This window comes from Fringilla coelebs (assembly GCF_963513975.1).
Source record: "Fringilla coelebs genome assembly, chromosome: 2".
NCBI lineage: Eukaryota > Metazoa > Chordata > Aves > Passeriformes > Fringillidae > Fringilla > Fringilla coelebs.
This window is the reverse complement of record NC_140029.1, coordinates 8,844,060-8,987,437: the sequence shown is the minus strand read 5'-3', so window position 1 is coordinate 8,987,437 and position 143,378 is coordinate 8,844,060. Positions and strand designations below refer to the sequence as shown.

The following is a 143,378-nucleotide window of genomic DNA, read 5'->3' as shown; positions in this document are numbered from 1 at the left end:
TACTGCAGGGCCACACATCACTGAAATGAAAATAAAGATACTTTTTTTCCTATCTATTTACAATTGATTTCTTGGTTTTGCAGGCATTTGTGTGTCTTGTTAAGATTAACATTTTCCTTTACAACATTATAAGGGTTTCAATAATTCAATGAACATTTACACTTCAGCAGGGATATAGCTGCATCAATGATGTAGGAATAGGGTATGTGCTAGAAATCAATGTTTTACTTCCCAGTTCAGCATGTAGAGGAAAATGCATGGAATACAGTATATTTCTGTATATGGTTGCAGTAAGTCCTGATTTTTTGAAATAGGTTCCAGTTCAGCAAGATATGAAGAAATAGGATTGGTCCTCTTGGACCTGGTGAGCTGTTCATGTGCTCAAATTTGAAGATGTCCTTATTGACCTGATTTTAGTGCTGTCTGAGAGTAAGGCAGCTCACTTTGCTAGTCCTTTCATAAAAGCCACATTAATATCAGTTTTATGGTGTTGCTCAATGTACTGCCAGTGAAGTCACACGCATTCATAATACCAAAGCTGCACAGTTAAAGGTTTCAGGGTGAACAGTTTAACAATCCTGCTCCTCTTTTGATTCTCAGTGCTCTGATTAGAGCCAACGTGCATCTTGGTTATTGCTGACTCTTTTTGTACTCAGGAGTCTGAGCAGGATGCCAGGCAGCTGAATCCCCTTGACATTTTTATAACACATACATAGAGCTGCTGGCATAGTGTGTAAGCAAGAGGGTCCAACATTTCCAGGAGGGTAATTTCACTTCATTCTATTCCTCTGTGAACACATACAGCAAAGGATGACAGTCCCTGCTCTGTCTTGCACAAACTGCTCACACCATGAGCTGTTCTGGTGCTTTTTAGAAATACTGGGTGGACTTTACACATCTGAGCACTGGATTCCACTGTGTGGAATGGCTAACCCTTCTACACCCTCCTGCATGTGCAATACCCAGCCTGTGTGCTGGGAGCCAAAAACATCCCAGCAGGCAGATTTATGGAACATGTGTAAGCTGCCTGCACAGTGCTTGCAGGGCAGATCTGACACTTCCTAGAGGCATTGGATTGGTACCAAATAGACTTTCTGCCCCACAGACCCTGAAATGTGGTGCCCTGAAGGGTTTCTGTTATGCCTGTAGGGACTTTCACTGCTGTGACATACAGCAGAAAAGCAGTGCAAGGATTAAGCCACTTGGGCAGGTTAAGCACCCTGGGATTGCTGTGTGGTAGCTGTGGTAGTGTGCAAGAGAGCATTATGATGCCACCCAGACTCCTCATTAATTCATTACTTGAATTTAGTAGTGATGACTGCAAATGTGGTGAATAAGGAAAACAGCAATAATGTAGGGAGATTTTCTACAGGGGAAAACAGTTTATCAGCATTCAAAGGGCTTAAGCCAAATGCATAACAGGTAGCATAACTAATAGCTTACAGTGTTTTTCATTTTTCATTACATTTATTATGCTTTAATCAGTAGGAGTGCTGTTTTCATTGCTGAGTGTACTTGAGGGATAGGGTGTTGTTTCCTCTGTGTTTGTACAGAGATGCTCCTGCCTGGCTCCTCTAAGCCCAGACCTTCCACAAAAGTCCTGCTCTTCTGTTTGACCCAGAGAACAGCCCTGGGTCAGTTCAGGTCTATCAAGCCTTACCCACACCTGACTCATTCAATAATCCCCTGGTCCAATATCTCACCCCACACATCTGCATGGCTGATGTGTGCTCTGGCCCCTCTCCAGGACCCTGCACTGGTGGGAGCAGCCTAATCCATCTCCTGCTCAGAGGCACAAGGTGTGGACTGACCCACCCCTGTCCTGTTCCTCTTCCCTGCAGGGCTGGCTGTGTGCTCCTGCTTCTGCAGGCACACCCAGGCCTCACACACAGGCAGGCACTGAGGTTGTGCATTCCCAGGAGGGAATGTTCATGCTAACTCTGGTGCTCAAAGTCCAGGTGTAGATCCAAAGTTAGTGCTAAATCTGGCTCTGATCCCAGCTGAGGCCATGGGGACCACAGGGGCCCAGAGGTGCTTTAATGTCATTTTAGACAGCTGGGAGTCTTGGAGACATCTGCACAGATCCAGCAGATGGGACACAGGACCAATGGGGCACTGAGGGCAGAAACTGGTGGCCAGCAAGGACATCCTACAGCACCTCAGATGGTCCCAAATCCAGTGCTTAGGCAACCCCTCCCTCACTATATTCACGGCTGGTAGAGGATTACTCCTATTCTATGCCTAGGAAGAAAAGTACAGGATTGCTTTTTAGCAGTTCCCAGACTCTGTAAATACTTGTTCTGCAGCACATTAACAGCTGTGGGGGGATTCTTTGATTATCTGTGTGTGATCTTCCAAAAGTGAGCTAACATTAACTAGAGATTTAGTAGACAAAGAGAGGCAGAAATCTTCTTTATAATTTTCTCAAGGAGGAAGAACAGCATTTTTTCCTGTGTACTACAAGGGAGAGAGCACAGTAACCACAGCAGGTAAGAGGCCTGCAGAAAGAATTCACAAATGATTAGTGTAACTTAGGGAGGACTGAGTGGGGAGCCTGGACAACCAGGAGAGAACAAAGTAAAAATTCTCAAACATAATTAAATATTTTATTTGAGCCAGCTTACATCAGGAATGACACCACGTACAGCAAATTTACTCATTGTCTGGTAGCGGAAGCAGTCGCCTGTGAAATCCTGAACTGCTAAAAGGGAAATACAGGAATAACTAAATAGCAAGGAAGCACCAAGGCTTGGTTGCCTGAAGTCCTCTAGAACTCCTGAATTAATGTTTGCCTCTCAAAAGACAGGGCTGTAAGTAATCCATAATTACCTTGCTCCCTTTCAGATTTTGTGAGAGAAGGAACAAGAGCTGCACGAAGGTCTGAGCAATGCACTGAACTGATCATTCAGTCTGGGGAAAGATTTCATGGCTGAGCTGAGATATATTGAGCTTAGTTTTGTTTTCCAGAAATGTGTAATACTGGTGGAAAGTCTGAAAAACAGATTTCACAAAAAGGGAAAGGTTTCTTCTTTCTTCTGTGTCTCCCATTTCTTGGCTAATCACTTGGTTAATTGAGAAAATAAACTGTGCTTTTTTGATTATTTTGCCATGGCTATTTAGCCAGCTGCCTTTCAAATGCAGAGCCCAGAATTTTTGGGTCTTGCCCAAGGTTATGTGTACAGGGACACTTCATAAGCCACAATCAACATTTAATTCAGGCCAGCATTTGTTCTCGTGACTAATGGGATACAGCTATTTGCAAGGTTATTTCATTCTTACACAATCTTGTTACCAGCTTTTTGAAGAAATCCCAAACCTTTGTGGCCTCTGTAAAGGCTGATGATCTCTTCCATGTGTATGTGTGTAGAGGATTTTTCTCTAGGGGCAGGAAATCTGAGGTGCCTCCATTCAGACAACAGATCCTTCACAACCACAGTCAAAGCATTGCCTGCCCTTGCCAAATCCCTTGGAAAGTCCTTTGTGGTCTGCATTATATGCTAGAGGATTAATGAGTGCTGTTGCTCTTTAATGGGCCTATTTTCAGGGGATTGGCACTCATGCAAAGTAGGCTCCAGCACAAGCATAATATATCTAGAAAGAGGGACGAGCACCAAGATCCTCAATCTTTGCTGATCAAAGTTTACTGAGTTGAGCCAAAACTCAATTCCAACTGTAAGGAACAGCAAAGATAGCTGCAGAAGTGTACTGAAGAATTGGCAGGGCAAATGCAGGTCATGCTTAGAGATTTAAGTGCAAAATGATATTAATTGAAGGAAGAAAGATAAACTACCCACACAGGTTATAGAGTCATGGAGTCACAGAAGGGTTTGGGTTGGAAGGGACCTTAAAGATCCTCTTGTTCCAACCATCCTGCCTCAGGCAGGGACACCTTCCTCTAGGCCAGGCTGTTCATGGCCTGATCAACATGGCCTTGAACTCTCCCAGGGATGGGGCACCCACCAGCTCCCTGCACAACTTTTCCCATTGCCCTGTGAGACTTCACAGTTCCCTCTCCATCTCACAGTCAGCAACTTCAGCGCACCTGACGGACTTCTGTCTGTCCAGCAGCCTCCCCTGATAAGCCCACCCACCATCTTAGGTGAGGTGAATGTTCTCCCTGCTCCCACTCCTGGCCAGTTTGGACTCCTGGAGGAGGAGCACTCCATGGCTCCCTTGCTGCTCAGGGTGTGTGGGGTGTCCAAGGGTGTCCCAGCCCTGAGAGGTGGGAACCCCACCATGCTCCCAGGTTTGTCCCATGGCATCCACAGCCCCTCTGCAGCCCCCGTGTAGGATGCCTGTTTCACAAGGTAAAGACAAGACTCAGCACAGTAATGCCAACTCAGTGTAGGATGCCTGTTTCACAAGGTAAAGACAAGACTCAGCACAGTAATGCCAACTCAGTGGTGTTAAAACACCTGCTTTGGGAGTAAACAAACCAAACTCTGTCTGTGGCCTGAAATGGAGGCTGAGAAATGGAGGCTGACTTTCCCATCCTGTTCCCAGTTCTGTGCCCAGGTGAATTTGGCCTGGGTGTTGCTGTGCCAAAGGCTCGAGCTGGACACACTGCCAGCCCCTGCTGCCCGGGGGCTGTGCCACACACAGCGCTCGTGGCTGGTGTTCTTGTTTGGGGAGCAAAGAGAGAAAACCTTGAGCACCTGAAATAAGAAACACTGTAGTGCACACACAGAAAAAGTGTCCTGCTGAGTCCCAGAACAGGCAGCTGCATGGAATCCGTGGTTTAGGATAGAAATGAGGGTGTCAGAGCGGCCTCCTGACACGTCCCTGCAGGCAGGGCAGCCTGCTGTGCTCTCTGGCGGTGTGAGGATGGGAGCTGCACTGCTCTGGTTGCCTGGAGGCTCTCCTGCGTGTCTGGGCTGTGCTCTCCCCATGGAGGGGCTTCAGCCACAGCAGAGCCCCTGGGTTTTCTGCAGGGCACTGTCCCACCCATGGGTGATCACATCCTGAGCCTCCTGCCCTGCTGGGCTGCCCAGGAGCCCCTGCCCTGTGCCATGGGGCTGAACTGCCACCCCAGGGCAGCCTCAGTGGGGCAGGTTTGTCCCTGCAAACCCCAAGAATGGAGCCCCACAGGTGGTGCACTGCTCTGGTCCTGAGGCAGACTGAAATGTTTGGAATTGATATCACTGGAAATATATCTGCTTACTTTGGGAATTGAACTAATTGAAAAGAAATGTCTGCCAGCAGCACAGGATCCCTGCATGATCCACCAGCAGGCTTATGAGACCCAGTGCACAGCTCAGATTTCTGACTTCAGTCCCAGAGCAGTTTTGGGGGACTCCTGAGGACAGGCTGCTGGAGGGGCAGTGGCACAAGCACCTCTCCAGGGAATTTCCCTTGTGGCAGAGCAGCCCTGTGGGCTCCTCTGGGGCACTGCCCCTGTGACAGGACACAGCCACCTCTGAAGGGAGCAGAGGCAGGATGTCTAAAACACTTCAAACTCAGACTGACTTCAAGCAATAAAATGTCTTAATCCAAATCTAACAGTTACAGACACACCTCATGTGGTGATCTATGCATATGCCTTATAGGCATATAATCCTATAATGGAGAGCTATTGATAATATGGTCTACAGAGAAAGAAGAGAGAGCTTTCAGAACCCCCTGTCTTAATCCTCTGTGCTGTGACACAGCTGGGTCTTTCTTAAGTCCGTTTGTAACCCTGAATTTCCTGTGTTTTGTGTAATTTCAATGCCCCAGGTTTTTCTTTAAATTTCTCACACATTCTTGGGAGGAACTTTTGAAAGTGTAGCCAAATAACTTGATTTTGAGAAGCACTACGGAGGAGATAGGGGAAGATGTATATAATTTGTCTCCTACCAGCTTTATGAATGTCTCTCTCTCAGGAAAGGTAACAATTCCATCCAGAAATAATTCCATTAGACATGAAATACCAGAGCTGTGAATCGCTGGGCATTACAGAGCATCTTCCCAGCAGGAGGGAATCTGAAAACTGCACCAGAGAGAGAAGTTTAATTCTTATTGTAACACTAGGGAGGACAGTGCAATCAAAAACAGCTATAGGAAGTTGCAGTACAGCAGAACTATCTATTTTGCTAGTTGCCTTCCTGGGAAAAGGAAACCAGGGGATTATAGTTATTCTCCCAGCAATACTGTTGATTTGCTAAGGGTAGTAACTAGAATTCACAAGACTGCAATTAAGGACTCAGGAAAGCATGTTAAATAAATTCCTCTGAAAGCCAATTGTAGTGACTATGCACAACTTGCTTCTAGGTGTCCATACAGCAGGAATAACTGTATTTCCCAAGGAAAAGCCCTTCTGATGTTCTGAGAGGGCAGTATGTCCAACCTGTGTTAGAGGTTTCTAAAGGCAGGATGGATCCTGAATTGTGGGGGCAGTGAGTTACTGCCACTTGGAGGGGTTCAGCTCTGACTTTAGGAAAAAGTTCCTTGTTCCTGTCCCTGCAGCTTAACAGAACTCCAGTGTCATACTGTGGATGGCTATGGGAGCATCCTTCACACAGAGGTGGCCCTCTGGGATCATCACAATTAGGCAGGGCAGTTGTTTCACCTGTAACTTTTAGGGCTTGCCCATTCTGCCAAGGGACAAAGCTGTTTCCCAGGGCTCACTGCTGATGCTCAGAGCCACAGTGCATTTTCCCATTCTTCCCCATTGCTGAGGTGGACAGAAGAAGGATCACAAACATGTTTATTCTGAACACTGTATATTGCAAATAACAATAATCAGGGTCCTGCTGACTTGCAAGGTTAATTTATAGACATGGGACCTAACCTTTGGGAGAAATAAATTCACAGAAATTGCATGGACCTTAAGCACTCAGTAGCTCTGAAAGCAAGCTCATGCTGCCTGTCTCAAGATTACTGCTGCCTGTGAGAAACAGGTGTCAAAGGCTATTACACAAAAAATAAAGGAGGTCCTTGTAGGTTGTTAGCTAGGCAGCTAAAAAGGTAATCTGCAGAGTATTTGCCTTACATGGCTTAGCTGGATTAGCCTCTACATACTGAATGTCTGGACTGTCTCCAAAAGAGGTAGCCAGTGCCTTTCCTTGCAGCAGTCCTCTTTTTCAACTACTTATTGGAGAGCAGTTGCTCACAGATTGCCTGGTTGTCTGATAGCAGGATGAAGATGGAGAACTTGTATTACAGGGGCTGCTTGCAGAAACAAACACAGGACATGCTTAAGCAAATGCTTAAGCAGGAGAACACTCCTTGCAGCAAAACTTCTGCAAAAACTGGGGGCAGTTTTTCCAGCTGCAGTTGTGACAGTATCAAAACACTTTGCCATGCCAGCTTTCCACAGTAGAGCTCAGTTTTTTTCCAGGAAATTTTACTTGTCTTTGAGGTTTTTTTCAGCAGGCTACTGAAGAGAATGTGTGTCCTTTAACCCAGGTGTTTACCTGATGAGGTGACAGAGACCCAAGTGCCTATCAGCTTTGGGGACCCTCCCATCCCAAACCTCTGAGTCCATGGCTGCCTGAAAACCTGGGCTCATGGTCTGAACACCCTGGAGCCACCTCCAGTGTTTGCCACTGAGGTGCCTGGCAGGTGACTGTCCTGTAGCCAGGATCTTCATTCTGTTTGTCAGAGACTTTCAGCACAGACAGAATGATCCAATTCATCTGTCCATTCCCTTCTGGGAATGCCAGTCCTAGAACCCCCAATGCATCTCCCAGCTTACCAGGACCCAAGAACGTAAGACAGTGAGGAACAAAGGCCTGAAATGAGAATTTTTTTTACAAAAAAACACCCCCACTCTTAAATAATGAATGCAATGTGATGCTCCATTTATGTCATATATTGCATGTAACCACAAAAATGAGAGTAAAGCAATCCTACATTTGTCTGAGAGGAAAAATTCTGGAACAGGATGAGAGCTGCCAGAGATGTCTGGATTCATAGAGAAATGCCTGCACAGCAAAGGGGTAGATGTCCAGTGTGGCAGAAGACCTTGCTGAAATAATTTATGGTGTATTTCCTGCATCTGCCTAGAACTGTCAGGAGGCCTTCAATGTGTCCTTCATAATTTCCTATCCTTTTTCTTCTTAAACTTCAGTCTCTGCATCCCAGTTGGCAATGTGATCTCATGTGAAATACAAGGGTAATACCCTTCTGGACTCTGAATGCCATCTTGCATTAAACTGGGTGCTGGCCATCAGCAAGTGAGATGAGCCACTCCAAACATTGATTTAAACATTCCTGTGCACTAATCCACACCAAGTCATCAGCAGAGTGATTTATCATGTGTGTGCATAAGTGTAGGGAAAAAAAAAAAGGACAGTCTTGAAAACTGTGCTGAGGTGATCTACGTCCTAGCTAGAAATGTGTTAAGTTGGTAAAGGCTGGGCAAAAATATATAGGAGGGGGATGATTCACTGATTCTTACCTGCCTTCTACCAAATAAATCACAAAGGCTGGCTGTGCCTCCCTTGAGATTCTTATTTTTTCTGCTCTTTCCCCAGCCACAATGAAAGGGGCTTTTCTTCCGCTTGAACTGACCTTTGGCAAACATTTCCCTTCCAATTAATATCTGAAATGTCCTTGTGGACTGCTGCTTCTGGAGACAGCAGGGAGGTGGCTCTGAAGCCACTCACACAAGAGTCAGGGCAGAGAATAATTGCCTGAATTCATAAGGTTAATTCCAGTCTAGACGAAGGCAGAGAGAAGTTAACTAGAGGTCTCCTTTGGAGAACAATATGTTTGTTTTTCTGGACTCTGTGGTCTCCCTGTGCTGGCTGCTATCTATATACTGTGATTATTTCTCTTATGGACTGCTGAGCAATTACTGTGTCTGAGCACTGGGCTCGCTGTCCTCATGTCATTATCAATTTTATAGCCCAGTGGGAGCCTCCCAGGAATGAGGCTTTGACTGGGGCTTGACCTGGCTCACTGGACTAAATGGAAAGACAGCAGGCTGGGCGTAGGTGTTTGGCAGTGGGGAAGTTGCAGCCTGACTAAACCAAAGAAATTTTATTAAAAACATTCATCAAAATTTTGCTGCATGCAAATTTACAGGTAAAGCCTAGAATGACTTAATATACAGTCTCATTACAAAGGACCAGGATAACTAGAAGAGGTAAAAGAAAAACATCAGCTTAATGACTGCAGGAAATTCAAGGGTTGCACCAAACATTTTCTCATCCAGACCAAGTTTCAGGATTTTGCAAATTCTTGCTAAGGGGACAGTATTGCAGCAAATTACTGGCTAGAGACTGGCCATGTGATGTGCTGTGAAACACCTGGGTTTTCATGGTACAATTATCTGGGCTTCATGGCACTGCCATGTCAGTTCAGTGGCATTAACAATGGTGTCACTGTCAGGATGCATGAAGGACATGATGCAAAGTTGGTCAGTGAAAAGAGGTAAGATCCTTCAAGACAAAGTTTTTGCCACACAACTAAAGTTCTCTCGTGTGCTCTTGGGCAAGGGTAAGTGAAATGGGATGAACAGGGGTCCACTGCTTGTGCAGTTGTTGGTGGGGGGCACATACACCGTTGCTGATCCCTTCTTTCCCAGCTACTCCATATCTTTAGGTCATAAGCCTTCTTACTGGCTTTGGTGACATCAGTTTTATCCCCTTGCTGAAACCTTTTCTTTCTGTGGCTTTGGCAGTCCTGTGCCTCCCAAGACCTCTTTTTACTTCTCTGTTTATTCCTTTAATGCTTCTCATCAATGGCTTCCTCTGTTCTTCTCCTTGTTTCCTTTGAAACAAGAACCTCAGAGTACATTGCTCATCCTCTCTGCATTCCAGCCACATACTCTGATGAGCTTATAAGAGCCACTCATTAACGTGGAAGTAATCTTTCTGGGCTGAAACATCAACATCCTTTGCATCTTCCTTCCCTTCCCTTCGTCATCACCATTCTTCTTGACCTCAGAGGCCTCTCATTGACCATTCTCCCTGTCTTTCAGGTCTACTGTAAGATGAATTTCCACAGCCTGAGTTACTTGCTGTGCCCCACATGGTATTTGTAATAGTCCATTGTGAGGGGAATATATGAATCCTCCCACTCTTGGCTTTCCTAGTATGAAACCCATTAAATCTAATGCATGTGCATTGATAAAGCAATTTCCTTCCCTGCTCTATCCCTTTCTGCTTCTGTCTTCCTTATAAATATATCAAGCACAAACATTCTCTTTTCCCGTTCCAGACTTCTGTCCGTTTATTTACTTTGATGCCCTGTTGATTTCCACCCTCTGCAATGCCAGAAATCCCAGCCCCATTTGCCTGGATATCCAGTTTCCCACTGAGTGCACACATGCTTTCCTCCTCCTGGAAGGGGGCCCTTCTCATACAGGTCTTTAAAATCTGCATTTTGCAGGCGTTTTCATTGTGCTGCCTACACAGCAGTGCCAATTAAGCATGATGGTAGAGGCACCAAGGAGATGAAAAGCCTATTCTGTGTGGAGTTTTGCCCCCACATTTACATGTGTGTGGCTGAGCTATTCATAGGCATTACGTGATCTCTCTAAATGGGACCGGGTATGTGAGGGGGAGGCAGTGTGAAAGTGGAGGGCTGGCCTGTGACTGGGGTTCTGATGCCAGCTCTGTCACTGCTTTGGCATGCTCTGACAAGTCACCTGCTCATGCCTCTGTTTCCCCACCTTTGAAACAGGGATAATTTTGCTTACCCTGTTTTCCAAGTGCTTTGAGACCAAACGATAAAATATGCTCTGCAGTAACCATGCACTGTTGTTTTTCCTGTCTCATTCCTCCTCATTATGTGTCACTCCAAGTGGTTTCATTTGTGGCTAAATTAGCCCGTGGGCATCTGAAGGAACCCTACATTTTTCATTTTTCACAGCACGATGGCAGAGGCGTTGTAGTGCTCTCTAGCTTGCAGGTACTAATGCAGCACAAATAAAAATTATAATAAAAGCACCTCTCCTGGAGCTGTGGACAGTGCTACAAAAGGGAATGCTAAGTGTCTGCGCTCAGTAATGGGGATCTGAAGTGACTCCTTGTGACATTTTATAGTCGGACATTGCCTGACAAAGATCCCATCTGGGATGTAAATTGCATGTGTTGCTACCATATGCTTGGGGAAGCGAGATCTGTTTGTTCTGTTAGGAGAGAGGAGCCTGCTGAATTCAAACCAGAAGTCAGGTACACATCCTGTTCATCCCAGCTTGTGTTAGAGCTGTAGCAGCTTTTTATTCTTTTTCTTTTGAGTGCTGCACAGAGCTCAGTTTGGTGAGGCTGAGCTTCTGTCACAGGGAATTTGTTTATTATTTGTGAAGGGATGCATCACATCCTGGTTGTAAACTGTATTTTCACTCCTAGGGAAAAAAAAAAGCCTAATGAGCTCCCCCATTTAAAAGGAAGCCAAATTCAGGCAAAAGCCTGACTCCATTAATTTCCTGACTTCAAGAGTGTTCCAATCACTTAAACGAGGGCTGGATTTGGCCTGGGATGCACATTGGAACACTGGATTGCTATTTAAAAACGACTAAGTTTCTCCTTAATCTTTTCAAGATTCTCATATTCCAGGAAAGATAGGTAGAATGGGTAGGGAGTGTTGTCTGAATTTTCTCTACCCTTTATTTCTCTGTTCTGACACCTTATAATGTTTTAGGGATTCTTGTTTCTTATTTAAGACCTGTAACAGTTTTATGGCTATGCATGAATACATGAAACAATAACTTGGAAGACACAGAAACTGCCAGACTGAACACCTCCATTAGATGCTGATCTTACCTGTCTCTTGCTGTAACTCTAAAAACAAGGCAATTTTTGATTAAAGAATTCTGTTTTGAAAGGAACAGCCCAGTGGCTGAGGCCCTTAAAAGTATCTGTGATTTCCTAATAGCACATTTCTCACTTGCCTTTTTTTTTTTTCCTTAATTTGGCTCTGACATTCAAGAATCTTGAAGCAGCACAAAGTGGCATTCACATTCTCTGAAAAAATTCCCTTGCCCAGGATTTTTCTCCTGGGAAGCTGAGAAGCCTCAGAGAAAAGGAAAACAATTCTTATCTCATTTGCTTCTCCTGTGTAGTGCTCACATGTGGAATGTGTTTGGAGATTGTTTACCCATAGGTGAATGTTCCATTGGATTCTGCTGTGAGTTGTTTTCACTCTTTGGCCAATTGGGGCCAAGCTGTGTTGGGACTCTGGAAAGAGTCACGAGTTTTCATCATCTTGTTAGCATTCAGTAAGTATCCTGTCTGTATTCTTTAGTATGGTATAGTATTCTTTAATATAATATAGTATCCTAAAGTAATAAATTAGCCTTCTGAGAACGTGGACTCAGGTTCATCATTCCTGCCTTTGTCAGGACATTTCCCAGCAAATGCAATAGCAGAATCCTGAGAGGACATTTTCCCTTAGGAAAAAAAAAATTCAGGCTGTTATATTTAATTTTTTTTACAAGATCCATGTACAAGAGCACAAGAAAATGGTTTTGCTTCCAAAACACGTTGTACAGGTGTCACCTGAGGTTAGGGGGTTTGCAGCCACTCAGCAGCTGCATCAAACAAGATGCTGCAGGGCAGGTGCTGCAGCTTCTCACCTGACTCCAGACCCTGCACTGCTGATAGCTGGGCATGGGTGAGCCCTGTTGGCTCCCCGTGTAGGCTGGGGGAGAAACAGGCATTTCTGAGAGCTGCATTTTGTCCTGGTGTGAGCATCCAGAGCAGCCCAGGAGGTAAATATCTTAGGGCCAGCTACTGCTTTCTCCTGGCTGTAAATAGGGGGTTTGTGACCAGCCCACATATGGACACGTCCAGTGAGAGAAATTCCTCTCACACTGTTTCAATTTGGTCTCCTGAAGTTAAAGACTGCTTTGAAAAGGTGTAAATTGCTTTGCTTGGGTCACAAAGTAAAGGCTGCAGCACATCCCTCCGTGAGGCTTTGGAGGACTCATTCCTACACTGGTCACATCCCAGTCTCTGCCTCTCTCTGCCATGCTCCCATCTCTTTCTGATTGCTTTTTTTTTTTTCTTTTTGATAATGTGTCCAAATGAACTCTTTCACTGTGAATGTTTGAAAGAGACACTCACTGTCTCTCATTTACATGCTGATAAAAGTCATAAGCCATGAAATAGCTCAGTCATATATCATCCATGTTTCCACCTTCCTGCAGGGATTCAAGTAAGTCTCCCAGGGAGAAATTTTAGGCAGTTTAGCCACCCCTAGGCAAGGGCAAAGCATCTCTCCTCATTCTTTAACCCACATATGGACTGCCAACAGAGAGCATCACACTCACCAAACATTTAAGCTATGAAAAAAGTCCCTGGAAGAGAAAAAGAGGGGGAAATAAAAGGAAAAAAAGCCCCACCAATAGTAAATAAGAAAAGAAAAAGCAACTAAAATGAGTTAAAAAGAAGTTTTCTAGGATGCTGCTGAATGAAGCTTTTGTGGCACTTGGATGCTGTGGTACAGAGCAGAGAGCTCAGGCCATGTTGTGTGCTGCACCCCTTCAGTCCCATTTCTGTGCCATGATCAGCCCAGAACTAGGGGCAGTCAGAAACCAGAAATCCCATCCTCAGGAAAGCTGCAGGGTTTCAAAATTTGGTTTCATTCTGAATCATAAATAAAAGTGACTTGCACTGATTTTTTTTTTTTTTTTTCGTGGGGGCAAACATTCAAACACTAAAGTCAAATTGTTTCCTTTGGGCTCCTTAAATTAGACTTCAGTCTGCATTTATGTAAAATAACAGTGTAATATAAAAGCTGGAGCAAAAAGGTAAGAACGGAGTATTTCAACATATTTTGCAAATACTTTAATGAAAGCCATACATACCAGTAAAAAAATTCAGTTTTGTCAAACCAGCATTTCCCACCTGAAGAAAAAGAATCCCTCTAATATATCTCTGCCTTCTCTTTCCAGTGCATTCACCTATTGGTTAAAACTAAGTGTTAAACAATCAAAAACATGTATCTGTCACGCTCCTCTTTCGATTTCCTTCCTGGAAGGAAGAAGGCTGTCCAGTGATTTATGGAGACCTATGAACACCAGTAGAATTTTTTTCTGATGGAGACCAGCCTGAAGATTGCTCATCTCTGTGTCATACCAGGATTTAGGCTTCAGAGGCAAAACCAGAAAGTTGGTGGGAGAGGAAGAAGGGCAGGACCATAAAACAGCTGTGCTGCAGGGTTGCAGATGAGTAAAAGTTGGCTCCACTATTTAAAGCCAGGCCAAGATAAATGCCAGATATTTATAACATCATTGCTTGTCATCATTCTCTTATCAATATGTTCTGGGACATAGGGCCCAGGCATCCCTTGCATTCACACAGGAGAGAAGCAGCACCACAGGCAGTAAGCAAGTGAAGTACCAGATCATTCAGGAATGTAAATGTTTTTCTGTCCCTCTATGGGTCATTTACCTTCTCCTTGGTGGTCTCTTCAGGTCAGTAGAGTAGAATAATTCACATGACTGAGCCTTTATGAAACTCCAATAAATTGCTCAGGCCAGAAAATGAGGTTGTGCATTGTTTGATAATCCAGCACTTACTAAAGGTCCTGCTAGTTTCCTTTGGGAAGAAACAATGATTTCTGGAGAGTCACTGCATGAACAAAGCATTCAAAATGCATTCATGAAGGGGATAATATTTTATAAGTAGTTCTATAAAGATATCCCTGGGCAAGGAGATTCAAATCAAGACTTAAACTAGGGAACACCTCCTTTGATGAAAAAAATATGTTCCTGAGAACAGTTGGAGCCATTTGCTGAGATAAATCAGATGCTATACTCCACTTTTATGGGTTGCTAAACCCCAGAAATATATGGTATGTCTAGGATCTGTTGGCTGCATTCTTGTGCTATGAACACAGATACTGTAGTCCACTAACAAAGAAAAATGATGGACCCAGCAGGCAACTGCAAATATCTTCTTTTCTCATTCTTACTGATTAGAGCTGAGAGAAAACTGCTCTGGTGAAACCTCTGGAGATGTCTGAATTTTCCTGTATTAGACATGAGCTGAAAGCAGCCTGGGTCTCCTATTGCCACTTTTTCCTCTAGGAAGGGAAGTAAAGAAAATATCACAGACCTTTGTTTTAAGGTAGAGCATTTTTAAGGCTCACTAGCTGTTACAAATACCTAGAAAGAATAATGGATTGTTAGGAATGCTGTCTCAAGAGACAGTCTTAGAGACCACTAAGTCCCTCATGTCTCCAGCATCTCCAAGTTTATGATAAACACACCTTCTATTCTGGACACTGTCAACTTTATTAAAGGGAAACTAAATTACTTATATTACCAATGATCAATGGGTTGCAAAAGCAACAATAGAGAAAATAGATAACGTTGCTTTTCTTCCCTCCTCCCCTCCCATGCAGGGTGGGTTTTCTCCACAAAAGCATTTCTCACAAACAATTGCACCTGAAGACTTTGAGCCAGCCAAGCCAGGGAGCCATGGGGACACAACCTGATTGTGGATAGAAATGAACAAGCATGAGGATGATGTGAGCCACAGGTACAAACTAATGCAAACAGAAAGCAGATCTCAAAATACATGTCAGGCACTGCTAGTCTGTAATGAGGAGCCATCACAAAAGGGCAACAACAACACAATAACAACAGCTTTGCTGCTTTGCAACCTCAATTCAGGAGGCAGAGAAAGGTCCACTTCCAAGCCACCCCAGAAAAGATGGGATGTGAATGATCTGCCCAGTTCACATCTTCTCTCATTTTCCTGAAGCTTGTGTTTGTGTTTCTTGGCTGAGGTGGCTGCAAAGGTAAGGGACAGACAGACTGCTGCACTCCAGACACAACTGGCTGCCAGAGAGATGCACAGAGTTTTCTTATGGAGATGTTGTGTTTTCTCCTTCTATTGTTCTGCTTAGTCTGTGCTGCTATTTATGTTACAGTTGTTTTTCTGCTAATCAGTAAATGGCTTTGAAAATCTCCCAGTTGGATTATCAGCCAAAACTCAAAGTGTTGCTTTTGTTGGCAGTTAAGAGAGACATCACAACATCACATCACACAGAAGTGTTCAGCCTTCTATTCCCACTCCTTTTTTTTTCCCCTTCACTTTTCTTCTTGGATAGAAAGCAATGGTAAATATGTTATTAGCACTTATAGAACAATATTTCCATTGTGAAGTCTCCAGGACATATTCTATTCAATTTGTAATTTCAATTCTGAATTTTCAGACTAATTCTCTTGGCAATTCCTCTGACTCAGCCTCATAAGGAAGGGAATTTTTTTCCAAAGCCATTTTAGCCAGTTGAACTATACATATGTTCAAAAAGAAAGCTGTTTCTTCCTTCCCCTCCCATTCTGCTTCAGCACTGACACTGCTGTAGCCTTTTGCTGTGGAAATGTGCAGTTTCCTAGTGGGTGATGTAATGGAAGGTACCACAGTGAAGCTCCAACACACCTGCAGTGAGAAAATGCCTTCCTCCATTTTTGTGCCAAACACAGAAACATCACATTTTCAACTAATGACATTTTGGGGTGGCCTTGGGGTGTTTTTAAAAGTAGTGCCAATTAAGTTAGACAAAAATCCTGCAGTTATAGAACTCTGTTTGGCAGCTTGGGTTGAAGTCATTAGGGTAATTAAAGTTTTCAGAGAATATTCTAGTGTTAATGGCACCATGAAGGGTAAGTGGGGACCTGCCTGTTCCTGTGCAGGCCAAGAGACAGGGTGGAATGTGTACAACAAGCAGCATAAAGAAGATAAATTCACACCTGTCTATTCATATAATTTCTTTCCTCCACCCACCTGACCTCACTTTTGCAAGCCAGCAGATATGTATCTTCTTCCACCCCTTTTTAAATCTTGCACATTGAGTTGTGCTGATAGCTAAGAAAAGCATTTCTAAAGGTCACAGAAGTGGTGGGTTTTTTCCACCTACTGGAGCAAGGAAACTTAAAAAACACTATAGTGATCAATACTAACAACAGCAAACAGTAATAGGAACAAACTGCATGCTCCAAAGAAAGATCAGGGCAAGAGGTGTGCTTTGAAATGTGCACAAAGAGAAGAAAAAGAGCATCTTGTTGTGGTCATAACAGAAAAGATGTTTTTTCAAAAGTCTCAGAAAGCAGGAAAGGGAATATCTCCACACCCTTCCCACAGCTCCTCCTTCTAGACTGGAAAGAAAGCAGCATTTGACACAACTCTGAGTGTGAGCTGTGTGCAGTTGTTCTCACATGGGTACAGCCACACCACCAGAAAGCCTGAAGCAGATGGCAGGCACGTGGGTGGGGAGTGGATGGCAGAGTTTCCAGGAGTAACAAGGGAGAACATTGGTTATTAGAGCCAATGTTAGAACCAGGGACGTGGCTTCTTGGTGTTTACCCCCCTTTGCTGCACAAGCCTACGAGACACAAACACTCTGGAGGGGTGTCAGCCAGGGGGAGGAGTGTGGTGGGACAACAATGCTCTGAGATGATTAATAGCAGCATGGTGAGAGTTGCCATTTATATTTATTCTTCTCCTCAGTGTCATGAATCATCTGACACACCAGAAATCGGGAACAGACTGTGCAGAGTTTGAAGTGCTCATGCCAGGGTGCTACTCAGGTAGCACAGGCCATGCTGGCCCCGTGGTGAGCCCTGCAGGTCTGCTCTCTCTCCCCTTCTTTCAAAAAGAAGGACAGGGAAAGTGTGTCACTGCTCCTTCTCTGGACAGCTCATGCAGGCTTTTGGAATGTGGAGACGGGGCTGACAAATATCCAAGTCGTGATTCAGCCTCAGGAATGGAAGAGGGAAGAAGGCACAGACACAGATGTAGAAGCTGGGAAATACCCCTGGCTCCCACAGAAGAGGCATGAATCTGAATCTGAAATTAGCAGACAGATTGGTGAACCAGTATTCCAGACAGTTTTTGAAAAGCCAGTGTTCTTCAAGAGCCTTTTCCACAGTACCTTCATCAGAAACCTGCAGCACAGAGCAGCTTGGGTTGCTCTACAGAGCCTGCTGGAGAAAGATGCATTTGGGGCAAAAGAGTGGCCTGCATCAGTCTAGCAAAAGGGGCATGGAATAACATTACTGTCTCCTTCTACATTCACATTGTTGAGATATTTCAGCATGAGCATAAAAACAGAGGCATCGCACAGAGAGCAGGAGTTGTATCAGAGCTAATGATCTAGTGGAACAACTGGCAAGGAGATGAAGTTGAGGACCTTATTCCATTTTATCTCCTCATTTTTCTGTCCTGGACATCCAAAGTATCCCCTATGGGGACAGCAGGCAGTGTCAGTGCCATTCTCTGTCACCAGAGCCAGCAGGAGGTACTCAAAGAACCAAAGAATGGGATCACAGCTCTGCATACAACACTCAGTGCTGTTGCACACACCCATGCTCAGACACCCACCCCTGAAAATAACACTGAACATGAAGAGGAAGGTTAATCCAAGCATGTGCCAGCTCCCAGTGGTGTGAGGCCACTCAGGGCAGGATCTGCACTGCAAGGCTCTGCCTTTTCAGCACAGTGGGCTCACCCTTTTCCTGGAGCCCAGAGTCATGTTCTGTAACATGAAATATCCTTCTCTTTTTAACTTGCAGCATTTTTGCTAGATGAACTCCCACTTAGTACTGCAAATTCCTAACACTAGGAGTTTGTCTGTTAACAAGTATTGGAGAAAGGCATCTCTGAGCCCCCACAGGCACACTGCTTCTGATGATGCCATGTCAGAAGATCCAGGGATATGTGGAACATGCAGAACTTTATTCCAGGAATGTCAACAGCATCAGGGCCACGAGGTCTCTTGAAACCACTTAGAAGATAACAAAGGCAATCACTCATTTTCTCTCAGTGCTCATACCTAAGTTATATAACATGTCCTGGTCACTATTATTTTTGTCTTCCTTCCCATCCCCATGGCAGATGGTTCACCTTGTGTTAATTTGATTCATAAGATTTCTGGGCTAGAGAATGTATCTCGCTGTGCTTGCAGTGTGTACATCTGGCATTTCCTGGCTTTCAAGTGCTTGACTATGCAGCCTAAAAAAATACAATGTTTGTACAGAGATATTTGTAATACATTTGAATGGCTATATTTATATTAATAATGTATTGTTAAACATAGGAGGAAAGTAATTTGAATTGCAAAATGAAGAAAGAGGTGGATAGGAAAAAATTATAATGCTGTAAAATGTAGAAAATTGCAATATATTCACAAGGTAACTGAATTAGGTTTTGCAGAATGCCTTCTGCATACAGAACTTTTAATTTTCAAGTGTCTGACTTTGCAACTTGTTTCTTAGCATAAATTTTTTGCATGCTTCTGTTTTTAAATGTAATTCTCCATTTTTTCCCCTGGTGTGGCAAATGATGAAGAACAAATGATATGCAACTGTAGCAACCTGCTGTCCTTGTGAGAAGGACCTGAACTCCAGACACAGACACAGAGGATGGGACTTGCCTCCGGACCCTGACCCCAAAATTTGGGTGTTGCTGGAAAAGCTGCCTGTACATGAAACTCCTACCTGTCCTGCCACTGCAGTCATTGGGGTCTACAGGACTTCCCTAAAATGGGATGTCTGGTGAATTCACAGCTCTGCAGGTCCTACTAAATGGCTCTCCAGTGACAGCAACAGGAGCTGAGACACTCACTCCACCTGCAGGTACCTGTGGTGGGGATAGGTGTGAGTGTCTGAAAGAGGAGACAAAGAGGAGCACCTGAATCTGTTCCCTAATCATGGGCTTCTGCTGCTCTATTACACACTCTGGGCAACCTCATTTACTCTCCAGAAGATTGTGGGTCTCCTGCTTTTCCTTCAGCCCCAGAGAGACCTGCAGGAGAGAAGAGGGTGTGTGCAACAGCACAAGGTGTCTTGGGACAGCAGCAGAACTGAGTCCTGAGTGTCCCCTCCAGGCTGGGGAATGGATACACCCAGGACTCCTTGGTCACCTGGAGACAGGAGGGCCCTGCAGTGTGGGAAGGCAGGAGCTGGAGGGGAATTCTGCTGTTTCACATGGTGCCCCAGGAAAGAAAGCATTCTGCTGCTGCTGTGTACAGGGGCTGGCACTTGCATCTAATCAGGCTCCCTGTCATGGAGTGGCGAGATTAGTTGTAGCAGCTGTTGCAGGGTGTGGTTGATTGGCGAGTTTAGGGGTTTCTTTTGTGTCTTTGGTGCTGGTTTTGGTTTATTCAGGGGGAATGTTGCTGGTGTTTATTTATTTGGTGTGGTTGGCAGCGGATCCTCATCCTGAAGCTTGGGCTGATGGAGGGGTTGTTGGTTGCATGTGTGATTGTACAGGGAGAGGGAAGGCCCCTGGCCTCTCTTTTCTCATCACTGATTGCTTCAGCAGAGATACTGAGGCCTCCCAAGGGGAGTCAGATCAGTGGTTTTGCTACAGCCACAGCTTATCCTCAGAAAGCTGATGGCTGGCAAGGAAGCAAGTCTTTCCCAAAGACTAAAATTAAGGGTGATATTTTGGGGACAATACACTTTTCACACAAAAATCAAGCAAGAATTTCACTCTTTCAGCCAAAAGGCTTTGCTGCTGCTGAAAATCCAGCTCCCCTCACCCCACGGCAAAACATTGAATATATGAAAGTTTCTGGTAAAACATCATGATGGTCTTTTGTAATGGAAAGCATTAAGCAATGTAAAATGACAGGGCCTTTATCCACTCCTCCTGAATTAATCAGAAAGTGGTTTAAGCTTTTAAGAGAGGATAATGAGGAGAGAGTTGCTTATCACTGACACAATGCCATTTGCATGGGTGCCTGACAGGCAAATCATTTTGGAAGTGGTGAGTGTTGCTGTGCCAAGCCCCTGTGCTGGTTTGTGTGATGCTCCCCGAGCCTGGAATGCAAAATCAGCTGCTCTGATGGAAACCACAACTCTGTGAACTATTTCCAGAAGACACTAACAAGATTTTGCTTTGTGTTTATCAGTACAAAATGGAAAGCCCAAAGAAGATAGAAGGCACAATTGCTGTCTTGCAAAAATATAGCTACATCCACAGAAACCAGAAGTTTGGCTTTACCATGCACTAAAAAATTGGTTAAAAATTATTTTAAATGGGGCATCACATGATTTGATAGAAGTCTGGCCCTGTCCTGAATTAGAATGTGCCAGGTTTGTCTCTGGACATCCCTTCTTAGTCAAGCTCCAGGCATGTCTACAGCACCCCAGGCTGATGTTCTGCCACGGGTCCTCTCGGCTGACGAAGACCTGCTGCCACATTCCCAAAATGTGCACAGCTGACAGGTGGTCACTTCCATGGCTGTGCCCTCCAGGAACACATTCTGACACAGAGTCTGGCTTGTGTCCTGTCTGACTGCAGATGACACGCTCACCCAGTTATGTTCAGCCTGGAGATGAGACTCCAGTGAGGTGTCACACCCTCTCTATTAACGGCATCCTCAGCCACATGTCACCCCAGCAGCTGAAAGCCTGATTTGTTCTGAAAGGGGATATCAGAACACAGGCTCTGCTTTCTCCCAGGGTGCTAGGACTTTATCCCAGCTTCCTGCAATCAGAGGTTTTGTGTTTCCCTATGCTGCTTCCCAACTGCTGTGTTGAAGTGCTGCTAATGATAGCTTTTGGTACCCTTGTTGCTGGGCATTTGCATCAGCAGCTGTGCAGGAGCTGGAGCGGGCTCGTGGCTCTGCCATGGCAGTGGCAGAGCAGCCACAGTCCCAGGGCTTGTCTTCCAAGTTCCTCAGCATGCCAGCTATGAATGGCTTCCTTTTTCTTCATCTGCAGCCTCGACATGCTCAGGGCTAGAAGGCAGTTCAGAGGTGTCTGGGAACTGGGCTGGAGCGTGCTCCAGCTGGAGTGACCCATGAATTCATCACTGTGTGATGCTGAGCTCAGCTGGGCTGAGGCCAAGCAGTGACTGAGTCCACTCAGACACCAGCATGAAGCTGAAGCAATAACCACTGCACATTTCTGCCTGTGTTACAAATAATTCATATCTGACCCCTCAAAAAGTCTCTGGGAAAGTCCCTGCTGTTGTCCACCTTTCTACTTCTCAGCTGCCATATTTCAGGGTTTGGAGCCGTATTATAATGGACCAGCTTGTTATGCTGCCTATTAGCAAAAGGCCACTGTGACCTCTGCAGAAAACTATTGGAGTGCTATAAAAAATTCAATAAACTTAGCCATAAAATATGAATGGGTTAAAAATTCACAGTTCTTTGTTTAAATATTTTGTTTTCAGCAGAGCACAGAGCTGCCCACAGTGTGCTATTAAAATACAGTTAGGCAGAATATTATATACTGATGGAAAACCATAACAGCAATAGAAGAAGAGCTGTGGTATGGAACCAAATCAAACCATGTATTTTGTAACAGCTCAAATGCACCCTGACTCTAACTGATTACTACATTACTGCTGTAGCTGCTGCATGGACATGCTGGGAATGTATAAAGAGTCACTCTCACTGTTACCCAAACCCTTTTCTCTGTGGAATGACAATTTCCCATTTTTCAGTCTCCAGCACTCCTTCCTTTCTGTTCAGTTGTGCTGAATTATTCAGACCCATTTAACTATTTGTCCTACTGCAGTGTGATTCATACCTCAAGACTCAACACAGTAACTGTCATACCAAGAAAAAAAATACCATGCCATCCAAGACACCCTCTTGTCAACTGGTCATCCCTTCATTTTCTAGTGGAAAACCCTTCTGCTTGGTTTTATCTTACCAGCAAGACAGAATCTTTACTTCTGTTTCAAAGTATTGGTTTTGTTTTTTTTGTGTTTTTTTTCTGTAGCTACTGGGTACAGTATGCAGCTATTTTTGTCTCCTATTTTATTCTTGTCTTTTCCATGCATTTCTCCTAACAAGCTTGGAGCCATACAGGCTGCCATCAGTTGTCTTCATTTTTGCTCATATATAGTTGAAGGCTTTTCCTCTCCCCAGTCTTACCATTCTCAGCCTGCTCAGAACCACCCCTCTAGTGGAGAGAAGAAATCCCTGTCCAGGTAGTTTGGCTTTTCTGGAACAAAAAATATTGTCCAAATTTTTTTTTTTTTTTATCACAGAAAAATAACTGACTTTTGGCTCTGTGCATAAAGCCAAGACAAGGGTGGAGCAATGGTCATTGATCTGGGTCTGCCTCTCTGGCCTCTTCCTCAGGGACTGGGCCAGAGGAACTGGTTAATGTCTCTGTGTTGCTCCCTAACTTTCCACATTTATGTTTTCTTCCCACAGATCCTCTGGTAAGAGATTTTGCCTGAGGCCATGGCTTTTTAGCATCCTGAATTGTGCCTCCCCTGGGGCAAGGGGATCTCAGGGGCAACAGCTGGGTTAGGAGAGAATCTGAGGAGACTCCTGGTCCTCCCTGCACTCTGGTATAAACACACTGGCCTCCTCTTCCTCAGACTCATTGGCAGCAGCTGTGCTATTTGTCTGGCAGAGGGAGGTCACTGAGCCTTTCAGATATTACCCAGTGCTCCCTGAATAGAGTTAATGGCAGTGCACAGATTTGAGAATTTGAGAAAATATGGGCATTTCTTGAGTTAGCCTCTGTAGACTCACCAAAACTGTCTGTAGAAGAGAAATATCCTGTAGAGAAATTTATTGCAACCTTTTGCTGACTGAACATTGATCCTATCAGGTTTTAAAGACAAGCAGCTGAGCATGCAACTCTCATCCATTCCCCTAAATCCTCCCTATTACTTTTGGAGTATGAGGTTGTTTGGTTTTTTTTTTTATTTTAACTAGCTACAAATACTAGGACCCTGTTGTTCCTGTCTGCAGGAGACATGGGGAATGAGGCCCTTCTGAATTCTTCACAGATAAAATTCTGCTCTTCTCTAGACCATGGAAACAACCAGCACACGTGAGGCAGAGGATGTATGAGAATGACAATGGGGAATCCAGCAAATGCAGGTCCCCATGGTCCCTGCAGCACAAGCGCTGCTTTTTCTCCATGTTCCTGAGGGAGCAGGACAAAACTGGGAGAAGTGCAGCTCTCTGCCTCTTTCCATGAGCACACACACACAAAATCCCTGTCCTGGGTTGGTGAAGACAGACAGAGACCAAGCAACACCCATTGAGTGCAACCATGCTGACATATCTGACAATTTACAAACCCTCTTTTTGAGCCCTCCACACAAAGTTCAGCCAAATCCCCAAAGATTTTCAGTCATAAATCATTTAAAAACCAGAATTTGTTTTTCTTAGCTTGAAGAGAAATTAAGAAATTGTGTAGAGTTTAGAAGACAGGAATTGAATGAATTTTGAAGTTAAGATTGGGGTCAGGTTAAGACCAAGCTGTTTGCAGATAAACAGAACCTCCAGGTAGGTTTCATGCAGCAATGTGGGAAAACACCATTCAGTGCAAAGAAAGGGAGGAGACAGGAACAAAGAAGGTGCAGTAGTGGGTATAGAGGATGGAGCAAACATTACTCTGTTTTCTAGGCATCCAGAAAGTCTCATATTTCTGTAACATCCAGCTTCAAGTAATAGATACCGTTTGTCATTAACATAGACTTTTGCAGACAGAAATAAATAGCTATGTTTTCTATACAGACAAAGAAGCAAGAGTTTAAAATAGCCCATAAAGTCAAATAATTCTGAAATTCAATAATTAAATGACACTGAGTGCTTGCACCATACATTAATTTCAGAGCCTGAACAGTAATTATTAGCCATCACAACAGCTGAAAGACTGTATAAATATTATCCTTTTTTGATAAATTTGAGAAAAAGGGGAGGGACAAGAAGTGAAATGCCCAAGGTTACTGAGGATTTATAGGAGAAGCAAGATGAGAAAGTGGCTATCTTTGAACATCATCTCCACTGGTGGGCAAAATGGGCTGTGCTTCCTTCCACTGGAAGGTGAGCACAGACTACCACCAGTGGGAAATGGGGGAGTATTCCACTGCTGCTGGCTGCTTTAAACAGCTGCAGGAATGATGGGCAATGACACAGTGGATTTTTTGCCCCCCCAGTCCCAGGGTCAGATAATAACATTCCCATGCTTCCCCCCTCTGCAAAGGAAGCATGGTTCAGTTACCAGCAACTCAGGGCAGAGGCAGAATCAATTAGCTCTAGATTAAAAACTGATTTTTTAGAAAAAAATCTATGTTAAACATTAATGCTGGGAAGTAAGTTAACTATTACACAAGAGCAGAACATAGTACAAAAAGACTTTATACACACAGGCAAGTTTGTGAACATAAAGCAAAATCCAGGTCCCACTGAAGTCAGTAGGATCAAGATTTTATCAGCTTGGCTTTAATGAATTCAGTAATTTGTCCACAGATTCTTAGCCTGTAGAGGACCCCATATGGTTCACCAGTCTCGTTATTAAAGCACAGGGACAAGGAAAATGATGAAGGGTTTCCATTTCCTAGGATGGGTTAGTAATAATGCAATACTTCCATCACTCTGCAAGGAGGTGACATAAGTGCTTCACTAGCCATCCCTGCTAAACCATATATTTCTCCTTCAGCAGTGCTCTCAGAACTGTTATGGCAGTATTTATACTCAGCCAGAATCACTTCTCTGTGAGTAAAAAACGGTTATACAAGCAGACAGGAGCTACATGCAACTCTGTGCTCCTCTTCACGTGCACTCCCAATATTTCGTTTTCAAGGGCTGGCCATGGGGCATCTCTGGCAGCTTTCTGCCCTCACATGAACAGGCTGGTGGCCCCAGCCACCAAAGCAGAAGCTGTGCAGACAGAGCTTGGCTGTAATTGGGTTTTCTAATTTTAAAGCCACGCTACATTACCACTGGTCAAATTCCTCAGGGCGCTGAAATCGATCTCTGCAGTAAAGCTGCACCCACGGATGCTGCCCATGCGATCCTGTTTAAATTGGAGCACCGCAGAAAAGACAAACTATTGTGATCTCTTTTATTCTGCTCTCTACAACAGGTATTTTCCACCCTGCTGGGTTGATAGGAGAGAAAAGCAGAATAATCCCTGAGTGCCTTAACTGTGTCAGCAGAAGCCTCTGGTGCAGATCCAGCTACTGGTGAGAGTTCATGTTTTCTGGGATGGTTTGGCTTGCTCATAAAATAAAGCTTTGCTTTCTTTAGGAGCACAAAGAGCAGAAGTGGTGTACAGCTACACACCCAATGACAAACTGTTGCTCAAATCACTGTACCCTCACTACTGTGCAAGAAAAGTCCTTCCAGGGCCAGCATCAGCTTTGAGAAACTTGAGCAACTGCTTTAATGTGTGACCAGGTCCAGCTGTCACTCATTCACAGTAAGATTATTGCCCCCTTAGCAATGTGAGGTGAAGGAAATGTCACCTCTTCTTTGCTGGCTCCAAATTTTGATCCTCGGCCTTAGTTGAAGGCTTTTATGTGCAGGATTGGGAATGGGAGCAGATGGAGGTGAGTGCACATCTTCTGCTGGCTCTTAAAAGGTTGTGAGTTTGAACAGAGGGACAGAGCACACAGCTGGAGGCAATAACATCTTAAACTGCTACAGCAAGGGTTACCATCTGACAAACCCCTTTGTCATGAAATTGTATAGGTTGACTTGAGAAATACAGATGTTAACATCATCTGCTAAAGCACACAAAAAATAGGGAGAATATGTGGTAAATTTCCTCTGTGGGCCAGCATTGCCCCAGGACTTCTGTGGCTGAAACCAAGACTCAACCCTGGGGCTTTCTCTTTTGTGCTTTTCCTTTTCAGTCTCCAGCAAGGGACGGGTGATTTATTTTCAAGCTTTCCTGTGCTTGCTGTTAAGGACATCTGCAGACCTGGGGCTTTTCTGGTGCTCACCTGTGTGAGCAGGAACAGTACAACCCTGGGAGCTGTTCTGATAGACACCTGGACAGGAAAAGAATGTCTCTGATTACCCTGACCAGTCTCTGGTTGGAAGGTGAGAGCGATGGAGCCACAAGCAGAAGGGGCAAGAGCAAAATTGCTCCAGTTAAGGGCAGCCAGTGCCTTGTCCCAGAACACCCTGAGTCCTGCTCTGTGACTGCTTTTGCTATTACTGACATATTGCAGGGAGCAGAGGCTCCTGCTGCTTCCCAGATGAGACTCAGACTCCCTCTTGCTAACTGAGCCCTGTGAGCTTTGGGAGCTAGACCCCTTTAAGGATTGCAGAGATCCCCTGCCAACAGGAGGGACAGAGGATTCCTCTCATTCCCTCCCTGGCTCCCCTCCCTGCTGAGGTTGGCACGTTCTCATATCAGACAAAACCAGATCTCCTTGGGCTCAGGAAAGCACAGAGCCAAAGCTCTTTTCATTCAAGGCACATTTTCCACCCCCTAGTCTTATTATATGGTGAGATGGAAGATGAAGAAAAAGATGAGCTAATGCCACTGCCTTTTCTTTAAAAAGCTGCTGATCCTCCTCAGAAAAGCAGTACCTCTGGTGGAATGAGTCATCCAGCATTTCCTACTCATTTCTTAAATTTTCAATGGAGAGAAAGAGAGATGCTCAATCAAAGATGCTGAATTAATATCTAGAAACTTCTAGGGATGCCTTCTGCCCTCTCTAAAAGGCAGAGAGAATTTTCTTTAGGAAGGCTGGAATAAATGTTTCTACACCATGGGCTAGAGGCCCAAGAAGCGGGCTGGTGCTGACCTAAATTAGATCATAGAGTCATAGAATATTCTGAGTTGGAAGACACCCACAAGGATCATCAAAATCCAGCTCCTGGCCCCACACAGGACAGCTCCAAGAATCCCACCATGAGCCTGACAGTGCTGTCCAAACACTTCTTGAGCTCTGTCAGGCTTGGAGCTTTGACCACTACCCTTGGGAACCTGTGCCAGTGCCCAGCCATGCTGTGGATGAAGAACCTGATATCTGGGTGCTGATATCGGGGTGCTGATATCTGGGTGCTGATATCTGGGTGCTGATATCTGGTGCTGATATCTGGGTGCTGATATCTGGGTGCTGATATCTGGTGCTGATATCTGGGTGCTGATATCTGGGTGCTGATATCTGGGTGCTGGTTTGTGCTTGGACAATGCCCACTCTGGAAGTCCCAGTGTAGGAGCCCATCTGTGGTGCCCCAGCCACTGACAAGGTCCCAGCTCATGGGACCAGCCCAGGGCAGCCTCAATGTCCTGTAGTAAGGGTGAGGAGTTCTGGCTGCCAGAAGACCTCCCCTTTGTTTCCAGGTTCTGCCTCTGCTACTCCTCCTCACAGGCTGATGTGAACAAAGCCCAAAACTGCATTTATCAGGCAGCTGGCTGCCTTCCCTTGTGGTTCATTCTTCTTCTTTTCTCCCTTCTCTCTTACCACTGTTTTCCTTCTTGCTCTTCCTTCCACTCAGCAAGCTGCTTGCTTTCCAAGGATAGCTTTGCCCTGAAGGTCAGAGCTGCTGCTAGCAGCTGTTTTATTTCTTATTAGTGCTTGAGGAGTTCCCTCCCTGCCTCCCAGGTCTGCCTGCAATCCCTGCAATGCCATATTTATAAAATATCTGCACCTCCAGTCTAATGACACAAACTAGATTTCAAGGCTATTGAACTAGCAGGGTATCTTAGCAACAAATATTTATTTTAATAACAGTATTCCCAGCCATGTTAAACAAGCACCTACTTCAATAGTCAGAACACCCTAGAACATTTTATTTTGTGCCACAACCCACCTTCTGTTGGCTCATCTTCACTTTAAAGAGTTACTAAAGTCGATGCCATTGTCCCAGAGAGGTTGTCCTCAGTGGCTTCCCAACATTATAGAGCAGTACCCAAAAGAAGAAGGTCACTGCACTCCTGCTAACCACCCACACAGATTTGATGTGGGGACTTTCACTATCTGCTGGAAATTTCTTCTTGGTGGTGGTGCTGATCTGCTCAGAGGAGTTGTTGAACTGATTTCTTACATTGTTTATTTACTGTATATCTGAAGACTGCAACACTCCAGCTGCTCCCCCAGCCAGGACCAGCAGGCTGATCCCTGCTCTGGTCACAGTCGATCCTTGGCTCACATCCTCTCCTTGAAGCTGCCAGGAAGCAACAAGTGCCATCCCAGCAAACTCCCCTGCTGCTGCTCCTTCAGGCTGCTCACCCAGCTTGCCATGAGAGGCTTTACCATCCATTTCCTCTGGCCCTTATTAGGATTCCAGGAAGGATTTTTCTTTAAAAGAAATTTCCAATTTCCTCTCGAAAATTAGCTGTAGTGGAAACATTCACACATCAGAAATAATGGCTAACATAACCACCTAGCTTTACTGTTTTATTGTCATTGTACATTTTGCAATTACCTTTTCCTCTCCCCTGCTAGCTAAGCCAAGACTGACTGTGACATCAAACCATAATTTGTATGGTCATCGTTATAAATTTATGAAAGCAAGTAATAGTTTGTCTTATGGAATGAAATAACACAGCATGAAATTAGAGTAGCTTATCTTCATATTCCTTGGACAGCACATTGTTGTTCCCTGATGGGTTGAAAGCTCTTTTTTTTGATAAACTCACTAGTATCTGCCTTTGTACTCTCCTAGTGAGATATTATAGTGACAGAAACATCCAGAAACATTTTCTCAGCATTGCCCTATGGAGGATAAATCCAGCCCTTGTTCCCAGCACTCACTGGGGTTCAGTTTTGTTTCAGGAAGGGAATACTGTGGTCATCAGAAAAACACAGCCTCTCCTAGTGCACGTTTACCTGGGGATTGTTGAGCAATATGCTCTCCGGTTCTCTCTGTTTTTCTGTATTGCCTCCTGTTAATTTGTGTGTCAGCAGCAGGGAATCAAGTGGCATCTGAGCAGTTCTACTCCAGGGACTCAGCATGATCCAGCTTGGGCCAGTGGGCACTTTCCTGGCTGCTGGGGATGGTCCAGCACAGGCCAGAGTACACTTGCTCAGCTCCTAGACACAGCTGCAGGTTCCTCACTGAATTGCTCCACTTCAGGTTGACTTTAGCCATGTATTTTCTCTCTTCCACCTGCCACCTCCTCCCCCAGCTACAAATGAATGTTTGTGTACAGCTCAAGGAGAAACACCTTTCACAGCTTCATGAAAATAAATGATGTCAGCCTGACACTGAGTTAGTCAGAAGATCTGCTGAGGACAAAGCTGCTCTAAAGCTGCATCATGCAGCATTTAGCAATCCTACCTGTGCTAGAGGGTGGACCTACCATCCCACAAACTGTGTGCAAGGACAGGGGAACTGGTAATGACACCCATCTCCCTGAAACAGCCACAGGGCTTTAAAAAAATGTTATGGCAAGAATCACTGTTTACTCCTGGATAGCTGAGCACTTCTTGTGTTGAAAGAGGAATATTGTTCACCTCTTCCATTCTTGCTTGGTGAGGGTTGAAGGCCAGACCAAACAGGTGGTGTGACCTGTGCTGCTCCCCAGACAAGTGAAAGGAGTGTTCTGGGTTGGATGCCAGACACTTGTGGTCTGAAAACCACTCTTCTTCTGATTCTCTTAGCATAACTTCATTAGTGACAAGGACTGAGAGCGAAAGTGACAGCCTCATCATTTAATTTGATTGCTTATTGTGTTAATTTGGTATGGAAGCACTTTGAAGCTATTAATCTATTGATTCATTTTTACTTGAGAACATAATTTGATTACTTTATTTTTTGCTTTTCTATTAGCTTTGTAAATAAACCAAGTAGCATGCTTGCTTTCAATTTATGTTGGCTCTATTATTCAGTTTGATAAATTACATAAAAAAGGCCACTGAGCTGGTTAGGTTAGACCATTCCAAAGACAAGCCTGCCTAACATGGCAAAAGCAAGTCTGTCCATGTAGCTCTTCTTCCACATTATCCATATACAACATTTACAGCTTTACTCTGTCCAGCAGCACGACCCACTCCCCCATTCATAAAGCACAGCTGGCTCCTCCAAATGCATCACATTTCTATTTTCTGACGTGTGAGCCCTATTTTTTGCAGCTGCATTAACCAACCTTTGCCAGTGTCCCTCTAAGCCAGTAGCAGCCCACAAACACACTCCAGTTTTTCTGGGTGGAGTTCTCCCCCTGATCACCCACAGAAGCTGCTCATGATGCACATACAGCCTTATAAATTAGGGCAACCTGAATTCATAAAAGCAGGCAAGCTGTTGGTGTTTTGGGCTGTTTTTAGCACTGCTGCTCAGCTGAAGCAGGAAAAATGGATGCAGGCTAGGCATTTAACTTGCTGCTCTCCAAACACAAAGCACTTTTCACCACTGCCAAGGTGTTCACTTCCAATCTCGGATTCTAAGAGAATCTGACACCTGTTGTGAGGCAACACCTCGTGGAATTAATTTGCTTTTTAGGGGTCTCAAAAGAGGAGATGCCATGAAAGCTATGGTGTTGAGTGCTGCTTCATAAACTGGCCTAAATTTAGGTTTAGTTATTTACAGCTAGAGCAGCAATGCATTTCAAAGCACTGGTTGGATTGTAGCTAGGAAATTGATGAGAGATCTGACCTTTAAAAATGTGTCTTTTTTGTCTAATGAAAGACAGCCACCTATGCTTCCTCCCTCCTGTGAAGGCCAACCTTCACCCTCTGGGCAACATCATCACCCTCATCATCACCCCTGTGGCCTGGGAGAATGCAATAAACTTCCCTCTAGAGACTATCAGTGTTTCTTGATCATGGACACTGACAGTGAGTCATCAATCAGTTAAGTATAAAGCTGGAAATTAGCTGGAAAAAATGATGGAGAAAGATCCTCTCAAATATTTGTGCCTAAGCAGACAGAGATCCTGCTCAGCCAGGCTTAAATCCATTTGTGTTTAAGCAAACATTTGAGTGGCCTCTGTTTGTTCCCAGGGGAATGTGGAGAGGGGCTGTTCATCAGTGCTTGCACATGCACAAATCCACACTGCAGGAATTGGCACCAACGTGGTTTAACCCTCACTGTGTGGGCAGGGCTGTTTGGGAGGGTGTGAGGAAGCACAGAGAGACCAGGGAACAAAGCAGGCAACACTTTCAGTCCAGACCCACCTGATGGATGCCTGGCAGTGGTGAGGAAGAGGAGGAATTTTGAGAAGTGGTGAAGTCCTTGACCAGAATCAAGGTGAATCAAGGTGCTTGTGTTCCTGAGCAGGAGCACGGGATGAGATGCCTGAGCAGGAGCTGGGAGGGTGCAGCCAAGTAAAATTCTAATGTGCACTGCCCCACTCTAGCTTTGACCTTAAAGATCACTGAGATGGAGCTGTTAGGCTGGGAGAGGGAGGCACTGATAACTATTTAGTACATGGTTCAAAGCCTGACTCCTGTCTGGATGAAATGGACAGCTACCAGCCCTGCTGTCCAGAGATAAGTGTGGAAAGAGAATTGGGTATCTTGGCAAGATTTCTGCTGGAACTGAATTCAAACTGCAAAGTAATTCATCACTTGCAACTCTTCAATCCTTATTACCCTCTTTGCTATCTTGAATCAAAGTCCTCTGTCTTCTGGAGTTCAGTTCTTATTTTAACTGAGATATTTTTCCTGAAGAGCAACTCTCCAATTTAGGGGCAGGCAATAAATTAATAAAAAGATAGGAATAAATCATCACTTGTGACTTGGAATGGCTCTGCAATTATTCGGGTCTATAAGGCTTAGCTAATGTTTCTAATGTAATATTCTGCCATGAGATTTAATTTGCCTCATATGAGTCATTTAGTGACCTAAGCATAGATGTAGAACTGACAAATATCTAATAACCAGTATGTCCAGGTACAATGAGGTGGATTTGTCCATCACTAGGTATTATGGCAACACTGAGCAGATGATTTTGGACAGCTAGCCTCAGCTGTAAACTCTATTTAATTACAGGTTTGTTATTCTCTTATTGTTATCTGTCTTCCATTGAGCCAAGTGCATCAAGAGCTCTCTCACATGAGATTTCTGGGCACAAACAAGTAATTTACATTGAGTGGTTTTCTTAGTCATCTGCCTGTTATGTTCCCATCTGGATATAATTCCACACCATGGACTGGGCCTTTTTCTGTGGATTGGAAGTGGCTTGTTGTCACCCTGGGAGCTCATGACTGAGGTGTAAGATAGCACTGAGGCCACAAAAACCACAGAAGGTTATAGCAACCATTACCACACCTCCAGTTATTTTAATTGAATTGTCTGTGACATTCTCAACACACCTCCAAGTCCTGTTGTTTGAGTGTGCTAGAAATGATATTGCACTTTTCATAAGATAATAGCAATTAGCAGAACTGTGGTTGGTGGTTATTTTAGGCAGCATTGTCTCTGATGTTAGCCCTCAGTTTCCTTCTCAGCAGTTGTCATGGTGGACCTGAACATGATATTCTTTCTTGGTCACATGGTCCTTGGCTGTAAAAGTGGTTAAAACTGCCTTCAGTCCAAACTGATGTGTCATAAAAAAACTGCCTTCAGTCCAAAGTGATGTGTCATAAAAAAAGTTCTTTCAAGCAAAATCAGTGGGAAAGTCCCTACTGGTTAAAGAGAATAATGTAAACAGAATTGAAAAGCAAAAGCTAAGAGGTGAAGGTATTCAGTCAAGACCTGACATTCTCTGTGCCTGATCTGTGCTTTTCTTCACCACCTTTCTCTAGATAGGAAAAAGTGATGAGGCACTTCTTGCTGCACCTGCATGTTACCCAGGGAGATAAAATTCCTCAATAAAAAATGAAAAGCGAGGCTTTTCAGAGCTAAGCCTCATTTTTTAAATTCAAACTCCTCACATCTTCAGGCAAAATAGTATGCAGCATTTAATCTACAGACTTCTTATTCCCGTGTTTTGAATTAATATTAACCATGAACAATTCTTCTGGAAGAAAAGACTGAACAGCAGTGTTGCAGAATGCACTCCTGGATGTGTACAGGTTTCTGAAGAGACTATCAGCATTTCCTGTTCTTGTTTTACTGTGCCTAGCTAGAGGAAACTCCCAAAAAATCAGATAAGCCTGGAACCACAGAGCCTTAAAATTCCCTTGTAATCCACCTTCCAGACTTAATTTCTCTCTGCCCTCTTTCTACTGCACTTTGGAATAAAACAGAGCTTTAATAAGTGTTGATTACAAAATGCCCTGATCCCATCCTGCTTAGATTGCATGAATGGCCTATTGCTAGACTGTTCCCAACTTGACCCTCATTCTGCATCCAAATTCAATGATACAGCCATTCATCAGCTTGATTTTGGCAGTGTTATACATGCCCTCTGAAACATTATTTTTGGCAGGCTCTCAAAGCACGAGTGACTTCCAGCATACAAATCTCATTTGCTGCATCATCTCCTTCGTGATCCTTGATCAGCAGGAGCTCAGCACCTCGGCTGACTAGCACAGAGCCAAAAATAGTGTGGTTGTCAGTGCAGGTCTGAATAACCATGAATATGTAACCTCAGTGGCAGCAGTTGGGGTGTTCATCTGTGCTGCTGGTTGTTGGTGTGTGCTCTGGGGCTGCTTTTCTCCACCTGTGTCCATGTGAGCTGGTCAGCAGGAGGAAGGTGCCCTAAAAGCACTTGTATCTGGTTGGTCCCTAAATTAGGCAAATGTTGCAGTAAGTTGGTTTGACCCACCAAGGCCTGTCTGGAGATGGCAACTACAAAGAGCAGGCCCCTAAATCAGGGCCTTTTTTGTGGTTAGAAAAGCAGTAGTAATGAAATAATAAAAACTACTGTGTGTAGTTTTTAAGGTTTGGAAAAATTTAGAAGCATTTCTATTGTTTTTGATGGCCTGGAGTTCAACATTAGCTACCCCTGTGCTACCAAGGGGGAAATGGCAGCACAGAACAAGCCTGGGGCTCTCCCTGCCCCTCTGATTTCCTTCTTGGAGGAGCAGTTCTCAGGCTGTTTCTAAGATTGCTGGATCTCACCTCTTGAAGTCCTTAAAGGCTCCAGCAGAAAGCACAAGGTGCCCTGAGATCCCTGAGTGCAAGGTGTGAGTGTCCCTGCAGCAGCTCTTTGGGAAAGCACTAGGAAGTTCTGGATTGCTGCAGTGCCTCATATAACCCAGCAGGACCCACACCCCAATCCCCCTGGAACTGCAGAAATGCTGTGGGGCTCTGCTCAAGTCCACTAAGGCACAAGAGACACCACTGCACCCCAAACACCCCTTTCAGACACTCCTGCAGGGAAGAAGCTGGAGGAGGTGCCTGGACTCTGGCACTGTCCTTTTCTCCCTCAGAGGGAAACCTCAGGACAAGAAGTGATTCAGCAGAAGATGATGCAGTGCAGGAGTGATTTGCTTGGCAGAGACCCCACTGCAGGTCTAAAGCTGCTGCTCTACAGCACCTCTTTCACTGGAAATGAGTAAAACCAAAACCTTTGCCTCACACAGAAGGCAGATACTAAACATGAAGCCACCTTAGGTGATGTCCCAACCTAGCAAGTAAGAGTCAGCCTCCCTGGCTGTAGTTTTGGAATAAAACAGGGCTTTAATAAGTGTTGATTACAACATGCCCTGATCCCATCCTGCTAAGACTGCATGAACGGCCTATTGCTAGACTGTTCCCAGCTTGATCCTCATTCTGCATCCAAATTCAATGCCACAGCCATCCATCAGCTCGATTTTGGCAGTGCTTTACATGCCCTCTGCCACCTCAGGTGCTATCCCAGCCTAGCAAGCAGGAGTCAGCCTCCCTGGTTGTTCTTTCAGCCAGGCTGGCTGGAGTCCTTGTGCTCCTCAGTGCCCTGAGAGCTGAACCCAGCCCTTGCCAGAGCAGGTCTCTGTGCCCTTTTGATGACAGAAAAAACATGCAGACTGCAAGTGGGATCCTTCACTGAGTTGTGCATATTTCATGCCAGTAAATAACTGCAGTAAAATCTATGCTCTAAGCCAGTAAAATCTATTTTGTGATGATGAGGGATCAGGCTCAGTAAAACGTATCCAGAAATTAAACAAGTAAAACAGAGCAAACAGCTCTGTCCTATCAAGGTAATTTATATCCTGTTAACCACAAGGGGAAAAAAAACAACCCAACATGCACAAGAGACATCTGGAAATTAAAATTAACTAAAACCAGACTGATGACATAAACAAGAGAGAAATACAGCCTCCAGATCTGTGTAGCTGAGCCTGATGCATATCACAAACTAGATTGCTTGGGGTTTTTGCTTTTAAAAGAACACAACAAATCAGGGAGGAAGTTTTCCATTTAAAGCCATAACTTCTCAATTCAGACATTTGTGAGGGCATAAAAGACAGAAGCACGGAGGAAAAAAATCATCTGCTAAGAGTTCCACATGTATGTTGGTCCCAGAACTGATTGAATAACAATAGCCCTTATTTGAGAATCATTTGGGTTGCCAAAATTCACAAATAATATCATTTACAATCTGGTGTATGACCACCTTCAGATTTAACTGAATTTTAAAAACACGTATTAGCACATACACACAAAAATTTTGAAAAAATAGTTTTAATTTTCATTTTAAGCTGAGAAATGACTATTGAGGAAGCACATGGTTTCCCTGTTACAATATTGTCTTACACTAAGGGCATTTGCTCCTTGTTGTGAAAAAAATTCTGGATTTGGTGCATTTCCAGAATGAGGAGGATGTACATGCCACATAGCTGAAAAAAATCTGGGCACGGTTTTCACCTCATCACTGACCTTGACTATTCTCTTGAAGCTATGAAGTCTTCATCCAAACTGCAGTGGGATCTGCCATCTGTTTGATTCCCCTGCAGATCTGGGCAGAGCAGTTTTATGATCTGTTTCCATGTCTATAATAGAATTTTTATAAAGGTGGTAAATGCTACGACTTAAAACACTGGAGGGATGTTGGCTTATTTTTTATTTTCAGTATTGGAAAAAATATCATTATGGAGCTTTCATTTGCTCATATTACCCCCAAGACCCCACCAAAACAAACATTTGCTAAAATAATGGCAAGCTCAGCAAAGCAGAAAGGTTCAGGTTTTGAATTGTATACCATTAGATCTTAAACAGTACTGCCTGCCAAATCCAGAGTCCACATCATTTTCAAGCACAAGTAATTTTCAAATTTTCAAATACCAGGTTCGTTTTGCAATGCTGACAGACTAAAATGATCTCCTGCTTTACTTAGAAGTTGACCCAATTTGACAGAAAAATCTTTAGGAGAAAGCAAACGTAGAACTTTTTATTTTATTTGATACTACTTTACTGACTACAGCAAAGCTCTAAAGGTCAGCAATGTTATCCAGGCACTAAATACCAAATCCTGCATCAAAACACACCCCAGAAAGGTGTGCCTGGTTCTTTTATTCCTGCATGGGAATGGTGAAGTCTTTCCTCATGGCACCCCTTCCCCAGTGCACCCACCCTGTGTCTTTATTGTCCTGCTCCTGCACAGAAATGACACCATGTCAGTGCTTCATGAGGATCATAGAGACCCTTGAGAAGTCATCAGAACCCAGCAGAAGTCAGTTTATAATCTAGTTTGGTGTGGAAACCCAGAGCACTGGGAATATTTCTCTGTCTGCTCTGGGGTGCCCTGACCCCCAGGGGTGCACTGACTCTGACCCTCATCCATGGAGAAAGTTTCCTAAACTCCAGAATAGACTGGAATCCACAAAAGTGTGAAATAGATCACAGAGAGTAGTGTAGGTCTATCACTTGGTGAGAAATTTAGATTTTGGGATTCTTAGTGTGTTATGGATGGGAGCAAGATGGAGAGCACAGGGTGTCATCCTGGGTTTCTTCTTCATGCTTCTTCTTCCTTCTTCTCCATGTGTTTGGGTGGCATTTTGTAATTGGGCAGAAATTCTGCATTGCAGCTCTTTGGGATCAGTTATTGGGTTAAAAAGGGAAATAATCCAGGTGTCAGCTCTTCACTGGATAGTTTAGTCTTGAAAGATCTTGTACCAAGAGATTGTTGGCCATTCTTCTTTTCCATTGCGCTGAGCCTGGTGTGGACAATGTGCAAAACTAGATTAGATAACAATAAACAAGAACCTGAAGACCGAAAAAAATCCAGTGCATCTCTCTTTCCTGACACAAGACCACTCCAGGAGGGTCTCCCCCAACAGGGGAGCCCCTGGGAGGGCTCAGCCAAAGTCCCAGAAATCGGGGAATCAGCAACAGGTACCCGACAGTTTGGGTTTGTGTGACTGGGGCAGTCCCTGCATGTCCTTTATTTATGGACATCATGGAACTGCCACATGCCAACCTCCCAAAAGGGGGTCTGAGGGATTAAACATGCTGTGCAGCTCTGCAGGCTGGCCTGGGCTGGGAGAAGGCTGCAAAATGCAAGGTGGAAGGAAAACACTGAAATGGAAAAAGAGGAGAGTCAGAGAGACTTCATTTCCTAAAGCCTGCAGATTCTCAGGCACCAAAGTGGTGAGTAAGAGACTTGCTGAGCTCTTCTTCCCCACAGGGGACATTCCACACAAGTGTCACTGGGGCGTCTGCAGTGACCCCTGGGACTGGGGGCAGGCTTTGTGTCCCCATCCATGAGGCCAGCAAGGAGATATGGGAAGTTCTGGTACTGACCTGGAGTTCTTGGGTCAGAAGCTCCAGGGAGAGCTGGATAACGTAGGGGGCTCTTCAGAGATTGTTTCCACAGGGTGTGGTTGTGGTGAGGCCCCATTTTTATGTTTTCTTTTGCTATATGAAATTGAGTATTGAATACAAGGGACATCATTAAAAATATTTCAAATGAGTCACTAGACTATTGATCTCAGTTCCTAATACAGGTGTATTTCTGGGGGCTGTCCAGAAAAAGAAGAAATTTTAACAAATACATACAATTTAGGACAAACACGGACATCTCAGATTTCAAAGGCTATAAATCAATAAAAATTTTATCAGCCTCCACTATGCATCCTTCAAAAGGAAAGCCCTAGCTGATTCCCTGTTAGTTAAAAATCTGTGTATCTCCAGTCTGAGAGAGGAGAGGAGAGGAGAGGAGAGGAGAGGAGAGGAGAGGAGAGGAGAGGAGAGGAGAGGAGAGGAGAGGAGAGGAGAGGAGAGGAGAGGAGAGGAGAGGAGAGGAGAGGAGAGGAGAGGAGAGGAGAGGAGAGGAGAGGAGAGGAGAGGAGAGGAGAGGAGAGGAGAGGAGAGGAGAGGAGAGGAGAGGAGAGGAGAGGAGAGGAGAGGAGAGGAGAGGAGAGGAGAGGAGAGGAGAGGAGAGGAGAGGAGAGGAGAGGAGAGGAGAGGAGAGGAGAGGAGAGGAGAGGAGAGGAGAGGAGAGGAGAGGAGAGGAGAGGAGAGGAGAGGAGAGGAGAGGAGAGGAGAGGAGAGGAGAGGAGAGGAGAGGAGAGGAGAGGAGAGGAGAGGAGAGGAGAGGAGAGGAGAGGAGAGGAGAGGAGAGGAGAGGAGAGGAGAGGAGAGGAGAGGAGAGGAGAGGAGAGGAGAGGAGAGGAGAGGAGAGGAGAGGAGAGGAGAGGAGAGGAGAGGAGAGGAGAGGAGAGGAGAGGAGAGGAGAGGAGAGGAGAGGAGAGGAGAGGAGAGGAGAGGAGAGGAGAGGAGAGGAGAGGAGAGGAGAGGAGAGGAGAGGAGAGGAGAGGAGAGGAGAGGAGAGGAGGTACCTCTGAGTTATCCACCAGTGCCCACAAGGAGGATGGGGAGAGCATGAAGCAAGATGTCCTCGTGCTTTCCCTTTGCCCTGGGCTCCCCCTTTCCCTCCTGCTGCTCGAGCACACGGTGCTTTGCCCCCAGTGCCAGGAAGGCTTTGTGAGGCTTTGTGAACGAGCTGTGTGTGCTTCTTGCATTCCTTGACCTGAGTCCATCTCGGGTGGGTGGCCAGCTGCAGCACAGGCATGGCTGCAATGTGGCTGCAGCATCATGGGGAGAATGCCCAGCCTAAAAGCTCCTCCAGAGAGAAGGGCAGCCCTTCCATCTCCACCAAGGCTTCTCAAAGTGCTTTCCCAAGGGACACCTGCACCCCTCACCTAGGCTGGCCCCAAGCCCAAGCAGTCCAGAGCCCAGGAGGAGCAGGAGGGTGTGCTCAGGTCAGACAGGCTGAGCTTGGCAGACTGGCACAAACTGAGACACAACTGTGTCCGAGAGGAGCAGAGCTCTTCACCCAATGGCTTAGGGAATTGCTGGATGGCTGTGGAGGACATGAGGCTGCTCACAGAGGGAATCTGCCAGGGACAAGCAGTGGGTGTCTCCAGGGAACAGTTTGCTCCTCCAGAAGGAGGGGATGTGGGCACAAAGCAAGAAAATCCTGCAGAAGGGGAGCAGAGCTGCTCTCATCCACCTCCCAGCTCAGCCAAGAAACAAGCAGGGTGTGAGTGAGCAGCTCTGCTCCATTCCCCAGTATCACAGGGAAGGAATCTGCTCTACAATGAGTAGCTGGGCCTCTGAGCTGGAGCCAGAGCTTTTGTGTGCTCATGTAAGAGATACCTGTATGCTACATGCAACAGGCTGTCCTTGAAAAACAAGAACTTTGCCTGTACTGGCACTGACGTGGGCACAAGATGTGCTCTAAGAATCAGTCTTGTTTCTTTGGTTATTTTAAGATTTGTTGTCTTACACTTTACCTGTAATGAATTGTTTTTTAAATGTTATTGCTTGATACAGCATAATTCTATTTACTAAAACATGCTACAATTTTGTTGTCATTTTTTTTCTTTTCATCACTAGCAAATTATTGTTAGATACATGGCAGCTTTAAAAATCAATCATCTCATTTTTTGAAGATAAGAGGAGCCATTGTTTAGAGAAGGAGAAAGAAAACTTGACACCATACAGAGAGAAAACACATTGGATCAAAATCCATGCAGTGTACCTCAAATTCCTTTCATTATGTACATGATATGATTATGATCTGTACCTGGTATGATTATGTACTAATTGTACCTTGAGCATGGCTATTTACTAAAGAGCTCTTGGTGTTCCCACAGCCTCTGTGGTGCTTTTCACACTGTCCCTTGGACTATCACACTCCACACCCTGATCTCCCTCAGCAGCATCCGTGTTGCCCGTGCTCCATCAGCTGTCTGACACCTGAGCATTCCCCATCCCACTGTCCATAAGCTGAGGACATCCAGAATTCCCTTGCTGCTCAAACAGCTGCACAAGACTTAGGTCATGGTTTCCTTTCCTCTGGAACTTGACCTGAGATGCACACAAGGAAAAGCAAGCCTCAGGGAAGAATGAAGTTTTCTCAAACCTGTTTCCAAAGTGTAACTGGAGTGGTCTCTGCTGAAAGGACGTGAACACTCTTGCTCCTATGGTTGACACAAAAAATCCAGAGTCTGCAGCTGGGGCAACAAGGGTAGGAGCACCCCAGGCAGGATGTCATGGTCCTCCCCCATGTGCCACCTGAGGCTGCTGTCAGAGACAAGGTCCAGGTCCTGGCAGGTCCTTGCAGGTGCCAGGCTGACCAGTGTCTTACCCAGCAGCCAGGCATTCCCACGTCAGCCAGGAGCCTGTGTCTGTCCCGTTGGGGCATTGCTGCAGACCAGAAAAGCTGGGATTTGCTCTCCTGCTCCTGTTTCTTATGCAAACTCCCACAGAGCAGCAATGACAATGGGTAACTCCTGCCAGCCCTGGAGAAGAGGCCGAGTTCTGCCTGCTTTTGCTTCAGGGCAGACAAAAGAGAAATCTAGTGGAAACAAGTCATGGCACAGTCAAGAAAGGATAAGGAGGAAAATACAACCAGTACTGAATGCTTTGGTGTTCACAGTTTAACCCAGTGCAGCCCAACCACATTCCTTGACAGAAGCTAAATAACAGAAAACCATGGAGGGGGGTAACTTCACAAGTGTTTCTTGGCCCCTCACATTGATCCTTCCAGAAGAAAAAATTATCTAATTCCTCCCAAGATTATTGTAAATTATCTACTGACCTTAAGAAAATGTCCAGGTATTCCAGGGATACGCAAGAGAGAATCTGGTGTTGTTACTCATAACTACAAAGTAAAAAAAAACCAGAGAAAATACAGGGTGACAAACCAATTTGAGTGACTTGGCAAATGTGCAGGGTTAATTGTCACTTTATTGCTAAAGATGAAGATAATAAAATTGTATGGCTCCATTCTTCTTGCTGCGTGTCAAAACTCCCATCATTTGGAGATGTAATAATGCTTCTGAAATAACAGAGACCTGCTCTGTGTGTATTTATATGCCCTTTCTGTATTTTCTGCTCTCTGACCTCTTATCTTTTCCAAGTCCTCCACCCTCCCTCTGTAAATGCTGGTGATCCTAATTTATCCTGTTGTGGTAGTTATGCTTAGTCACAAATGTATTTCTGTTCCATTCCCTTCAAGGGGACACTTCACAAATCTTTGGAGTAATCAGAAAAGTCATCACAGGCCATCAGAAGTACCTGCCTACAAAACAGCTATAAACTTCCCTTTTCAATCAAGGCATTTTCTGAGAAATCTGAAGAGTTATGAAAAGCTCATTGGTATCAAAGTTACTGATAAAAGTCAGATATTACATGCCTGCTCTGAAGGGAGACAGGATAAAGGACTTCTCTTTTTGGCCTCACATTAGACCATAAACTGAGCATCATTCATAAAGCATGAGGTGTTTCCTACAAAGCACACTAAAGACCTTCTTAAAAGGTTTAAGAAAGTTTCCTAACATTGCTCCTTCCTCTGCAAACAGGTACTGCTGCCCATCAGGGTCAGCACCACAATCTCAATACTGCAGAGCCCTTTATGTTGCATCAGTGCTGAATATGAATTTCATCCTAACTCATGTGTGTTGCCAAACTCTGAAGCTGCTGTCTGTGTGTACTCCCTTATGCCTGTGCTGCAGGACAGCTTTTCTTTCCAAGTTGTGGTAAATGGAAATACCTTGGTTGACTTTGTCAACACTACATTCATCTCCTTACAGGCTCTTTACTGGCAAGTCATTCTCTGGCACTGGTTTTGAAACCCCACATTTCTTCCTTGGGGACCTATAAAGCCTGAGGCATCTTTAGAAAACAAACTTTGGGGCCTGGGCCTGGCAGCTTGGTCCCACTGCTGCATCTGCCAAAAGCATGCAGCCACCAGCCACGTGACAAATGTGCCACCAGCCATGTGACAAACTGGCTGCTGTGTGAGAGCTCTGCTTTTCCAGAGCTGAAGGATGCATGATGAAGAGGTGTCAGTGGGACCTGTGCAGAGTTGCCTGAACTGACCTGTGACCCATGAGTGCAGCAAAATCATCAGACACTTGTTTTTCCTCCTGCTTCCTGCATTTTGCCACAAAGTCTGTGGTTACTCTGCAACAGAGGGATGCAGGCTCTGCCAGCTGAGGACAGCCACTGGCAGGTCACATGGAAGGGAATGGCAAAAGGACAAAAAACCCCTCAAACCTCTGCTCTCCAGGGAGGATGAAGTGAGTGTGGATTATAAGCCTGAATGCCCAATAAAGGATAGCAGAGGCTGCTGCCTTTACATCCAACAGCACCAGAATGGGCTGAAGAGAACAAAGCACCACATTTCTCACCTGCTGTAATTGCAGAAGTGTGTGAGACCTTTACATTTTCCAACCACAACCCCCAGAAATTAGTTATTTACCATCAAATAGCCAAGATCAGCTTCAGGTGAGGATGGAAGTCCTCATTTTCACTTTCAATGCTCTGCCACAGGATGAAGGAGCTCCCAGACTGATGCTTTTGAGTTATTAAGACAGGATATTCCCTGTGCATGATGAAGAAATACAAGCTTACAGATTGTAGAAGAAACCCCTGCAAACTGCCTGAGCTTTAAAGAAATATTTTTCAAATTACACAGTTAGGCAAAAATGTCCTGTTTTGAATAACTACAAGAATGTTCTCTCTGCAGGGAGATGTGAAGAGCAATTATGTTCCCAACTTTGCAAACGTGGATTACAGAACTGAAAATGTATTTTTCTTTAGAAAGGCTTGCTTTGATTTTGTTCAAGTAATACTTGAGAATCTGCCCTCCCAAATCTGCAAAACTATGATAAAGATATTTTTAAAAGGTAGATGTGTTTCCAAGCCACACATAAAGGCTAGCAATTGTTCAGTAATTCCATTTAAGCCTGAAATGTTTGATGGCTCGGTGCTCTTGTCATATTTTAATGGTATTTGCTGTAATCAGGCAGATTTTTGTTCAGCTCTGTTCAGACATTCTCATTTTTAATCCAAAATTTGCATCTACATCCAATAAAGTATATCCTCCTTGACAGTATGCCAAAAAGCAACTCAGAGTTCCTCCAAATACAGACTGGGGAGAAGGCTGTAGGCTCAGGTGGGGACATCATGGAGCCTCTGTCTCTCAGTCCCCAGGACATCATCCCCTCCAGGCCTGACATCTGTGAAGAAAGGAGCTGTATTTCCTGATGTGGACTTTTCTTCTTGCACCTCTGTTTTCTCTCTGGTTCCCTGGTGCAAAATCCTATGAGTTTTAACAGCACTGTCAAGGGAGGCTTTGTAGGCACTCATTCAATTTAGATCCCCAACACATCCTTCTGAGAAGACTCAGGGGATGTATCCCAAATTAGGCACTACAGGACAGAGTGACCTAAAATCACACGCTATTGGCAGAAAATGTGAGTCTTTGTCAAAATCAGCATCTACCAAAATATCCATTCTGATTGATATTATAGTTTGTTTCATGCTTTCTTAAAAACACCTCAAGGGGAGGGGAAGTATAACCATAGCTACTGAAATAAATGGCTGCTGTCCCCTGGGCTGTGACAGCAGCATTTGTCTTTCTACAGCCCATGTGTGAGAGGAAGGAAGAGAATTCTCCAGCTTGGAGCTATTTTCTGTCAAAAATCTTAGTGTAATTTTTGTACAGTGAATATTTATAACTGTTGTTAGTGTCAATACAATTTTTTGCAGTTAGTGCACTTATTTACATTTTAATGGCCAAGCCAATAAAGATTTATGCACCTGTCATCTGAATTTTCCACAAAAGTGGTGATCGCTTTAAAAAACCCCTCTATCTCCTGCAGAATACTCCCTCTCCAAGAATCTTTTAGATGCCTTCATTGTTTTGGGAAACAGTAGGCTAACAGCTCTAAAAGTCATAAGTTAAACCCAGCAAAATCCTGCATCAGTCTTCATGGCAAAACTTCTGCATATTACAAAAGCACTTGCTCAGGAACCATTTTTTTCTCGCTCTGTTTTTCAAACACTGTCTCTTGAATGGCAAGGGCTGTTTCATCACTTTGAAATGTCTCAGCTGCACAAACTACATTACTTTTGTAGCTTGAGGAGATTCACTGTTTAGTGTTGACCTTGTTTTGATTTTAATGCAGTTAAAGGCACGGTTCAGATCCCTGCTTTGTGTGCAGCCACACCACTCAGGAGGGACACGCAGTGCTCCAGCATCCACTCCCCTGCACACAAAAACTCCTCCAAATTGTGGACTACAGAAAACACGCTGAAGGCATCCCCTCTGTGCCTGCCCACGGTCTTGGCACAGCAGCCTGGGCTGCCAGGGCACATGTGTGCCCTCATTCTGGCCATGCTTCTCCTGGAGGCAGCCAGCCCACAGGCCTTTTTAATTCCCACCCAGAGGAGGCTGGTGAGACCCACAGCACCGCTTTGCTGCCAGGGCTCTGCAGGATCAGCTCCTTTGCCGTGCCCGGACTAGCTCGGCTATTTCCCTGCTGTCCCCTTGCTGGATTCCCCAGCGGTGGCTGCGGTGACACGGAGGAGGAGCGGGCTCCCTCCGGAGCTGTGTGCCCTCTCCGGGTCGTGCTGTCGCTCTAACACTGAGCTGAGCCAGCTCTGTTCCAGCTGAAGCTGAGGCTCTCAAAGACACAGAAGGGTCAGGTTTCTGATCAGTTTAGCAGGGGCTCGATGTCCAGAGTAGTTTTGGCACAGAGTTCAGGTTCGAGGCTGACAAAAAGCCAAGGCCAGGGGCCAGGCTCTTGTAAGGCACCGTCCATAGGTCACAGCTCTTACATTCTCCACACAATCACCTGCACTAGAGCGGCAAAAGAGGCACGCCACAGGCGGAGAGCTGGAGGAGCCCCGGCCCCTCAAATGGCTTCGGTGCGGAGCTCTTGCTCTTAGGTACAGCTTTGCTCAGCCAGACTGCGTGGCTGTGACCAGAGCACCGTCAAACCTCTGCTACTTGCCCTTGCTGGGGTCCCCAGACCTTTGCAGCTTGCGCAGGAGCACACATTTTAATCGTGACACTGGAGGATGTTTTCTCCCGTACGGGCAATTCCCTCTGCAGCTCCGACAGCGCAGCGCCTCCATCCCCAAGCCCCTGAGCAGCCCAAGCAACGCCTCCGAGCATCTTCCCGAGAAAACGGGGCGCCCGAGGGGTGTCTTTCACCTCATCTTTCGAACCTCAACTCCCCCCCGCCCTCCCCGAGACCTTCCAGTAAATGTCACCCCTGCTGCCGCCCCCCGGCAGGCGATGTTCGAGCCCCTTGTGCGCTGCCCGGGGCGGGGGTCCCCGGGCGGCGGCGGCAGCAGGAGGCGCGGTGAGCCCGGCCGCGGCAGCCGGGCGCTGAGCTCACCTCCCTCCGCCCCCCCGCTCCCTTCTCCCTCCCCCTTCCCTCCCTCCTCCTCCGCCTCCTCCCGCGCCCAGCCTGCAGCCGGGATCTCAGTATTATGGCATCGAGGAGAATGGAGACCAAACCCGTGATAACGTGTCTGAAAACCCTCCTCATCATCTACTCCTTCGTGTTCTGGGTGAGTGCGGCTCGGCGCGGCGCGGGCACACGGGCACCGCAGGGCACGGCCCGGCACCCCCCGGCCCCCACCTGCCCGGGGCGGGGGGCACCGGGGGCTCCGCAGCGCGGGTGGCACCGCCGGGCGAGCGGGGACGGGGCACGTCCGCCGGATACAGCTCTGCACACACATATATATGAGCTTACACACATAAACACACATTTCCATGTATAAAAAATGATGGGTTTTGCCTCCTCACGCGGCGAGCACATCCCCCCGAGCCCCCGCGGGGGAAAGTTGCAGGGGTCTCCCTGAATGCCTGCATAGCTTGCCCCTTCCCCGCTGCCCCCCTGGCCGGCCGGACCGTATCCGCACGCCGGACCGTGTCCCCACGCCGGACCGTGTCCCCGCCGCATCCCCGTCCCTCCGCGGGCGCGGGGGATGCCGCCCCGAGCCCCCCGGTACCTGCGCGCAGCGGGGGCTGCCCTCGCCCCGGCCGCGGTACCCGCGTTTCGTAACCGGGCTCAGGCTCCCGCAAACCATTTTCCTGACCCAGATGCATTAATTGAGTTGCCGCGATTGCCTGACGGGCGGCCCGGCCGTGTTTTTCGGGCGACCCCGGGAGCTGGAGGTTTTCGCAGAGCCCCGGCCTGTTAGTCAGCACATCCCCGGCAGGAGCCGCGCATCGCGGCGGCGATCGGCAGGTTAAAGACCTTTTAATGGCACACGGTGACAACGCACGATAATGGCCCCGCTGCGTGCAGTTAGAGACCTGCTCCGCACATCATCGACACGGCGCGCTGAGGCGCATTTGTCACTTCCTAGCCGGGGGAGCCGGTTGTGCTCCCTCGGTTTGGTAGCTCTGCGCTGTGGAAAGTGTCTGTGGAACACACTGACTCGAATCTTCATCTTTCTGCTTAAAAAGGCATTCTAAACAAAGAATTGCTTATTCATGGCAATAACGTTTGACATCCTTACAGTGAACATAGGATTTCAGCTGTTTCAACTTTAACTTCATAGGTTTTCCTTTTTTTTTTTTCTTTTTTAAAGCATAACCGAAACACATTTTTGTTTATCTATACTTATGGCAGTACCTCGGTGTTATTGGTTCCCTCAAACCTCCCCCCCCCGCCCCGATATTTAACATATCCCCCCCCCCTTCTTTTTTAATAATCTTGGTGGCAGCAGAGGTGTCTGATGGCTGAAATGGATAGGAAGCCAGAATAATCTGCTGGGGTTTTTTGGCAAGTAGATTCTTCACATTAGTCTCAAGGAGGTAGGTGGCTAAGTTTATATACTTACCACAGTTCCAACATTCATCCTTTCCAGTCCTCAGTTCTCAGCAGATCTGTAAGAAACCCCTCTTCATTCTGTGATGAGTGAGCAACTGCAGGAGCTCAGGCGAATTCACGGCATCTTTTAAAATTGTGTCTTTCTTTTTTTAAAGTGATCGTTGTATCTGCTGCAGCACGAATAAACAGAGGGCTTAGATCAGCACGCCCGTTGAGCTAGCACATTTCACCAACGCTAATCTCATTTAAAAAGAGAGAATTGTACCCTGAGCCAAGCAGCTGGCTGGGGGCATTTGTGCTGCAGGCTGTCAGGATGCCAGGCCAGGTTGACAGCTGGGACCTCGTGGGGTAAATGGCACAGCTGAGCTCGGGCTGGGGCTCCAGCAGCGCTGCTGTGCTGCTGGGATGCTCTGCTGTGAATCCTCTTCCTCTGAACTGTGGGTCAGGCTCCTGTGTCTCCTGATCTCCTCCAAGGGCATGGCCCACTCTTCCAGTTACTGAACATTCGACGGCCGCCAGAGTCTCTGTCTGTCCTCTTCCTTGAACCTGCAAAAGGAGGAGGAAATCAATGGTTGGAGCAGAATCCTGCAGCCATGATCAAAGGAGGATGAAGACTCATGCTTGCTGTTGCATCTGGTTTCTCGAGGCACCAGCCAAGGGGCATAGGCAGGTCTCAGTGGGAGAAGACAGCAAAGGATTTGGTAAAGGCCCAGAGCATTTGACAGCAGATTCTAAGTCTTTATCAGTTCTTCTGTGCTAAAAGGAAGAACAAAAGCTAATTCATATTTTTGTCCTCTTTCTGGGCTCTGAATCCACTTAGAATAAATTGGAGCAGGATGCCATGAGGAGAGCAAAACCATGGTCTGCTCTGGCTGTATGCTCATTTTCTTTTTTCAGGCAAGTTTGAGAGCTGAGGGATGTATGGACTTCCCTCAACCCCCCCTCCATTTTTTTCCGGGGTGATTTTTGTACTCTTAGAATCTGCTGGCTCCAGAGTCAGTGTAACTCAACTTGAGTCCTTGTGAATTCTCAGAGCTGAAAACATGGGAAGGATTCTATTGGAGGAACTATTTTAATTTTTTTTTTCTTGGACTCAGCTAAATACCAGAGGGAAACCATGCCAGCACCACAAATGGCTGGTTTGTAAATTTTTATTCTGACGGCTTTCCCACATTTTTTGGAGGGGCTGTAAGCTGATTTCTGAAGGAGAAACCTCTGTGTTGCTTAGCTGCAGTTTGTAGGGGTTTTTTCCTAGCTGTGGGAATGGAGCTGTGATACAACACAGGCAGAAACTTATCCTGTGGCAGGGGGGTGTGTGGTGGCAGCCCTTTGCCTGCTGGGTCAGGTGGTTACAGATGTGAGGGAGTGGGGAGAAGATGCTTCTTTGCATCCTTTGAGCTGTTCTGAGCCATCATGAAGGACTCCTGTGTGTTTCACGTTGTTTATAAAATAAGAAAGTCTGTGTACGCAGCATGTTCCCCCAACAAGTGATTTTTTGTCAGGCTTAAACATGAATTGCATTTGTATTTGTGGGGCAGATGTGTATAGGTGAAGGCTTTTAGTATAAGCATTAAATGAAGCTGCACAGATTTCATGGGAGCTGTAGGACCGTAATGGGGAGAAACAGTTCATTCAAATTTCATACTGCATAGCTTGTTCCTTTCCAAATAGGTTTTGTATAATGTAACTTGTTATTTTGATAGCTTCTTCTCCTCCCCCTCACCATACTTCCCAACTTCTTTCTGTAAATGTATCAACATGGTAAAAAAATCCCATAAACAGAGATAACAAGCTTTTTGTGTGCTCATATGTATTGTTATTCATAGAACACATTAAATGCCTAAGGTTACCGCTTTTGGTCCTTAAAGGATGTAGTAATAAAAATTCAACAGCCATTTTTTTTTTCCTAATCAGAATTCTGTACCAAATGCATCTGGTTTGGAACTAGCAGATTAAAAAAAGGTGATAAAAGCTCTGCTTGGCTGGTAGCTATTTTTATTTTTTCCTTTTGGGTGTCATAAATTGCTTGCATAGAAATCCAAGTTAGAGCCTGTCTTGTTTTTAAGAGAAAATGAATTTTGGATTAGAATTCTAAGTGAATTTTTTATAGGAGAGAGAAACCTTGAAGGACCCCTCAGTACCTTGTATTTATCTAGTACTTAAGTAACCTTTGGTCTTGAAACATGTGTATAATTAATATTTCACTGTAGCCTTCTAAATATATTTTGTAACCAAATTAACTGCCTGCCTTAATGTGTTTTGGGAGGGAGCTTTAAGGGGCCATGCACTTGTCCTTAAAGTTATATGGCTGAGGAAAATGGGCTTTGTCTTCCATGCACAGCTGGCTGTTGCCCTAAATAGGCACTGTAGCAAAGGGATTGCTTTCTGATCCCAGGCCCTGTGAGACACTTGGCCCTCAAATGAGTGCTCTGTGTGTGCTGTCCTGCTGGAATGGGGTTCCCTTGCTGTCATTTAGTGTCACAAAAGCATGCAAGTAGAGTTTCCGTTTAGATAAGGTTCCAAGGTGGGTCACTGATCTGAAGAGCATCTTCCAAAGTCTTTGAACTACATTAGGTTCTTAGAACTTGGCATGTCTCTGGCTGTGTGACAAAATCAGAGCTGAGGCACCTACTCATAGTGGTAGTTTGGTTTTCTGAGTTTTTATTGCCTTGAAAACAGACCTGTGCATCCTGGTGTGACCCCTGGGAAGCTGGCAGGGGGCAGGAGAGAGGTGGGGCAGGTAAGTGTTGCTTGGCTGTGAGGCCACAGCAGGGCTGTGATTTTAGAAAAGGTGGAAATTGTGTGCTTTCATACGGATCCTCTTCTTTTAGCCAGGTCCTCTGGGAGTGTGGTGTCACTGGTGTGGAGGTCAGGGGGTCTGGAGATGGCCCCATGAAGGGGGATGGGCTCAGTGCCCCTCTGGCATGGGAGGTGTGGGAAGTGCTGGTGAGTGGTTTAAAGTTCCCTCCATTTTCATCTTCTCAGAATTCCCCCAGAAGGGGAGGGGGGTCACTTGTGGGTGCTGGGAGTGGCTCTGCTGTTGGGACAGACACCTCCCACTGGGGCAGGAGGGTGGAGGGGGCATTTCCCTGCCATTCCAGGGGCTCACAGAGCTGTTTTCCAGGAAATGACTGAGACAAAGAGTGAGTGTGGCAGCCTGCTTGGGAACACAGATTTATGGCTCAACTCCTGACCCATCCTCAAATGCAGCCGTCTGATCTCTGCATTACAATGTGGGATTAAATTTGTGTGTCCCTTTGAGTTACTAGTGGCATTATTCATCTCCCCTATATGTGCCCAGCTGGGCTGCTGAAATAACTGCTTTTCTCCCCACATCTTCTTTCCAGTGTTTCTGCATTGGGTCCTGCATGTTTCTGGTCTTTTTAATACCTCTTGCCATGCCTGTATTTCTTTTCTTTTAATTCTTTTAAAATATATGTTAGCAGATGGTTTAAGAGGAAATATTTTGGGAAATTTTTAGCTTTCCCATGTGGCTTAGATTGCTCAATCTCTTGGTGGTTCCATTTGATTGCAAAGTCAACATTGCTATACTTTTAGAAAGAAGTGTTATTACTCATATGTAGTTACCTGAAATCCCAAAAAAAAAAAAACAAGCTCTCAAAAATGCACAGTACCCTCCCATCATGACAGATTTGAAGTGTTCCTTTGCTCAGGCACAAGCCTCATGCAGTTGCCTCCTTAAGTCAGTTGTTCCCTGTTCTGTTCTCCTAATGATATACGTGAAAGATTAAAGATAATGGTGTTTTCTAGTAAGCACAGCCCAAGGTGAATTCTGATGGCTAAATAAATAACTGGATTTTTAAAAACAACAACAAAAAAGGCTAGATGGTGTTTGGAACCATAACTCCAGAGTCAGCTTTGTAAATTCCTTCCTGGGATGTGCACACAGCTTGGCTTAGTTTAGTGGGGTTTTGATTGGGATTTTTCACGTTCTGAAAATCGTGTGGTTTTGGTACAGATTAGCATTTTTCACCTCATTTAATGGAATAATTGACTTTGCTGTTGGCCAGGTGCTCCTTTTCTCTTTGTGGAGCTGTGCTTGCATCTCAGCAAGTGCAACCTTGGAGTTTGCATCAGGACAGTTCTGTAGTCTGAGGATGGTGACATTTTCACATTAAGGGGTCAGTTTGGACTGGTGAAGGGGGATAATGGGTGACCTGGAAGTTGTTTCAGTTCTGTTTGGGGAGGCACAGGATGCATTCATAACCAAGCAGTGGCAGGAGCCCTTGTTTTTCCCAGGGAAGGAAGGGCATGAGGCTGTGGGAGAGTGCCACTGTATGTGTAGTAAACATTTGGCTGTTTAGTGTTCCCCCCTGCTCTGAGCAACCTGTTGTGTGCTAAACAGAGTAAATTTAAATTCTAGGAAAAGGTGCTGGGGAGGCCTTGTTAGCACTTTTCCATGAAAACAGCAGTAGAGTCCTTGGATGCTGCTTCATTCCAGCCTTGCTTGTCAAGGAAACGGAGGCAATTACCGTAGGTAAACCAAGGGAATTTAAAATGGATCCAATAATCTGATTTTATCTCTGATTCTGTGACTATTTATCAATTCCCCGTGCTGTCAGGGAGGGAAATTAGGTTACCTGGTACTGTTAGTTGTCTCCATCTCTGGATTTTTATCATCATTTCTTCTGTTGTTGCAACTGTCCTACAAATTTACGTGCCAGTGAGTTAATAGATGAATATCTAGAAAGGCTCTTTGTGCATGTGAGCTTGCAGAAACATCTCCTTCAATCTTTCACATGCTGTTTAAACCCAGTGATGCTTGTTACAGAGATGCTGGCTTTGCTCTAGTGCTGAGTCCCTTCTGCAGCCACCAAATTTGCACTTTTCAGCCCTGTTGATCTCAGTGCCTTGCAAACCCCGGGACTGAATCTTTAGAATAAAATGCAGGACTCCAGAAGTGACTGTGGGGAGCAGATGACAGATATTGTACAGCCATTTTTATTTGCATGATGTTACTTCTTTAGGCTCATTTCTATTAATTAGCATTTAATCATCTCTCAGAGATGAGAGATGGGCAGAGCAGGCTTCTTTCCATCTTAGCTCTCTCTCATGGTGGTGGGCAGATGGTTGAAATCTTCTGTCTCTATCTCAGTTCTGGGTTAGCAGAGGGAAGCATTTGAATTTCCCTTGCACTAAAGGGACTCTGAAGCATGGCACACTTGTGTCTTACTGGATTATCATTACTTCATAGCTGAGCTGGTTTCTTGAGCTCTGGGAGGAGGACACAGGACTTTTAGGAGCTACTGTAATGAAAGAATGGAAGTTAATGTTGTTAATACTAATTTTGCTGTAATTTCCACATAGTGTTTTGCAAGATATTTTCCAGATGTGCTTTTTTCATCTCTGGGTTTCTGGAGACAATACTAAAATCTTTGCAAGAAGCAAGCAGCCCCCCCTTGCCTCTCTGTTTCTTGCTTTTCCCACCTCCCTGAATTGCTGGGCTGAGTTCAGCTGGTGGCTGGTCACTGTGTGATGCTGGCAGTGACCCTCTCCCAAAAGTCAGGCAGGATTCACCACATTCACCAGCAGCCTGGGCTGAGCAGAAGGTTGAAATTTTGCCATCATTAATTATTGGGAGATATTTGCTGAGAGCTTTGAGGAAAGGTTGGATTTGGTTCGGGCTGAATGTGGATTTGGATGGATCAAACTGAAATGTTATTTCTTTTTTGTTATTATATTCAAAAAGGATATTTTTTAAGAGTTTAATTGCTAGGAGAATGTGATGGGGTGAATAATGACGTGATGGACTTAATCTGCAGAAGCCTCTGGATCTTGGGAGCAGAGCTAAGAAAAAGGTTGGCATGCTTGTAAGGTTCTGCAGAGAAGTCAGAGAGGAGAAAAGAGAGTGGAACCCTGTAAATATCATAGGAAGAGGAGCACTTACAATTCCCTTAAACTGGGAAGAGAAGGAAGCCCCTGGTGTCTGACCCACATAACCACTCAGTGCCTTAATGCCTCTGAGCAGAAATGATCAGCTCAGACCTGCTGCTGCCACGGGATGGGAGCTGCCAGGGAAGCTGACAACTTCCTCAGGCTCTTGTTCCTGACTGGATTATGGGCACTGCTTCTGAGAATGCAGGAACAGGAACAGCAAATTGCACTGAATGCCACCAGCAAAGCACATCTGCAGCTCAGCACAGGAAACTCTGCCTGTAAGGACCTGAGTACATCTCCTGCAACTGAGGATTCAGCTAGGCCATGCTGATTTAGTCATTTGATAAGTTTTAAAAACATTTGTCGTTTGGATGGGGTTTCTCATGGGTTGGCCTCCATCTGGAATCAACTTTGAAGTGTTTGGAGAATTCCTTTTAGCATTTTTTTGGCAAAGGAATATGAAAAATTGCTCATTTTGTATGTTTCTGAAAGTAAATGGGAGCTATATCAAAACCTGGCATTTTTGATGGAGGTAGTCTTCTCGATGATATAAACTTAGTGATTTGGGAAATTCTAAAAAAAAAGGAATTTTTCAAATAAAAGAGAATTTCCTGAATATGCCAGGTAGCACTGAAATTCTTTTTAATTTTTTTGTGTCTGGACTTGAAACTGAGGCCAGTTTATGGCATCACAGGTTGTGTCATGGCATGTGTTGCATCAGTCCAGTTGAGCAGCACCAAGGCTTCAAAGCTGTGTCTGGGGCTTGGAGCCCAGCCAGGCAGAGATGGGGGCCTGGGGTCTGCAGACCCCTGTAGCCTGCAAGGATTTACACCTGGATATCCACCTGGACTGGGATGTTTGTCCATCTTGAAGATAATACAAAGGTGCATGGCAGTGTGCAGCTTGCTTGGACTGTTGAGGTACAGGTCCATGCTGTGACCTCAACCAAAGAAAAGATGGAGGACATTGTAAACAGATTATGGAAACACATCCAAGTCAATTCCAAAAGCTATTTGGGATGGAGGATTGCTGCAGATGATGAACCCATGACTTTTGTTGTCTTCCCTCATAGTCTCCTGGCCAATGCATTTTTATTTCAACTTGCTGTGGCCTCCCCTGCATTAAAAGACAGTCAACACACCAGAAGTGTGTCACACAAGTTGTGCTTTTCATTCTTGGGAGAATAGGTTAAGATAGAAGAGGAGGCACTTTCCAGGTATGCATTAACAGAACAGAAACTCAATCCTCCTGTTTCACTTCAATAGTACTTAACATCTAACTGGCTCTAATTAGGCTTGGAATGGGGAGATAATTAAGTGCATGTCTGTTTCCCTTCGAAAACAAAGAAAGGAAACAAATACAGATAGGTTACCCTCAGTGCCTTGATGCTCTCCCTGATGGCTGCATCTTATGGCTGGGTTCATTTTCACTGGTGCAGCTGCCCTGTGCTGGATGTAGCATTTATTGCTCTGTGGTGTGCACTGATTGCAGACAGAGCATGATTCAATTTACCTGCAAAATAATGTCTTAGAGGAAATCAGCAGCTAATATTATTGCATGGTTTTGAGAGATTTTTTTTTTTCGAATTTCCTCTGTTTTCAGGTCAGTGATGTTGTGCCAGAGCTCCTTTTTTTTTGTATAGCTGAATCTTTGAGTCAGATAAGGCTCATCCAGTGTGCAGTTTTTGTAAATGTTGAGGTCAGCTTGAGTTTTACCTGGAACTGAGTTCCTCTCTACAGTATACTTCAGGAAAACTGCTGAGTTAAATAGAGTGGGTTCAAATAATCTAGAGGCTTAAATTGATCTCTCTTGTCCCTGAATAACCTATAGGCCATCTGTGCATCACCTGCAGTCTTCAGAGTTTTGGTTTTTTTCTGTGCAAGTGTGATTTAAAACCTCCTGAAGAAAGAACCAGGACCTCAAGATGTTGGAGAGCTGACTTTACAGGAATGTTTCCCTGTTATTTCCTGGAACATACAAGCCAGCCCTTGGTATATTCCTCGTTTCCTGTTCTCACAGAACAGGAGCTGATGCAAAGGGATTGGATCAGGATTTTCCAACAGAAGGTCACACCATATAAAAGGAAAAAAAAAATGTAGAGCACAGAGACAACCTTAGAGGTTTATTTCTGTCATGGCAGGTAGGACTGGGGACACATAAGAGCCTTTCTAGGAGGCAGTGTGACCTTGCTGCAGTTACTGAATATGTGCAGGATGTCTGTGCAGCTTTCAGAGCACTCACTGGCAGGATGGGGTAACTGCTGGTTTTGCCCATGGCCTTGTAGATAAATAGTTCCTTATGGAAAAAAACCACTCCTTTCTAAACCTTCCCCTATTGGTCTCCAACTCCAAAGTGATGCTTTCACTGGGCATCCTCCCAGCATGGAAAGGGCAGCTCAGTGCCCTCTGTGCCTGCTCAGCACTGACTTCACCCCCCCTCAGCTGTGTTCACTGGCATTCTCAGCAGAGAGATGTGCAAGACAGGGCCACTGCTCCTTGTCCCATCCAAGGGGGTCTCTGCCACAGCCAGGGGACAGCCAGCAGCCTCCTGGCCAGCACATGAGCACTGTGTGGGCTGGGCTCTCCCTCTGTACTCACCAGTGAAGTTACAAACTGCAGGAGATGTGCTGGACCAGCCAGCGTGGTCATAAACAGTATTTCATCCAGCACTTGTGTAATTTTCAACAGAAACCAGCAACAAAAATAAAACCTCCCACTCTCAGGACTTTTGTGTTTTGTAAGCAACAGCAAGTTGCTTTGTGACAAGATGGTTGTACTCAAAATAGGTATGTCTGTGCTAGAGAGAATTTTCAGCTCATGGAATTATCGGAATGATATGGAAAAAATTGCCTGAATTTCTGTGAGCTGGCATGATATGCATGTAATACTCTTTAACACAAAACAAACTTGGTTCCTGTTGTACAGAAACCTGAGCATGCTGCACCATAGCTATTTTTTAACAGAAGTATCAGATTTAATGTGTTCCCTTCCCTCCTGCTCACTGACCTCATATTGCTGGCGGACCAGACAGGAATAATCCCTGTGCCATGAAGAATATCCAGTATTAAAGCAAGGAGCTTGGTTGTTTCTTAGAGCAAGCAATCCCCAAATGATAAAGAATATAAGTGAACCACAACCACTTAGTTGATTTCTTCCCTTAATTTAATTTCCAGTGTCATAACAGGTGTTAGACCAAAATGAATTCCTTTTTTTTTCCAGCACTATTGAATATGAAAAATATTTAAGATTGAAGACCTCTAAATCTGAGAGAAGAATTTCATGCTAAGCCTTAGCTCTTAGGCAATCAGCCAAGTTATTAATCATATAACAGTAAGAGCCACCTCACCAGTGAGGAGCAGGCAATTACCCAGTTTTTATTCTAGTACCATTAACCAGCTTATCAGTTGTTAACCAAGCCCAAGTCTGTGTGGCACTAAAATTTCTCTTTTGGAAACATATTTGCTCTACATCATATGTTAGTGCAATACTGGTTAGCAAAGGAATATGGAATAAAAATACATTTCAAGAAGAATTACATCAGCTCTGGTTGATGGGCACATGTGGGTGGACCCAGCTTGGTCCATATGAAAGGTGTAAAATGTCTTACAACATCATCTCATTCTGCTTAAATTCAAGCAGAGTGGGATGATGTTGGATGTTTGTGGGAAACAAACATGACCAAACTGTCTTATGCAGCCAGGTAATGGTTTTTGAAATTCACCTGTGCTTAATATTCATATTTAGTGAAACAGACAGTTACTCTGGCTTGGATTCCTCAGAATTCCCACAGACATGTGGTTGGGAGAGTTTATCATTCATTTGTGTGCTGGATATCTCAACAGGATAAACTTTCTTCCCCTTCCTCTGTCAAGTTAAATCCTGCCTGTGGTCTCTAAGCTTGTTTTGGTTACCCTGTGATTTTGCAGCACTGCATCATTTTACAAGAAGATATGTGACCCTCTGGTGTGGTGGTGCCACTGAAGTTTAGATGGACTCTAAAAGAGGTAAAATTGTGTTTAAAAATTCACAGTTTCTATGAAAACAAAGCCTAAACTAAAAGAATACAAGAGCAAAAAGACTTATCTGTGTTGATGAGATGGAGTAGTGTGTGACCACCTGAGTCAGCTGGTGGGTGAATAAATGCTGAGTATTGTGGCTGACATCAGAGGGCATGGCAAGAGTGCATGTTATTTGGATTACATTCAGAAAAAACTGGACCCTGGCTGTACCCTGTATGTTGATAAGGTGGGATTTTTTACAACATTGATAGCTGTATGTTACATTTTCTCTATTCTTAACATGCATTGTGTAATTACTTACAGTAAAACTAAACCTTTGGATTTATTTACCAGTGGTAATACTTCAAAAATAGTAGTTGGTATGTTCATTTGATAAGACAGAGCCACTGGTGCAAGTCTAGGATGTGGCACAGCTGTGAGTTAGTTATTTTAAGTCCCTGACTAGAATAATTATTATGTTGTAGCATTCACTTTGACATCTTACTTCAATTGCAGGAGTAGAAAGCTGAAATAATAATTAGGGTTACCTGATGTTGCTTGTAGAGAATGGGAATGCTTCTAAGAAGTCTAATGAATACTGCCTGTGAAGACAGATTATGATGGAGCAGCTGGCTGTATCTGAGCTATGAAATTCATACACCATGATGCTTCTTTATTCTGAAGCTGCATAGACAATGCTCTGAAAAAACCTTTCAGGCTGCCCAGCGTTTTGGGAGAGAGAGTGGAGCTGCTGCTGCATGAGAGCAAGCCCCAAGGTGAGCTGTGGGCTTCCACAGCTGGGAATGATCCACACAACTTGCCTGATTTCACAGATCAGGAAAGCCCTTTTGTGGGGGAAGAAAACATTCCTCTCATGCAGGGCATAGCTGGGGGGGGATAGCTTTTCTTCAGGGAAAGAGCTGCACATTTCTGTAGATGGATATCCACCTTCATTTTGGGAGATCATTCGACTGGGGCACGAGCATGTTGACACAGTTCCCCATGGAGAGGAGACTTGGTGTGCCTGCTTAAGAATGTCCTCCTCCTCTTTGTGCAGGGTGCCAGTGATCTGTTATCTGCATGGTGTGCTCCAAGTGTGGCAGGCAGGATCAGGTTTAAGGGGTCACCTCCAGAACAAGGTGGTTTGTTTGCTTTTACCCTGCTGTGGACACGAAGGCACAGAGGAAGATTTTGTTAATGTGGAGTTCTGGTTAAAGACCAGTATGCAGAATTTTGTCATTTGTGGATTCTGCCAGTAAGTGGGATTGTCAAGTGCTTCTAGGAGCTGGACTGACTTACTGGCTCAAAGAAGGGTTTCTCTCTACTTTACTCATGCAGTGGATATTATGACAGCTACAAAGAGTTATTAGCAGTTTTGTTTGATAAATGTAATCAGGCAGCTAAAAGAACATTCTGTGTGGGAATGCAGCTCTCAGGACTCTGCTTTAGCACAGGGAGAGAGCACTAGCACCTCCAAGGGCAGAGGCTGTGCTGGGAAGGACAGTGGGAGCTTCCCAAGCTGTCATTTAAGGCTAGAATATGTTATAAGGAAAAGGGTATCAGGTAACTTACAGCTTGGAGGAAACTTTTCATTTGGGGATTTCTTCAAGTAGCAGGGAGTTTGTTCATGCTGAGAGCCTATTGTGTAGCTTGTGCTTTCTCCCACACCCCAGTGAGACCTTTCTGGAAGAAATTAATGCTGGCTGCTCTTGGTTTTGTGTCAGAGTTAAATTAAGGCTTTTCACTAGCCTGGATTAAGGTGTATTTTGGTGTTTGGTGGGTGTAGGCGGTGACAGCTCATGGAAAGATGTGATCATTCATCCTAGTGTGCATCTTGAATCTGAGTGGGTGAATGACAGGCTGGTTTTCTTCTGATGGCCCTGTGCAGTTCTCTCTAAAATCCCTTGTAGTGCCCAGCTGGTCAGGCTGGGAGCAGAATGCCTTAAAGCAGTCACTGTTCTGTTCTTACCCTCTCCTATGGCTTGGTGAACAAGAGGGCAAAGGGCTCAGCAGGGACTCAGCAGAAGGTAATTAATTTCTCTGGCATTCCTGGACCATGCTGCTTTCAGGCAGAGAGAATTTTCAGGTTAGCCACAGCATGATTTCTGTTTCCCACTTCTCCTTCCCCCTGAGTGGGTATCATGTAGGGACAGAGATTGCTCTGTGGCTTAGTTCATGCTTTGTTTTCTTTTATCACCTTATGTGGTGCAGTTTAAATTACACTTTTCAAATGGTAAATTGCTTGGGAAAGACTTCTTAATGCCATTTCTCCTGGCAGTTTATTTCATACTTTTCATGCAAGTCATACCAATCAGTGTCTGGTGGGGCTGCCTGCTAAGCAGTAACAGATGGCCCGTGCTAGTGAGGACAGGAAGGATCACAGGGGTAGGAGCCAGTGTTATCTACATATGTGTTTTGGATTGCATCATGAATGATTCCCAGGAGGAAGCACAGCTGGCACTGGAGTTGCAGAGATCTGATTTTTGGTACTCTCTATTTGAAGTCTTGGCATATATGAAAATCAAGTTCATGTTGGGCTAGATCAATAATATTGAATTTCTTCTTGGATAAAATCACTTTGCTTGCTAGTTTTTTGGTTTGTTTTTTTTTTTTTTATTTTTGCTTATCCTGTAATCAAATGTACTATGTGAGAGAAAATACACAGAAGAGAGCAGCCAGGTCCGTGATGTAATCTTGCTTCCATGTGTGCTCTACCACAGGATGGCCTGAAAATGGAGTAACCAATACAAAACTGCAGGAAGAAAACCAGAATTAATCACAGATGGTTTGACCACTATTTCCCTCTCTAGCTTGCTCTGACACTAAAATACTTGAGTGCCATGCTAGGCAAAGGTCCAAAGAGGAGAGGGGGATGTGTCAGAAAGTGGCTGCCTTGCAGAGCTCAGTTTCTTCCTAATGCTGGGCTGGCAGCATCCCCTGTGCTTCAACCTGGTTTTCATCTGTAGCAGTGGGCACATCTCCAAGGGGGCAGGGAAAAAGCATGAATGAAGAAAGCTGTGATGTTAAACACAGTCTGTGGAGGCCAAACTTTGATTCTGCCAAGGCTTAGCCACAGCCACCTTTGCTTTGTGTACTCTATTATATTGGATGTTTGTCCAGGTGCCAGCAGGAAAAGGCCAAGAGATTCCAGACATGGCCACGTGATTGAGATTTGGCACACCAGGCCTTTCAGAGGGCTCTAAGAGTATGCATTGGTACCTGTCTTCTCTTCAACTGAGAGACAACATGAATAAAAATGTGAGAAATTTCTTACTGAAAAAAATCACTATCAGAAAGTCATGGGAAATTCATTACTTTGTGGTTTTTTGGGTTTTTTTTTGTTTTGGGGGGGGCGGTTGGGTTGTTTTTTTTTTTTTTTTTTTTTTTTTTTTTTTTTTTTGTTTTGTTTTTTTTTGTTGTTGTTGCTGTCCTATGAGCTTTCAGTTCAGAAGATAACATTTCATTTGGTTCTGACATTTAAATCCTTTCCCATCCCCTGCATGGACAGAGGCTGAGCAGTCCTTGCTTTGTGTAAGGCAACTAGAGCTGTGTCAGTCCTGGGATGGTGCAATCATAGAACCACTGAATGGTTTGGGTTGGAAGGAACCTGAAAAATCCTCTGCTTCCAATTCCCTGCCAAGGGCAGGGATGCCACCTGCTAGACCAGGTCGCTCAAAACTCCCCCCAGCCTGGCCTTGAACTCTTCCAGGACTGGGGCAGCCACAGTTTCTCTGGGCAAACTCTTCCAGTGCCTCCCCACCCTCTGCCTTCTATTCTCACCAGCAGAATAATAACCTGGAGTAGATAAAACACATTACAACTGCCCAGAGAATGATGTGGAAGATAACCTAGGGCTGTCCTGTCAGGATATGCCATTATCCTTGGGCTGCTGAACAAGGGGAAGACCCTTCTTGTCAGCCTGGTCTGGAAGGATTTGTCTCACAACTTGCTTTTTGAATTTTGCACTTTCCTGCTGTTACATCACTGGGTTGACTGTGGTTCCTGCTGCCTTGATGTGTGTCTTCTGAGCATAAGCAGAAAATGTTGGCAATGTGTCAGGGAAAAATCCATGAGGAATGCCTCTAAAACACCCTGGGAGGGAGGAGGAAACCAAGTAAGGTGGTGACAATTCCTCCTCTCCCCCTGGCCCGTGTACACAAACTTGCTTGGGTTTAGGGTAAGGCCAGATTCTGCATTCACTTAAAAGGTTTTTTACCAACAACCTTGTGTGTGGAGACAGGACTAGAAACACATTGCTGGTCACTCAAGGGAAGGAAAGATAAGTTTATCCCCACTTTCTCCAGGAGACATGGAATATATGGCTGTGCAGAACAGCCAAATGCATTTACCCTTGCTGGAGGTGGCAGCTGGGTATTCCCTGGTTCCCCTGTGCCCTGTCAGCTCTGGAGTGGAGTCCCATGGCATCATTCCTTCTGGAGAACAGCAAAGGAGGGAGCACCTGCTTTTGGAGACAAGCTGCTGAAGGGGTCAAAGTATTTAATGATAACTCTCCCTTGCACTTCCCTCCCTTAAGCTCTGCTCTTGAGAAATAGCTCATTAATTTGTTAGTGGCTTGATGAGAAAGGAGGGGGTGGAAAGCCACTAAGAAGTGGCTTTGGTCCAGGTCAGGTCTCTCTGTAGCCAGAGGAACCTGCTCTTTCCCCCCTTGTTCCAGTGGGGAGATCAGGAGCTGGATGGTGAGGAAGTTGCTTCCCCTGTTATTCCATGGATTGGTTTGGCTGCTGCTCATACACAGGCTGCTATATATAACATTTCTTCTTGATGGACATGACAAGTTACCAAAGAAATGATGTAAGGGCTGTAGGACTTACACATATTCCAAAGTTAACTGCCACATCCCTCCCAAAACTTCACACCAGAGTTTCAATGTGGAACCCTTCTCTCCTTTTCAGCCATCTGTGTGTATATCACAAGTAACAGGCAAAAAGATCTTTATCGTAATACTCTGACCTGATAAATCAGTCTTGCAGACTGATAGAAATTGGCAGGTTCCTTTTGTATGGGTTTGGCAGGCACTGCTAGAGGAAAAGGCAGTTCATCACTTCCTTAGGAAGGAGAATATCCTTGTCATAACACTCTCCACTGCTGGCCTTGTCTCTGACTCACTGTAACAATGAAACATCAGTTTTTTACCTGACTTTGAAACTGGCAAGAAAACCACAGGAGGGCTGTAAAATGTAAGTGTTTGTACTTGGTTCCTGTTGTAGGAAGATGTGGATTTTCACATTACATATTTCAAATTGGTCAGAGGAGGTGAGGAGGCCTGTAGAGACAGGAGATTTTATTTTACTTTTTGTTACATCAAACAGTATGTGAAAGATGATTCATACAGAAAAGTTGGAAGAATTTAGGTAACTTAATCTGATGATGTAGGTATTTGAACAAAGAAAAACTCTAGCATTGTTAGTTTTGAAACTCTCCTTATGAAGGGACATAGTTGCTCACAAATATCCCAGTACTGAAGTTTTATATCTTTGCTCCTGACATAGCTGCCAGTGTTCCTACAGCACACCTGGGTTGCACTTTTGAGGCTCCCAGCTTTAGGAGTAGAAGACAAATGGTGAACAGTTTGTCTTGAAACACTTGATGATAAAATGTTATTTGTGTATCTGCCTAGCCTGAATACTAACATCAGGAATAATGCTGAACATCCTGGATATAATCCTACAGTTCAGAGCTCACTCTGCTTCTGATGCTTCCAGCAGAAGCAGTGATCCCATTTTCAATACTTCTCTCTGGCTAACCAGCAGGTTCCCTCTGATTTTATGACCTGCTCCACAGGGAATGCCTCATCCTAAACACTGTGTGCTCTTGCACTTCCCCTTTTCCTTTTTTAAAAAAACTGATGAAATCATCTCTCTCTCTTTTTGTTATTCCCTCCCTCCTCCCCCCAGTTTAAAAGTTTGGTTTTGGGTTGGTTCAGAAAAACTTGCCTCCCCCTTTGAGGGCTCCCTCTCTTTGAAGCTCTTCCCAGCTTGTCAGAAATCCCAATGCTGGCCCTTTCAGGCTGTAGTTCAGTCTGGGCATCCAAGCCCTCACTTGCAGGCTGTTTTCCCTGTGCTTTTGTCCTTGTTCAGTGATTTGGGAGGATTTGCCTCTCGGGAACTGCTAAAAGAAGGGAGGGGGCAGCTGCACTGCAGTGGCAGGGGATCCAGCTGCGGGGCATCCAGGGTTTGCACCAGTGCTGAGTAGCACAACCACAATAAATCGTTTGATTTTTTCCTACATTCAGCAGTGTGCAGGGAAAAAAAGGGGGGGGGGGGGGGAAGGGGGTAAAGGCTGCATTGCATTTTAAAAAAGGAGGGGAAGGAGTGAAGAGAGGTGAAAAAATAGAAAATAGAAGCGTGCAGAGGCACACGCTTTTAAAATAGAAACTAAAAGGGAGGTGCAGAAGCATACACCTTGGTGCACTGTGTGCTGACACAGGGGGGAATGGCATCAGCTGAGGCACCAGCACACCCAGAGATGTCAGCCCAGTTTGCACTCCTGACATGTCTGTGCATGCTGGTGCCTCTCCTGTCCATCCTTCACAGCTAACCCCCCTGGACAGCACAGTCTCCTGTGCAGAGATGAGCTCTCTCTCTGTGGGATTGTTGGCAGCAGCACCCAGGAATTCCCCAGGGGTGCTGCTGTGGGCAGGCTGCCTGTGGTGTGGCTCACACTGTGCTTTAGTGGTGCCCAAGGGCCTCCCCCTGTGCCCAGGCAAGGCAAAGCTCATTTTGAAAACAAGTGGAGCCCAGGGCTGCCTCGTGTGCTCCTGTGTCAGGGATCCCTGCCCCTCAACCCCAAGCCATTGTCAGCTGTTATGGTTTCTCTAAAGCCATAACAGCCTGGAATGCCTTTGGGGTAGGAATTCCTCCTGTCTTGCCTTTGGGCTTTTCTTTCTTCAGGCAGCTTCACCTGCCAGGAGTGAATGAGGGCGGGTGCTGCTGCTGGTGGCTGCCTGTTTCCAGCTGTGTGAAAGGTGGTTGTGCAAAGATGCCAAAGCAGAAAGGGTGGGCTAACAGAGAGAGAAGGAGTGTGGAGAAGCATGGAGAAGGAAGGCAGAAGTTAATGGAGAAGGGCAAAGGGAAACAGGTAATTGAGGCAACCAACCAGTCAATTGTTGGCCAGTACAAAAAGTGGCTAGGCAGAATAAATCAGGGAGGGGAAAGAGGAGAGGCTGGCAGGGCATTCTGTTTTGTGGCCCTGTTCTGGGACATTTCACTCCTGTATCACTGGGTTTGGTGCTTCACTGTGGGCCCTGTTCATGCCCCTCTCTGCTCCCTGTGCCTCAGGGTGAGGAGCTGCTGCCCCACTGACCGCCCTCTTTGGTAAGAAATGGTGTGGGAGCAGGATGGTTTGTGAGATCTGTGCATCTCAGGGGTTGTGCTGGGATAGAAGGACCCTCGGAAATGGGTAGGGAAACACATCTCTGTGCTTCTTTTCCACTTGCCATCATGGCATAAAACCCCTTTATCTGCAGGTTAGTCTCTGCAGCAGAGCCAGAGGGGCTGGTGGGAGGGGACACAGTGTGGCACTGAGGGCAGGGAGGGAAATGTCCAGTCGTGTGCATGCAAAACTCCCTTTCCCAAACAGCTTTGTCATGTTGTCCCTCTTGGTGGCATCAAGATTCACAGAGTTTTCACCAACCAATCAACAATGCCAATGGCATTGGCCATGAACATTGCCACTACAAAGACACCTGTGCCTTGAATCCAGCCCCACACCTTTGGATATGCCTGTGAGACTGTGTTTTAAAGCTTTTTGTGCAGGAAAAAGGAGTGCATATCAAGGGTACTTAGGGAACATCTCTGGCTGGAAGAACTTCTGTCACCTTCTTGGGGACAAAGCCAGGTACAGCAGCATCTTTGACGTTAGTCACACTGCTGTTAATGAGTGTGAGCACTGAACCCCCAACGAGCCAAGCACTTCACTGACTGCACCCCATGTGTCTGTTCCATGTGCTGGAGGTGTTTGTGCAGTGGGGCTGGGGCCTTCAGTGCCCTCCTAAAGCCAAGGGGTTCCACATCCCAGTCAGCTGTGCAGGACAGCAAGCTTCAAGGGTCTCACTTTCCATTCCTATCAAAATTCCATTTTCTCCCACTTCATTTTCTTCTGCTGAATGAAAAAGCCAGTATCACTAATGATCCTATTTTTAAATGTAAGTTTCAGAAATTCATGAGCTGCCTGGGTGGGACAGAGCATCTCTTTTGTTTACAAGTGCAAATCATTAGATCTTTGCCTGACCATGCATGTTATGGAGTAGCTTAAAGAGAATTTTCTGGTGACGTTAAGGGACAGAATATGTTGAGACACCCAACAACGGTGAAGTTGAGCTTATGGTGGGCAAGTCTGTTCTGAGAAAAGAGGACTGCTTCAGAGCATTTGTACTAATGAACTTTGTGCTCTGCTTGTTTGTCTCCTTTGTTCTCTTAAACGATGGTGCATTTCTGGATAATTTCCTCTGCTGGTGAGCTACCCCCATCAAGTTGAAAGTTGTCTATTTTTAAAATGCCAGCTGCCTCTAGGATAAAAAAAAAGCCAGTGCTGATGTACCGTTGCTTGCAATGCATTATTCAAAGTCCTTTTTAGACTCTCTCAAATAAAGAGCTTCATTAATATTTCAGCGGTCGCTGTGATTCTCTCCAAGGGGGCTCCATTCCTTTTTCTCACTTGACACCCCTGTCTTTCTCTGTGTGGTGAAGATGATTGGATTTCCAGTTACCTTTGGTAGAGTGAACTCATCCTTTCTACAGGGAGTGGATCTTAAAAGAAAATCTGACCTTGAGATTGGGGCTAAGCAGATACCTGGCACGCCCAGGATCTTATCACAGCCCTGAGCAATGGGAGAGGTTTGGGAGAGGAGGGGCTGTTTTGTGCACCAAGCACCAGCTGTTGTGCACCACCATTCTGATCATTCTAGCTGGCTTTGCTAGCTTAGATGGGAGGTAGGGAGGGGGATTGGAAAAGGAAAATGACAACAGGTTGGATTTCTAGACATAAAGATTTGCTTAATGAGGTTTTCTTATGTAAATATTAACTGCATTTGCACTGATTTCAAAACCACACTAAGGGTTACTTTATTTTTTTCTTGCTGTCAGGTACAGAACCTGTGATAAAGCTGGGGTTTTGAGAAAGAACAGAGTGATTTCCTCACTTGAGGTACTGGTGGAAAATCAGTAGCAGGCAGGTCTGGAAAAAGCGGGTTTAGTTCTAAAGAAGAAAGGCTGAGACAGAAAGTATCAGCCATTCTGAACTCACTGCAATATGAGCAGTTTTCCTAATTTAAAGGGTTCTTACTTCTTTCCTTGTGATGCCACAAATAAAGATTCCCTTGGCTTAATTGTGCATGACAGGTTTTGGTGCTGGGAGATGGAGATCTAGTGATACAGAGCTGTATGATAATTTTCAGAGGTAGTTTCTCAGTATATCAAGCAATTAAGTGTCTGAAGGGAAGACAAGCATTCAGAGCTGCTGCTCAGCCATGAAACTAGAACAGGAGAGAAAGAATGGTTGCTAAAAATCATTGCTACATCCCCTGAATGCACAAGAGCTGCAGGCTGGGCTCTCCCCTGTGAGTGGAGGAAGGGATGACGAAGAGGTAGATGTAAGTAGGGTGGGGACCATCAGTCATCAGAGAAATAAAACAACCACAAGCATGGAGGGGATTCACACTGTGGATACCTGGACACTGTGTTGGCTGCCTACAGCATGCCTGGTTTGCATGTCAGGCAGCTCTTGCACTGTCAGAGCTCCTGCACTGTCAGGCCTCTTGTCAGGACGCTGTGCAAGGGGAATCCTGTGGCCTTGCTTGCAAAATACTAAAAATGCTGTGAGCTGCAGTTGCTGAGCATCCAGAAACTGAAATTCTGCTTTGCTGTTGAAGAAAACAACTAAGACCAGGCTGGTTAAGAATAGCTTGATGTTTCTGCCCTGAGTCAGCAGTAAAGTGATATTCTGGACAAGAAATAAGTCTTCAGTTTGGGGGGTTTTCTGTTTGTGTTTTTTTTCCTGTGGGTGCTGCTGTGCTTTAAAATATGGTCTGTGTTTAGCTACCTTATTCAGTATGAAATTAAATTTTGTTTAGTTTCTTGAGGTGAATGTTAGTATCTAAAAGCTGCGATTCTGCTTTCCCAAAATGTGCAGAAGTGTAGCTTGTTCCTTTAGGACCCAAATAAAAGCTGCTGCTCTCAGAAAATAGAGATTCTCCCTCCTCCCCGACACACTTCACTGGAATCATTCATGACTTTTCCAGTGTAATTTCTTTAACATTTTTAAAAGGATCTTGGCTCACAGGCTGTTCAGAAGGTTCAGGAGAGCCCATTGCAGGGTGCAGGGGGGACAGAGGGGATGCCAAAGCGATGCTGGAATATTTTGACCGAAATGTTGTGTCTTGCTGGGAAAAGGCTGAGGATGGGGCGTGTTGGCAGCGATTCACCATCGGTGTGTGGTTCATGGTTACTTGCCCCGCTTTGCTTCTACATCTGAAATGATTTAAAATTGCCACAGATGGACCTTCTGGGCAGAATGATCCAGATCAGGGCAGCACAAAGAATACCTCCTTGTTCTTGTGCCCATTAGTCTGATGGGAGTGAGGAGCGAAACTCTTTGCCAGGTTTTGCAAACGTACCTCTGTGCCTATTTATTTTGTGTCCTGTGGAGTCTTTACCTTCCACAGGTGTCTTCTGCTAATGCAGGGACAGCTCTCTGGCATGGATGGGGCTGTTGGGGTCTGCCCCAGCAACAGCCCTGGGGGCGGCTGGGGCGAGCAGAGCCGCTGTGCTGCGGGGCCAGGCGGAGTTTGTGTCCTGTCCCTGTGTCCCCTGTGTGTTGTGTCCCTGTGTGTGTGCAGTGTCCCTGTTTCCTGGTTCAGGACAAATTTTGGAGAGAACCCCCAAAGGGGCTCCTCTAGGAAAACAGATTCAATTGGCCTCTCCCTCCAGCCGGTCCAGGGGAAAATACCTCCTTGGAGAAAAGTGGAAAAAACCCTGTTTATTAAGCAATAAAGCCAAAACAACATTAAACAATAAAACCCCTTGCTGCTCCAAAAGAGATGACAAACTCAGAAAAGTCCCCTCCCCGGGTTGCAGCTGAGCTCATTCAGTCTCTTAGCCTCTCTTATCAGTCCCTCCGGTGCTGGAAATGCCACGGCCCAGGCCTGGCCCGGTGGGGCACAGGTGTGAGCTGCCGGTGCGCCTCTGGTGTTCAGTCTAGAGCAGGTTTAAACAGGTCCAAAGAAAAGGGGAAAATAACCACAGTCCAGGGAACTTCTTCTTTGCCTCAGCTAGCTCAAACTAACCAAAACAAAGGAGAGCTCTGTCCCGCGGTCCGTCCATCCGCAGACAGCACAGTCCAGGAGTAGGAATGTGGAGGAGTGAGCGCAGTGTCTGAAAACAAACTGCGCGCTTCTCTCGCTCCTTCACTCTCTGGAACAAGTCTTAGAGGTGCAAAACTTTCTATTCAGCAAAAACAGAAGAAGATGATTTGGGATAAAAGCATCATCTAGTCAACCTAGGGCACCCTGTCACCCCGCCCGCAGCGGATCATCCCATCACGCGCTCCCGGGCTGACCTTAATCCTCCTAATACGGGATCGCCCTCCCCGAGAGGGACAATAGCAACCCCGGTGTCCCTGTTGGTGGTAATGCAGTAAGAGAGGGACAATAACAGCCCCGGTGTCACCGCCAGTGGTAACACGGTAAGAGAGGGACAATAACAGCCCCGGTGTCCCTGTTGGTGATAACGCGGTAAGAGAGGGACAATAACAGTCCCGGTGTCACCGCCAGTGGTAACGCAGTAAGAGAGGGACAATAACAGCCCGGTGTCACCGCCGGTGGTAACGCGGTAAGAGAGGGACAATAACAGCCCCGGTGTCCCTGTCTGTCGGTGGTAACGCGGTAAGAGAGGGACAATAACAGCCCCGGTGTCCCTGTTGGTGATAACGCGGTAAGAGAGGGACAATAACAGCCCCGGTGTCACCACCGGTGGTAACGCAGTAAGAGAGGGCCAATAACAGCCCCGGTGTCCCTGCCGGTGGTAACGCGGTAAGAGAGGGACAATAACAGCCCCGGTGTCCCTGTTGGTGATAACGCGGTAAGAGAGGGACAATAACAGCCCGGTGTCACCGCCAGTGGTAATGCGGTAAGAGAGGGACAATAACAGCCCCGGTGTCACCGCCGGTGGTAACGCGGTAAGAGAGGGACAATAACAGCCCGGTGTCACCGCCGGTGGTAACGCGGTAAGAGAGGGACAATAACAGCCCCGGTGTCCCTGTTGGTGATAACGCGGTAAGAGAGGGACAATAACAGCCCGGTGTCACCGCCAGTGGTAATGCGGTAAGAGAGGGACAATAACAGCCCCGGTGTCACCGCCGGTGGTAACGCGGTAAGAGAGGGACAATAACAGCCCCGGTGTCACCGCCGGTGGTAACGCGGTAAGAGAAGGACAATAACAGCCCCGGTGTCACCGCCGGTGGTAACGCGGTAAGAGAGGGACAATGACAGCCCGGTGTCACCGCCGGTGGTAACGCGGTGAGCAAGCCCGCAGCTCCGGGCAGGAAGCGTTCGCAGGGCACCGAGATGTGGAGGATGGAAAGAGTGCCCTGGGGAAAACCAGGAGAGACGGGATTGCTTCCTCTGTTCCCTGTTGCTGTGTTGTAATGTGGCAGCGCTTAATGCGTGAGAAAAAGATGCTTAAGCAAGTAGTAAACAATATTATATTCTACTGAACTATACAACTACTAAATATTCTACTAAAACTATATTCTACTAAAAGTATAAAGTAGGAAAGTAGGTAATAAACGACACGGTTACAAAGGTTTCTTTTTAGTAGAACTGAGAGGGGGAATTGTGGGAATCCTTAAAATCAGAGGGTTTTGGGAGAGGTGCAAAAAAGCAAGCCTCAGAGACAGCAGAACCACGATTGGAGCTAAGCAGGAGCCATAAGATTTGTCAACAGAAAAGTTATAAAAGAAGTAGAAAGTGAGGAGAAATAGAACAATAATCTGTGTATTAACACTTAGATAGAATAACTCCCTAAGCTAAAGAAAAATATATCTAGCACAATATTATGAAGTTCTACACTTAATAAGAGAGCTCTGTGCGTTGTATCTTAAGGCTAACAAGCAGGTATAGTATTCAAAATGAGCAAACATTGTTTTAACCAAAGGTACATGTGCTTACAGTGGTTGAATAGAGCTACTGTTGATATGCTTTTACTTTGTGTGATTGGTCAAAAGACTTTTAAAGTAAGTTGTAACATTAAGTTCTTTGTCTGCTGCCAGGGATGTGAGCTGCTGGAATCTTCCCATTGTCATAACCATGTAATGAGACTGATGCTGGAAAATAAAACAGCTTGAGACACATTCCCAGCAGTCCTGTCCTGTTTGTGATTTGTACATGGACCCCCAGCCAGCACTACCTGCTGTGTGTCCATCAGGGCTTCTGGAATTAGCACTGCCTGCTGGGAAGTTCCTCCTTCTAAAGTTGCTTTTCCTGGCTGAGACACCTTTTCCCCATTCCAACAGGGCTCCCTGAGGTACCTGGACTGGCTGCTGTTTGCTCTTTTAAATCTCTGGAGATCTCTGCTTCTTGTTCCCTGTCCCAGGAAGGAGGGAAAGCATCTATTTCTTTTGTGTCCTGGCTCTGCTACTGCTGCCTTTCCTTCAGCAAACTGTAAATTACAATTAAATGCCTGTTACAGTCCCTGTGTAAGTGATAGGTGACTTGCTTCTGCGAGGGCTGCAGAAGGGTCCCAGCCCAGGGGACCTGTCTGAATGGTGTCTGGAGCTGATGCTCCCATCTGGTTGTTAAACACTGACACTCATTATTTTACCCAAATGGTGGCTGCTGGAGAAATTTGGGCCATTGTGTTTGAGGACTGACTGATGTGAGAGCAGATGCTCAAAGAGAAAAATGGGTGCTTGGGCCTGCCTGACCTTGCAAATGGCTTATCTTGGGAGACAGGAGCCAAATCTCTTCCAAAAGCCCTTTACATTTGCTAATGGTAAATCTCTTTTCCAGCATGGGAAGCAAGAGCTGTGTGCAGCAGTGGGGAGAAGAGAGGGACCAAAAAGAACAGGAGTCCAAATTGTCTGGGCAGATTTTTAATCCAGTGTCCTAGGGGATCAGGTTAGCACATAAAAATGCCTTTTTGTAGCTTCAGCCACTTCTTTTGGTTGTGTGTTTTCTGGACATGTGCTACAACAATCAGTATCAGCTCTGGTTAGCTCCACACACCACCCAAATTTGAAAGGTTGAGATTTTCACAGAGGGACAAAGGTTTTAAGAATCTTATGGTGACATACATGGTTCTATCTTTTCCCTCTCCATTTTCCTCTTCTTCTTCCAAGTCAGTTCAGAAAAAGGTCTCCAGGAATTCTTTTGCTGAGTCCCCCTCCCAATAAGAAGAAGACTTTCTGCAAGCCTCCTGACTCCTATTTGCTCAGAGAGAGACCAGGGGATTTAGTCAGAAAAGCTGGTGTGGTTGGAGGGCAGCCAAGCAAACAGACACTCACACAATCAGTGCTGCTGATAGAGTGAGACTCTGCTAGAAGTGACTCAGAGGAATTGGCTAATATGTCCTGCAGCTACAAAGAAGTGCTCAGAGCAGAATGTTGTTGTCAGCAGAACGTCTGGTGGTGCAGTAGGTAAACTTGTTTTTAATGGAAACTGGGAAGTAAGGCTTGGAAAAATGTCAGGGGCGGCCTTGTAGGTAGAAATTGAATGCTGTATTCTTGGATGTTTGCAGGACTGTAATGATTCTTTAAGAGAGTAGAAAGTTAATTTATTAATTAAACGTTCTGTCATCTTTCTCCTCGGTGCCAGCTTCTCTGAGTCACCACTTACCAGTCCAGCTTGCCTTCCTACAAGTGTCACAAGCTTCAATTTTTACCACAGCTTGATCTGCATGTACTGAAAACTTCACTCTGTTCGTTTAAATCTGTGCAAATATAAATGTTGCCTGTAGTGTACCCCGTGTGGTTAAAATTACCTCTTTTGTGGGAGACGTGTCAAAATTGGCTTGGATTTTCTTCTGGGAACAGCTGCTGATGGCACTGCAGAGACACTGTTGGGTTGTACCAATGGACAAGCAGAAAAGGAGAGTGTTGGCAGGGTTTGGTGGGTCTTTGGGAGCACCAGAGAGCCCAACTGCTGCAGTGTGAAGCAGAGAAATGGCACATCACAAGTGCCTGTGGTGCGGTGTCTGCATTTCCTTCTGGTTTTTGCATCCTTGCCCTGGAGTTGGGGGTTTTGCCAGGCGTCAGTGCAGTCCCACGCAGCTGCAGCCTCTTCACAGCCAAGTTTTCAGTGGAGATCCCAGCAGGGAAAGCTTATGTGAGGCTCAAAAATGTAACTCAGAGCAATGAGAAAATCCATGGAGCATCTGTCATGCTGCCTCTTGCCTGGACACACGTCTGGTTTTAAATCTCTTTGGGAGGATGTCTGTTTGGAGCTGAGCTCTCCCAGCTCTGGGGTGCTTTGGGGAGGGATCTCTGGCTCAGAGTTGCTCCTTGCTGGTGCTTTTTGCTTTTTGCTTCTGAAACTGCACGAGCCAAGAGGATTTTGCAGAAGGATGCTGAGCAGAGCCTCTCCTTCCACTGGCCAGTGGAAGCTGGGCACCTCGCTGCCCTCCAAAGATGCCATCACCACTGCCAGAATGCTCCTGCTCTGCTGCTCTCAGCAGCTCATGGCCTCTTGCAAAAGCAAAATCCTGCTTGTTTGCCTCTCTGGCATTAGGTGAGGAGTTGGTTGAGTGTGTGCTCTGCTGATTTACAGCCCCTGCAAGAGCACCAGCAAAAGAGGGTGCATCATTTTGCTCTGTTTGTGCATAGCTACCTCACTTAAAGGCTCACAGGCTGAAAGTTTCTTCCAGACAGGAAAGGGAGCCTCCTGTCCTGCAGGCTTTTCAGTAATGCCTCAAGGGCACATTTCACTGGGACAAAATAGCTCTTTGTGATAAGTACAGTGACAGCACTATTACCACACAGTAAATTAGGTCTTGGGTCTGAAATGAAGCTATTTGGACTTTTAAACATTATTAATAGGAGAGCTTCAAAGGATCTTTCCCTCTTTTCTTTTTCTGCTATTTTCCCCCTTACTTTCCCATCTTTGCTTCTACATCTGAAATGATTTTAAATTGCCACAGATGGATCTTCTGGGCAGAATTATCCAGATCAGGGCAGCACAAAGAATACCTCCTTGTTCTTGTGCCCATTAGTCTGATGGGAGTGAGGAGCGAAACTCTTTGCCAGGCTGTGCAAACGTACCTCTGTGCCTATTTATTTTGTGTCCTGTGGAGTCTTTACCTTCCTTCCAGGGGTGTCTTCTGCTAATGCAGGGACAGCTCTCTGGCCACCTGAGGTCACAGGTGTTCACACCTGCACTGGGGAAGCCGGTCTGATTTGCAGAGTCACCAAACCAAGTGTGCAGCAAAGACCTCCTGAAGGAGCTGTGTTGCAGTTTCTTCTCTGCCCACGATTCTTCTCTGCCAGCTGGGATGCTGTGCAGGGGAAGGCTGATTTTCTGTGGATGAATCATGGGTTTTATGGTCATTTCTTTGCTCCCACCTTTCTCTGGAAGCGTGACTGCTGCTGATTCCCAGTGTGCCCAGGCCATTCTCTAGAGCTTTATTGCCTTCAGTTTATGGAAATGCTTCCTGAAATGTGGATCTTGACGAGATTTGCTTAAGTACTAGTACCCAAAGCACTAAAATATTCTTAAAATTATTAAAATATTCTTAAAATTATTCTTAAAATAATGGTTGAATCATTTAAATAAAAGCAGAAAATAACTTCTCTAGAAGTCCTATAGGTTAAACAGATGAGAAATCCAAAACTACAGCTAAGGAGAAGGAAAAAATTAGTTGTTCTGGTTTTCCTTCTTTTGCAAGAAATTGTTTCCTTTTGCAAAAGGTGAATTGCTTACTAGCAATAGTGAAATAGTGACCTAGACAGCCTCAGACAGTGCCTGTGCAACTGCTGCTGTCTCTGTGTTTTGCTGGTTTTCAGGAGAACCCCTGAATGCATCAGGTGATTGTCTCAAGGCGTTGAGCTCCTCTGTGGGGAGGGCACAGCAGTGCCCCTGCACGGGCTCTTGCCCCCAGCATTCAGTGTTTTTTGGAAAATGTGTCTCCTTGGCTGTGGTGAGAGGAGGGCTGACTGCCTTAGGAAGCTGCACAAGTGTCTAGCTGGAAAGTACAATTTAGTGCCAGCGCACTACTCTGCAAAACCATAGTCCCTGGCATAATTTGTCCTTAAATGACTAGTGCCATTAACTTTAATGGCTTGCATAATCAAGCTCTCACATTATCCTACCCCACACTGTATTTTAGTTTGCTTCTCATCCTCCTGCAAGCTTGTGAAGAGAAGTGTGTGCTGGATGACACAGATACAAGTGCACAGGCTCCAAGCCTCTTGGCCCTTTGGACACCTAAGGCTTATTAATGTACCCTAGACAATCTCTGGAAGCGTGTTTGACACTAGAAGTAATGTCAGGCTTCATACTTCTGTTCTCAGGCACTGTCAGCATCAGTAAGAAACAAGGGTTGGGACCAGTAGTGGATTTGTGCAATGGGAGCATTGGCCTTGGTCCAGGAGAAATGTGACCCAGTAAACTCTTTAAAAGACAGTTCAATCACCCTCTTTATTATGCTGGGGCACACAGGCTGTGCACAGGATGAATGGCATTTTCATAACTGCTGCCAAAGGAAACATTTTCTGTGCTGTGTAAAGTAATTTTCTCCACTTTGGAGTCTGGGCTGGCAGCAGAAGAGGGCTGCTCCTCACCTCCTCACAGGGGTGGGTGGCAGTGGTGCACCTTGAGCTGAACCCTTCACCAGGGATTTAATTCCACCAAGCCTAAGCACAGCTTCCATTGCTCCGTACCTCTGCAGAGGAATCCACTCTCTTTCTGTAGTCATAGAGATCAGGAACGAAATAATAGAGGAAAAAAAGTTCTATTTGAAGAAAAACAGCACAGACCATGGATATCTGGATGGGAGCAGCAGTGTGATTGCTTGGCTGGAGGTGCAGTGAGATGCCCAGGCACCTGAGAGCTGTGGGCTGCTCTTGTAAGGAGGCTGGAGCATAGAGCTCCTGCAGGCTCTTTCCCAAAAAAATCCTCAATAACATCAGAAATAGCATAGTGTCTCCAGGTGGGTTTTTTATGCCTCTAGCCTTTTCTCTAGCCTTTGCCCTTCCCTGTGGTTTATGGCTTTCCCAAAATAGGTTTCCTGGGAAAAAAATTTTCCACTAGACTCACTCTGAAGTCAGAGTGACAAGCTGTTTATTTATTTAATTGGTTTTATGTTCCAACCAATAAATTAATCTTCTCTGTGTTTGATTTTTGAGCAAGCAAAGCTAAAAGAAGGGGCACTGCATACCAGAGATGTGAGGTCCTCTATTTCATGTTTTATCAGCTCTTTCTTTAAATAAAAAAACTTAATTAAGCCTGCATTTCTCACTACAGTCTGTGTAAATGTAGCACCTACAGAACGTGAGCTGGGCTTGAGAACAGTTTGCTGTTCCTGTGCAGCTCATCATTTTCTCTATAAGAACAATTCCTGCCTATAATAATTTTGTTACCCCAGTGTATTTACCTTTTGCACCTTCATTCATGGTTCTTGGAGGTTTTCCTGGTGTTCTGACAGCCTGAGCTTCCCCAGGACTCAGACTTTTTATTTCTCACAAGCTTCTGAAACTGCATTAGATTTTTTTTCTTACTTTTTGAATCTACATTTGGGGTTTTTTATGCATCATAAGCCACAGTGCTCACGGTTGTGTGTACAACCCATCTGCACAAAAAACAAGAATGAAATATGCAGGGTTCATTAGTCAGATGTGGTGAATGGCTTGAAATGTTTAATTAAAGAAAAAACACAAAAGGCCCAGTGAATCAGATGCTCACAGAGTAACAGAGGTGGGGGAAAACACTTTGTGAATTATCTGCTATTTAAATGTAGGCTCCCTCATTTGCCCACAGTTGGTTCCCACCCATGTGTTTTTGCAGGGATGATCAGTCAGTAAAATATATGACATCCTCAACTTTTTATTTCTTATGGAAATTCTTCTATGCTAATTATTTTGCTTTGATGTTAGGTCTTTTGTCCTAAATCCATTTTAAAGCTGAGCATTGCTGGATTCTATGATATACCTTTGTTTAAGAATGTATTCCCCATATATTTCCTAGCAATGCCACGGTCGTTTTGTCTTAGAACTGAAGCTTTGGAAAAGTCTCTTCCCACTTAGGATGAGTTTATTCCCACTTAATTCTTGTGAACAAGCTTGCAAAACCAAACTGGCGACATCCTTGCTAATCAGCCCTTGCAAGATTAAAAAAACCAACCAAACAAAAACCAAACCAAACAAACAAACAAAAACAAAACAAACAAGATAGACACAAAGAAAAAGCAAGTGCTTTGTGTCTCTTGTCATTGCTGTTAAATTTGCTTGTATTTTTAAACCTCTCCTGACGATTCATGCTTCTTGTGAGCCTCTCATCAGTGGTGGAGCTGAGCAGAATAGAGGTTATTTCAGCTAATTACAGGGTGACGTTATAGCTTGAAATGGAGGAGAGGAGTGAACAAGCACTTTGAGTGCTCTGCCCCTGTTCTGTTCTGTGCAGGCATGCTAATGGCTGGATCTGTTAGTATATTTTTAAGGCTGTGTTCAGTCTCAATAGGGTGATGTTTGTCTGTGGGCCTGGCTCTCAGTCTGTTGGTGCCCAGTGTATTTGTGACAATGCCTGCACTGTGTCTGTGCCCTGAGCAGAATGGGTGGCTGCTGAGGGCGACTGAGATGTTAGACTGGGCTGTCAGAGATGCTCTTCATTTGTATTCTGCTCAGGGGGCCAAGCCACCGAGGAGGAGACGTGCCAGAGTGCTTTCCTTACGAGAGCCCCTGCCCTCTTTAATTTTCCTTTGCACTTCTTTACCCCAGTGAACCTTTCTCTTTCGAGGTGCAACTGTTCCTGCAGCAGGGAGCTTGGCTTTAGATGATGAAACAGATAGGATGTGCAGTACCTACAAACCAGTGAGCTGTTTGGGGCTGGTTTATTTTTGGCTGTGAAATGTTGAGTTAGGAAACAGAGAGCTGCATTGAGAGCATCTGGTGCCTGCCCTCTTCCAGGCTGAGAGGGGGGTTTCGTGTGGACAGAGAAATGAGAAGTACATTGTGGGAGTATGGCCTGTGCAGAGCTGCCTCTGAAGCAATAGCTCAGCTTTTAAGGGAATGGCACATGCTCTTGGAAACCCATGAATGAGAAGCTCCCAAAGTGGAATTGTTTTAAACCAACAATGCTGGCTTTGCCCTAAATCTAAAAGGCTGCTCGTTTGAGACCTGGCATGCTAATGCTTTGTGTTTCTCCTAAAATGGTGCAGTGATGCATCCTCAGTGCTGAGGGGATGTGCAGATGAGTGCAGTGTCCTTGTCTGCTCTGCTGCTGAGACAGTGGCAGTCTTTGGGGAGAAGGAAGGATGTTTAAACAATATGAAGTAATTTTGTTACTGAATTCATGAGTACCTTCCTGTTCAAGATCTTCTGAGTTTGCCCCGTGGTTTTCTGGGAAGAGGAGGGTGTTGGTTTTACATCCTGTCGTTTTGCATCCTTCCTTGCTTTAACTGCAGCAGTTTCCAAGTCTCTTGGTCCTGTTTTTGGGGCTGATGATGCAGCACATCCCCATGGCAGGAGGAACCAGCACCCCTGAGTGATTCCTTGTGCTCCACACTGACAGAGCCAGGCTACTCCAGCTCCTCTCCTGGCAGACAGTGATTAATGTAAAGTTCAACAGCACCAACTTTCATCTTCTGCCACGTGAGTTGTCCCCACCAGCGAGAGAAAGGTCTGACTGTTCTGCTGTGGGCTGCAGTCTGTGTTGCTGTCCACATGCTGGTGTGACTTTTCTCTCCTCCATCCTTCCTGCAGCTCCCTTTTGCCCTCTGACCTTGGAGACTTCTGTGTAAAGGTGAGATCAAACAGTCAGCCTGAAAGGAAAACACAGAACAGAGAAAATGCAGTTTTGGTGAGGATTGCAGGTCATGTGTCAGGTCGAATCAGTCCCTGATGGAGACAGCAAAGAAAATGTAACATTGCAAGAGCAAATGTGGTTTTGCTGAGGAAAGGTTTGAGGCTGGTTTTCATTGCTTCAGGGTCATCTGCATGGCTGCCTAGAAACCCCTGCACTTAAACTCATGTGGTGCCAAACTCTTTCAAGTGAGGAAAATGAAGATCAGGAGGAAGTTGCTGGACACTGGCCAGGGTGAGTGCCTGACCATTTGTGTGAGCCAAGCCAGGAACAGGACAAAGCAGCTCCTACCCTGGTGTCCCATGACAGGAATGAAGATGCCCATCTCTTGTGCTGTACTATTATTTTCCTCTGAGCCTCCCATTGTCTGTTCACTTGTCCTGGAAAACAGAGGACAAATCTGATTCTAGATTTAGACAGTCACAGGTGGAATCACAGTCAGTTGCAAACCAGGGGTATATTCCTAAAGAAAACTGTTTTCTCTGTCCTACTTCCTTAGGTTTTGGGGTTTTTTGGGGTTTTTTTTTTTGTTTTTTTGTATGTGCTGGAAGCAAAATCTTGGATTCATCTAGAGTTTCACCAGTTTTTTGGTTTGGTGGGCACTGCAGGAGGCTGGCTATGATGCTGCCAGTATTAGGAAAAGAGGAAATTCTTCTACTTGAAGAACATTTTGGATGAAGGCCTGGTAACCAAAAGAAAGTTCAAACAAACTCAGCAAGCACTGTATCCTGAAGCCATGCTAAACCAACTCATGTGATGGCAGAGCAAGCCCTTATCTTCTTGGCCTATGAATGAATAAAAGTGACTCCTAATTTCACAACAAAGAGAAAAGTAACAGAAAGCCAATTATTTATTGGATTTTAGTGGGAATGTGGATCCTGTACACAGAGCTAGAACAAGCTTGCAGTAAATCCTGTTACCTCTTTTCCTTCATTGATGGATGCAGGGAAGCAAACTGAAAGGAAGCTTCACAGCAAGTGAAGCAAGGCAGAAATAGCAGCTGGGCCTGTTTGGTGCCTGATGTGTTTGGAACTGAGCATCAGAAAGAGAGGTCCCAGCATCCTCTGAAGAGAGTGGGGTGATCTGCTGAGGTCCCAAAGCCCTGTTGTTCCCATACATTACACACTTGTTCCTGTTGCAGAGATCACTGTGACAGTGGAATTTCCATGTGTAATTAGAAGGAATGTGATCACCTTCAACCCTGGGAGCAAATGAGCTTCTGCAGCAGCAGCAGCTCCCATTCATGTGTGCACTGCATACCAAGGGGGAGAGGAATACAATGGATTTTATGTGTCTGAGCAGAACACAGTCTGCAGCTGGAAATGCCACTTCTTGAGAAGCAATTTTATGTGCTGGTGACTGGACATTTTTCATTTGAAATTAAATTCCTCTTGGCCCTGCTGCATATTGGGGTTTGAATTGATGAGTAATTTCTCACAAATCTGTGCATCATCTCTGCTTTGCATCTTCCCTTTCTGCTGCTCCCAACACTGCAAATTGATGGCAAGAAGAGAGCATGACTCAAATTGTTGCTTGTTAAGCCTTCTGGTGTTATCTCATATAGGAGTTTTGCTATTTGAAAGTAAATCTTTCAACCATAACTAGACCTGTGCAAAATTGATAAACAGGTGAAGGAATCACCCTGTCCCAGCACCAGGCCAACAAATACAGTCTGTGGTACTGCCTGAGCAAAGGCAGTGATTTAGCTACATTTTAATCAAGTGAAGCGGGTAGCTTGGGTTTGCTGAGACAAGTGTTTGAGTGAAGGATCAGCTTTCTGTTTCCCAGTATTTTCAGCAAGCTTAGGAAGACATTCTGGAGTTAAACAGGCAACCTTCCCCAAAATGCTGTCCTGACTGCAAGCTTTCCAGGTCCTTAAGCGTGATCTCACTGCCTCTTTCTCATACTTCAGCTCCTGACTAGACTGAGCCTCAGATGCAGATGTCAGCATGTTCCCAATTATTATGGCAATGTCCTTGAGTGGAGCCATCTCCAGTCAGAAAAATCTGTAGAGTTGAATATAGCAAAGTGCTATTTCAACTCAAGTTTGGCTTTCTTCCAGCTGACATAGCATTTGTTCCCAAAGTCAATTCCAGGACAATTTTTTTTTTTTTTTTTAGTTCTCTCTTTTTTCTCCTTTATCTGTTCCTTCCCCCCAAAGCCATTTCAGGGAAGAGAAGTCACACAAGTTGTATTGGCATCTGAAAGATGCAGCTGAATATGAATTCATAGTTATTTTTCAGTTGATGTTCTGTGCCATTTTTATCAGAAATGTTTTTCACAGGTTCATCTATGAGAGGAGGGGGGATATCTGAATGCAATTCATTTGGAATTTTCATATTTAGAAGTTTGCCCTTCTTCCCCCTTAGAGATAGCTGAGTTGTCTGACTGGCTGTAATGTATCTTTTGGCATTACTGCACTGAAAAACAGAAAAATGTCTCTGTTCTTGCCTGATAATGCTCTTTTGCTACGAAGAATTTTTGCCAGAATCAACCCATCTTTTATTGCCGTGTGAAGTTTCCAGAATAATAATGGATGCTGACTTCCAAATATTTAGAGTTCTCTAATTAGAAGAAATTATCTCTGTGCTCCACAGTAGGGGAATTGTGTATGCCTCCCTTGCCCTCCCAGCCCCAAGGGGGCTGGAATGAATGCTGGGGTGTAAGAAAGCAAGCCCTGCGCCCTGCAAAAGGCCCATGAGCTGTGGGACAGCCCTGCCCTGGCTTTGTAATGTTTTCCAGAGAGGCCATGCCCCACCAGGAGAGAGCCCAGTGCAAATGGGCAGATCCCAGGCCTGAAATGTAATCTGAAGGGTTCTGCTTTTCTTACTTGCAAGAAGCTAAGCCTGATGTTCCAGTGAGGATACTACATGAGCTGTTCCTGTCTGGAAGTTTCCCAGGTTGTGTCTTGAAAAAAAATAAAAAGGCTCTGGATCCAGAGCTAATGGCACATCTTTCAAAGAAGTGTTTCTCTAAAAATATACTGACATCCCATATGAAATAACATCAGTGAGAACCCTGAAGCATGTTGGGATGCTCTGCTCCCTTGTGTAGTAAAGGTTACAGCCAAAATCTTTTTAGAAGAGAAATGTAAAATCTGTCTGAGACATGCCAGTGCTGTGCAGCATCTTCTCTGGCTGCACTGATCAGGAAGTTCCTGGAAGTGTCAGCATGGGTTTCAGGAAGTTTCTGGAAGTGTCAGCATGGGTTTCAGGAAGTTTCTGGAAGTGTCAGCATGGGTTTCAGGAAGTTCCTGGAAGTGTCAGCATGGGTTTCTGGCTGAGGGGCTGGGTACACAGGTGACTGTTTCAGTGCACACAGACAAATTGATTGTATTGATTACCTGTACAAGAAATCTCACAATTGCAGCCAAGCCCTGAGCCAGCCCTGGGGGTGCCTGCCCAGCCAGCACAGAGCACAGCCCTTATCCCAAAGCAGGTGTTGACCATGGGCAGTTGTCTCTGTTGACTCTGCTGGGGGCTGAGAGTGGCTGAAATCTCTCTTCTTCTGCTAATCCTATGCCAGCAGTAAAAGGCACTTCCCTGCCTTTACAATGGCCAGACAGCACAAATCATTTGTGATTTAATGGTTGGCATTAATGCATGTAAACTTCACTGAGGTTTGTGGTAGCTCTTATGGTTGTAATATTATGGTAGCTCTTAGTGCTTACGGTTGTACAGCTTGAGATACATGGAAAACTGGGAAAAAATGGGATGGGGGGAGAATGCCACAAGATTGTTAAGGTCCTCTTCCTGCTCCTGGGTATGAGCAGCCGTGCTTCAGTGATGCACCACTGCTGTTAATTTACCCTCTGTTTGGAGAACTCTGAGCAAAATCTATTCCTGTGCTTTATTATCATTATATGTAGTTTTCATAATGTTTGATCTGAGCCGTTTTTGCTCCGATTTCAGCCCATTACTCCTTATCTGCTCTGGTTATGGAGAACAGATCGTTCTATTGACTTTTGTAGCACGTTTCTATGTACACAGCAGTCCATTATCACCCTGCTCACAGCATTCTCCTCACTAGATAAAAACAGTGCCATTTGCTGTAACGCCTCCTGACAAGTCCTATCTTCTAGATGTTTTTCCTGGGTTTTGTATTCTCTTCCTTTGGTCCCCTTTTATTTACTTATTCAGTGTGGGAGATAATTCTTCATCCAAGGGCTCAGAAAGCTGAGCAGAGCTGAAGAATGACTTATATTGTAGGTGATGTGGGCTCCTGTATTTAGTAATCCCAGTTTGTTCAGCTTTCATAACAGTATGACTTCACCCAGGCATGCTCCCCTTACAGCCTGCTACACTCCAAATCTTCCTCTGAAGAGCTGTTGTCTGAACAGTCAGAACAGTTTTCCCCAACCTCTCTTTGTTGGTTGCTCCTGAGTGCCTGTAGTAACTATACTTCTGGCCGTGTTGAATTTCAAAGCATGTCTTCAAATGATGAAATAATCTCATTTAATCTTGTCCTCTGGTGTAATTGCGTTCCCTCCAGACTTGTGTGCTGCAAATTTTAATAAGCATGTCCTCTACTTCCTCCTCTCCTTCACTGATGTTAGTGGGGAATAGAACCAAGAGCAAGAAACCAAAAAAAGAAGGAAACCTACTGGACATTTCTTTTTGCTTTTACAGTGTCCCTTTAATGACACCCATGTGGGTCCTCCATTTGCTGCTGGCTTCACCAAGGCTGTGCTTCCTTGGTTGCTTATTGGAACATCTGTGAATGCAGCATCCAAGGAAATGTGGCTGTACATGAAGTAAAAACTATACAAATATTTTTGTACAGAGGTATCTGGAGCCTTCCTGCAGAAGTGAAAATTCATGGGCTACTAATACACTCTCTTCCTCTTCAGTTTGGTTATAGTCAAGTTGGAGCAGCGAGTGATTGTCCAAAACAGTGGTGGTGTAAGTGCAGGTTCCTCACATGAAAATCTTCATATGAGACAAAAATCATGCAGACTAGTGTAAATCAGTCATAAAAATAAGGATTTTGGAGGCTGGGAAGACATTGGAATGGCTTTATGTTCAAAATGTTCAAAAGCAGGTAACTAGGTGCTGGCATTCAGGAAGATTGGCACTGAAAGCTCCCATGTTAAAAGGCCTCATAGACTTGAAAGCTAAATTATTTCACAGACTGAAGGCAAATGTAGGTTCAAGTGCTATGTAGGTCCCCAAATCCCTTGCCAGTGTGTGGGTTTTGCAGTGGGTTCTTTTCATAGTGCTTTTGCACCTCTCCATGTGTGACAGCTGGGGAGATTGGAGACGGGGTGTGTGGCACAGACAAGTGCTCAAACCGAAATAATCCTGAGAGGAGTCTTCGTGCCACTTTCTCTTTGGGTTTCTGATGAGCACAGCAGATGTCTGCAGGGATGGGAGATGCAGGCTCCTGCTGTGAAAGCCTGTAATAATGAGAAGCATTTGATGAGCTGTGTTTCATTCTTTCTGATGAGTTGATGCTTTAAGTATACAAATTATTACAGCAACTTTGATCAGATTGAGTTTAGGTGCAACTAGAATTGATTCCAAGAGAGGCAGCTTGCGTGGATAGAAAAGTAACTAAGATGTGCTATCTTGTAGGATTTATTTTTCATTCCTTCCTCATCCCTGTTTCCCCATCTACTTAGCACTGATTTGATGTTAAGTATCTCCTTAGAATTGTCTTGTTCTGCAGTCTTTAATGTTTAAGGTTGTGTGGCATCATTTTGGTTGCCTGGTTATCAGGAGTATAGGGAAAACAGTCTTCTTGTTAAATATGAGTCCTACAGAGATACTCTGGCAGAGTCAAATTGAAAATCCGTGTGTGCCTTGCTGCCTGGAAAGGCTCTGGCTACGGAGAGGAACCTGGGAGAGAAGTGCAGAGGCTGGGGCTAATGCTGCCCTTCAGAGCAGTCATTGGGGCTGAGGGAACTGGAACACTTCCAGGAAAAGGGTACTGATACCAAAGTATCTTCACACATCGCTGCTAATACTGGGAAGGAAAGTGCCTGAGGGAAGGGCAAACCTCTGTAAACAACTCTGAGATGGAAATACGTGCGGCAGCCCTTTGGGTTGCTTTGACCGAGGGCAGGCCAGCAGGAAGTCTGTAGCAAGCTGTTGCTTTCTCCAGGTCAAGGAAAACATTTGAGGAATAACCTCCCCATTTTATTTTGCTTTTCATTCTCGGGACACAGCGGGGGTTGGAGAATAAACGTGCAGCAGTTATGGTTTTGTGGCCTGTGCCCAGGGCAGGGGGGGCAGCCTGGTAGCTGTGCTGCTCTCCGGTCACCTGCCTTCCTGTGGAACTGCAGGTGCCCTGCCAGCTCCAACAGCTCTGGCTCCCTTTCCTCCAAAAGATTCCCCGGATCTGGAGTGGCTTGGAATATATTTCCCTTTCTCCATGCCACACCTTGCCCTGAGCTCTCTTACATCGAGAAGGGCCAGGTGCTCCCTGTCACCACGCGGGGCTGGAGGAGCTGCCGAGAGCCACTGTGGTACCCACCTGCCCTCTGAACAGAGAGGAGCTGTGAGAGAAGGGAATGATCAAAACAATCCTCATCTCATTCGCTACCCCGAGTGTTTGCACGTGTAGAATGTGTTAAAAAAGTTGTTTACCTGAAAGAATTCAGTAATTAGATTCTAGTAGAAATTGTTTGTGTTAATTAACCTCTCAGCTCCAGGCTGTGTGGACTGTTGGGCTGGAGACAGTCACGAGTTAGTTAGTGATAGTTCTTGTTACTGTAATATTTGTTGCAGTGTGATTTCCTGGTTTACCCCAGGACCCCGGGTTTCTCCCCTGAAGATTCCCTCCCAGGTGTGTCAGTCACCCCTCCTTCCCCACCCTGACCCCTGCCGAGCACTGTCAACCCTGGAATTAGGGTGATTGGCAGATTCAAAGGATGCCCTCTTCCCCTGGGGGGCACTGGGCCATCCAGGTGTCCTTTGTCCCTTGAGACCTCCTCTCATGTACGTGGTTGGTGGCTCCCTGCCCCTTCCCTCTGCCTCTCCCCCGGGTGAAAGGGGGAGCAACCACGAGCTCCAGGAGTTCTCTTGGAGCAGTTGTTGGATTCAGAGGCCTGTGGGACAGAATAAAAGCTCTGGATTAAAACCCTTCATCAGAACCGACTCCTTCCCTTCACCATCACCTTTAAAGCTTCTCTGGCAGAGGGAAACCTGAGGAGCAGACCCTGTACGAGAGGAAGCTCCATCCCACCACCCCCAGAGCCCCAGCCTGGACTTGTCTCCACATGCACACAGCCAGCCAAAAGTGTCTCTGGGGTGAAACACCACACCTCCAGCTAGCCCAAAGTGTCTCTCGGGTGAAACACCACACATCCAGCCAGCCCAAAGTGTCTCTGGGGTGAAACAACACCACACACCCATGGCCAAAAGTGTCTCTGGGGTGAAACACCACACCTCCAGCCAGCCCAAAGTGTCTCTGGGGTGAAACAACACCGCAGCTGCCGCAATTTGGTTCAGCCGCAGGGGCCAGACAAGCCAAGGCACGTCCCATCCACAGTATTGGTAATGCCAATAATATTCTCTAATAAAGTATAAGATAGTGTAATAAAGTAATTCTGATTTCATGGAGTTCTGTGCATCATTCTTCCCGCCCGTGGGGCATCCCAGCACCCACAGACCACCCCCCCAGGGCTGGCGGCGGCTCCCCGTGCGGCAGTGAGGTGGAGGGGGCAGGGGCAGGTCCTTTTTGGAGAGCTGCTGGTGAATGTGTCAGGAGCTGCTGCCTTCACCCGGCCCCAGCAGGCTGTCCCGAGCCCCGTGCTATAATTAGCTGGTGGCAATCAGCGCCGCTTGCGCTGCCACAGGGGCTCAGCCCGAACGCGCGGAGCCGCGGCGCTCCTGCTGTAAGGCTCGTGTTTGCCAGAGCCTGCTGACTGCTCAGCCTGGATCTCAGACTGAGCTGGGGCTTTGTTTTTGTAATTCGGGAGCGGATGGGTCTTTGCTTTCCCCTAAGTCAATTCTAGGAGATGTGCTGAAGCGTTAATAGGCCTGACAGATATTTCTGTGCAGCCCCTTGAATTTACAGGAAGCTTTCATCAATTAAAAGACCTTGCTGATTGGAATATGTGCAGATCCATTTGTAGAACAGCCTCAGTATATTCCTTTAACCATGTCCTTACCGTGTTATCTCACTCTGCTTGAATCACTTGGGAATATACAGGAACCCTTATGGGGTTTGAAGTTCTGTTTTCTGAAGGCATTTCCTTATCTTGGAAGATCCTGGGTCTTTTTTAGCTAAGATTGCTCTCAGTCCTGATAGATTGGCAAAATTATGTACCCCCCTGACCTTCTGACTTGCATAATCTACCTGAGAAGGAGGATGGAGAAGAGACTGTGACAGTGCACACCACTAAATGTTTCTGTGGGAGCCAAAGCTAGGAAAGGAGGATACCACATTCTGTTCACTCTATTTTTATTTACAACGTGATAAGGCAGGACATCAAGATTTGTACTGGCTTTTAATAGATTTTGGGAGTGCAGTTAACTTAAATTGTTCTCAGTTAAGGTGCCTGCCTGCTCTGGCACACTATCCATTTCCATTATTTTGTTCTGTGGTGGTAGGAAATGTGCTTCCCCCCTCTGAAAACGATCTCTGTACCTGAGGTTTGGGTTTTTTTGGTGGTATGTCAACATACAGCATAAGCACTTCTCAGGCAGTTTTTAAGAGCTTGACTGTGGGAAGGGAGAATGAGGTCTCACATCCTGGTGAGCGGGGTAGGACCCAGAAGTCTGCATTACGTCAGAATGAGCAAGACTGATTTTGACCTGATTCTATCAAACTCAAGTGCTGGCAGGAGGAGCTGGAAACATGAACTCCTTTTGGTGCCTGCAGTTGCAGGGTACGATCAGCCTGCCCTGGCTGTTCAGTTCCCTCTCTGGCTAGAGAGCTGGACAAACAGTGTCTGGAAATAAACTGGGTATTTCCAGTATATTGTTTGAAATAACAAACTTGTGGCTTCTTTTTTACAAGTGGGTTTTTTCCTCAGTCTATCAAATAAGTTCAAGTTTGCTTATTGAAGGATTTGGGGTGTGCACTGACAACCCTCTTTTGCAGCTGTGATCAGCCCTTGGAGCACAGCTTTCCAGGCTTCACCTTTAATTCCAGTTTCTGGTTTGCATGGAGCCTCCTCTAATGCCTTCATGCAGCCTCCTGCTCTCCTAGGCAAGGATAAAGCCATTTCTGTGAAAAGCCCACAGCAAACTCAGCAGGTCTGTGCCTGGATCTCTGTGGTCAGGCTCTGAACCAGTAATCTCTCCTGTGGTAGCTGATGTGCATTTGGAGGAGTGAAAGGACATCATAAGGCTTTCAGATGACTGTGCAGTCTTACCTTTCCAAGTCAAGAGTTTTTCTCTTCAAATCCATACATATGTTAGAATCCTGGGCACCTTGTTTGTATCCACCCTTTCCCCTTTGTCTGCCCCCCTTCATGAGTTACTCACTGATTTATAAATAAGTAAGGATGCAAGTACATTTTGGGAGGTTTTTCATGTGTTGTTTATAGAATAAATTTGTTTGGTACAAAAGATAGCTCTAAAAAGCATTTGGCATCAGATAACAAGACTGCAATCCTGAGGACCTGCTTCACACCCAAGCTGCCATAACCTGAAGGAATTTTTAGGAGGCAGCACTGCTTGCAGTGTGTGATACTAGAAGTGTCTGCTGCCTGACGTACTGTGGAACTGCTGCACAGCCTCCGTGGCCGCAGTTATAGCAGGCAACAGCCAGATCCACCACAGCAAGCAGAGCTGCTCTTCAGTGTCCTGGGATTTCCTCAGTGTTCTGGCTGAACAGAAGGATGGGGACATCTCCTCACTGAGACATTTGGAACTGGAGCCCTCTGAAGCAGTTTTTGTGTGTCATGTGCTGTGTGTGCCGAGTGTTTTATGCCGAGGCTGGCACAAACCGATTTGTTGCTCTGTTTACCTTGTACTCCCTCCTGCTCTGTGTTCCAGAGAGGAAGGGAAAGCATTGGGCCTGCTGCTCTCATCACCTGGGAGAGGGATTATGAGGGGAAGCAGAGCATCCACTGGAGCTGGAGCTGCTGCCCATATATCTGCTGCTCACATAAGCGATAATCTCCAGCGTTCAGCGCGAAGCATCCGGAACAAAGTGCTGCCCACGCCGCTCCCCTGCTGACATCCATCCTTCCACTTCCCATCTGCTCCCGGCTTTCCAGGGCATCCGCTGTGTTCCCAGCTGCTGGTCCTCTTCACAGACCACCCAGCCCCTGGGACAAGCTTCCTGAGGAGCTGCCCACTAATCCAAGCCCTGAGGGCTGGCAGATTACCCTTTCAAAACACAGTTCCTCAGATTTTTTGTGCTTGGATGTTGATCTGTATGTATAATCATTGAATGCAATGTATAAAATCATACGTGCAGAGCTCCTACAAAAAAGAATTAATTTGCCCTATGCTATTGGCCACTTTACCAGGCTTCCCTCTCTTCACCTGATGGCTTTCAGCCCTGATTCAGCCTTGAGTGTCTTTAAGCCTTAGAGGTGTTTTTCAGTCACTCAATCTGCCATAGAAATGTTTTTCTCCTCTGGACCTCCAAGTTTCTGTGCCTGAAGGGAGTCAAATATGTAATTTAAACATCCATAGCTTTGAGCATGTTTTTGGCCTGCTCCTCAACAAGATGTGCTCTGCAAGAGAAGTGGGAATTTTCCCCTTCCCACTTCCATCTTACTTTGTAGCACTTCCATCTTACTTTGGAGAGGACCCAAGATACCCATTTTTAAAATTCTTACTCTCATTACAGGAAAGTGTAAGCGTTCTACATCATGTAACAGACTTCAGCATGCTCCAAGCCTTGTATCCATCATATTGAAGGGATACAGAAAACTAGCTGTGGTAGGATTTGAAAAGCATTTCTGGAAAGGTGACATATGGATGATACAGGGTAGCTCTTTTTTAACATTTCTATCTCACCATCCGAGCCCAATTGTGGCTTCGCCACCTGTGAACAATCCACAGTTTCAATCTCCTGCTGCAGTCACCTTGTATGCCCTTCCTCCCCATCACATATTCCAATTCCTGCTCTCAGACTCTGCTACAGAGTGACTTGAAGGGACTCTTCAGTTCTGGCAGGAACAGTGTGGCTGCTATAGCATCTCTAATGCATCCTTCTGCATTTTATTCGTCACTGAAACAGGATTTGGAGAGGGTGGGGATTCTGAATAAAATGTGTAACATTTTGCTGCCAACAGCATGATAATTAAAGGAGAAGATAGCAGTACATGTAAAAATATTGTTACATGTGCACAAAGCAGGGCTGATCTTAGTGTTGGAAGCTGGGTATTTCTGAGCCGTGTGCCTTTAAGACCTACATAATGCTGTTACATTACCTTAGGGTTTTTCTTTTGAATTTCCAGCTTCAGAAAACCAAGCTTGATTTTCCTTTTTTCCTTCCATCCCCCGATGATGCTTTCAAAACCTGGGGCTGTTTATTTGAAAGAAGACTCCCTCTCTGTAAGATATTACGGTGTGATAAGACGCTTTGCAGTAAATAGGGGTAGGATCATGTGGACATCCCTGTCAGAGCTGCCATGGCCGGGTGACTGTCACCTCCCCTTCGCAACGCCAGCTCCGTGATTTAGGGCAGCACAACTCATTTTTCTCTATTGCTCCCTGACATCTCGTGGCAGCATCAGGTAATGCAGTTAATTGCTTAAAATTTTTCCAAGAGAGCAGCTCTGACGTGAGATTTTGAATCTTCAGTAGCTTTGCTGGAAAAGAAACTAACTTAGCTGTTGCTATTGTGTTTTGGAACGATTTCCCCCCCCCCCCGGGGAAGAACACTTCTCTAAGGAAGGATTTTGAAGAGGCCAGAACTTCCAATAAATTGTGGATAGATAGATAGATAGATAGGTAGATAGATAGATAGATAGATAGATAGATAGATAGATAGATAGATAGATAGATAGATATAGATAGATAGACAGACAGATAGATAGATGTATATGTCTGTATATATATATACATATGTGTGTGTGTGTGTATATATATATATATAAAAAGCTTGCACTAGCATAGTGCATTCTGTTTTAAAATGTGAAATTTTACTGAGAGCTTCTTTGATGCTTGGAGAGGAAGAGGCTGATGATAGCAAATGCTGCAGAAGAGCTGAACGCCGTTGGCTGGCTCTTTGATATTTTCTTGCTCTAGCACTTAATTCCCCAAAAGAGTTAGAGTTTTGCTGCTTAGCTTTGAGAAAATGGCCAAGTCTGGGAACAAAATTATGCTGCATTCTGAGCTAGAGAGAAACCTACTTTTGCTAGAAATGACTGAGTATTTTCTATTTCTTTAATTTCCTCCCTTTCTTAAGTGCTGAGTAAGGACAAAAATGAGGATAAAACAAGCAGAATGGGCAGTAAATAATGCACATGTTTGTGTGGCAGGTGCAGCTAAACTTTAGAGTAAACTCAGTGAGCCTTCTGGGTCCCCTCCAAGTCAGACTATTCTGTCATTTCAATATATGAGCTCACTGCAATTCCAGCTCAGGGGCCTGGGGCTTGTGTGTGGCTAAGAACGTGTCAGTGAACCTCCCCCTGGTGCTCAAGTTCTGTGTCACTTAGAAATAACAAGGTTTCCCTGTGAAGACCAGGAATGGATGGATAAAGCATTGCTAATAGCAAGGGTGGCTTGCTCTCTAATGGTTTGTTTTCTGTTCACAAGTTCCCCTTGTAATACCTGTTATTGCCTCCTCTCTGGGTAGGAGCAGTGAGACCTTGGTGGGAATGTGAACTGAGAGTGATTAATTTTGTGTGGCACACTTCAGATTGGACTCCTGTTCCAATTTTAGGTAGAGTGCCTGAAAAATCCATCTTTCTTTTCCTCTCCAATTTCCAGTCCCAAGGTAAGAAACCAGCCACAGCCTCTTACCTGTGCAGTGAGTAGTGCTGTATTCCAGAATGGGCTTTGCCAGCATCTCTCCTGGTTTTGCACTCTGTGCCTTCTTGGATGTTCTTTCATGTGGATGGGATTATCAGCAGCTTGTCCCACCAGTTTAATGAGGTAACAGCTGCATGTGTCTTATTTTTATTCTCTTCCTTGTTTTTGGGGCTTTATTCTTTGCTTTGTTCCAAAGCCCCTCCATTCTGGATTTTGCCTGAGAGGTTTCCCACCTTTACCACTCGGGCAGAGTTGCCATTTGTTTATCTCCATCCCTCCATGGGTAGATGGCCACACATCCCAGCTTCCAGTGCTTGAAGGGAGGGCAGAGCAGGAGCAGCAGCTGCTGCCTGCCCCCAAGGAAAACCTGAGGCAAATGCCAAGGTTTATGTCCATTGGCACTGCAGGGCTGAATTCTGCACAGGAGAGACTTCAGAAAACACTGGTGTTGTTCAGCATGTGGCACAGTTCTGTGGCAGCCTGAATTTCACCAGAGACCCAGCGTGTGTCCATATCCCACCAGCCTTCCCATGTCACAGAGGGTGTTTTGGAGACAGCAGAAATGCTCCAGCACAGCAGGAGATACGGTGCCCTGAGCCAAGCATCTTATCTTGAAGGGCAGCCCTTGGAGGGCTCTGGCTGATGGAGCCAGGCTGTGACCAAAAGGAGTGAGGGCTCCAGAGAAAGGTGTCAGGGCAAAAAAAGAGAGCAACATGAGGATACCTTGAGCTTATTATCCCCATCCTTTGCTTTGTAAAGTTTTAACAGAAATCATGCCATAGGAAGGTGCCCAAATTAGTGTTTCCTTTCTCCTTTGTCCTGTCATTGGTTAGACCATGAGTTTAGTCCATTACTTTGGAATTATTTTCCACAAGGACTTTGGTGATAATACCAGAATCTTGTTCTAGCTAGACTGTTGGAGCCATTTCATCCTTGGTCATGGTGTCAGTGTGCCATCCCATGCAGAAGACAAACCCCCTAAAAATGAAAACCTGCACTTTACAGGGATGTTCATAGTCTGGATCGTACCCAAATCCATTATAGCTTATCTGGTAAAATATTTACCATAGGTGTTTTCCCACTGGGAATGACAGCTGGACTTGACTGGATGTTTAAATGCTCAGATGTTTTGAATGAGGAATCCAGGGGAGGCTCTTGGTTGGTGGCAGAGGCAGCATTAAGGGACAATATCAGCCTGTGAACTGCCACAGCATCTCCCAGGCAATAAAACTGCGCTCTGCAATCTTTTGTGTTGAAGATGGCTGGATCTTAACCTACACAGGCAATAGTTTCCTGCTCACCAGAGAATGAGTGATCACATGAAAGTCTGCTCAATCCTTTTGTGGGGAAGGAGAGAGTGCAAAGATCCTGGGTTTGCAGTGAACCCAGGGGGACTCTACCTCCTGCCTTGGAGAATGGTGTCTCCTTCTTATCAACTGCTCTCCTCTCTGTGGCAAAGAGTAGTTTGTCCTCTCCTTCCTGACAGCTGGCTTTTGTGTGAAAGTGAAATAAACTCCTTGTGCTGAAGGTTTCATGCAGGGCAGTGGCTCCAAACCCTGCAGTGCAGCCCACGCCTCAGCAGAGGGGCTGTTTCATGGCACTTCAGCATTGTGTAGCACCCCTGGGGTGGTTACACCAGGCACTTCTGCACAAAAGTACTAATTTTGTGTGTTTTAGCTGCATTTGCTGCAATTTAGCAATTGGTTCCAAGCAGCAGCAGGACAGCTCTGTGCTTGCTGTCACACAGGAGGAAGGGCTTAGGAGCCAGTAGCTCAGCTTGGTTGTGAAAACATCCCAGCACTGCCTTTCAGCATCACTGTGGGGTAAACAGGCTCAGGACCTTGCCACCAGGGAGCCAGGAGGGGTTTGCTGCTCCTTCAGCACATTTATTCCTCTGCATTGGAATAAATGATTTTGATTTAAAACCTTCATTTAGCATTTGAGAGAGAGATTTTTTTTTTTTCCCTGTCTGGTTATAATTGTTAAAGTAGGTCAAGGTTGAGATCCAGATCAGTGTAAATCACTTCCCTTTAAAGGCAAATGTTTTGCTTTGTGGCCCAAGGGACTGAAATCAAGTCTGACAAGGTGCACAGACCTGCATTTTATTCCTGGTTTTTCCATGCTGCCTCTGTCATTTTTTTCTCCATCTGGAGAGCAGTGCTTACCTTGCTCTGCTGTGGTGGGGATTAATTAATCCCTCTATTTGCACAGGGCTGTGAACATGCCCAAATGAAGCACTGTTACTGTAATTGCCTCGTGGCTCTGTGCAGCCTCCTGTGACAGCTGAGGCTGGGCAGGAATGGGTGGGCACAGAGAGGCCCCTGGGCCACCCCAGGTGCTGATTTCTGAGCTCTGCCTGCCACCTCCCAGCCAGCCCAGATGGAGGGGACACCAGGTGTGACAGACCTCTAGGCTGGGCAGAGGTTTGTGCAGATTCCTGAGCTGTTTCCTGTGCCCTGTGGCTGGACCAGCTGGCAAGGAGTCTTCAGCAAGACTGGCTTGCAGGTTACAGGTTGCTGTGCACTGTCTGCTAGGAATTTGGACATAAATTTAAGAGCCATGTGTCTGTCTTAAGTTATCTGTTGGTGTTTGGAATCCATGAGGGGATTTGAGCTCTGCTTAGAAGATGTCAAACCACCACAGGATGACAGCGTAAGCATCATGTGCAAGAGTCTAAGGGTGAAATGGTCACTTAGCCGTCCTAAATGTACATTATCAATTCTATGTGTAATCTACCTGGCAGTTAAGGCCATAAACCAGATTGCTGTTTTGAGAGGGGCACAGGCTTTGTGTATTTTTTTGGCAGAGGGCTCTTTGATACACTTGTGATCTCACCTCCTAGAATTTTCATTGTTTTACTGGTTCACAGTGAACCAGAGGCAGGTTAAAGGTGTAACAAGGATATTACCCAGTTGTAGTTACAGCAGCAAGCATTTGCATACCAGAGATTGATTTTTTCCTAGCATCTCCTTCTACAAAAGAGATGCACTAACAAAGCATGTATGGGCTGTAAAAGAACAATAGGAACATTGTAGCTCTTTCTGCTGTGTCATTTCCTTCCATCTTTTCATTTGCTGTATTACTCCATCACTCTTCCTTTTTTTTTTTTTTTTTCCTCTGTCTTGTCATTCCGTATTTGCTTTGCTCCTTGCTGGCAGAGTTATTTCGAGTGGAAGTGGATGGTTCACATCACATGGTGATGCTCATGCAGTGGTGCCAGCCTGGCTGTTTGAGAGCTGCAGAAAATGCAGTCCACAACAAGGGATGGGAACCCAGAATTTACTTTGCTGTCATCATGACAGTGGATCCTTTGCCGCTGATGGATTCAGGACACTTGGGAGGAAACAGAATAAAAGAAAACACAGAGGGAAAGGAAAACTCCAGAAAAACATTTGAGTTACTAATTATATGCTTGGAAACAAATTTGGGATGACAATGGACAGGGCTGTGGTGACCTTGCTGGAGCAGTGGTGTGGGCTTTTCCTTGCAAGGAGGAGGAGGAGTATGGAAAAGACACTTTTCTTAAGGATGCTTTTCTTTCAGAAAGAGATGCTGCATAGGTGTAGCTTACAGAAAATTCAGTTCAGGCACGAAAGAGGAGCTTGTGGAGGAAGTTTGAATTACTCCACTCCACTGAAGAAGAAAAACAACTTGATCATAGCTACAAAAATCCATACAGCAAAACCACAGTGTCACTATGTTTCTGTGACAAAATGCAAACCCCATTCTGGCCATGAACATGCTTACTGCATTGTCTGAAAAGATGCATTTTGATCCACTAACAACTGGATCTCACCCACCTTTATTTTGCCAAGTTATGCTGCATTACTCATTCCTGCTAACTGAAGTTTTGGTGGCCATGGGAGCTGTGGTGTGAGACCTGATATTTGCTGGGAAATGAGAGCTTGGAGCTGACAGACTCAGCCCATGCCCCCCTTTGGAGTGATACCAGTGTGTTGTGAGGTATGGATTGCTGTCATTTCCATCTTTCTTCACATGCTTTGCCACAGTTTAAAGGACTTAATGATGGTATTTGATATAAAGCAGCACCTGTAAGAGGGATAATTGATTATCAGCACAGATGGACAGATGGTTGTCCATGTATGTGTCACTGCAACATGTGTACTGACCTGCCTTCTTCATTTAAAGCCCTCTAAAGTTCCCTCTGCTTTCTTCCTGCCATGGACTACACTCCACAGAATAACCCAAAACCTTCTGGAGGGCACTCTCTTGGTCATCAGTTTCCTCTTGGCCATCCTTGGAGCTGCTTGGTACCTTCTTGCCAGCATCCCTCATGCTGGCTGCTGTGATGTGAGCTCCTCCTCCAAAAAAAAAAACCAAACCAAAAAACAAGCTAACCCACTTGCCTTGGGTAATGTTCATTCTACTAATGCACATTGCTACGATAAGAGGAATGACTGTCACTTGAGATAGCTGGAAAAGGAAATGAGGAATTTATTCAGCAGAGTGCAAATTGTATTGCTTTCTCTTCCAGGGAGCCAGCAGGTACCAGTGGTTGGTGTGAGGTGGAGGATTGCTTGGTATTGGGTCTGTGACTGTGATCCTCACCGTGCCCATGCTGTGCCTTCCTCATCCATTGCTTGCTTCTGTCTCCTTCTTTCCCCAAAAAGTAGAAGGATACAGGCTGTTGTCTTTTATTCCCTGGCTGATGGAAGAACAGCCTTTACACTTCTCTTCCCATGCATTGGGTCCTTGCTGTTAAAACCTCATGGGAGGGCCTTCCTGCTGCCTTCCTGCTCAGCCCAGCGGGGCACCAGGGCTCCTTTCCATCCTCCCTGCCTGGGCTGGCAATCATGTCCTCACACACCAGACCTTGTGCTCTGGCTGGTGGGAGGCTGAGCCTGCATTTGTGTTCTGCCACCTCCATCTGGAGAAAACCAGTATTTCTGTGCAGCTGGGGTCCCTGGAGTGGGGAGGCAAAGTTTGCACCTTGGCTTTCAGCAGAAATGCTCAGGCACTCCCACACAGCTTTGGCTGCTGGCTCAGTTCTCACTCTCCTGGGTTGGGTTGGTTTGGATTGGTTTGGTTTGGTTTGGTTTGGTTTGGTTTGGTTTGGATTGGTTTGGTTTGGTTTGGTTTGGATTGGTTTGGTTTGGTTTGGTTTGGTTTGGTTTGGTTTGGTTTGGTTTGGTTTGGTTTGGTTTGGTTTGGTTTGGTTTGGTTGGTTTGGTTTGGATGGGAGGGAGGGAGGGAGGGAGGAGGCTGGATGGGGTGATCCCTCTGGCCCCATCCTTTGGCTTTACTCTTCCACAGGATGCTTTTCCTTGGCTTTCTCAGCCCCACCTGCCCGTGCAGCCGGGCTGTGGGAGCTGTCCCTGGTTGTTCTGGCCCTCACCTGGATCTCATCTCTCGGCTGCCCTGGGCAGCTCTGGGCTGTGAAATGGGAAACACCCTCTTGTTTTTCAGACTGAGGTTCAGAACCAAGACAGGACCTTAAGCCTTGAATATACTGAAGTGGGGTTTTGTAGGAGAAAGCCATTATTGCTAAGCACGCCAGGTTTATTTGTGAGTTTGTATGGGGGTGAAGGGAGTGGCTTCATGTTTAGTTTTGATCAAAATATTTTTAGAAGCAGGTCAATTACACACAGCATTCCTCAGCTTTCATTTCCCTGTCAGTCAATAGATATGTTGCATTTTTGTTGTCTTTCACCTCTAAATTGAAATAAAGGAAATAAATTTTATTAGAGTATCTCTATCACTACCTCTTAAATGCTTAAATTTGGTTCAGAACCGAGTATTAATAATTGCATTGTATTCATTTATTTTTAACTTGACTCTAAGCCTGAAAGCAACCAAGCAGAAAAAGTGTTTAATAACCAACAAACTTAGAGGAGCAGAACACATAGCCCAGTGCTGTTAACATCCTTCAGCAAAAAAAGATTAAGTACTGCTGTCGTCATTTAAGCTTTGGGGGGTGGGAGGGAGCGAGAGGAGGGAAGAGAGGAGATGTCTGATCCACTTAATGCAAAGTATAAATTGATGTCATTTTAATTTTCTTCTTATAAGATTTACCACTTTACATGTAAATACCAGGCAGCACTGTGGCTATGCTGGATTTCTGATTCATATGGAGAACGTGTTCATCTGCTGGAACTTAACTGATCACACTGAGTTAAGGGGAGGATAATAAAAAGCTATGGAGTGAATAATGGAAGGATTTAAAAATGAGGCATGGGGGGCAGAAGATAGGATACAGAGTAATTTTGGAGGTAAAACTACAGTTGAGATTAACAATAGATTTCTGGACATCTGTCTGATCTAAAGTCTGTCTGATGATTGTCTTGTAATTGTTAAACCTGCTGCCTTTATGTGTGGGATTAGGCCTCTTTAAATATGCATGCAAAAGGCAGAATGGTTATTGATTCTGTGCAGCATAATTTGTGTGGATCTTAGTTTGGAGTCAAATGGAGTTTATTTCTACTTTAGTTCACACATACTCGGATCTTGTTTTGCTTTTTTCTCAAATGCAATGTCAAAACGAGCATCTGGGAGAAGCTTAGTGATAGGGAAAGAGTTTAAAATAAAAGTTACCATTTTTAGAGGGATTGATTTATAAAGAAAAAATGAGCATTTTTTAGTTACTAAAAGTGTATCTTCTGAACAATTGTATTAAATTTAGCATCTAAGAATCCTGCATCTGTATTTAATCCCTTTCACTGCCACAGATCTTTAATTAAAGACTCTTCTATCTTTATGCCAATTAGTTTGAGATCCTAACCTTTGTGCTTAACAGAAATGGTTGCAGGAGCTCTGTTGACATCCTCAGTGCTGTTTGTAAAGAAAGAAAACTCCAGGAAAAACCCATCGATATCAGCCCCCATGGAAACACCCGAGCATTTCATTAGCAGCTGTAAGCTGGAGCAACAATGAGCTGGAGGGAAGGCTTTATTAGGCCAGAGGTGGTAAATGGAAAATTGGCAGCAGAAAATCAAAGTTTGATCATGAACAGCCCCTCACAACTGCAAACGGCATCTTATTGTTCGTGGGTTTGCATTTCCACCGTGCCCTGATCACAACGGTGTCAGGCCACGTAACAAATAAATAACCCAACCTTCTCCAGCAGGAAAAAACAAAATGATGGCTCAGAGCCAGCAAAAGCTGCTCTGCAGCCATCTGCTCAGCATCAGCCCAGCACCAGCCTGCCCGCTGTGAGCAGGGAGTACAGATCATTCCCCAGGGCCTGATGGTCAAAATGTCACTGATTTTATGTTCTTTGCCGAGGATATTTAATGTGATATTAAATTCCTTACAGCAACCATCTCCACTGGTGTTTTAGTTACATGTCTATGTTAGGAATCCGCTGTAAAAATGTTGTGTCTATATTAACAGGCTGAGGGCAGGGAGAATACTTTGACTTGCTGTTCTAAGATGGTTTAAATGGAAAAAATGAACACAATTCAAGGGATGTAAGAGAGGGGACAGATTGATGCTGGCATGAGAGTGGTCAGAAAAGGTGATGTTCATGTAGAGTCATATTTCCATTTAGGTACCTAAAAGTGCTGATAGGTCCTGAAGTTTTCAGATGGTCAGGCTGCTGGACCTCTGTGCAGTGAAAGACAGCTTTTGGAAATTGGGTGCCTGTTTTCCACTACATTTTCTCTTCTGAGTATCTTGGTGCCTTTGAAATGTTCCTATTTACATGTTAGGCTTTGTACATCTCTGCAATCTGGTTTAAGTAGGTATGGAAGCTGCAGCCTCTGTATTTTATCCTGTGCCCTGTGATGCCCATTCCTGGGTGCAGTCTTCATGCTTTAGCAGTGTTAACAACCAAGGTCAACACTGGGTTTTTGGACAAGAGATGGAAGAAGGAAATAGAGGACATGGGAGCTCCCAACTCTGATTAAGGGTTTAGTTACCTAAAATCTGTAGTCTACAAAGTGTTTTCATGGAGGGAGAATCCTAAGCCATTCTTTCAGTTCTTCTGTCAGTTCAGGCAATATTTTGTGGGTATGGGTGCTCTTTGTCCTTGGGGGAGCAAAACGCTCTTAGGTGTTAAAACAGTAAAAGTGACACCTGAGAACTCTGTTCAAGTCAAACTGGGTGGATGAAGAGATTTAGAGAGATGGGGATTGAAAGTGTAGCAAAAATTGTCAAGTGTAGCAGGAATTGTCAAGTTGGAACATAAAAGCTGTTAATGAGATCTACCCTTTTTCTTTTCTTTCCAGCCAGCTCTAATTTAAACTGGCTGTGGAACCAATTTTACTCGTGATCCACAGAGTCACGTAGGCCATGTGTGCTTGCAGAAAGAAAAGAGCTGAGAGCATGACTGAAAACTGCCAGTAAAGCTGCCCTTGCACTGTCGTGAGCATCACTGGTGCTGCTGCTGAGGGAACCCCTGAGCAGCCCAGAAAACTCAGGTTTCTGAGCAGCCACGGTGCCTTCCACACTCAGGGTGTAATAATCTGAGCGTGGACAGCTCAAATCATCCTCTGCTCCACAGGAGGTTTCATCAGGGCTCTGTTCTCTAGTACCCATGTTTCCATGTGCTGGAAGTACACCGTTTGCACAAGCATTTTTCATGCCTGCTTTGCCCTGGTAGCTAATATTCACCTTTTAAGCAGCTGGGACAGCCCTTTCATCTGGAATTCCCGAGCTCTGGGACCAGGCTATGCCAGAGGTCTGTATGTACATGCTCAGGACATCACACAGTTACTCAAGTTCCCTCTGTTTTGGTGTGAAATGCCTCCATTTCCTCCAGGGTCCTCTGTGTGCCAGTGCTGGCCATTTTCATCCTCAATAAACTTTCCTTAGGATGCCCCTCATTTTTTGTGACACTCGTAAAAGCAAGTCAGCTCCAATGCTTGCAGGATTTCTCTAATAACTCCTGCTGGCACAGGTGATTGCAGCTTCCCCTGTGTTGGCAGCTCCTTTGTCATCAGGCTGTTTCAGTACAGCTTTTTTGTGTTTTCCACGTGGTGCTCTGTCAGCAGGTTTCCTGCAGGGAGCTCAGATGGTTCCTGTGGTATTTCTGTTGTATAAAAAGTGAGTCAGCTTTTCAGAAAGGGTTATTTGGGTTAATTTGCAATAACCAAGCTTCAGTGAGCCTTGCTTTCTTCATGGCTTTATCCCACTTCCTGCTTTCCTCTGTGCCTTCATTTAACAAAGCAAGTAAGACAAACTAGAAAAAAAATATTTTTAAGTTATTTTTTTTTCTGTGGTCAAAGTAGAACATCTGTTTAAACTAATAAAACTTTGGGGGTTTGCTTCATTTAGCTGCAGTAATGCAGGCAGTGCAGCTGAAGAAGTGCACTGATCATCTGGATATGAAAGTTAATGCTAGTTTTGCATATTTAAAGGAATATTTTCATAATGTTGTTGCATTTTGATGGGACATTGAGAATTTAAGAAATAACAGTGAAGATAGTATTTGACTGATGGCTTGCTTCCAGGTGCCACCCATTCCAAGAAGTGGGGGCAATGGCTCATACCCAGTGCTATGACCACGCCTGATGGTAGATGGTGCATGAATAATATTTTATTTTCAATAGGTGGGCCCTAGTTTCCATTTATATTGACACTTACCAGCTTGTACAATGAAAACTATATCTACATTTACTTAACTTTTTTCCTAATATTTCTAATATTTTTTTTTACTTTCTTCTTGTATTTGCATTCCTAAACAGTGCAGTTGCTGTAATGATGCATCAGGGGTGTATTTACTTGTGCTGACATTAAAATATCCATTTGAATGAGAAAATATTTTCCTCAACAGAAGTGTAAATGTGTTTTAGAAGCCCTTACATTTCTGTACTGATCAGCAAATTTGACTAAAGTAAGTTCAGCTTACTTTGTCATGTTGGCATAAAGCATTTGGCTCTGTTTGAGCAATTCCATTGGGGAAGAGGGCAAAGTACATAGAAAGAACATTTTTTCATTACAGTTTAAGCATTGCTTTGCTTTGAGGCATCTCCTGGGGTGCACTTACCTAAGCTTTGTTTTGTAAGGCAGCTTGATCTCACAGCGGCATCATTTATCCCATGTGGGTTATTCCTGGGATGTGTTCCCATCTGGACACCCCTTTATGCCTGAGCATCCAGCCATAGCTTTTTGCCTCTATGAATAGCACACATCTAAACCTTTAAGTCAGGGTTGCTCTGCTGACCAAAGTGTTCAGCCCCACTCCCTGAGCCAGAGGCACCATCCAGACCTCCCAGTCATCCCTCTCCTGTCTCTGGCAGCACCACACTGCTCCTGGAAGAGATGCACCAAGTCCCTTTTCTGTGTCTGGGATACATGGATATGTTTGGTTGGATGTTTCTCCTGTAATTTCTCTAGAAAGACACAAAGTGGGAACCTGGAAGATGGATAGTAAGAACTTGGTGGCCTGAGAGACAAAGGTTTTTGCCTGATCTCTTGAAATGGTGCAATGGTAGAAGAGGTTGGTTCCAAGCCATTTGCATTTTGGAAAGAACTTTGTAAGTCAGATTGTTTGCCTTTCCTGCTGTGTTACAGAGTGGTACTTTTTCTTTAATTGACAAGGCATTCATCTGGTGTTTCATTCATGGTGTTTGGGTGACTTACAGGTCAGTGAGCTTCAGCCCTGCTGGGCTTAATTCACAGTGTATCTGGAATATCTTTTGAAAATAAGCCCCTACTGGCACAAATAGAAGAAGATTAATTGTTGTTAATTTTAGATATTCACGTTTCTTGATGTGGCATGTTTTGGGATGCTTTCTACTGATCTTGATTCTGGGTTTCTACAGCTGCAGTGCAGCAAAATGCACTGCAAAATGCATCAAGACTTTGCAGTGTAGAAACTTGCAACTGAAGTACCAAGTTGAGTGTAAGTGAAGTGGAAATGGAAATGCCCATTTGGGAAACTGCCATAAGAAGCAGCAGGATAAGGGTTAAAGGAGCAGCAGGTTTTGCTATAGAGGATCCCTCGTGCGAAGTTCAATCAAGGAACCAAACAGCAAGAAAATAAAGAATGATATTAGACTCTCTCAGAGAAGTTCCTGTTACTTGTTAGGTTCTGTCTTCTCCAGACATTGATTTTGGAGCATTCCCTGTCAGTAGCACTTAGATGGGAATAGCATATTTTGGTTTTGGAGAAGCAGAACTTGCTGGGACTGTTTGGCAGGGCTGTCACAGCTGGAAGCAGCTCCCTGTGAATCCTTGGAAAATGTCGATTCCCAAGCTTTCACCTCCACAACATTCAGGCAGGAGAGCTGCCCAACAGCCTGGCATGCTTGGAAACCATAGGGTCCCCCTTTTAATATAATCCCTATCAAAATGCAGGTCTTTATAATTCTGTATGTTAATTAAATAGGCAGCTGTGGTCATTTTGCATGTGCCTGGAGTTTGGAAGAGAACACTTCTGTGTGTTAACGCTGTGCTTGGCAACACGAGGTGGAAAAGGTGTGTCTGCTCTTTTCCCACACTGTTTGGTGCCAAGGTATTTAATTTTTTCTGTAATTATTGTTGTTATACACAGATGAGTGTTGCAGTTTGATTTTTGTTTCCTTCCTTGCTGGTCCTGCTGCTCTGTCATTGCTCCCAGGCTCTGACATGCTGGGCTGTGAGAAGCCAGTTTGGTGAACCGCCGTGGTGCTGGTGTGTCAGCCTGGATGAGCAGTGTGCATCAGCTACAGCCAGCTAGGATGGCAAATTTGGGAGCCTCATCCCTGCCTGGAGCCACTCACAGTCCAGCCCTAGTGACAGCTGCTGGCAGGGTGTAGTAGGAGCTGGTGAAGTAAAAGAGGAAAGCTTGGTGGAGTAATCAGCTAGGAATTTTTATGGCTCGTGCTCAGCCTTTTAAAGTTTTCTATTTTCTGTTGTTAGTAGGTGGTTCCCCAAATTGGAACCTATAAGGAGCATAGATGAGGCTTGAATAAGATCAACTGGCAACAGTGCAAACATGAATTTTACGACAACCAGTCAAATGAAATAAAACAGAATGATGTGTATAATGACGGTAACATTAGCTTGCCTTACTGCTCATATGAATGCTGGTAAGATAAATATTGAATATCTGTAAATAAACTAGCATTAGACCAGCGTGAAATCCCCCTCCAAACTGTAATTCTTCTTGAGAAAGATGCAGTGGTTTTCTTTAATCTTTTCAACAGGGGCTCTGCAGTGAATCATTTCCTTTAATTGCTGTTCTGAAACACATAACAGGTTTTTTAATGCCTACTTTTTATATTTGTCTTTTTTCTTTCCGTTAATTGCAGTACTTCCATTCAAGCTTGAAAATGAAATTGCTTCCTCAACATATATCTCCTCTGCTTTATGTAAAGGCAGGGGGGTTTATTAGCCCAATTTCCAGGGAAGATGGAAGTGCACTAACGCCGAGCACGCAGACAGGCTTTAGTCAGCTGTTGTATCACAGGCACTTTCAAGGAAACTCAGAAGACTTGGCAGGCAGAACAAACCTCAGCTCCTTCTCTCACTCTGTGGAATTTATCTCGTGCCTGGGGGACTGAAGAGCAGCACCAAAATCCAGTGGGACGGCTGCACGCCTCTGCCTCTCCAGTGCCTGCTCCAAGAGGCTCAGCAAGGGTTTGCAATTGCACTCTGGAACTGTGTGCACCAGAGCCAAGCATCAGATAAAGTCCTTCCCTTCCCTTCCTTTAAACAACCCACTTGCTTAATTTATTTGCGTTGATTGCAGATTTGGTTAGCAAGTATGTTAACTGAATATCAAAACCTGATTACAGCTGATGAGATGAACTGGAATAAAGAAGCCTGGAAGTATTTAAAAATTAATCATCTTTCATAGCAATAAGATATGCAAAATCCCATGCAGTTTGGTCCATCTGTCATTTAGGACATCATTGCAGCTCTTTCAGGAGAAGAAAACTTGAAGGATTAAGCAGCAAGTGACCCTCAAGTACTAGATGTAGAAATCTAAAGAGTTTGATTTAAAACCCATGAGTAATCCATCCCTTCTGCAAATCTTACACTGCATCTCAAACAGCAGGAGCATCCCTGCTCAGTTTTGGGGTATTTTGGTGGTTTTGCCAAGGGACATTTGAGAGGCCAGGTGGAGGCTGATGGCAGGGATGAGGGGTCTGCAGATGGAAGCAGCATCCTTTGCCTCCCAGGGCTCTTCTGAAGGGGCCTGGCAGCCACAAATGGCACAGACATTTCAGACATTTGTCCCTGTGCTCCCACGGGAGCTGTGGCAAAGCTTCAGGGTGGGGTGAGGAATCCTGCACGATGGCATCCCACAGCTGCTGGACCCATGCCAGAGAATGATTCCAGGTAGTGGGAGCCCTGTGGTTAAAAGGCTTTCCTGGAGGCATCACTGTGCTGGGGGGGAAGAGAGTTGCAGCTTACTTTTGTCTTTGCTATTGTAATTATCTGGTATTTTTTACTGGTTTTGCTGTTGTGGTGGTGGCTTTTGGGGTTTTGTTGTTGTCCTTTTTGTTGCTCAGGTTCTTTTGTGTTGCTTTGGTTTGATTTGATTTTTTGGCTTAGTTTGCTTTTGCTTGGGTTTTTTGTTTGTTTTGGGTTTTTTTCTTGCAGTGTTGTTTTGGTTTTCTTACTAATCAAACATCTGGGTTGAAATTTTTTGCCTCTCCTCTGGCTCATATTTTTTGGTTTTGTTTCAGCGGGAATTTAGCAGTTTGAGTGCAGGCTACATAGAAAATTTCTTTTCCCATGCAAGCACATAAAGTCATACACGCTCAAAGGGGTCAGTATTTGAATTAGGCAGCTCTGACATGTAGCAAAACCCAACTAATGTATGAGGAATACGCCTTCATTTTCAGACACATACTCAAGTGAATCCCCACAGACAGGAACTCCAGTGTCTCAATCATTTAAGCACCAGTATATGTGTGTGTATAGGAATATAAAACACAACTCAGTTGTTTCTTTTCATTTCATCCAGAGAGTTTTGGTGAGTGGTTACAGGTCCTAAGCTATTTTGAAATCACCACGGTGTGAAATTTTGATTCTGCAACGGTGTTGGGATTTGGGGCAGATATTTCCTTCCTCTCTCTAAAAAAGCATTGAAGTATTAAAAGGAGCTTCTGGCTTTGGCTTTGGCTCCTGAAGCAGGAGCAGCACATGAAAACCAGACCTGCACACAGATTAACAACAGAGCAGTGTGAAAACTGTCGTGTAGATGCAGACCAGAGTGCTGGACCTTAGCTGGGCAAAACTGGGTTGTTTTAGAGTAGAACAAACCTTACTGCTGCCATTTTTAGCTTTGTTTAGTTTCCTTTTTCACTTCCTTGACTGTGTTGCTACTTGTGTTTGGGAGGACAGGCAGTAGCTGAGGTGTGGGTGAGAGCATATGCTGATGGTTATGGAGAACATGGTTGGTTTTGAAGGACTGACCTGGGTATGCTGAACTGAGAACATTTTATTTCCCATGTGGGGATCCATCCTGTGTGCACTGCCTCCAAAAGCAGACCTCCAGAAAACACTGGAGTATGGTGCTTGAAGAACACGAGAGGAAAACATGGCTCATGTGAAAGGAGAAAGGGAAACAACCAGAGGTCTTAATGATGGAATAAATGTGTCCTTTCTGGGAAAAAAAAATATATAACAGCCCCTCAGTGGGAATAGCAGTCCTCAGCTCATTCTGAGTATGATTAGGGGAATGTAAATAACCAGTGATTTTCCATAAAATGGGATCAGGACATGAGGGGCTTGGTTGCAATAATAAAATCCTTTTTCAACTTTAAACAAAACCTTATCATTACATGTGCCCTCAAGCTGATTTTTGGATGGACTGAACTGAAATTAATGCTGCAGCTGACGACCTTCTTGCCAGGAGCAGCCTGGCTCTGCAGGGATGGAGGCTGAGACCCTGCTGTCCCCCCTTCCTCTTCACAGCTCCAGCCTTTTGGGCACTCAGGGGGAGCCCCCAGCTCTCCACTGGGGCAGCCCCCATCCCCTGGTGAAGGGATGAAAGCTGACACCCTTCGCAGGCTCTGGCTGTGTTTTTTGCTGTGCTCCCTCCTTCCCTCTCCCAGAGGAGAGGCTGCTCCCACCCTCACCACCCTGATTTTCACCCTCCAGGAGTTCATGGCCAGTGTGGGCTCACTGTGCTCCCAGCTGGGCTGTCCTGGGGCTGAACCAGCTCCCTCTGTCCTTGGAGTGGGATCCCCCCACTGCAGGGGTATATCCCCTCCTCATCCCCACACGTCTCAGCTCCTGCTCAAGGGACTCTCCAGCACCTCCTCATCCCTCACTCCTGCCATGGACCGGCTGCAGCATCACCTCAGCTTCCTGAAACAGCCTCCTCTGGGAATTCCTCACTTTTGGAAATGCACCACTGCCTTGGGTGTGCTGTGTGTGTGTGCCATGGGTTGTTCCTCATCAGCACCACGGTCAGCTGGCATTCAGAAATCCTTTTCCTCCACCATTATTTGCAAATTCAGGGACTTGAAACTGCTGGAATTGGTCCCAGCACCATGACCTTGCATTTGTTACTACTGAATTTATCATCCCACACCTCAGTGCCACTTTCTGCTTTTTTGAAGGTTATTAGGACTGTAGTGGCTTGAATAAAAAATGGTTCTGAAAGAGTTTCACACCACTGCTGTTGTGTGCAGTGACTAATGAGCTTGTACATCTCTTTTTAATTCAAGTTTTCTTACTGCTAATCCAAACTTGGTAAGGGTGCTGCATGTGCAGGGAGAAATTTATGTGCTGATTGATCCATTGAAATTACCAACCTTGACTGGGGTCCCTCTCTAAGTCTTCTCTGCCCTGGTCAGTCCTGAGGAACAAGAGAGTCTTTGCCCTGAAGTCTGACTCAGGGTTTTGGACACAGTGTGAGTCTCATGGGCATGGGCAGCACTAGAGCCTTTTTTTCAGAGTGTTTCATTTTCTTCCTTTGCTTTGTTCACATAGGGATTATAGAAGTTTAGATTTTGCCTTCCTTTATGAGGAGGCAAGCAAACAGCAAGAGCATTTAAGAAACAAAGTATTTAATTAGGGGTAGTCTTGTTTCAAAACATTTTATTGTCTCTCATTTTTTATCATTTCAAGTCTTATATCTCAGTCAAAGAGGTGAACTGTTTTAAAATTTGACCCATGTCATGCTGTGTAAACAACATTTCTGTCACCTCTGTGAAGGGATTTTAAAGTGAGAGTATGAGGCACAGCTGCTGCATTTAAGCTCCCAAAAACTTTCAGCCCCCACAGGTTAATATTCTCTGGCTGTGTCACTTTGCTGATGATCAGTGAGTTCCTTCTGCTCTGTGTACCACCAGACCTCCAAAACAACCCCAGTTCCTCTGGCTAGGAGTGTGCCTTACCCTTGCAGAGTGAGATGCTGCTTTTGAAGTCTCCACTCTCTAAGTTCTTTTCCCTGAGATGTTCAGTCATGCATATTTAAAGCTACATTTCAAGAAATTAGGTCTGAAAATTCCCAGCAGAAATGTATTTTTGCGTTTTATTTTTATCCGGAGATGACCACATTCTTGTCTGCAAGCTGGCTTAAAAGATACATCAATTAATAGAGCCACTGGTGATTAAACTGCAAAGCAGAATATCTTCTCTCATTTAATGAAGTGCCTTACATAAAAATAAGTATAATTCTCATGATAAAGAACTTAATTTTACTGGGATTTCCAACTTCTTTTTTGAAAGTGCAAGGTGTAATAAAGCTACACCTTCAGCATAAGAAAATGGCTGTTTATTATAACTATTCATCACAGGCATGATATTAGTATAGAGATCAGGTCCCAGATGTCCTTATTCTTCCTGAATCTTCCTGAATCTTCCTACAAGTGGCATGTAATCAATTGTTTCCTTACAGAAAAATTCTCTAAAAATAGGTATTTGCACTGTATTAGCAAGAAATCCTTAGTTTTGAGTAATGCTGCAAGGTTGTTTTCAAGTTCCTGTCTCCCCACTGCAGTCCTTGTTAGTGCTCCTAGGACTTCTTGGGCCATGTCCAATTTTTTATCCTGCAGCAAACAAAATTACTGTGATGTTTTCTTCCCTGCTGTTCATTAAATGATCATTGGCCTCTTCTGGTTGCAAGGAGAAGGTTGCACTCACCTCAAGGTGATTTTTAATCTGTTTTCCATACAGAGTAAGTGATTCAGTCCTGGTTGTCATTTGTGCCCCAGCCTGCAAGGAAAGCACCATTAGACCTTGGTGTGTGGTTGGTGTGTGGATGGGTGGGGGTGCTGGGGAACACCTGGGTTGTTTATAAAATATCCACTTCCTTTCAGAGGTCATTTAGCTCTGTAGTTGATAGAGGGACTATTAAAGTTAGGGATTGGTACACACTCTATTGTCTGCAGAGTTGGTGGTGAGTAGCCAGATCAGCTCCATGATAATTTGGTATTCACTTTGTCATCTGTGTGACAGCCAATATTTCAATTTCATTTTATTTCTTTTTTTTTTTTTTTTTACCAGCACTACAGTTTGACCTCTGAGAGCCTTAATTTGATGTCAGCTCACCTGGGACAGCTATTCATGTTCTTGTAATAGCATCCCAGCTAGGACAAACACTGAAAATTAAAAATATTATTGAAAAGGAAATAGGATAGTAGTCAGCTCACAGAAAGGAGCTGTGCCAGAACAGGTTGTTAAGCTTGATATCAGTGTCTAATCAAAACCTCCTCTGCTGTATTTCAGGGCAGAGTCAGTGGTTGTCCCCTGGCTAGAGAGCAGAGGCAGTGTCCCCCTTGCTGTGGCTGACCTGTGCTGATCCCTGAGGATGCTTCCCACATGTAGTTTTAATCCACAGGAATCTCAGTTTTGCACAGAAACAGCAAGGGCTGTGGTGGATAATCAGTGTTGTGACAGCAGGTAGCTCTGGATGGATGCTGAGCAGCAGGGATCATAACTCAGATTCCTGAGGTGAAGGGATGGAGCAAGATTCCTTGTGCTGGACATTCCACACATGCAACAGGGAGAGAAAACCCTGAGCCCAAAGCGTGGCAGCCTGCACAGGTGAGACAGGCAAGGCACCTCAGGGAGGAATGGGAATTAATCTCAGGGCATTTTCCCTTTAAATCCTTTTGGCTGTGTCTTTTTAGGAAGGATTTCTTTACATGGAAAGCTGTAGGGAACAAAGAAGAAGAAGAGGGACAGGCCTGAGTTACAAGAGCAGAGGGACAAAGTAATTATGTTAGGCACTGGGGAAATGTGTTAAGGAATGGTGAAGTCAGGAGCTAGCAGACACTAAACACTTGCACACAAGAATGGCCACTGCAGGTGTTTTTCCCTAACACAGTGACCTTTGCAGGCTGTCTCTCAGCTTGCAAAGGGGCCAGAAATGATGATTTATTGGCTTGCAACTTGTTGCCTTCTTCCAAAGGTACAGTTGGTGGCATCTTCGTTTCCTGTTGGCTCCAGCAGAGATCAGTCCTGTGCCAGGGTGACCCAAGCTGGGTTTGCAGGTGCAGTCAAGAGCAGCAGATGTGAGGACAGAGAATTCAGGTGTGCTGCTGGCTCACAGGCATGTGCATCTTCTGCTGTACCTTGGCCTGATGCTTTGCCCCTGCCTGTGAAGAGCTGACATTGAAGCTCAAAGGCAGATTTATATTACTTTTAGTCACCTGCCTGCCTGAAGAGGGCCCAGGGGCTGAGGAAGGAGAAGACTCAAAGCCAGCCACTCCCAGTGCTTGACAAGCTGTAAAGCAGGAACATTTTGAATGTGATCCATTGCCTATTTTGGGAAAGTTATAAAATTTTCAGAGGTAGGCCAGTTATTTTTAAGTCTCTCTGGACATGCTTTTAACGCAGGATTTGTTCTGGATGTTGTCAAGGTCGGACGTTTTCTTCATGAGAAAGTTTCCCTCCTTTGGGGAAGTATCTGGAAGAGCTAATTAGCTGTGTGCCTTGGTCCTCTCTCCTTTCCTCACAGCCTGCTAAACCTATTGCTAGACCTTTCAGCTTCAGCCAGGATGGACTGAGACAGTTCTTGTCTGCCTTCCCCTGGCTCCATCCATGTTGAGCACATTATCCATTTCTCTAGCCTGTTTGAGGAGAAGGCTGCAGGACAGCTGTGCAGAGACAGCATGCCTCCACCCAAATGCAGGGGGGCTGGTGTTTGGGAAAGGAAGTATGAGGAACTGAGAAACTGAAAATGCCAGCAACATGGTTATTTTCCTTGTATCCGATTCTTTGCTGCTGCTTTGAATTTCAAGTTGCCCACATCTTACCTTCATTTAGCAAGGTTGAAAATATGAAATGAAATGGAAGAATTATACTTACAGTGAGATAGATCCTCATTAATGAAGTTGCCCTCTTGCATCTCAGTTCTGTAGATAAAGAGCTGGTCCAGAGAAATGCTGAGCTCTTCCTGCTGTTTTTGGGAGTAGAAGGGTTGCTGTGTGCTCTGCAGCAATCAGGATTGGCTTCCAACTTTTATTTTGACAGACCTTAGGAATCAAAATTGCTCACATCAATAATGAACAGGAGGATATGAATTATGTGGACCAATAAACCAGCAATTCCTGCTGCACATTTATCTTCACCTCTGTAATTGACAAACTTTAAATATTCCATATGGCAGTCCCAAGTGTAAATAAGGGTTTGAATTAAGGTCTTGAATCTCCGTGGATGTGAGGTGTAGAACCTTTTGTGCCTCCTGTATCAGCAGCAGCAACCTTCAGGTCTTGCCACAGGTGCTCTGTGGGTTTTGGGGTGTGAAGACAACAGACTCTCTTAGGAGTGGTGTGCATCCAGCTGAAATGGGTGCACAGTGTTTTCCTGCCTAATTCTGACAGAACTAAAGACTTTCAGAAGTTTCTGCACTTTCTGCACTTTCAGAAGTTATTTTCTGGATACTCCTCTCTGCAGACTTTGCTGCTGTTACCTAGAAGAAGGGGATTGACAGTTTAATCTTCGTTTTGATATTATTAAAAGAAGGAATTCTCAAACATTTTTCTGTTGCCTTTTCTTGAGGAACTGCATGTGTTTAGTATTAATTCTGACTTTGGGAATGCCCAGCATTATCAGAGCATCACTCTCCCTGTGTCCTGTAAAGCTGTGGCACACACCCTTGTGTCAGTGCTGCTGGCCACATCTCTGACTGTGTGTCTCCAAAAAGCAGTTGGTTTGTTGGACAGGTGGAGTTAGAGGTGACAGTCAGTTCTGCTGTATTCCTGCCTGCCTGTTGCATGGCAGCCTTCCCACCACATGCAGAACTGGGAGCAGGACTGCAGATAACACTGGAAACATCTGTGGTGGTGCTGAAGGAAGGTAAAAGGGCTACAAAGCCTGACTGACTGAAACCAGTGACTGGTGGGATGTGTCTGGGATATCATGCTTGAGGAGAGGCAAGAGGTAGAGCTGGGGGTGGGGGAAGGTTGGTTCATAGATTTTTTTTTTTTTTTCAGCCAGAACAGTCCAATTCATCTAGATTAAAACATTCTGTGGGAACATCATGATTTCAGTGGTGCTTTTGTTAGAAAATGTCCAGGTGGCCAACCTGCTTCATTTCCTGCCATCTCATCAGTCAAGGGCTTCTGGGGTGTGTTTGCTGAGCCTGAGCTCAGAGGAACTGAAATGTGAGACCTGCTAGGGCTAAACAATGTGATTTCTACTTCTGTGTAGCCTTTAAAATCCTTCCCCTACTTGGATATCTCCTGTGTTTTGTTGTTTTTTTTTCTTTTAACTTTTAAAATTTTGACCGAAATGAAGGTCAGGACTAATAATGTTTTATGGAATGCTGCATCTCTGGTTTCCTGGCTGAGGAAACATGAGTGCAAGGGGCTTCCACTGCAGTGAACTTTTGTAAGGAAGATATCATCTACCTTTGATGAAATCCAGGATGAAATAGCTTTCTAATAATGTTTCAAACTAGAGAAAGAACACAGAAAAGAAACAGAAGGTGCAGGGAAAATTCATCAAAGCAGTGTGGGGGGCAGAACACGGTGCAAGCATGAAGAAGAGACCACCAAAACCAGCACAGACCTCTTGCAAGGCCATCTGGGGACACAAAACCTGTCTGAGTTTGTGGGGTTTGTTATGATCATGGGAACTGGTCCCAAGCATGGATAAATCAGGCCAGCCCTGGCTGCTGGCAGGAATCTCTCTAGTGATGTTCTCTGGTTGGATTTGAGCTTTGCCTGTGTTATCCAGGGTGGGCTATTTCTGCTTAAACCAAGGCTTGTAAAGTCCAAGGAAAACTTTGGGGTTTTCTTCTGAATCAGAAGTATTTGGTAAATTTGTGACAGGCCTTGAAACTTGGGATTTTGGGTAGTTGTTCTCTTTTGCTTTCCCTTAAAAACACCAAAAGAGAGGATCCCACGTGTCTTTACATTTAGATAGGAGTGTCTGGCAGTTGCTTTTTTGAAGGAAATGTCTTCCTTTTTGGTTTTTTGGGAGGTTTTTTTCCTTTGCAAATGCTTGTTTTTCTGTAGCACTCCAGATGTCTCATTTGGGGCATTGTGGGCTGTGCAGCTGCCAGTTCATTTCTTCTGTGGTTGCTGAGGATCTGGAGTGGGGTTATGACACTTTCCTCACCGGCTGTAGCTCTCACAGCATCTCCAGGACAAATCTCAAAATTGTTGCTGGGCCATATGAAGACCAGGTTTTGCTGTAGGAGTCCACTGGTGGAATTTTACTGCTGCTCTCTGCTCCGTGTGCTGGCTCTTCCAGGTGTTTGTAAATAAACAAAGGTGTTTGGTTTAGGTGTTTGGATGCTCAGAGGGTCTCTAAAGATCAAAGGGCTGGTAATCACTCTCCTCTGACTGCCAGGATATCTGAAATACTTTGTACATCTCCTATGTGATCATTGTCCAAATTGAAACTTTACAGTGGAAAGGGAGTAGGGAAGACTGGGGTGGGATTGTGCATTGGAGAAGATGCTCTGAGTTTCCTTTTAGACCTTTCAGGCATAAAGGGACACACAGCATCCTGCTTTTGAAACTGTTGAGCCAGGTCACAGGTCACAGAATTAGGCTGGTGGAGAGATTTTGGGTCAAAGGAAGGGGATAAAGGGAAGATGTGTGTACTGATGGTATCAGGAGCAGTGTCTGTTCCTGCTGCCTTGTTCTCAGGCCAGCACTGTCCTGCTCTTCTGTCTGCCCATGTCTCTCCTGCTTTTAAAGAAAAATCCAAAAACCAAACCAGAAACCAGTACATCCATTGTTCCTTAACTGTGTGATGGCACAGAGAGATAGTGATGAAAAGTGTGTCTTGGAAATAAGGAACTGAGGCTTGCCTTGGGGTGGAGGTAGGCATTAGTCATAGCACTGCTTGTGCTCTGCTGAATAAAGGTCATGGAAAGGTTTGTAGGGAACTCTTATGGTTTTCTTGTCTTCATGAGCAAAATTCCAGCCAGCAGTGCTGCAACCCGAGGTGCATCTTCAGGATGTCTTTGTGGGAACATCCCATCCCCTCTGCACTGTGCCAAGCTTCCTAGGGCCTTAGACCTCCCAACAAACTCAGGGATTTCCTTAAATCCCTGTAAATCAGAGCTCTATTAAGAAGCAGAAGGGGAATAAACCACCAAGAGGCTTTCCTCCTTGTTTCCAAAGTCTGTGTGTGCCATAAATTGGATAGGCCCCCCTGAGACCTGGGGAAACCAAACTCTTAAAATGCATAGTAAAGGGTTAGTAATTGTTTCAAACTGCCAACTAAAAACGCTTTTTATTAGGAGGCTTGAGCTCTCTTTCATATGTGAAGCTGCCTGTTCATTTTGGCAGTGAAGGCTGCTTTTATGCCTCCCTGGGGATGGTGGTAAAACTTTCAGCAGCTTAGGCACTGACACCAGCCCTTTGTGGAACTGGAGGCGAGAAACCAGAAGTTGTTCTGCAGATTTCCCAGTCCCCTGCAGCTTGCTTTCAGATTTTGCTGATTAATCCACTTTTGCTCAGGACGAGGAGAGGTGAAGATGGTGCTGTGCAGGGATGGGACAGCCCTGGCAAGGGCAGTTGCTGTCTGGGGGTTGGTAGGCTCCTCGGTGATTCTTTCTGACATTCAGCTGCTGGGTGCAATAGCGAGGAATCAGCACTTTTCACACAGAGGCACTGAAAGATGGACAAGAGCTGGGTTTATTCTCATTGCCAGTGTGAGCAGGAGAGCAGAAGTCTCTGCTAATCCTGTCCCAGAGTGGCAGCAGAAATGCCAACACCTGCTGAGGCTGCTCAGGGGGAGCAGGGGACGCTCAGGCAGAGGGACACGTGGAGCTGGCCGTGGGGCTGCAGGAGCAGAGAGCAGAGAGCTGCTCCTGCAGGTGTGCACTGCACCCTCCCCTGGCAGGGATTGCTCTTGGATGTTTGTCCTTCAGTGGCAGCCTCAATGCAGCAGATGCTGGAGTTTGTCTGTCTGTCTCTCTGGAGTTCTTGAGGCTCCCTCTGTCAGCACACAGCACCAGCACATGCCTGCAGGATCAGGTACTTTGGAAGTCTTTGGATGCCCTCCCCAGTGGCTCCTGGTTGGAACCCTGCTTGCTGAGAATTTTAGGCTTTCTGTGCTCACAAGCACTGACTCCCAAGAGAACACTGCATTTGACCTGAGTTTGTGAAGAAGACTTCCAAAATTGAATGATAAAACTGAGATTTTGTGTAGTTTAAATAGAAGTGTATAGTATCACATGGTAGAAAGCTTAGAATTCAACATATATAGAATGTGACATATATAAAACAAAATAAAAATTTAAAAACAAAAGCTAGTCCTTCTTCTTCATAAGTTTAAGTAGTATTGTATAATTATATTTAAAAATCCACATTATGAACCAAAAGTAGTTGTTAAGTACCAAAAGTAGTTAGTTATTAAGTACCAAAAGTAGTTAGTTATTAAGAGGAAAAATAATTTAAATATCATTTCTTAATTAGACAGTTTATCCTTAAGAAGCCTTATAAAGAAGAAAATACAACTCCATTTCTAGTATATTAAAGTACTATAAAACTCACAATAAGGCTATAATATAAATAAAAAGTAATAAACACCTAAATCCGAATATAAAATACCATCTCACACATTTAACCCCAACCTTAACAAATAAAAAAAAAACAAATTAAAAAAAAAAATTCACAGCTCCTGACAGGTTTGTCCCCTTCTTCCACCAGGCAGCGCTGGCAGAACCAGAGGACACAGTCTCAAGCTACATCAGGGAAGGGAGGAAGGGATAGGTTGGATATTAGGAAAAAATTTTTCACCTAAAGAATAATAAAGTACTGGAATGCTCTTCCCAGTGGCAGAATCACCATCTTTGGATGTGTTTAAAAAAGGCTGGACATGGCCCTTGGTGCTACAGTCCAGCTGAGGTGTCGGGGCACAGGTTGGACTCGATGATCTCTTCCAACCCCACGATTCTGTGATTCCTTGCAGATCACCGGCGTTATCCTGCTGGCAGTGGGCGTCTGGGGCAAGCTGACCCTTGGCACCTACATCTCCCTCATTGCTGAGAACTCCACCAATGCCCCCTACGTGCTCATCGGGACGGGCACCACCATCATCGTCTTCGGCCTCTTCGGCTGCTTCGCCACCTGCCGCGGCAGCCCATGGATGCTGAAGCTGGTGAGCCAAGCCCAGTGCCTGAAGAGGGGAGGAGGGTTTGGGGGCAGTTGGGATTCCCCCCACTGTCCCTGCAGTGGGTGATAATTAGCACTGACTCCACGATTCACAGAAGCCTGATCAATCTCTTTATTTTACAAATATCACTGTTAAGAAACCCGTTCCTTTTATAAGCAGTTATGATACAGGTTGACCTAATTGGTCCTTTAATTAAAACACCATCACCATTGGCTAATTAAAAACCTACCCTTTGGTAAACAAATCTCCTAACACATTCCACATGTTCACAGCAGCAGGTGAAGATAGGAGTAGTTTCTCGTTCTTTTCTCTGCTCTTCTCACAGCCTTTCTTTCCCAGGATGATGCCTGGCAAAGCTGTCTGTGGCTCTCTGTGACCAGAGCTGCTGCCACACCCTGACAGATGTTGGTGAAACTTTTTAGGCACATAAGCTAGATTTTATTAATTGTTATTTTCAACATGTGTGCCTTCTGGACAAAGGGGGAGAAGAAAACCCTTCACCAAAACCAGTTTTTCATTGACTGTGACTGAATTTTGCTGCACGTGGCACATAGGCCCAAGTGTCTGGAGCAGGGTGGTGCTGCTGAGTTGCTCTATGAGTCATTCTACAATCCTTCTGGTTTTCTGTGAGCCAGATAGATAAATATATTTACAATCTTAAAGATGCCCAAAGCATCGTGAATGTGAACTTCTTTCAAACTCTATTTTAAGCGGTCAGTTTAATACACTGATGTGAAATTATGGAACTGATAGTTGGGACCTCATGAAAGCAGGCCAGCCCTTCTTTTTCTCTTAACATTCACTAGGATAGAACAATTCAACCCAAAAAGCAGAGCATTTGTAGGATGTTTGGCCTCACCTCAAAAGCAGCAGGGGCTCGAGGTGCACTGAGCAGAGGGGAAGTTGTTGTCCCTCAGTTAATTTTAACCTCTCTCTGCATGTCTTTCTCTGTTCTGAGTTTTCCAGCCTACCTTAAAATTCAAAATAACTACAGGTTAAACAAATTTACACGATAAACTGTGTTTGTAGGCATATTTAGGAGCAAAATGCTGCATGTGTGATGGTTTGAAGGGTGGAAATAGCACTTGTGAAGCACTGAACTAGTGAGAAAGGGCTTGACAGTCCTGCTACAGTATTTTGGGACTGGTTTTCTAAGGAGATGGGATGATTTTTGTCCAATTTTAACTGCATTTTAAAAAGAAAGGACATGTTAAAGGGAGTTAATTTCCTCAAATGATGGCAGAGAGGGGAAGGGGAGAGGTAGCAGCTGCAATTCCATCAGCTGGTGGCCAGCTGGCAGGAACCTCAGTGCTGCTCTTGCTGGTGATGGGCTGTCAGGGCATGTGCAGAGGCTTGCTGGAGTCACTGCAGTCCAGATGGGAGAGGGATAAAGGTGAATGATGGTATAAATCCATAGGAAATCAGGCTCTGCTAGCTGCTCCATAACTTTCTTAAAGCCATGCCATTAATACTAGCATGTGCTGTTCCAAGCATGTGGGTTTATTTTCATTGTACGTATAGAAATATTTCTAAACTTCTTTTCTCTCCTGAACAGACAGTGTTTTGACAGCTGCATTAATTTGACACATTTTTTTTCTAGCTCTGCTTTCACCATTGTGCTCCTTTCCCCAATAACCTTTCATGAAAGCTGTTTCCCTTTCTCCACTAAATCCTGCTAGGACTGAATTTAATTTAAAATATTTCCTTTCTTAATTACCTGTTAGTTAGCAGGTGGAGTAAAAAGGTAATTTTCCCCCCAGAAAATTAAGCCCAAACTTCAAATTTTACTATCCCACTTTGCAATTTTTCTTTACCTTCTTTATTTCAGCTTAAATATATTTTTAGTACTTGGTGAGTGCCTACACTGAAAGCACTGTTTTCAAGGTTTATTTAGCTCCTGATCCAAATGCTGCACCTAAAGCCAAATATGGACCTTGGCTCAGCAAAGTATTTGGAGCATATGGCTGGTGTTCCTGTGAGAATATTTCCAGTGAAGGCAATGTTTCAGTTCACTCATTGGAGAAACTTCAGGAACCAGGCAGCAAATCCCAGCCTGGCAGTGAGATAGATAAACACAAACCAAAACACCTGGGGAAGCCTATTGAGCTTAGCAGAGCACCCTGCAAACAGGAAGGGTCTGCTTGTGTTCCTTATTGCAAGATCAAAACCTTGAGGGACTCGGATTCACCTCTGGCACGTGAGTGTGTTTTAATTTCTGTAAGAGTGCTGAGAAACGTGGGAACAGAAATGTCAGAAAAGCCAGTGATTGAGCAATATATATCATTGTGAGTTGTACAAACACATGTGTTACATTCAGGTCATAACCTGTGTATCTCCTCCAAAAGACCTCTGGTTTCTAACATCTTTGAAGGGTGCCTAGAGGGGAAAGTTGCATTTCATGTGATAATATCTGTGCTGAGACAAAAGCCTGTCGTGCCCTGACTTCTCTTGCCTCCTGCCTTTTCAGTATGCCATGTTCCTGTCCCTGGTGTTCCTGGCTGAGCTAGTGGCTGGCATTTCAGGGTTTGTCTTTCGCCACGAGGTAGGTGGAAATGTGCTGAGCTGGAAGGTGGAAGTGTTTGCAGCTGGCAGTGCCTCCCTGGAGCATGGAGAACGTGCAGGGCACTGAGCTTGGCTCCAGCACATCTCCAGGGATGGGGCTGCTGTGCAACCATGACCTGTACAGCTCCTAAAACCAGTGCCATTCCCAGTGAAGGGATTTAGCCAAAGCTCTAGCCCTCAGCTGCCTGGTGATTTACTCTGGAGCTATCAGGTTTTGTGTGCCCACCATGGAAGATCTTCTTTACTCTTTTACATATGCTGAGGGCTGCAAAATAGGTTAAATGCTTTTCTTGAACATAGCTTTTTCAGCCAGGCAAATGCTGGTTTATGTAAGGCAGAGACAACTTCTGCTTCACACCAGACTTGCTGTTTTGTAAATCTTTTTTCTCTTGGGGGGGTGGGGAGGGAGTGGGATGGGATTTCATTTCTATCTTGAGAATAAGGAGAGATTACAAGTAGAGTGAGGGAGGAAACTGGGACAGGAAGAAGCTTTAAAAAAGCGTGATGGTCTAGATTTGTAGTAACACTCCTGCTTTATCCACTGTAATCAGGTCTATCTCTGGCTGTAAGTCCATGGACCTACATGCCACTGGTCTGAACCAGAGCAGCCCCAGGGACCCTCCTTGTCTCTTCTCTTTGTATGAGCTGGTTTTCCAGTCTCTTCTTTTGACATTTCCCTTGCTGTAGAGTTTTCTGCTGCTCACCCCTGCAAGCAGTGCATTGTTTTTGACATGGTCCTGAGGTGCCTGCCCACCTGCTGAGGATTCCCATTTCATCCCACCTAACCTGCCACAGCCCCAGGGTCAGACTGCTCCCTTTTGGGAGAGGCAGTCTCCTGTGAAGGCCACAGCCACGTGGGTTGCTCACATCATCTGCTTCCCAGCCCCTTTCCCACCCAAAGTGCCATTCCTGATGATGTGCCTGACACTTTCCAGCTGAGGGACCTCTTGTTCCTTACCCAAATCCCTTTGGTGCTGGGGGTGCCTGGTCAGGAGATTTGCCTTACCTTGGTGCCATTGGCTTGTGTCCCCAGGGTGTTTGTACACCTGGCATCCACAAGCAGGGAGAAGCATGCAGTCTCCTCCAGACTTAGTGCTACAACAAGGTGTTTGGGAGGAAAAGCATAAAATGACACCTTTTTGATAGGTTAAGTCATTTTACAGTATTTTTTTAAAACATATCAGTTTGCTGGGGTAGTCTTACTTCTGTGACTGATATCCCACTGGAAAAATGGCATTAATTATTCCTGACAGTCAAGAAGGAGCCCTTCCAGTTCTAAAAACACCCTTATAAACAACTGGGAAGGGCTACTTTGGGCGTCTTGTTAGGAAATTTGGCAATGCATTTGCTTCCTGCAAAAACTGCTTCAGATGCTGTGATTCTTGTTGCTCATGTGGGCTGGTTTTTATTCCTCCCCCTCCCAGATCAAGGATACTTTCCTTAGGACATACACTGAAGCAATCCAGAATTACAACAAGAACGATGAGCGGAGCCATGCAGTGGATAACGTACAGGAAAGTGTAAGTCTCAAACTGGGGACCAACATTAGACAATAGAGAAAGCATGGATATAATCCCAAAATGTGAAGTTTTGATGGCTCAATCTGCAAGTTGTAATTTGCAAGCAAAATTAGAGGCTGGCAAAACTGATCTAAAGGAAATGCTTGCCCAGGATGCCTAAATTTTAGTGAAAAGCTGTCTGATAAAGGCAAGGCCTGTCCCACTGGCTTGTTGTTAGTCCCAGATCTTGAATTAGGTTTATGGGGCAGGTCTATTCCTAAAGAACACCCCTTGTTCCGAAGGGAATTTGCCAATAAGATCATAAAATGTTTTAAATTTGAGCTGGATGAGACAGGGTTTTATGGTCTTGTGTCCTGCATCACTTCACAAGTACACTGAGAGGCTGGCAAAGGAGACCTGGTGAGTTAAGGAGAAAAACTGGGTATCTTTTCCCCAGAGGAAAATGGAGAGGAAAACTGCTGAGGTTGGCAGTGAAAGCTGTGCTGGGGGATGGAGAGGAGCTTGGGGGAGAAGAGCCTCTGTGACCCTCAGGGGTGGTAGCAGGGCAGTGGGGTTGCCTTGCCTTCCTGCAGGGCACAGGGCAGGAGCAAATGCCACAGCACAGCCAAACCAGCTGGGAATGCCACCCACAAGAGACCAAGTCCACCAACTACAACACAGAGTGATAAAATTCACTTTTAAGTTCCCACTGGAAGCTCTGCCCTAGCAAGAAGCTGTTCCTTGAGTTTGCAATACATTCCACGAGCCAATTTCCTTTCTGTACAATTGTGGCTCAATGAATGGCTCAAATGTCAGTGTATTGTATCAATGACTTCCAGACCTTTAGAAAGCACAGCTCTTGTGTTGGACCCTTCAGCCTGGTTGAAAATGTACTCTAACCTGGCTTCTCCTGGTTAGCACATTACTGCAGTGCTCCAAACTGAGTATATTCTGCTGTCAAATTGTCTGTTTGCATATTGTTAACCTGTATTTCAGATTTTTGATTCCTTGGAGTTGGCCAAACAAAATAGTTCTGAGTAGATTTTCAGTGTTTCTGCTGTAGCAGAATGTTAATTTCATTCATAGTTCTCTCTTTACAGGAGCTGCATTCATAAGCCCTTTCCATGCAGAAAATTCAGCACATGCTCCATACTTTTGAGTCTCTGACTTCTAGCTTATGATCTAAATCAGAACATCCTTCCCAATTTAGGGTTTTCTAGCTGACTTCCTAGATACACCCTGTGAACATATGGTCTCTTTCTATTCACAGCTCAGTGAATTGTCCTAGAAATTATTTTGGTGAGTTAGAGAGGCTTCACCTTATTGATTTGTACTAGTTTGAACCTGTATGTGATACATGTAATTCTGTGTAATGCTTTGAGGTCTTGAATTTACAGGGTCATCTTTAATCAAATAAAAAAATTAAACAAACAAACAAAAAATACCCCAAAAGACTGACAGCTAAAAAAGATGGGTTTATGGCTGAACCTTTGTGAAATGTTGCAAATAATAGTTATGCTCATAGTAGAATAGCTCTTTTTAGTAGGTCATCTGCTCCCATGTCCTGTAAGTTACATCCCTTGTGTAATTAATGGGGCAGCAGTGGTATCTGCTTTTCAAAACTTGAGGTGCCCTGTCATTATTTTGATTATGAGCTTATGAAGTGGGCCGAGATGATTCTGTTCTAGTTTTAATTCTGGTTTGTTTGTCTGTGTGTTTTAAACCTGCCTCTTACCCCTCCCAGCTGAGCTGCTGTGGCATTCAGAGCTACACCAACTGGAGCACCAGCCCTTACTTCTTCAAGCACGGCATCCCTACGAGCTGTTGCATGAACTCCAGTGACTGTAACACTCAGGATCTGCGCAACATGACCGTGGCTGCCACTAAAGTAAACCAGAAGGTACCAGTGCTCTTGTGCCAGAGGCCCTTGTGACACCACCCAGCACCCCAGTGGAGTGTGTGCCTGCTTGCACTTGCATTTCATTTCAAATGGTTGGTTGATAATGTGCCAGTAAGGCTGGAGTGATGGTAAGGACGGGCTTGGTCCTGCACTTGCTTCGTTTTCTTTGAGCTGCCTTTCTGAACTCCAATCCCAGATGCAGCAGTTCTGAGGAAACACAGGTGTGGGGTGTTTTCAGGGTCCCCTGTGGCAGGAAGGAAATGATGGATCTGACTCCATGTTCTTGGATTTATTATTTGATGATATGATATTATATTAAAGAATGCTATACTAAAACTATACTAAAGAATAGAGAAAGGATACTTACAGAAGGCTAAAAGATAATAATAATAAACTTGTGACTCTCTCCTCAGAGTCTGACACAGCTGATGGTGATTGGTCCTTAAGTAAAAACAATTCACATTAAACCAATCAAACATGCACCTGTTGGATAAACAATCTCCAAACCACATTCCAAAGCAGCAAAACACAGGAGAAGCAAATGAGATAATATTGTTTTCCTTTTCCTCTGAAGCTTCTCAGCTTCCCAGGAAAGAAATCCTGGGCAAGGAGGATTTTTCAGAAAATGTGACAGTGACACAGGTGATTGACAGTAAATGCTGTGGTTGGTGGGTGCATTATTGTGAGTTAAAATCTGTGAAGATGTAGGGCTGCGAGCACAGCCCAGCCAGAGTGACGTTTTCCCTGGGTCACCTGGAGGAGAGGGTTGGGAAGACAGAAATAGGATTGGAAAGGCAAGTAGGGAGAACAGGAAGAAAATGAATAATTAGAGAATAAAAATACAGAAAACGCTAAGAATGGAAGAATAAAGAGAAAGTAATGCAGCATCTATGCATTAGACATTGTGCTGAAGAAGTGCTACTCAAGTTATTGCTTCAAGTGCTAGGGCTTCATCAATTCTTTCTTACTTAAGATTTGCAAGAGAGGGAATAGTTTGTTGGTAAGAGGAATGATATTGTGGCTAAATCACCATTCTAAGTAGTGCAGCTTCGTCAGTCTTAAGGATTATTTTATTTTCTGTTTTTATTTTCAGAGATCTATTTAAAAAATAAATAGAAGTCCTGTGGACAACAGGGGAAATATGGAAATGCCTCTGTCTCTTCTGTTTCTGTCTTTTTCACCTCAGTCACCTGTGACTCAGAAGGTTGGACTGGTGGCTGAGCACAGCCTGAAACCCTGAAACATCTTTGAAAACCAGTCAAGTAGACAACATTTTCTGGCATGCATTGTAAAAGGGATGCTAGAGGATTATTTTCCACTAAGCCTTTCTTTTTTTTTTTTTTTTTTGCAATGGCTTAATGAGAGCCACTTGATGTTTTTGTGGAAGGGGAAGGAAGGTGAGCAGCAGGGTGGATGTAGGGCATGTGCAGCACAGCCAGCACCCACAGCAGGCATGGGCAGCCCACCCTGAGCCTCTGCTTCTGCTCCCCTTCCCAGCTGGAGAGCTTTCTGCTGGGGCTGGTGTTCCACCAGCTTTGCAGTTCAGCACAGCCATGCACTTTCCTGGCTGCAAAACCATTTAGGTACCACTGGCACTCCCAGCACTGGTTTGTGTTTCCTCTGAGTGCCAGGCTTGCTCTGCCTGCTCAGGGAAATCCCTGTTCACTTTGGAGCTCCTCGTGGCACAGGATGCCTGCTGGACTGTAGGAAGTGACTGAGGGATCAGTGAGGGCTTGGCCAGGGCTGGTAACACATTTCCAGCCATTCTTGCTCCTTGCTCTCCTGTCAAATGTCACCCAACAGAAAAGCACTGCTGATTCTTCAGGAAATAGCTGAAGTAATTACTTGATTTAACTACCTAGAGAAAATTTGCATGTTTGGAAGTTCACGTGGCTTTGTCTCATTTTCTGACATAGCCATTGAAAATCAAAAGCTGCAGATTTCTGTTGAGCAGTTGTGAGAGCTTGGAGTTGTCCCAGACATTTGAGCAAAGTGGGATGCTTCTGAAATGTGCATGGGAATAAAAAGCAAGAAGATGTTGTTTGGCCCTATCCTCTCATTTCAGACAGGTACCAACACCATTGCCTCTGACCCAAGCCCCTTGCTCATCTTGGAAACAAGCCCTTTGCTCTCTCAGTGTTAGAGAAAAAAGAAAATATTTATTCCCTGTGTTGTGGAAGACCCATCTCACCATGACTGTGGACAAGTATATTTGGACTACATCTTTTATTGGATTCTTGCAAAACTATCAGAAAAACGAGCTCTCTATGAGCTAACCAAATTACTAGCAGTTTCTGAGAACTAATAATGAATTAACCAAAGAGGATTAAGCTAATAATATAATTACAGGACTAAAAGACAGCATTCCTGGATTTTCTTTGCCAGTTCTGACCCTAACTTGCTTAGTGACCTTGGGTTAATTATTTAGGCTCTCTGTTTCTTCGTCTCAGACAGCACTAATACCTAACTTTAAGGGCTGTCATTAGGATTAGCTAATTAATGTTTATCTAGTGCTTTTAATCACAGTTCTTTACCAAGAAACCTCAAGAACTATTTCTCTCTAAAATCTTAAGGAAGGAACAGATGCATGGAGTCAAGGAAGATCAGATCCTTTGTAAACTGTCCCTTCTGTGCTCTGGATCTCTGCTCAGCACCCAGAGGTGCTCACACTGTGCTCACACACCTCTGCCCTGTCATGCACCAGTGGGTGCTGCCCATGCACAGCAAGGACTGAGCAACTGAGCCACATGTAAGCAATGTTCTTCAGAAAACAGATTATTGTGGCTTGGGAAAACAGATTCTTCAAGTGAGCAGGGTGACCAAAACTCTGCCATTGCATGTTTTGTTGGCAAGATCTTCTGTCTCCCTCAAATTACCACTCTGCTTTGGTATTGCATCCCTTGAAGGCTCTTCAACAGAATTGGTTTCAGAAGAGCTGGGAGAGCATTAAGCCATGTCAGAATGAAAATGCTGCTTGAGAAATCTAATCTCATTGCATAACATGTAAGACACGCAAACTATAGTTGCTTGATGGGTTAAATAAGCAAGCTTGAATCAGACTTACTGTGCACTGTGGTAAAACATAGTTGATATGTACACATAAACATTTCAGAAATTAATCAGGACCAGCTGTGCTGCTCCTCAGCTACTATTAGGTTCAGCCTTTCATTACTCTCAGGATTAAATGTTTTGTGATGTTATAAAAGAAGTTAAAGAAATGGTACAATTTATTTAATGAATGGCCTGTCTAAAATATAGAACCTTGTTTGTCCTTTTTGCTGTTATTTTTTACAAGCCCCTGGTGCTCTGAGGCCATCAAGAGTTCCTACAGTGCTTGCAGAATGAGGGGGGTGTGGGTGTAGGTGAAATGTGGAGACGCTTCTCTCTTATGGGACAGGAGTCCAAGCTGGGAAAGGCAACTCACTGTTATTTCTGAGTTCTCCAATTTCTGATCAAGTGGGTAAAGCTGTAATGTATAAAACTCCTCAGGACTGGCCTCAAGCCAGAGTGTTGGTCATTTGGGGAAGGTGCCAAATGGGGCTGAGCAGTGGCTTTGGATTGTGGGGACAGATAATGGGGGTTAATAATGCAAGAAAAAAGAGATGTGTACTGGTTTGGGTGCCATCTTTCTTTTTTTCTTCATGTATCAAGTCACATGTTTAGATTAATTTAGGCACCACAAACTAGGAGATAACTTCAAATGCTGTTTTGAGGGGTCAAATAGGTGAGGGGAGAAACTTGGCAAATATTATTACACTGAGGGGGAACATCTCAAAAAAGTCCATCCAAGAGAAGGGCAGATGTTGCACATCTGGCCCCAGACTGAGCTGGGAATTGAGTCCTGAGAAGGAAAGTCAGCAGAGAGAAAATTCAGTCTGGGGAGCAGGACAGGGAATTTTATGTCCAAGGGCAAATGAGCCAAGAAAATTCATACAAAACCCTTGATAACTTTGTTACATGGTTTAAAGTTACATGCTGTTCAGTGCCTTGCCTGGTGTCCTTTGATGGGTAAAGGCAAGCAGAATGCCTCAAGGGACATTTTATTAAATATCCAGAGTATTAGGAAATCAACTTCATTTATTCATTTTTGACATCTGTATTCTATTATAACATTGGTGTGTTGTTACTGGTTTGGTTTCAGGTCAAAGTTATATTGTTTTTTAACTGACTTTCTTTAAAAAGACCCATAAAAATGAGTGCAACATCACATTTAGATTTTAAAAGTATTGAAATGCATTCGTTTCTAAAAGTAATTGGTTTTGCCACAACTCCACATCATTCACTCAGAATTGCTATTTTAAAAAAAGGTGACGCTGCTGGAAATTACAGCAGAAATATTGTCTGGCCAGAGTTCACTCTAAATGAGGAATTTGTATGTATGCATTCATGGCAGGGAAGGTCAGTACAAAGAATGATGGTGTTTGTTTTCCAGGGCTGTTATGACTTGGTGACCAGTTTTATGGAGACAAATATGGGAATCATAGCTGGAGTGGCTTTTGGGATTGCATTCTCACAGGTATGTGCAGCAACACCCCTTCCCCCCTTTTCTTTTCCCCTCTTTTTCTTTACCTGGACTTCAAGGAAGGAACGATTATGGAAAGGGACTGAACTCAGCATGCTCATTAGTCCTGAGGTCATCTGTTCATTGATTTTCTTTTTTTCAACTTAAATGAAGTTTCTCCTTGGGAATATCAGTTACGGTTGAGCTAATGACTAGCTCAAGGAAAACAACTTGTCCCTGCTCTGGGTCAAATAGAGGTTAACCCAATAAAACATTGGCTTAAATGGAGCATAAACGCTAAGAAGACAAATAGCTTATCCATTGTTTGGGTAGGCTTCTATCTTCTAAGTACTCTTATTTGCTCTTAAAGGACTCAAGAATTCAAAGGAGTGCACCCTCAGGCCTCCCCAGCCTGGACCTGGAGCCTGGAGAGGACACTTTGTGACCAATTTGATTTATTTTCCCTTTAACACTGAACAGTGAGAAATGTTAAGTCTACCAAAATCAGATTGTTAAACCAACTCCTTGTCTGCACCAAAAGGAGTGTGGCACGAGAGCGACAAGAGAGAGCTAAGCAGGGGTTTTCTGCTCCGTGATATCCAAGCTGCATTTATGTAGACAGGAGCTGGGGAAAGTGTAGCTCTGGTCAGATTGTTCTGATCAAGAAGGGGCAGGAAAACACCTGCATCTTTCAACAAGATGTCCTTTATAGCAGTCACTTCGTGTGCCGCAGCAAGGATTCTGCTGGAAACGCGCAAAAATGAGAGAGAGGGAAATATGCACAATTCAAAACTGTCCCCAGGCCAAAAGAGTGTGGAAGATGGCCCCCACATCCTCTCCATCAGCATGCACACAGCCTGAGGCAGCCCTAAAATTGCCCTGAAATTTGGTGTGGGTGGAAATGTGGGGTCATCACAGCAGCAGCTGCCCAGAGCATGTGCCTGCATGTCAGGGGTCCAGAGAAGGTGAACAATCTGGATCTGTTTGTGCATGGACAAGGGGAGGTCACTTGTTTTGTTGGTTTTTTTTTAATAGGCTATTCTAATTCTTGTTGAATGGTGACAGCATTGATATTCTTCTCCAGCCTTGATTATGGCTTGATTGCTGCTATAGGACTCCAGGCTCAGGTTTCAGTTTGGGTTCTAGATAGCCAGAAGGCTGTAAAGCATCTTTTTAAATGCCTCCTGTAAAGCCATCCAAAAGAAAAATGAGACCAATAGAATTGTAAAATATGCTGCTGGGGGAAAAAGTCAGGACCAATACTGCCTGCAAGCATTTAAAGGGTGTTTCATGGCAGCCTGCAGGCAGCACGGGCTGCCAGGCATTTTGTCCCTGTGACTGAAGGAAAAACGAGGCGTGTTTTGGTGTGGTGCTGGCATCTCACACTGCTGGTGGCACCAGGAGCCCTGCTGCCAGGTGGGGATGTCACTCCCAGAGCAGGCACTGGGCTCTGGCACTGTGAGGACATACCCAGCTGCTTGGAGTGTTAGCAGGCTTCTAAAAAAGAGAAGAGAGAGGCTGCTGAGGGGAAAAGCTCAGCTCTCCCAGGCTCTGAAGAATAGGAGGCAGCCAGTTTTAATTTACTGAGTAATCTGTTTTGCTGGGCTCAATTAGGAGCAGTGTTTACAAATTGATTTCAGGTTAAGGTGGCTGGCAGAAATGCCAGGCAGGGCTCCAGCTGTAGGCAAGGTTTTGCTGTTCCTATTGAGAATAGTTTTAATCTAAATAAAAGACAAATTAAATCATGTTGCTCTTCTACAGCGAAGCATGCTCAAGGGCCTCTCCTCCACGTGATTTGTTAGGTGTTGACTAGCATGGGGAATGTGCTGATGCCCAGAAACAGGGAAAGTTGGTGTAATGGCATTGCAAATCTTACAGGCCTGGCACAGACCTCCCCATCAAAGTCAAGAGTTCTTATAAAAAACACTGTGTGGCTGACCTTGTCTGATCTGCTCCTTGGGTTTGAAATAATAACAATAAAATAAAATTTGATGGTTTTTGGACTTGGATGCCAATGTTCACTTCCAGCTGGAATAATTTCCATTTAGCAGGTGCTCCTCAGAGCAGAAAAATTATTGCTGTGTTGTGCCCAACAGAGAATAAAATTATGCAAACTGCACAGATGATGGAGAGCTGTGCCTAGATAAAACTACAGCGCAGGCATTGGCTTAGGGAATGCAAGAGACACTGTCTGGAGGGGTTTATAGATTGTGGGTAGGGGAGACTCAGTGCAATGTTCCCTTTGTGCTGAAGGACTGACAACCAGGTGCTCTCCAATTGTTGGGCATGCACAGGTCCCATCAGTCCCAGATCAATTCCCATGCAGCCATGGACTCTGTACTGTGCATCACCCACCTGCCCTCTCTACTGCCAGCATCAGTGTGGGCAGCTCTGCCTGAGGGTGGACACGGTTCTGGTGCAGAAATCATCCACCCTGCCTGCTCCAGCTCCTCCCTGAGCACAGGGAGTGGGATCCACATCAGCATCCAATATGTGACTTGAAATCTGGTCTCAGGCTGGGTTGTTTCTGAAGGCTAATGACAGCGGATTCAGTGGAGGCAGGGCCTGTGACAGAGGCACACCACAGCACAGAAGGCTGACTCAAATAAGTGACACGTGACACAGAAAATTCTCTCTCTTAGAATAGAGCCAGAGAACCTGCACATCTGGAAATTTGCATTTTGAGAAGATGACAAGGTACTGAGCTAAAAAATTAATCCTGATTCCCCTCAGCTTTGGCTTACCTGATGTGCTGATGAATTCCAAGTTAGTTCAGCGCATTTCTATTTATAGAAATTCTCCCAAAGAATGAAAAATGGTGGCAATACCAAGACCCAAAATAAAATGGAAATTCAAATTGCAATTCAGTTTCTTTCTCTTCAGTATAATAAGGTGTAATAAATATGTCATGCAGAACAGCTTCCAGTCAGTGGTAACTACAGAATAAGGCAGTGTATTAAAAAGCCAGTTATTGTGTGTACAGGGGGGATAAGACTGCTACAAAATATGCTGTGGATGGTTTTCAATGGCCAGAACTAAGATGTGCCTGAGATTGCTCCTAGAACCATGAGAAATTCACTGCATTCTGCTTGCTGGAATGACCTGTGGCCAGCAGGATGGCAGACACACCTGATGGGTGTGGGTGTGTGGGTTTCTCACTTGTCTAAACCAGAGATTTTGTCAGCATTTTCAAGTTTCCTGTGGCAAGACCACAGTATGGAAAACTCTCTGCTTTCCATATAATAGCTCAGAAGACCAAGATAATCTTAGGAAAAAAAAGGGAAGAAAAGAAAAAAGTAAGAGAGAAGACAAATGCAGAACCAAGTCTGGCAACTTAGCGCTCAAAAATCAAAAGACTAAAATCAAATAAATGAATAAGTGGATAAAAGTGGAGATGAGGCATTTGAGAGGCAATGGGAGTGCAGGGAAATAAATGCAGCTCCCAGCAGCAGTTTCTTTGTGGGAATCCTTTACCACCAATTCTTCTGGTTTTTCAAAGGAGCTGCAGGAACCTGGTGCACAATGGGATAAGGAGCTTCCTCCTGCCTGAAGAGCAGAGGAGGCAAGTGATGGAACAAATGCAGAGAGCAAGGCAGGGTGCAGAGTGCCGGTTTGTGCTGCAGTCTGGGAGCCTCTAGCCTGACTGAAAAGCAGAGGACTCTAGTTCTGCCTGTAATGAAAGAGCACCGTGGTGAAAATTCAGCAGCTCAGTACAATATTGCCTCTTTTTGGCTGCAGGAGGAGCAGTGCTCTTGTGGTTAAATGTGGAAGTCAACACATCAAAAAGCATGTGTTTTTAGGTGAATTCAAAGTATTTCTAGAATATTTATTATAGCTCTATGTCCTGGTAACACTTAGAAATGCTGAATAAAATGTGTGTGTGCAGTAGCTTGGCACACATGCCATTATTTTTGAAACGCAGAGTTAAGCATTATGTCACTATGACCACTTAAATGCCTAAAGCAGCCTAAGGTCAGAGCCAAGAATCAATAAGTGGGCCAAAGATCATGGAGATAGACTCATGAGTAACCTGCCACTTGTCTGAGGAGTGAGCTGAGAAAAACAAAACACCATGACAAGCCTGCAGATGCTGCAAAGTTTAGACACTGATTATTAGAGAAGAATCCCTAATTAGAGATATCTGGGGAAGTCTGCTCCAGTTGAAGGGGGAAAGAAAAGCCTGTGGTTTCCTGTCTGTAGAGGCTGCAGCATCTTTCCCCTTGTAAACCTGACACAAGTAGCACATTGTGGTCGAGAAGAAAGTGGCTGTAATCGGGGTGCTTGTGATGGGGGAAAACAAACAAACAACTGCAATGTACATTCCTGGCCATTGTAGGGAGGAATTGATTCGGGTCTGGGCTGGAATTTGCTCAGGGAAAATAATTTGGATTAAATACGCTGCAAAGTTCATCTTACTTAAAAATGCAGTAAGGCAGAGAGGTAACCTCTGAGTCCAGCCAAGAAAGGTGAAGAAAGACTGAAAGTCACCACAAACACAGAAAAATGACAATGAAGGAGGTGGGACAGGGGACACCCAGAGGCACTCACTCTGTTTGGTCTGTCAGAGCGTGGAGAAATACATAGCACTGTCCAAACCAGAAATCTCATTCTCCAAAATTTGTGAGCTACAGAAACAGTGCATGAGACAGCTGCAGGAGTCTCAGGTAACCTGTCCAATGTGGTTGCTTCAGCAATTGATTAAATCATCCTCCCAGTGATGAGTAGAAAAGGCAACAAAATGGCTAAAATGTCTTCTTGGCATCAACTGAGATTTTTCAGAGCTGAGGAGGGTTTTCACCATGCACATATCATTTTGGCAACTGAAAACACAGCCCCTGGACCCTGGTAGCTTTGGTTTTTGTTGGAGGTTGGTCAGGAATTGATAGCAGTGCCCCACATCTGGTTCTAACCAAGGCAGTGTCATCCTTGGTGCCAAAATCAAGGGGTGCATGTGGGGAACAGGGGGGTTCAACCTGCTTTTAAATGTGACTCTGTGCCCTTTTGGAATTCCCAGAAGAGCTCTGGTGGACACTGAAACAGGAAACTGAACAAATTTCTGGCAAAAGAAGCATGGCCTAACAAGGACTGTGGCATTTTCGAGACAGGAAACAGTTTATCTAGATTTGAGTTACCCTGGCTTGGCCTTGCTCAGGGCTGGTGCCAGCCCAAGTCAAGCAGTTGCTTGGTACAGAAGATGTGTATTTTGAGGATGATTGTGTTAAAAATGAGCACTGCCTGGTCTAGGGGAAGGGACACAAAATCCTGGGGAGTGAAATAGGAGGATCCAGTCTGGATGAGCAGCCAGCCAGTCATACCTAGGCTTGCTCTGGATATGCTCAGGAATGAATTGCTTAATGCTTAATGAATTGGCCAACCCCAATGAGAAAAGTGAGGCTGAATTATTTACAGCATATTAACACTGTTGGCACATGAAGGGAGCACTAAGAAACTGCAGCAGACAAAACATTGAAAAGACTGAGTGCTTATTGATGAGTGGAAGCCTGGGATGTGTTTTCAATAATCTGAGTAACAGCCAAGGGAATAGTGAACGACTTTTTAAAAAGTTATTTCCAGATTTACAGAGCTCATTTCTACAGTGCTGTAAAGGAAGCATAACCACTCTGGGACATCAGGAAGTTTTTCCCTGGCACGGTGATAAAGAAGTTAAAGGCACCAGCTCCCAGGGCTGATGGTGGTGGTGAGGGATCCAGGTGGAACAAGTGAAACACAGCCTGCAACAAGCTGATACCCCCAACAGTTTATTCATCCACATCTGACTTGGCCAGACATTGACAACGGGATTAAAAAATATCAAAAAGGCATGCTGTCTGTCAAATAAATGTCAAAAATCAAGAGGAAGATCTGACAAAGACAGACAACACATTTAAATGCTGTTTTTCTAATTAGAGCAGTCCTTAAAATAGGGCATAAATACGTTGTGCATAATAATTCCAGAACATGAACTACGTGTTTACCTGTGCTCTGCACTGATGTATTGAACTGAAATTCTGTTCTGTCTCTGTCCTGTCTGGAACAGTTGATCGGGATGCTGCTGGCATGCTGTCTGTCCCGGTTTATTACTGCTAACCAGTACGAGATGGTGTAACAAGGTGAGCTTTTCCCATTGTCCAGGTGGTAAAGCTATAAAAGCCTGGCTGTGCTGTTGTGGCTGCGCTGCTTCTGCTGACGACAGCGAGCAAGTTTTACGTTCTGCGTTCTCATTCATTCATTCTGAGCGTGTTCATTGAGAATTAAGCCTTCCCATGGGCTTCTTTGCTTTGGGATTTTCATCCCAATTTATGTGTGGTGGGAAAGAAATAAAAGGGGTGGGGAAATGCAGTGTTGAATTTCAGTTTGCTTGGGAAGAGAGGGCAAAACACCTGCTGCGAATACCGATATCAACCAAAGCAACCCTCCTGTCGGTTTGTTGTTTTGTTTTTTTTGGGTTGTTTTTTTTTTTTTTGTTTATCATCTCCAGTCTTTCAAGAAGTGTGAAGTCCAGAGCCTGTGTGAAGACCAGGAGCTGCAGAGCTGGAGAAAGACTGCCATGAATGTTATAGCACACACTGTCTCTCGCACGCACGCACGCACACCCCCACGAGCAAGCCCGTGCGCGCGCACACTCGCACCCCACTCCCCAAGTGTCCCACGCCTAGTGTCCCATCCTGTGAAGTTCCACGGTGCCACCCGCAGTGGCCGGGTCCCCTCGGCCTCCAGAGCCAGCCCCCGCCCCCGCGGCTCGGCCCGGGCCGGCACCGTCTGTATGTTCTTGGTCACACAGTAGTTGCATCGTAAGTTAACAAAGGTAACTCATTAACAGCATTGATCGGGCTGTGCATGTAGTGACTGGAGGGCATAATTAGCCTTTCACCATGGTTAATAAGTGTTGCACACGTTCATGTAAACCGGTGTATAAAATATATATTCTTTTTGGTTTTATCTTAATTTCTTGGTTTGTTTATTGCTTTACTAAGGTTTCCATCCTTTCCCCCTTCCCCTGCGCCTGTCCCCCTCTCCCCAAAAACAAAGGAATCAGTAACATAACATAAAGATACTTGAAAATGATGTTAAAATGTTGTGCTTGAAGGGAACTGTTATTCCTGATGTTCTTCTACATCTTTGATTCTTACTCAGTGTTGTATGCCTAGTGCGTATCCCGGTAGGCTTTGTCTAGTGCATTTTGCCTCGGAACCTGATCCTGTGTAATACTGTTATTAAGCTGTGTTGTTGCTTACTGTGAAGGCAGAAATTTTTGCTCCCTTTATTTTTATTACGTAGCTATGAACTAATTGAACTGTGCTGTACTGCGGCCTTCATACTTTTTTCCTGTTCTTTCTTTTTTTTTTTCCTTTCTTTTTTGCATTGAGGTTGCAGCCACCAAGTACTTTGTTGAATCAAATCGAAATAAACACACACACACACACACACAGACACAAAAAAAAAATCGCAAAAAAAAAATAACAGGCATATGAAATATTTTTGGGGGAAAGCAAAAGTTTAAAACCTTTTTAAAAAAAAATAGGACTTTTTTAATAATGCCTCTGTCTAGCATGCAAATGAGAATGCATTGATATTGTGAGTATTTGTGATATACGTATTAATAAATGGAACCATTACAGATTTCTAGCTGCTTCTGTCTCATTCTTTAGTTATAAGAAAACTCTTCTTGGGAGGGGGGAAGTGAACATGAAACACCCGGGCACAGCTTGGTGGGACATGTCTTTATATGTTTTTTAACAACTAATTTGCTTGTAAAAGAGAAGTGTTACTAGGAAAAGAAAAAAAAAAGGAGAAAGAGCTGGAATTGTTTCAAAACTCCTTCTACAGCTGGTTTCACCACGTGACAAATACCCTCTGCTTTGCAAGTTTTCTTCTTGTAATTTTTAAAAATCTGCAGTGTTTAGTAATCCCAACCTTAGTGCTGTGAGTGATTGTGGCATTAAGCATTTCTCTCTTGATTTTGGGCAGAAAGGAGAGAAGAGAGCTTTGGGGTTGAGGGGCAGGCTTGTGGAAAGGCAGGCACTTATCACTTGAATAAGTGAAATGTCACAGATGTGACAGAAAACCCATGGAAGTTTAAACCTGGGAATTTTGGGGCAAGCCCTTAGCTTGGCAGTGTGGACAGAGAGGGAGACCTGAGAAGTCCTGGAACCTTCTGGTTATGGGAGCTGTGCAGCTGCTGGACTCCCAGTCCTTCCTCTGTCTGTCTGTCCATCCATCAGGTGCCACTGTGACCCCTGCCCGGGGGCTGCCCTGCCTGGTGCCTCCAGCATCAGATCCTGGTGCACCTTTGGGTGGTGCTGGCGTGGGCAGTGCACTCGGGTTCACAGCCACAGGGGCAGAAACCTGCCAGCATGGCTTACAAACCCCAGCAGCACCCTCTGCAGCTTTATTCAGAGAGCCCTTCCAGAGAGGGAAGAGACAAAGATCTTTACAAACACAGGAGGAATCCGGTCCCCGAATTTAAATCTGCCCTCAATAAAACACCTGCCATGAGGGACCCAGGCATCTTTAGAGGTGGAGATGCCTGTACAGGTCCTGCATCCGTGCTGGGCAGCCAAGCAGGACGGTGCTGGGGACAAAGCCACCGGGAGGGTCACAGCACTCCCATTTGCAGTCTCTTCCGAGGGCTTCAGAGCGGCCACAGCCGCTCGCTGGTTGCTGGGGCTACGCCGAGCTGGAGCGATGCCCTTCTCCTGCAGGCACAGGATGTTCACTGAGAGATGTTTTTCCATTCCAGAAAGAACCGGCCCACCAGCTGCCCCAGTTTCCCTCCTCTATTCACTGCCGGGCAGGTCTCCCCTTGCCCCTCGGAGGGAGGGAGGTGGGTGAGGCTGCCCTGCCTCCTTCAGGAGTCACCAGTGACCTTCCGGAGCACAAAAACACCAGCCTCTCCTTGGTTTTCTTTCCTTTTTTTTTTTTTTTTTTAATTCCTTTTCATTTTCCTGAAAGAAAGAGCTGTTTGTGCCAAGAGCTGTTCCTTTTGAAGATGCTGATGTTGGGTGACAGGTCAGCAGGCCCCCAAACGTGCCTGTCCCCATTCAGGAGCGCTGAGCGCAGCTCCGCTTTAAGGCGTAAGCGCTGAATTAAATCCATTCAGCGAAGCCCTTCAGTGCGCGCTCGATTGTTTCCCCCAGCGCAGCACCACTCCTGCTTTCATGGGGTAGGTGTGTTAATTGGGCTCTTGGCAGCTTCCCTGAAGAGGATCCGGCTGCTGGAGGAACTGCCAGGGGCTTCCCTGGCGAAATCCCCCTGGCTGGGGCTGGGACCACCCAGGCTGCGCTGCCTGGCACCGCGGCATCCCCCTGGCTGCCCGGGTGGGGCTGGAGCATCCCCGCGCTGCCTTCCCTTCCTCCCTCCGGGAGACGGAGCTGGGGTTCTGGCTGATGTGGGAAACACAGCCGGAGCTGCAGAGCACGGGTGGGGTCAGCCGGGCAGGAACGCGCGGGGTTTTCCTGCCCCAGGTCCCGGAGGTGTTTGCCCCGGGGTCCCTCTGCTCCCTCCGTGTGAACTGGATGGGCCAGAGGAATGGGGCTGCTGCTGGGCTGGGCTGGCTCTGGCTGCTCATCCCTGCCTGAGCAGATCGTGTTCTGTGCCATCAGTGAGGAAGGGTGGGCAGGAGCGGGAGTGAAGGCAGATGATGGGGCAGCCAGATAAGCCCCGGGAGGGGTGGGAGGAATGGCTGGGGGTTGAGGAGAGTGGGGCATCCTGAAATCATTTAGGGTGAAAAACACCTCTAAGATCAGTCCAGCTGTTACCCCAGCACTGCCAAATCCACCACAAAATCATGACAACAGATGAAGCAGGACTCTGGGAGGAGGAAGAAGGAGCAGCACCTTGCTTTGGCTGGGTTTGGCTGTAAGGTGGACCAGCAGCCTTAGCTGCTGTGTGTGCTGTCCTGAGCTGCCTCCCAGGGATGGCTTCTGCTGAGAGGACAGCTCTGAGCCCTGCTGAGAGGACAGCAGGGTGCTGTGAAGGTGATTTTTCACTGTGTCAGTGAGCTGTGGCTGCTCTTGGAGGCCTTGCACTGCTGCTGCTGCTGTCCTTGGGCGAGCACTGCTGCAGAAGGCTTTGGTACAGGACTTCAGGCTGCTGCTCCTTGGAGGACTCAGTGCAGCCCCTAAGGTGATTTTCTCATCTGTGATTCTTCCCTTGATTTCAATGGCTCAATAATATTGAAGATAATTTTAAAGCTAGGCAGCCAATTTCCTGCCGGCCAAGCCCCTTGCAGTAAACACCATGCATCCCACTGGAGGGGAAGGATTGATCAGGATGTCAGACTTCCACCAGGGCTGAGTGGGGCCTGCTTCACAATCAACCTGTGTCACAAAAATAAAGATCCTCCTAAAGATCCTGCATCCAAAAATAAAGATTTTACATAGGAATGACACTTCTCTATTTTGTAAGTAAAAGTGTTTTGCCCTCCAAATGTGTAAAGTATGGTGACCTTTCTGCAAGCTGTTTCTGCCAGCTTGCCCTGGTTTTGAAGTAAAAAGCTGTTGCTGTTGCTGTTGCCTTTTTCTTGTCACCGCACCTGTTCCTGTTGCAAGCAGGGAACATTTAATTCAAAAGTCATTTCAGTTTTGTCCAGTGTGACTGGAGCTATTTGGTGTGTGCAAGCTCATGAAAAGCAAGCACTGCTGAGGCAGCAAGTCCTCAAGCTCTGGAGTCTGTTCTGCTCCCTGGGAGCTGCAGTCTGGTTATTTTTGGGGTCTGGAGCTGTCTGTAGGTGGCACCGAGGGCTTATTTTAGATTGTGGTCCTCCTGTGTGATCAATAACTGGGGAGTGTACATTACAGACCCAAAATATCCAGGCCAGGTTGGATGGGGCCCTGTGCAGCCTCATCCAAGGGGGGGATGGAACAGGATGATCTTTAAGGTCCTTTCCAATCCAAACCATTCTGTAATTCTGTGATTCTATCCCTGCTGCACTGTGCAACTCCAAACATTCCCAAAGCAACTACTAAATCACCTGAATGCTATTTTTTATTCACCATACTTGGCCAAGACTTGCAGAAGCAGTAGATTCCAGGCAATCCCTGGAGGTATTTCCAGAATGCTTTCAGAAAGTGCCAAATGACCAACTTTGTGTTAATCTGGCCCTCTCAAATCCTCTCAGGGCACTGAAAAAAGTCATTTCTGAAAGCTCTATCTGTTCTTAAAATGGAGATGGTTCAACCACGTTAAAGAACATTAATATTTTTTAAACTGTGATTTCCAAGGGGAAAAGAGAGTTTTCTGGCTTGCATGTGGAGGGTATGGTTTGTGTGCTTTATCTTTTTGAGTAGAGAATCAGAGAGTATGATGTGAGAGAAGAATGCCCTGTAAAACTGCTGGGGTGGCAGAGGAGAGGGAAAAAGAGGAAAAGGAATTTCTGCAGTCAGAGGGGTGGGAATTGGGAAGTGGCTCAATCTGATGGTGAGTCTGACAGCAGCTCCGGGGTCAGCAGGCTCAGCAGCTCAGCTCTGCAGCCACTGAGGTCTGCTCTGGAGGGGACTGTTGGCTGCCAGGACACCTCTTACATCCCCTGGGCGGTGAGAGCAGCCTTTTGTGGGAGTCTGTAGGTGGCAGACAGCTGGAAACTACTGCAGTGCACATCCAGGGAGATTCACAGCCAGCATCAGCCCATGGCACCTCCTGAGGCTTTGCAGGAGCCTTTGGAGCCTGGTGGTTCCCGACTCTGCCTCCCACAGGCTGACTGCACTTCTGTGGGGTTTGCTTTTTATGTAATGATTGTAAGTCATGGCTCCCTCAACAGAACTGCAAGGACTTGCTCAGGGCTTGTGTTCATTTTTTGGTGTCTTCAGCCCTGTATTTATCTGTAAATAAAAGCAAAGAAATGATTATCTGGAATTTTCTTCATCTTGGAGAGCACTGTGACCCAAAGATCAGGGGAATGAGTCTTCCTCCCTAGGAATGGGTACACTGGCCCATGGGTTGCTGCTGTGTGCTACTCCTTTTGCCCTCGTGCAGTCCTGGGGCTGGCAGGGCCAGGGATTGCCTTGTTCCTGCAGGGGAGCTGGAATTCAGCTCTGGAGGGAGCCACACTCGTGCATTCCCTCTGCCCTGCCAGAGCAGAATTCTCCAAAGCTGCCAGAATCAGTGCTGTGCCTTGGGGGAGGGCAGAAAACAGGTCTCCACCTGCTTGGAGGAAGCAGGAAGGTGAAAGACCCAGAAAATCCTGGCCAGGCCCAGAGCAGGCTCAAGCACTGAACTGAGCATAGGCTGGCATGGTCCACTGGTCTTGGTAATGTGGGGTTCCTCCCATGCTCATCTGGATAACCTGGCTGTTCCCAGCTCCCTTGGACTATGCATTGAGCATTACAATATGAGAGGGAAATCAAACAATCAAAATTATCTCTATGAGACCCATTCCATAAAATAGTTATTGGCAATTAGCACGGGTTTTTTTATAAAGAAGTAATTAGCCCTCCTGCCCTGAGCATTAATGAACGCTTTTCATTGCACCCCAAGGGGTAGTCAACCTGATAATAATCCACTTCAACACAAATGTTGTTATAAAACAACATTGTTTGACAACAGAGGCAGCAGGACAGTCACAAACAGGAGGCAAGCCTGCTCTAGTGGAGGTGGTTGCATAAAAATGAAAGCTCATTAATAATTTGCTTGGACTGGTGCTGTAGACTTGTCTTCTTACCTGTGAAGGAGATGAAGCAACTACTACAAAAAGCAGGGTCTCATTTCCCTGGGTCACAGCTGAGAAAGCCAATGGAGATGCAGCAGTGCTGGCCACAACCTTCTGTTGGTGGTGCCTGCAGAGCCTGGCAGGGTGGAACAGGACCCATTTGTGTGGTGGTCTGGAGGTGCTGATTTGGTGGTCTGGAGGTGCTGATTTCATGCTCTGGAGGTGCTGATTTCATGCTCTGGAGGGGTTTGGCAGCCAAATGGCAGAGGGTGGTTTGCCCCTGCAGTCTCCACTGCTGAACTCCTTGGTGCTACAGGGAATGAGCTCCTGGTGACAGCACCCCTTCCCCCTGCTCCTGTTTGGCTGTTGGCATTTTCTAGTGAGGTATGTGTTAGTGCAGATGCAAAAATCACATTGGCTTCTCAATTCAGTGGCTTTCCTGCTCTGACAACCCATCACAGACACCTGGGGTGGTGAGCACAGCACAGGCAGGGCTCTCTGTCAGAAGAAAGCCCTCACAGAGTGAAGAGATGAACCAGCCCCTGCTCTGGGAACATCCTTGCTGCTCCCCTCTGATCCCTCTGCAGCCCTCAGGTGTGGTGGGAACCCAGCAGCCACTGCTGACCAGGGAGTGCTGGCACAGCCAGGCTGTAAAAGCACCCCTGTTACATTTACAAACCTGAGGTGAACAGCTGAATCCTCCCCTCCAAGCTGGGCTGTCAAGCTAGGGAGAAGTGTTCCAGGATGATGCTGGGGAGCTCAGCCCCAGGGCTTTTCCCTGTGGAAATACAGTGGGCAATGGGAGGTCTAATTAAGGAGGCCAACAGCACATTTGCACACTGCTGGAAAAACCTTCCTTGCCCACACCTCCCTCTGCTATTGCACACTTATTTTCTGGGGAGCCCATTCTCACTCCAGAGCCAAAAGATGCCTCCAGCCTCTCCTCCTTTCTAGCTATTCCTGTGCTCTCATGGGAAGCAGTGACAGCCCACCCCATGGCAGGGATGAGGAGTGCTTGGAGACAGTGCCACAGCCCCTGGGACAACGTGGGACACTGGAGCCAGGGATGACACTGGAGTCAGGGATGACACTGGAGTCAGGAGTGACACTGCAGTCAGGAGTGACAATGGAGTCAGGGATGACACTGGAGTCAGGAGTGACACTGCAGTCAGGAGTGACAATGGAGTCAGGGATGACACTGGAGCCAGGGGTGACACTGGAGTCAGGGATGACACTGGAGTCAGGAGTGACACTGGAGTCAGGAGTGACACTGGAGCCGGGGGTGACACTGCAGTCAGGAGTGACACTGTTGCCAGAGGGGTGACACTGGAGTCAGGAGTGACACTGGAACCAGGGGTGACACTGTTGCCAGAGGGGTGACACTGGAGTCAGAGGGGTGACACTGTTGCCAGGGGTGACATTGGAACCAGGGGTGACATTGGAACCAGGGGTGACACTGTTGCCAGAGGGGTGACACTGGAGTCAGGGGTGACACTGTTGCCAGGGGTGACATTGGAACCAGGGGTGACATTGGAACCAGGGGTGACACTGTTGCCAGAGGGGTGACACTGGAGTCAGGAGTGACACTGGAGCCAGGGGTGACACTGCAGTCAGGAGTGACACTGTTGCCAGGGGTGCCAGCCGGCTCTGGAGCCAGCCCAGGCTGTCACTTTGCCCAGCTCCTCTGTGGTGCTCATGTCATGGCTGCTGCTCCCCACCCCGTGCAGAGAGAGGAGCCCCTCGGCTGAGCAGGAATTGTGAGGATTGCTCATCTTGGAGCTGCCTGCAGCCATGGGGAGGGATCAGAGCACATCTCCCTGGATATGTCAGGGGAATTCAGTCATGCTGAGGAGCTAAGGCTGTAGGTGTGAGGGTAGGAACTCGACAATCTTTGTGGGTCCCTTCCAGCTTGGAATATTCCATGGGAAAAAAAAAAAATTATTAGGCAGTGTGGAGGCTGCTGGGATCAGTGCAATGAGCAGAGAGCTGCATTAGGCTTGCTTTAGGCAATCTCAGTTTTGGCATTTCATAGATTACGGGTGCCTAATTTCACAGCTGTAAGCTTCTTTGAGCACACATTTGTTTTGATGTAATTACTTCACTGCAAAAACAAAGTACATGGGGGAAGATATTTTTTTCATGTGGAACCGTAACCATCCTCTGAGGTGCCCTTAGCAGGGCTGCAATCCCTACCTCAGCCCTTCAGAGCCTGTCTCACCAGCTCTTTATGGGGTGGGACACGGCACTGCTCAGCTCCTGGCCCAAAGGAAAAGCTGCCTGGGCTGCAGAGTCTGGGGGATCAAGGGAATTCTCCCACAGAGCATGGGGCTCCCTGGGGAGGCTGCTTTCCATGCTGCATCATCATTTTAGTATAAAGAGAAAAAAAGGTCCCTCACTTTAATATTCACTGGAGTTTTATTCTTTGTAATTGCTGGAAAGGTTGGCAGACCTCTAGGGAAAGCTTTACAAGGGGGAAAAACTGATTTTTTTCCAATGTAGAAGTTTCCAGAACTTCAACAAGATGCAATTAGCTTTGAAACATGAACTAGGAATCACTTAACTGCTACATTTAAAGTATCTGCGGTCAAGGATTACAATTTTTAAATACAAAAATATTGTATTTATTATATATTTAAATTAAAGCAACTGTATTTGCAGTGTTCTCTTTTTAGAGATTTGTCCCTTTTTTGGGTTATTTTATTTTTTCCAACAAATAAAAGAGATGAAGACTTGACCTTACTAGAGAACCAAGGAAGCCCAGGGCCAGGTCTCCTATGGATTCATACAGCACTGGGGTCTATATTTTCTTTCACCCATTTTCCTGCAATACCAGGAAGCAAAATTTTTTGCAGAAATAGTTGAAGCTTGAAAAAGGGAATTATCCTTTAATGCTATCACAGCAACAGCGCTGAGAAATACCAAGTGCTTCTACCTGCAGCCAGGATAGGTCAGACCCTGAGACACAGAGGCTGCTACGAGCTCAAAACCAGGGGCAGTTACAGGGTGGGTGTGCTTGGTGTCAGTGGGAGCTGTGACCTGCTACACAGGGGCACTGACTGCAGTGGGAGATGCTCAGCCACCCTTCCTAGAGACTGCCTGCCCCACAAACTCCCATTCATACAGCAGCCAGGGAGCCCACCCCACAGCAAATGCAAATTCTGGGTGGCTGTGACCCACAGGCTGCACTGACCAGCCCCTGGGCCAGGGCTCTCAGCCCCTGGCAGCCCGCAGGAGAATCATTGTCCTGCCCAGGATGCTGCCACACTCCTGGGCTCACACATCCAGCACCTCCTGTTCCCCTGGTTGCCTGTCTGGATGGCTTTGCTGGGCTTTGGGAGGACAGCTGTGCACAGCAGCAGGTCAAGAGCAAAGGCTGACATGGACAGATTTGCTCTTTTATTTGCATTTTATCCTGCATTGGAGGTTGCATATAGCTGCCTGTCTGCCCTGGCTTCAGCTGAAATAGTTCATTTCCTCTACAGCAGCTGGCACATGTCTGTGCTCTGGATTTAGGATGAGAATAATATGGATAACACACTGATGTTTTAAGTTTTTGCTAAGTAGTTCTTATACTAAGTCACGGATTTTGTACTGTGTATGCCTTGTCTTTCTCGGGTTTTCTCTCTCACTCTGTCTTTCCTTTTAATTAAAATTATTATTAATAGTAGTATCATTTAAATTGGTTTTTTTTATATTTTACTTTGTTTTTATTATTAATCCATCTTCACCCACAGTTAAGTTTTGCTTTTCTTTCCTGATTCTTCACTCCATCCCCCTGGGGTTGGTGGATGAGCGAGTGAGTGAGTGAGTGAGTGATTGTTTGGAACTCAACTGCCAGCTGGGTAAAGCCACTATCCCAGGAGGATTTCAAATGCTGGACACCCTGCACAGGTACAACAGTCAGAAGGCAAATTCTGCCTGGGGGACAAATGAGCTGTTGTGTTTGTCACTGACTTTTTTTCCAAACTGGAAAATCTATGGCTGTGACTGTGGGAGATCTATGGCTCCTCAGCCTTCCTAATTCTCTCTTGCCAACCAGTGTCTTGTATTTGAGAATAATTAGACTCTCTTTTTTTATAAGTAGGGTAACATTTTTCAAGGCCATGCCAGTCCACCTGTGCTGTGTGCACAGGTGCCCAAAAAAGCCACAGCAAACTCTGTCATCTCTCTGGGAAAAAAAAATAAGCTGGTTTTAAGACATGGATTGCAACAAGGCACTACATGGAGTGGGGCTCTGAGCAGCCTCATTTAGTTTGGAGATGTCCCTGCTCATTGCTGGGGGGCTGAACAGGGTGACCTCTATGGTCCTTTCCAACCCAAACCATTCTGTGACTGTATTTCTGTAATTCCATGATTCCTGCTGCCTGAAGAAGGGACTATTTAAGGGGTGAAACAGAAGGCCTTTCCATCCCTAAGACCTCATTTATCTCATGATGGGCTGCATCCATCCAAAGGGTGGCTGTGCAAGGGCAGGTGCAATACCAACATCACAACTGTGACGCTCACCCCAGCACCAACATGCAGCTGATAAAGG

At 45.4% G+C, this 143,378-nt stretch overlaps 1 protein-coding gene and 1 long non-coding RNA gene across 2 annotated transcripts; one reads left to right on the top strand and one right to left on the bottom strand.

The window, feature by feature from the left end:
* Positions 1 to 41,427: 41,427 nt before the first annotated feature.
* Positions 41,428 to 46,906, bottom strand: LOC311151026. The gene is made up of 3 exons (XR_014615969.1): positions 46,680 to 46,906; positions 43,132 to 43,254; positions 41,428 to 41,529 (listed from the first exon to the last, which is right to left on the bottom strand). It is a non-coding gene; the product is annotated as an uncharacterized lncRNA (long non-coding RNA).
* Positions 46,101 to 133,818, top strand: TSPAN7 (tetraspanin 7). Its single transcript, XM_084201092.1, has 8 exons — positions 46,101 to 46,235; positions 115,533 to 115,721; positions 118,204 to 118,278; positions 119,723 to 119,818; positions 121,542 to 121,697; positions 126,130 to 126,213; positions 132,236 to 132,308; positions 132,677 to 133,818. Exons 1-7 carry the CDS (start codon positions 46,155 to 46,157, stop codon positions 132,302 to 132,304), a joined length of 750 nt encoding a protein of 249 aa, XP_084057218.1. The 5' UTR covers positions 46,101 to 46,154; the 3' UTR covers positions 132,305 to 132,308; positions 132,677 to 133,818.
* Positions 133,819 to 143,378: the final 9,560 nt, after the last annotated feature.

Bases quoted from the DNA above. Each gene is read 5' to 3' on its own strand.
- TSPAN7 (XM_084201092.1), top strand. From the start codon at position 46,155: ATGGCATCGAGGAGAATGGAGACCAAACCCGTGATAACGTGTCTGAAA. The intron at 115,722-118,203 runs GTGAGCCAAGCC...CTGCCTTTTCAG, and splicing joins GCCCATGGATGCTGAAGCTG to TATGCCATGTTCCTGTCCCT. The intron at 118,279-119,722 runs GTAGGTGGAAAT...TCCCCCTCCCAG, and splicing joins GGTTTGTCTTTCGCCACGAG to ATCAAGGATACTTTCCTTAG.